Source organism: Haliotis asinina, chromosome 1 (genome assembly GCF_037392515.1).
Source record: "Haliotis asinina isolate JCU_RB_2024 chromosome 1, JCU_Hal_asi_v2, whole genome shotgun sequence".
NCBI classification, from domain to species: Eukaryota; Metazoa; Mollusca; class Gastropoda; order Lepetellida; family Haliotidae; genus Haliotis; species Haliotis asinina.
In genome coordinates, this window is record NC_090280.1 from 53,809,103 (window position 1) to 53,953,281 (window position 144,179).

General features: G+C 39.6%; 7 protein-coding genes across 9 annotated transcripts; 3 read left to right on the plus strand and 4 right to left on the minus strand.

The window, feature by feature from the left end:
- Positions 1 to 443: 443 nt before the first annotated feature.
- LOC137280894 (restin homolog) lies at positions 444 to 13,021 on the minus strand. The gene is made up of 5 exons (XM_067812086.1): positions 11,159 to 13,021; positions 4,519 to 4,660; positions 3,849 to 3,958; positions 2,002 to 2,133; positions 444 to 1,748 (listed from the first exon to the last, which is right to left on the minus strand). The coding sequence occupies exons 1-5, from the start codon at positions 11,291 to 11,293 to the stop codon at positions 789 to 791; spliced, it is 1,479 nt and encodes a 492-aa protein (XP_067668187.1). The 5' UTR covers positions 11,294 to 13,021; the 3' UTR covers positions 444 to 788.
- A 4,670-nt stretch (positions 13,022 to 17,691) lies between these two features.
- On the minus strand, positions 17,692 to 25,177 carry LOC137293964 (corrinoid adenosyltransferase MMAB-like). The gene is made up of 9 exons (XM_067824870.1): positions 24,996 to 25,177; positions 23,909 to 23,964; positions 23,533 to 23,626; positions 22,913 to 22,970; positions 22,440 to 22,512; positions 21,953 to 22,050; positions 20,316 to 20,380; positions 19,280 to 19,339; positions 17,692 to 18,744 (listed from the first exon to the last, which is right to left on the minus strand). Exons 1-9 carry the CDS (start codon positions 25,061 to 25,063, stop codon positions 18,636 to 18,638), a joined length of 681 nt encoding a protein of 226 aa, XP_067680971.1. The 5' UTR covers positions 25,064 to 25,177; the 3' UTR covers positions 17,692 to 18,635.
- LOC137293948 (mevalonate kinase-like) lies at positions 22,015 to 32,273 on the plus strand. 3 transcript variants are annotated; one of them, XM_067824858.1, is made up of 8 exons: positions 22,015 to 22,113; positions 26,291 to 26,586; positions 27,115 to 27,362; positions 28,033 to 28,078; positions 28,587 to 28,677; positions 28,977 to 29,093; positions 29,605 to 29,758; positions 30,250 to 32,273. In XM_067824858.1, the coding sequence occupies exons 1-8, from the start codon at positions 22,105 to 22,107 to the stop codon at positions 30,387 to 30,389; spliced, it is 1,101 nt and encodes a 366-aa protein (XP_067680959.1). In that variant the 5' UTR covers positions 22,015 to 22,104; the 3' UTR covers positions 30,390 to 32,273. The 3 variants fall into 3 exon arrangements, with proteins under 3 accessions (XP_067680959.1, XP_067680941.1, XP_067680950.1); XM_067824840.1 differs by lacking the exon at positions 22,015 to 22,113 and adding an exon at positions 25,557 to 25,769; XM_067824849.1 differs by lacking the exon at positions 22,015 to 22,113 and adding an exon at positions 25,796 to 25,850.
- A 189-nt stretch (positions 32,274 to 32,462) lies between these two features.
- Positions 32,463 to 42,984, minus strand: LOC137293975 (ribosome maturation protein SBDS-like). The gene is made up of 6 exons (XM_067824882.1): positions 42,719 to 42,984; positions 41,995 to 42,124; positions 41,204 to 41,404; positions 40,204 to 40,288; positions 39,778 to 39,863; positions 32,463 to 36,163 (listed from the first exon to the last, which is right to left on the minus strand). Exons 1-6 carry the CDS (start codon positions 42,847 to 42,849, stop codon positions 36,035 to 36,037), a joined length of 762 nt encoding a protein of 253 aa, XP_067680983.1. The 5' UTR covers positions 42,850 to 42,984; the 3' UTR covers positions 32,463 to 36,034.
- A 1,635-nt stretch (positions 42,985 to 44,619) lies between these two features.
- Positions 44,620 to 66,317, plus strand: LOC137280904 (clathrin heavy chain 2-like). The gene is made up of 9 exons (XM_067812092.1): positions 44,620 to 44,792; positions 59,927 to 60,043; positions 60,940 to 61,042; positions 62,056 to 62,208; positions 62,822 to 62,940; positions 63,723 to 63,887; positions 64,759 to 64,875; positions 64,974 to 65,147; positions 65,862 to 66,317. Exons 1-9 carry the CDS (start codon positions 44,736 to 44,738, stop codon positions 65,967 to 65,969), a joined length of 1,113 nt encoding a protein of 370 aa, XP_067668193.1. The 5' UTR covers positions 44,620 to 44,735; the 3' UTR covers positions 65,970 to 66,317.
- A 19,380-nt stretch (positions 66,318 to 85,697) lies between these two features.
- LOC137280912 (beta-1,4-galactosyltransferase 4-like) lies at positions 85,698 to 98,841 on the plus strand. The gene is made up of 8 exons (XM_067812099.1): positions 85,698 to 85,856; positions 90,050 to 90,314; positions 90,587 to 90,822; positions 91,984 to 92,168; positions 93,066 to 93,191; positions 94,250 to 94,354; positions 96,186 to 96,320; positions 97,123 to 98,841. Exons 1-8 carry the CDS (start codon positions 85,851 to 85,853, stop codon positions 97,145 to 97,147), a joined length of 1,083 nt encoding a protein of 360 aa, XP_067668200.1. The 5' UTR covers positions 85,698 to 85,850; the 3' UTR covers positions 97,148 to 98,841.
- A 6,506-nt stretch (positions 98,842 to 105,347) lies between these two features.
- LOC137293983 (ceramide glucosyltransferase-like) lies at positions 105,348 to 132,893 on the minus strand. The gene is made up of 9 exons (XM_067824893.1): positions 132,743 to 132,893; positions 127,719 to 127,857; positions 121,482 to 121,584; positions 113,872 to 113,973; positions 113,559 to 113,671; positions 113,128 to 113,306; positions 111,990 to 112,076; positions 111,345 to 111,534; positions 105,348 to 110,755 (listed from the first exon to the last, which is right to left on the minus strand). Exons 1-9 carry the CDS (start codon positions 132,838 to 132,840, stop codon positions 110,579 to 110,581), a joined length of 1,188 nt encoding a protein of 395 aa, XP_067680994.1. The 5' UTR covers positions 132,841 to 132,893; the 3' UTR covers positions 105,348 to 110,578.
- Positions 132,894 to 144,179: the final 11,286 nt, after the last annotated feature.

Below are 144,179 nucleotides of genomic sequence, written 5' to 3' on the forward strand. Positions count from 1 at the left end.
TTTCATGGAACCCGTTACTTCTTCCATATCCATTTCCATTTGTAAGAGAGACTTTAAACCTATTTGTTTAAACTTCTACAACTTGTGAGCACCCACCCAAAACCAGCCAATAACATTGCAGTGAGTTTATTTTGTTTGTGCAGCTAAGGACACTTTGTGAATGGAGTTTGGTGTAGTGTAAGTGCACTTTAATACACTAACACAATTTACGGCTACATATTATCAGACAAGCCATATTGGAGTGACTTCCTGTTTGGTGAGTTGAAGTATCTATATGAAGGTTTGTTGTTCATCATGTCAATGAGTGAGTGAATGCACTGCTTTTAGCGGGATACCAACATTAATACCTCTGGAAAGAAACGTTTTCCTTAGATTTTGAACCCCTGGTGGGATTAACACATTTCGAATATATCTAAGAATCATCAATTTTACTCAAGAAAACAAAATGGAAATACTGATTTATTAGCATTCTGTGATCTACACGAAGAACTGGAGGGTACCATGGCATAGTGGGAATATCAGCAGAGTCACTGTGGTATGTACATTGTACAATGGAGTTACGGTTTTTAACTTTGGCATGGTTCTTTGGTCTTATCGTAATGTCTCCTGACTAGCCTAATACATATATATCGTGTTCATTGACTAGCTTGACTTCTGTACTAAGAGCATCAAATTTTCTGTCAAGCATGACTTCTGTTGGGGTTACATCCTACCAGAGGCATATTCCTTGAGTTAACTAGACTTGTTTTGGCTTGGCTTCTGTGTCGTTTATCATAATCTCTGGCTAATTAGACTTCTGTGGGCGGAACGTCGTAATCCCTGACTAGCGGCATGCTGATCTGCCGCCGAGGCCCGCCCTGAGAGCTAGGCTTGCTTCCTCCTGGCTTCATTCTGATAACTCTGCGTGTAGGAATGGCTTCGGGCGGGCTCACCAGCTCCATCTTGTCTTCTCGGAGGTAGTCATTAACATGAGCATAAGCTATCTTCATCTCCCTGGTCATGTCAGGGCTTGACACCCTGGATCTGGTCCTAGTCTTTACGTTGGAGAGGTTCTTCCTTAGAGCCTGAATCTCTTGTCGGAGAGAGTCGATCTCGGCATCTTTCCAGACCATCTTCTTGTAGAGATGCTCAATCTGGGCATGGACCATTGCGACCTGCATTGCCATGAAACGGAGATCGGTTCTCACAGACTGCTGGTTTGGCTTGTGATCAGATAGTGTTGGAGTTTCTCGAGTCAGCACGTCACTGAGCTTCTGTATTTCCGACAAAAGATTATTCTTGGACTTGTCCTCCTTCTGAAGGTGGCCTTTGACAATATCTGTCAGTGACTTGTCACAGTATTTTGATTTCTTTACTCCAAGCAGAGCACACACTGCCTCCTTCTCGTTGGAAGCAGACAAAGCGTTCTCACGCCCAACGTTCGCGAGCTGAAGAACCTTCTTTAAGTTCCGTTCTAGAAGAGTGACCTTGACATTGTCAGGATCACCCTCGCAACTTTCTGATTCGTCTCCTAGAAATGACCTCAGCTGATGATTGATTCCTGCAATGTTGGTATTGAGCATATCAAATCTTTCCTTGAGGCGAATGATGGTCTTACTATTGGCGGTGTTAAAGTTGGCTTGTTTTTCGATGTCTGTCAGATGCTCAAATCTAAGGCGCTCTAGCTCTTTATTGAGACTCTGCACTTCAATCGTTAAACTTCGAAGTTGTTCGTCTTTACCCTTTAACTCTGACTGGAGCTGTGCAACCTGGAAGAGAAACTATGATTGTCAACAGAGCAGTCACACTGAAAAAATGTGTTACCATCAACACACGTTCAGGAAAAGGTTTAAATTCTGAACTGAATGTCTACATAGTATGTTTTACAACATGTAATTGGCTGTCGTCTCACATCCGTGGATAACGCCTGCAGAAAGTGTAACCCCACACATGACGGTCACCTTGGACACCGTAATGCGTACCAAATGACCCTGACCTGAAGATTGACACAATGAAGAGTACCTGAGAATGCATTGTTTGGATTGTTTCACGGAGGTGTCTCTCATGCTTCAAGTCGGCTGCTCTGGTTTTGATGACTTCCAGACGATCACCCGTCGCTGCCTGCCATGACGTCACCAGCGTCTTCTCTCGAACCTGCAGATTCAGCGTTAATGTTTAAAGGCAAACGCTAAAAAGAACATGGGTTTCCAATTATTCTTCCATTGGCTACGTGTTTGTACTGTAGATTTTATATGCCCATGCGTGGCAGTGGTTTTCCCGACTATGGGTGCTTGGTCTTGTGAAAGGCTTACCTTTGTTGTCTCTATCAGAATAAAGTTTACCTCACAGTAAAGGCCCAACACTACACTAGATATTTTGATGACTAAAGTTCACTTGATTAGCATACACGACCTTTTAACATTATAAATGTTACATATTTTCTGAAACAAATCTGTGGAAAGTTGATGTCATGAGATAAGTGTTCTGTTTTCAACATGTATGTTATGTGTTTGTATGAGGCCTCAAACATAACCACACCCAATGTATGTGTAGGTTTAAACCCTGGCTTTAAAGAAACGTCAAGATAATGGACACCGTCAGTCATACCCACACAGGGTCACAGGATCAGCAGCGGTTTGTAAATAATCGATTCTGGACCAGGCAACCTAGTGATTAACATAATGAGCACGATGACGTGGAAACCAAGTCAGTGAGCCTGACCATCCGATCTCGTTAGTAACCTCTCACGACAAGCATGGGTTACTGAAGAGTCAAGAACCCGGTTACACGAACCGGCCATAGGTTTAAGTCGACCCCTAATGTTCCATTAAAACAAAAACATTTCTGGTCTGTCACAGTCATAAATGGTATAGTTTGGATCAACTCATACCGGATGAAATTCATTCATTCAATCAATCAGTCAGTCAATTGATGGATGGATGGATAACATGAAAGATTCCACTGGGTTACGTAGTCTACATTAGCTCCCAGGCAGAAGAAAATAAACATTATGTTTCACCAAAAGCATTCAAACGATGTCAGGATGAAAATGCTGCAAACTTTGAAAGGCTGCAAACTTGAAACCCATGCAATATTGTTGGGTGAACGCTTTTTTCAACACGACTGAAAATTAAATTCATTATAGGCCACTTATACTGAAGCCTGGTAGGGAATCGAACCCGGGCTTCATTGTTGTAGTAGTGAACCTACTGGGCTATTCCGCAACAACGTTACAGTACTTTCAGACGCTCCAAAGAAACATACGTAAGGTGGGCAACGCATGTCGTTTGCTGAAACACGACAAATTTACACAGGGAGTGGGTGTCAATTATGACTGTAACAACCTAACAAACGAGACGCATGGAGCCAAGAGACAGTAACCCATACGCCTACAGTGCGTAATTGGTAAAGGACACCAGAAAATACGTTGTCATTAGGTTTCGACTGTCACATTAGTGGCAAAATGAAAAAGTGTTGTATCATTATTCTTTCAGTCTGATGACTGACTGGCACGTGTTCTATAACCTTCAGATCGTATCCAGTGACAAAGTAAGACATTCTTGAGTTCTTGTTTGAGCTCGCCACTGACCTTTCCTTTCTTTATGTGTTACCTAACATATTCTTAGCTATGGAAACGTATCACCAATGTGTCATACGAATCGTTGAGACTGTGGGGCATCTATGCAATTTAAGTACTGCAAATGTTATCATACTGACTGTAACAAGCAGTACAATAGTTTTCGGTAAGAATCATTTAATGAAAGTGATGCGTTTCAAAAGTAATGGAGTATATATTTGTGTGAAACAAAATACTACTGTGTAACTAAATCTATACGTTCACAGTCGAAACAACATGCTAGCGTTTTCACCATGCTGTCCAGGCACGTGATCAACTTCTTCCGGATGTCGTCTGGTATTCTCTCCAAGATGGCGGGAAACCGATTCGTGATTGTTTCTTCCATATCCGAGTAACTGGACTCTGAAATCAATGACAGTGTCGTGTTGATTTACAGTAACATTGTTACCACAAGAGGTCTAGACATTAACGAACCAAATCATCGATATAAGATGTCGTCAGGTCGTGGTAGTGTTTCAGCAGATATACGTGGTGTGTCGTGTGTTATTCATGCGTTCCTCATATTGTCCTAAGGGCCTTATCAATATCAACCCCCGTAGATGATATCAGCAAGGTATCACTTTTATACCACGTACTTCACATCGGCCTGGAAACAATGGCCGTTGCCTAGGAACACCTCACTTCATCCCGCATCATATCGGCAAGCAAACAGTGATCGCTGCCTGGCAACACTAACCTTCATCCCACATGACATCGGCCTGGAAACAGCGGCCGTTGCCTAGCAACACTAACCTTCATCCCACATCACATCGGAGAGGTAACAGCGGCAGTAGCCTAGCAACGTTAACCTTCATCCCACATCACATCGGCCAGGAAACAGCTAGTGGCCACTGGACAGCAACATTAACATTCATCCCATATCACAGTAGCCAGGAAACAGGCCGTTGACAGGCAACACTAACCTTCATCCCACATCACATCGGCCAGGAAGCAGTGGCCGGTGCCTAGCAAAACTCGCCGAAAGCGCCTGAAAGCAGCACTGGTTCTCAGTTGCAGAGCACTCATCAACTTCTCTGCTCTCTCCTCGCGGCTCAGTCCGGCTTCCTGTTGAATGAAAGAAAATATATCTGTCAGTACTTAGTTCAAAACACTGTTTTTCACTTTAGGACATGAGTTGACATGGCCAATACAACAACAGCAGGACGATGGGAATGGTCTCCTGCAGTAAAACATATGCAGTCAAGTTCGAGACCGGGGATCGATTCCCCACATCGAACAATGTGTCCCCCGCAGTGAAAGTTCTCGAGTATAGCTAATAGCGTCGTGAAACTGAACTGTCATATTCACTCAACTCCAAACAACGCTACAACTATCAGCATGACACGTGACAGCAAAATCTGTGTAGTCCTCTACAGCCTGGATTAATATTTCAATCTTTCCTCAAACATTAAAAACTGTTCAAACCCATCTCACACTCATTTTGCATGCAAGGTGAGCTTCAGTACCCGGACATATTTCAGAGATTGGCATGGCTGTTTATAGTAGAAATAACAACCAATCATCCTATATACGCATGCAGTATGATATATAACTGTTAGTCCTCTTTTCTTACGGTATTGTTCAGACGCCAGAATTGATTTTATTCAAGCTGGCATTTCCCACTCGTCTCATTCAGCACTGCAGTGTCCTGTTGATTATACCTCGACAATAGCACGGATCACGATCGTGTCAGAATGAAACACGCATGGCCTAATGAAGTCTCTTGCATTATGTTAAAATCCCTTCTGCTGGTGTTGTGGTTCCCGTACAATACACCTGTTTGCCAATCGCTTTCTAATACACACACCTACCTGTCAGCTCGCTGTCAAATAATTACCGCACATAGGTGACTATTGAACATACCTGTACAATAGGTACAGAGTGATTTTGCGTACCCGCACTGAAGCTTAATACCCAGTCCGGTTAACTGCGGGGATCGTGTTTCCAGCTAAACTTCAGACGTGTTCAGTGTGATTTGTAATGTGTTCCAGTATGTCTGGCCGTTCAGTGCTGCTTGTTCTGAGGATTTAAAGCAGCTGGCTGAAGAGCTGATCAGTGTGGTGAATGGTCGGTGCTCCCTATTAAACAAGCAATCTAAGCCTATTAAACAAGGCTTAGGGAATTTTAGTCTGGCTCGTGAAAACTGAAATGCCGATTTACCTACGTTAATGTGTTCGGCATGCTTTGACGAGGCCATAAGTACACGGAACGTTTATTGTATGGGCTTGTAATGTTTGTTGATACATGCACTGAGCTAATGTAACCTGGTGTTGTATAAGTTACTAGATTCTACAGCTTTCGTCATTGACGATGTCATTGTACAATATTTGTTTCATTTTAATTGCGCTGATAATTACTAAGGAACATGAAAACAGTAGAATACAACTGCTCATTGTAAGACCAGGATGTTCTTTGGGATAGGGGTGCTGCCGGGGTTGCTACAGCATCCATTTCTGAGACACCTGGACCTAGATTTTCGAAGCTATCTTAGATACTCGTTATTATTAAGATACTCGTAAGGTAATGGTAAGGTATGGCACTTACGACTATCTTAGCGCTAAGACAGCATCGAAAGTCTAGACCCTGCTGTAGAGAGGTGCGTATATATCTGCCATTGTCTATGAGTGGTGATGTATGCTCGGACCCTCACGCTCTGTTTAATGCTAAAATATATGCAAGAAACGTTTTTGTCACAAGATACGTTTATGTACTTCCATAATATCCTACAGGTGCTGATGCTTTTACGCAAAACGTTCAGAATAGCATGATTTTACCCAAATCTTCATCTGAATCTAAAGTTGTCATTATTTACCAGGACCTGTACCCATTGCTGTAATATGATTGGCTGTCTGAGGCTGAGGCAAAAAGGCGTAATTAGAAACTAATCTTTGTCCAATGACATCTATTCTTACAACTACGAAAGTACTCTTTGCAAGGGTACGGTGACATTGTTGATGTTCAGAGTTTTCGAACGATACAGGAAATTAAACGATGCCTTGCATGTTGTTGGTACAAAGCTTCCAAAACTGAAGTATATATTTTCCTGTTGTATCCAGTTACCGAGTGGAAAACCACTGATATCGGGAAATTGACGACCATACGTATCATTTGGGAAATCATTTTATAACAAGTGAATGCATCTGGTTGACTGGCATTTATATTAATGCGCCGAGTATTTTGTACGCAAAATTCTCGAAATAAAAACCGAAGCAAAATATTTCCGGTTTACAGTATATTAGCCAGTACCCCTGAGTGGCGATGTATACATCCACCAGCGTTTGTTAGTGACGACTGCCAAGCAGTGATGTATATATTCATCAATACCAGGGTGCATGTCCGCCAAGGGCTACTCCAGATGATCACACACGCTGATGCTAATGATACGTATGCTTGCCCCAGGAAACGAATGTTCAAAGAGATAACCAGTGGATTAATCCTGCACTAACCAAACTGATTGTACACTGAGCGATACGGTGTCCGGCCTATATATATTCAGAGTAAACCCAGCCTGTGTTGCTATGGATGCACCAGTAAATGAGTTATCTGAAAGCATGACACATTTCCATTGCCATATCAACATTCATGCCATTAATTAGTTTGCTTCTCTTTTGAAGTAACGCATTGCGATGGTTGCGAGATCAATGTGAACGGATTTGTTTCGTTAAAGTTTTCATATTTTTGTTTCTTGGGCATCGGGGTGGGGTGGGTGACTGAGGGCTTTGGTGGAAGAGGTGCTTTTTGGGTATTGGAAATCTCTGATTTTAAACTGAAAATACGACCTTTACAGCGTCAGTTATTGACAAATCCTGAAGTTTGATCAAAGACACATTCACACTTTAAAGCTAAATACAGCGCTTACCCCTCGGGAGGACATATGTCCACCTTGGAAACATTTCCTCGGCTGCCGATACCAGAAAACATAATCTACGACCTAATTCTTTATATTCACGTACATAGCTCGGGCTTCGTTCGATGTAAATCTGTTTCCCCGACAGGGATGGAGCATTCGTTGCTTGGCAACCTCATTAATAAACATCCCCACAAGACACCAATAAGATCAGAACCGTTTCAGGTAACTTTGATCTGTTGCCATGGTAATGGACGTTTTCGTGTTGTATTGATTTTGTTTGATTTAGGACAGAGCAGCAATGATAGTTTGTTAAACTATCTGAAGCTCAGGTGTTCGTGCTGGCGGTCAGGACCACCGATATTGACTTGTATATATGGTTTCAGCAATGAATAAGCTGCTTACAATGACATGTGATTTAAAGACACGAAGGTCTATAAATACAATCTGATTAACAAAGCTCATGTGCGTGTGTGCGTGTGTGCGCGTGCGCGTGTGTATCTGTTCTTCCGTGTACACGCGTGTGTGTGTGTACGTGTGTGTGTACGTGTATGTGTGTACGTGAGTATGCTTGTGTGATTCTCTATGTCCGTGTGCCTCTGTTTCTGTATGTGTCTGTGGGTGTCTCTGTGTTTCAATGTACTTCGGTGCATATGTGTCAGAGTGTGTACAGGTGCGTCGTATGTGTGTTTCTGTGTGAATTTCTGTGTGTGTCTATGTCTATGTAGGTGTTTGCATGACTGTCCGTTTCGTGTGTACACGTGAGTCTCACTTGTGTCCGTGTGTGTATTTGTGTGTGTATGAATGGCCATGCACGTGTTTTCATGTCTCTCCGTTTGTGTGTGTGTATGTTGGGGTGAAGGGAACGGGGAATAGGTGTAACCGACGGATGTCATTATATTTAAGAGAAAAATTTAAATTTGTTTATAAGTTAAGTGATGCAAGTTAGATGTACTTTCTATATCTTACTTTCAACATCTGCTCCGGTTTCAATCGAGCAAAATGTTTCTATCTAATGAAGTTCAGTACTGTCGGTGGACAGATACCCATACCATCCAAGTGTGAATGGGAACAAATCCAGTCATTCCGTCAACAAAGTCAACAATTCTTGGTAACATCTCTCCACCGAATACACCAGATATTCGAAGACTTTTGTTGAAAAGGAACTGTCTGGTGAATAATTAGCGAGGAATTGGGCTGGTAAAGCAAGACTGCCACAGCGATCTTTACTGGCCGTAGGTTCTGGTTGGAAATCCCTTATGAAATGTTAGACACTCTGCCTGTTCGTTCCTCTTCAGTATGAAACCGTAGACACCGATTACTTGCACTTGAGCCTCTTCAAATGAAGGGATTTACAGATCCGCTACCGTTATCGATACCATGTCTAGAACCTTGTGAAGACACGTCTGTTTAAGACGGAACGATGTATGGCATGGCTAGCGTCTTCAGCAAACCTACAGAGAAACGCGTGCGTGCGTGCGTGCGTGCGTGCGTGCGTGCGTGCGTGCGTGCGTTTGTTGGTTGGTTTAGGTGTGATGACACGTTACTGGAAACCTCTCCTAGCAGACGTCATTGAACGCTGAGGCGTCACGGAGGACTGACTACTGATTCATCCATGACGGAGACAGAAGTGATGGCTAAAAAGAGTTGAACCACTAAACTAACAGCGTCAAACCGATTCCAGAGGCAAAGGAAACAGACTAAGAAAATCTGTAAAAAAAAGTCAGTTGGGGACCCTTCATAATTTATGGCTAGTGGGATGATGATGATATTAAGGGGAAGTGCTCACCCATTTAGTTCAGGGGAGATGGCTCAGCAATTTTGTACATATCTATGAGGGACAGATAGTGGGATGGGGTGAGGGGTAGGGATGTGTGTGTCCGTAGTATTGTGCATAAACATATTGAAAAATGGTGCTTGCAGATTGATCTTGCAAGGGATCACTTACTTTGCACATGTATTGTAGTTCATGTCTGAATATCGGAAACAGCTAATGGTAACAGACTTCTTCACAGACGCTGTCTTGATGACTGCATGTTTAAAATTCTTACATTTACAAATGTGGGTGTGTGAGCGTGTCCGCGCGCGTTTTGAGTGTGTTTTACGTTGTGGGGAAGGCGGATGAAACGACAAATGTGGTTGTCTGTGGGGGTGAGGAGTGGGGTAGGGCGCTTTGAGTACGTTGTGATCATGAAGGTCAGCAGTTGACTAAGCTATCTGTTGCTATACACCAACGCCGGCTTGACCGCACGTATAGCTGTACCCGGAATATATGGCTCCCTTGACATGGGAATGACCCCAGTGCTTACATAGCCCTTGTATGGCAAACACAGGCGATTGTGTGACTACTCGAATCCTTTCTTTGTTCTAGATTTACTATAGGTTGTTAAATAAACACTCGATCACATTTAATGATAGCATTCTCTTGTTCCCGCTTGGTTCCCACCGAAGGCGAATATTCACGCCGCATTAGGTACAGTTAGTTTTCTACGAAACGGGATTACTGTGATGTCTATAGCTGATAGGATGATAGGAATAATACAGTAGGAATGAAATAGACAACAGATATTATATCATCCCGGGAAGCGCGGACTTGGGCTTCGAAATGTGGCTTCGGCCGACAAAGGACATTAAAAGGTGGTATTTGATGTTGCCCTGCTTCGCGTTATGGGTACAAAGCAAATACTGAGAGTGTGTATACATTTCCTGAGTTGGATATCAATGTTAAAATGCACAAGACCCGTGAAGGTCCGAGGTAGAATAGGCCTTCACCCATGCTTGTCATAAAACGCGACTATGCTTGTCGCAAGAGGCGACTAACGAGATCGGATGGTCAGATTCGCTGGAATATTGCTGAGTGTGGCGTAAAACTAAACTCACTCACTCACTAAAATGCATGATGGTAGTTCAGTGGGTTCATACACTGAAGGGGCGGTGAGGTATGCTTATGGTTAGTGTGTTCGATGACCCGGGTTTGAATCGTATATGGGTATTATGTGTGAAGCCCATTTCTGCTGTCCCAAGTCCCGCTGGAATGTTGCTATGAGCGGCATAAAACCATACTCGCTCACTAGACTTTGGCGTCCTGTGTAATTAGGGGTAAGAACATATATATGATGAAAGGAATGAACATAACCAAGATTTCGAATGTTTGATCAGAGAAATGACTCTTAATTAAGTCGACGTCAGGTATGATCCAAGAAACGACTCTCACCTTGACGTCATATATCAAGGTCCCAGACACAACGTCACACGAGGGTTCATAATCAACACATCACGCTACGGCATTAGAAAAATAACAGATATATGTCATGACGGCTTTTGAATGGCGTTGCACTGCAAATAATATGCTTACTGCAAGAGCAAACTTGCTCGGCAGTCAGGATAGATGACCTAGCTTTTTGTGTAGAATAGTACCACTTTGACGTGGGTTGTTTGTCATAATGTCAACTACTGGTTTTACTGGTTGTTAGTTGGGTTTACGCCACACTCAGCAATATTCCAACTGCACTGGACAAATCAGTGATCAACGGCATGAGCATTGATCTACACACACGGGATAAGATCCCGCTAGTCGCCTCCTACGACAAGCATGGGTTGCTGAAGACTTCTTATCTGGATCTTCAGGTTTCTTTGGTCCCGAACTCGAGTTTGAAAAGGCCGCGGAATACATTTGTTTAGAAACGAACTTAATGTCAGAGACCCAACTGACTTACCTTGACATCAGCAATCATTGACTGTGGCAGCACCTTTTCCTTCAGCAACAGGTCGTAGAAGTCGTCAGTGAGGATGAGGTTCTTCGTTAGAAGCATCCTGTTCCTTTCCATGATATTCCGATACCTCTCGTCCATTTTGCTATAGTCCAAATGATTATACGATTCGAGAGTAGATGTTACCTTTGGCGTCCCTCGCCTCCTTCACTATTGCCATATAAACCTCAGTGATTTGACTTACAGACTCTCTTCATCACATACCTGTTTACAAAAGAAAATGTTACATAATGTTTAAGTCAAAGTAAACATCGTCAAAACACATAAACAATTTACCTGCCTGTCAGCAAATGAATATGCACAGGTATGTAAAGCTTTGTCCGTGAAGGGAAATCGGATTCAGTTGAATAAGTCAGTGTACGTTCGCTCAGCACATAACTCGTGTAGCGCTTCCTCCCAGATGTGTTCGGAGATAGCTGATCACGGTAGATCGCATCAATCGATTCGTGGGCTGAACGCAGTCGAGAGACAATCACTCACACGTGTGTTGTCACTGGGCCAGTCGCCTCCTCCACAATGATATGATACGTCTTAATTGATTTGTGATTAATCTCAATTTGTAGCATCTCTCTCCCGCAAAGGCTCTTGTTCCGAAACATTTAGATTATCAGCGAACCATGCACATGTGCTTCCGTGCCATGTGTTCAATCTGGCAGGTATCAGGTATCGGTATTAGTAAGTTTGACTGGTCTGGGTTGCTGAGATAACAAACTGGTGTAAGTTCGGAGTTAAGGTAACTTGCGATCCATCTCGGTCAGAAATACAACGTAATGGACTGAAATGGACAAAATCGTTTCTGTCTTCTCGTGTGGCAAGAAGTTTCTACTACTGTTGTTCGAAATTATTTTTGACACAAGAAATATTCTCGTCTGCGTAAAATTAGATTTTACCACAACGATGTGCTCGGATCAAAGCGCAATTTCAAGAAGACGGTCATACTCCAACAACCATTGCAAATTAAAAATACACCGTTTCAGAACGGTTCAATCTGGAATCTAACCTCAGGTTCAGATGCCAGCCATTGGTTCTCCATCTTACAATCGGTACAGTCTCCAACTATTGGCTCGACTCCCCATAATCGGTTCAGATTGCGGTTACCTGTACAGATTCCAACAATTATAGAATAAACAACTGGTTCACTTTCCCACAGTCTTCTCAGTTTCCTGTGATCGGTTTAATCGGATCAGATTCAAGTCGTCGATTCTCCTTCAAACGATCGATTCAGTTCCCAACATTTGGCATCGCTCCCCATAATCGGTTCAGATATCACTGATCTGCCTACATTCAAACAGTCGTTATAGATTCCAACAGCTCGTTCACTTCCCAGAAATTGGTTCAGACTTTTGTGATCGGTTCAGATTGTCAGTCAGATAATGCTTCAAATGAGGTCGGTTTAAGTGTTCAGATCGCACAGGTCCGTTCACATTATTACACAATTGCTATGATCGGGTCAGACTGTCAGTGTCTGATAAGGGTGCTAATCAGCTCGGTTTAAGTGTTCAGATCGCATTGTTCAGTCCAATGATACACACGGCAGTACACAGAACCAGTAGGTGTTGTTTCCTTGAAGAAATAACGGTTAATGATGACACTCAGCTCACAGTGACCGACTGACCACAGCAATGCAACACTCTGACCATACTGTCGATACAGGAACTGCCGCCAATATTTCAATAGACAGCCACCAAGTTACCTCTTAAATAACAAATCACCTAAATGAGCCAATTCTCCCGTAAACACGTTCTTCACAACCGTCGTAGATGCTGCACACCCTAACGGACGTCGTCACACCTACACCGTTATCCCGACAACCACAGTCGACCCACAACGGCTAACAAATAGTTTCACACGGTCTTGAAGTTCAGCATTCAATACAGCGACGCACCGCCTCGCCGTCTCCTAATTATGACATAGGCACCCGCACATGTATATTACAAAGCCACTCCCCCTTGTATATTTCCGAGTTGACAGTGGGACTTGACATAGCTGTTGTGTTAGCTGTCTATATGACACGCAGTACCATGTGAGTCGTGGAATCGTAGCGATTATATATACTGAATATCTAAACCTATCCATTATATCACTCACTTAATGCGTCCTTAAAAAGGGTCAGATAATAATTATTCATTTTACCCTGCGTTTCCAACATGTACCTTTCAAACGGAATCTCATTTTGTATTACAAACGTCGGCAGTGAACACTACGTTCGAATTAATCAAATATGGAGTAAACGCCTCTTGAAATGTGTTATTGAATGTAAGACTTGCTTTGGGTGTATTTCTGTAGCGGGTATTACAATACTGTATACAACAGTATGTGGTGTCAGGTTGCATTGCTCGTGTATGATGTATATAAATTATTCAACCCTTCCGACAGAGTGTATAACTCATTGTAACTATATACAGACCTGTCAGTAAGACGGCAGTGGTTTCCCACAAGTATTGTTTCAAGCAGTTATTTTAGCTAACGAAAAACCATAACCTAATCATACCTGCAAAACACAAGTCATTAATTGTGTAGGCTCATTACTCACCTGTCAAGCAAGCAATCGATTAATTTTGTAAGGGAGACCAAAATCCGGACAGCTCACGAGATACTTCAACCCTGTAGAGTCCAGCATTCATTCATTCATTCATTCATTCATTCATTCATTCATTCATTCATTCATTCATTCATTCAATCAATCACTCACTCATTCATTCATTCATTCATTCATTCATTCGGGGTGGTGGGGTAGCCTAGAGGCTAAGGCGTTCCCTCGTCACATCGTCACACCAAAGACTTGGGGTCTATTCCCCACGTGGGCACAATATGTGAAGCCCATTGCTGGCGTTCCCTGACGAATATTGCTGAAATCGGTGTATAACTAAACTCACTCACACTCATTCATTCATCCATCCATCCATCCACAGACGCACGCACGCACGCACGCACAAACACACACACAAAACACACACACACGTACGTACATACATACATACATACATACATACATACATACATACATACATACATACATACATACATACATACATACATACATTTTCTTATTCTTTATTTTTAACACATTTCTAATGTATGAATAATCTGCAGATATGGAAACGGGATTCATCTGTGAAGAGGACAGCGTGCTACTGTCTCCGCGGTCAGTGACCACTCCGTGTCTGAAAAGGGCCTCTGAAGGGACGCCGAGCGTTGAGTCCATGTTACTGTTCAGTTCTATATGTATACTAGTATTCAAATCATAGCACTGAATGTTTAGCATTATGTTTAGCAGTATATGCATCATCACACACACTACTCATGTTCTGTCTCTCTCTGTCTCTCATTTCAATCATTTAAGAAGGTTTCAGTTTGAATTGAGCCATTGTTAACATTCAGCACGAAGCCAGATTTTGTTTGTGCACGAATTCCCACGAGGTGCACCAGATTAAAAAGTAGAATCTCAAACTGCCAACATGTCCACTCACAACCATACAATGGAAATACTGTTCAAACCTGAACAAAATTTAGCTCACGCACTTGTATGGGCATGTATGACTCAGACAGAGTTGTTGCAATTCCTTGGGAGTTATGCACCTTGGGAAACCCACCATTTGAACCCCACTATTTGTCAGAACCACTGCGTTTCACCAAACTGAATGACGCCTGAGACAGAACACCTGGGAATAGCACAAGCGTCTTCGGCGTGACGAGCGAGCGCTTTAACCATTACGCTACCCCACCGCTCCATCCAATACTGAACGGACTCTGTGTACTAAAACTGGGATACTAAAAGCGGCGTTAAACCTAGTTTGCAATCATTCATTATTATTTACTTATCACTCAGGGAAAAAAAGAGCTATCAGCCAGATTTTTCGTCTCTGCTAAGAATCATTCTTTGTTGAATCAGTCCTCACTGGTTCCATAAACACTTAGGGGCCCTCGAGAGTGTAGTGTTCTTGACAGTCTACATTGATATTGTTTTAGTGATGTTTGTGTATGATATACACGAGCACTGTAAACACTTGACACAACTCTCCGGGGTGTCGTTGTATAAAACGATCATAACGCTGAGGTGACCATAACTCCATCACTATGTCCAAAGTAAGTGCGATTCAGGACTTGCGCTGGCTGCCTGTTTGAGAACTGCTTTTAAAGGTGTGCATCACCTGTAACCGTAACTGGTGCTGCTCCCGATTATGTCTGTGAACATACTCAGGCTGTACATATCAGAAAGATCTCTCAGATCCGCGTCATAGAACCTCTCACGTGTGCCCAGATCTAACGGTCCTTTGTACAACGGCAGTTGGGGCCACTTGCACGAAGCGGTCTCAGTGCTACAATGGTTGTGCCTCCAGTGCTTTAAGACAGTTTTAGAGTTTAGATGGGCGTGGACCCTGTTCCCAACATTGAGGCGTGTTCACCTACTACAGTGACAGTCTACTTGCTGCTGGGTGGACACAAACAACGCCGTTGTTTATTACCAGCTAAGTAGGTCTGTCTTAAGGTGCATTCAATGTTATTATGGTAGCCACGTGATGGTTGTGTTCTGTAAACACCTCTATTTGTCATTAATCATTATTCAGTTGTATTGTGTCTTTGTTGTTTTACGCTAAACAGTGTTCAAGCTATATCACGTAGGTTTACAAATGATCGAGTCTGGACAATACAATCCATTGATCAACAGCATGAGCATCAATCTTCGCTATCAGGATACAATGACAGTGTCAACCAAGTCAGCGAGTCTGATCACCCGATCCCGTTAGTAGCTCCCTGACAGCAAACTTGGTTTGCTGAAGACAACATCTCACTCGGATGATCACAGCGATATAGTGACTATAATCGGATAGTCCTGGTGACGATCTGGATTCTGAACTTGCTGGTCATCAATGGCAACAGTGTTAGGATCAGACATAGTTTGGCTGAATAGGGTTGAAATGGAGTTGGGTAGATACCAAGTGGGATTGGGCACATACCAAATGAGTTGGTAGACATCAAGTGGGGTTGGGAAGATGCCCAAGTGGAGTTGGGTAGACATCAGGTGGGATTGGGTGGATACCAAGTGTGGTCAGGCAGATATGAAATTGGGTAGACATCATGTGCATTTGGGTGGATACCATGTGTGGTTGGGTAGACATCAAGTGGGGTTGAGTGGACATCAAGTGGGGTTGAATTGACATAAGTGATCAGGTAGAGATCGTTTGGAGGATTTAAAATCATGTTTCAGTTTACCAAACTCTGTTTACTAACAATTGTCATACAGGACCATTTTGAAATCAACGAGTACAGGATTATACGATCTAAAAACCAAGATTCCAACACATGAGAGAAGTCATGGATGGTGTTTGATGAGATTTTACATTGACCCACTCGATAAGAATGCATGAATATTTAACTTCTATCACCAAATTAGACCACAATTCAGTCACCTCTCACCATATAACCATCACATGATCAAATGAAATTATGGAATCATCTTACTGAAGACCCTCTGTGACTTCACTAGGAGGCAACTAGCAGTGTCCAAAGACACAAGCCTTCAATCAACACAGACCAATGATACCTCAACCCATCCGCATATAAAACATTGATAATGCAGCAGACCACTTAAGCTATCATCCCTAACTAATGTAATCAATACAGTATGTATTATACCAGCTCATGCAAAGTTGGCTTCCACCAGTTGTTACCGTTTGATCACACATATCAACTGTTTATAGTGAGCCAGTTTAGTTTTACGCCGCACTCAGCAATATTCTAGTTATGTGGCGGCGGTCTGTAAATAATCGAAGTCTGGACCAGACAATCCAGTGATCATCAATATAAGCATCGATCAGCGCAATTGGGAACCGATGACATGTGTCAACCAAGTCAGCGAGTCTGACCACCCGATCCCATTAGTCGCCTCTTACGACAAGCATAGTCGCCTTTTATGGCAAGCATGGGTTGCTGAAGGCCTATTCTACCCCGGGACTTTCAAGGGTCGTCTACTGTGAGTCCAGACTTAAACACGATCGAACACTTGTGGGACGACAGTCAGAGGAGCCGACAACTGCAGCTGAACTCTCTCAGTTACATCACCGAGTCTGGGCACAAATTCCTATGACCTTCATCAACCGTCTCATCGCCTCCATGTACAAACGATGCAATGCTGTTGTCCACAACGTTCAAGGAGGCCATACACGTTATTGACTTTCGGGTCATCATTTTTACTTGTAGTAGTCTGAAATTCGTCTTTTAGCATTGAGGATGAAACATGTCAGTTTTGTAATCATTCTGACAATTATTATTTTTTCTTACTTGTATTTGTTTGTTTTATGGTGTGTAAATAACGGACCAGACTAGAACATCCAGTGATCAACTGAGTGAACATCGATATAATGACAGGTGACAAGCATGGGTAGCTGAACACCAATTCTAGCCCAAAGTTTCAATGGCGTTATTATCTACATGTTTCACCTACCACATAGTATACAAATGAAAGGCATCACACATTATGGCAACAAATCAATCAAAACAACCCTTTATTTGTCACATAGTTGATTGTGTAAACAGTCAGATATTCATGAATACAATTTTCAGGATTCAGAATATCTTATAAAAGTTAAATGGGCATGACATCTATTATATTCAAAAACTAATCATACTATAAAATATGTTTTATTAATTTGTACAAATTCCACCGATCTTTAACATACATTAATCAACGAGTCATACATGCCAACATCTTCTCACATGCAGGTGTAGGTGGTTCTACGTAAATGTCCATTAATTACACATAATATGATACAGTACGTCCAGTGTTAAACTATAAACATCAAAGATGTTTTAACCATTTCTATTTTGAGAAGCACAAAATCTGTCAACATATTCCTATATAACAGTTCCCAATCCAAATTACAGCTACTGTATATAGCCCAAGGGTACTACAGAAACTATTCAAATGACAGCCCTGAATAGATTCATCTTCATATTCTAAAAATGTTGAAAACGTTAATGCCTGAATGCAATATTGATCTTGATGTCAGAAAAATACTAAACAACTTGTACCATAGTTGCATACCTGATAAGATTCTGATGAAGGTAGCTGGCTCAAGAGTGTAACAAGTTTACATCTTTGTTCACAAACCACTTGCTTGTCAAATTACACAGACATAACCAGACACACTTCACAAATCACTTCAGGCACTGAAAGATCATACTCATGTAAATATGTTCCAGTATATCACTTCTTTGACGGTCAGTCAGTTATACTGACATGCACCACACATACTGGTTGAGAGAGGTCACAGTACCCATCTGTGCCCATCTGTTGAGAGGTGACCAGTACCAATGTCTTGAGAGGTCACAGTGACCCTCACCCATCACAGTGGCCATCTATACAAAACAATGACCCTGGTTTCCACCACAGACCTACAGATCTATTCAGTATTCTCCTCCTTCAAGGGCCATCCTCTTTCCTGCTGAAGTCTGGCCTTCTGTAGATTTTCTCGGTCTTTCCCTCCTTCATGCAAGTGTATCGTGCCGCGGTAAACAGGAAGTCGCTCAGCCTTGATACATACACAAAAGTCACATTCAAGTATCATTGTGTCTACTTCATTTTCTCTCTATCCATGTCTATACAACTTGACAATGATATTTTTTGTTTTAATACAGGACATATAGTCAGTAAGGTTTGTCTTGCCACTGTCTATTATCAGTTATCTTTCGTATGTATTTTTCAAAAACAGGTGTGTAGCAAGGCAATTTTTCCATGTAAGCCCAATAGGTTGGAAAGCTTTTTATTTAGACAGTATTGAGAAAATGCCCAACCTTTTTGTTCAAAAAAACCTCGGATGCTTTAGCCATTATCACTTGTAAGCCATGGGCCCACTTCACAAAACTCTCGTAAGTCTAAGATCTCGTAAGTTTTCTCATAGCCATTGTACCTACTATACTGTAACACAGGAACCTCAGGTGCTACGAGAAAGTTACAAGATCATAGGTTTAAGAGAACTTTGTGAAACAGGGCCCTGGGCTTTTTTTCATAAAGGTAGATGCACCCCTGATAAATACTAGTCAAATCTGATATAACATTGTTCAAACCTGTTAAGGAACTTCAGCGCTTCTTCATCAATTTCCCCATCTCTCACCATAGGGGTCACACTGAAATACAGACTAACACTTTGTAGCTGGAATCCAATTTTCAATTTGAAATACACTTCTCACAAAAGTGCCACAACAGAATAACTCATTAATATGAAAGAATCAAGTGTAATAATAATAATAAGTGCATTTATATTGCGGCAAACTCCACTCACGAGGTGCACTAACAGTCAAAGCAGGCATATTATTACTCCGATAACCCAAGCTGCCTGTTAGGCGCTAGAAGGTTATAGTGACATGACTTATTCCACCGGGTACCCATTTTCTGCTGGGTGAACAGAGGCAATTTTGAACAAACTCATTTGCCTAAGGTGAGACCACATGTGTCATGTGCTCCGTTGTGGGGCAGGACTGAAGTCCTAGAAACTTTCAGAGTTAAGCTGCTGGTCACCCATCCCAGCACCTTCCGTGCCCATTGTTGCTTAACTTCACCTGATTGTGACCAGAGCTTTTTGCACAGGTCAGCCTTAACCTTTTCACGTAGGATAGACATGAAGAGTGTGTGAGTGAGTTTAGTTTTATGCCACCCTCAGCAATATTCGAGCTATATGGCAGCGGGCTGTAAGTATCGAATCTGCAACAGCATGAGCATCCATCAGCAAAATTGGGATGCGATGACATGTGACAACCAAGACAGCAAGCCTGAGCACCCAATGCATTAGCCACCTCTTACAACAAATACGGGTCACTGAAGATCAATTCTAACACAGATCTTCACAGGTCAGTACATGAGGAAGTCAGTCAGACTTTTCAATAGCAGTGTCACAGTCATGTCATCACGGGCTTCAAGTAAAGCTGCTCTGACCAATCAAACAAGAGATTGATGCTGTAAACATTCAGTTTCAATGTTGTTCATATTAGCGCAGAAGTCGTAATTGTATCTTCTCTGTCATCCCTAAACTGACACAGATATGGTGAGATGACAAATAAGACAGTCAAGGCACATGCTGGACACAAGTCTTCAGTATATATTTACCTTCGTTCAGCTCTCCGGCAGATAGAACGTGCAACATGCAGTGAGGCAGATGTCTTCCCTCCAGACTGAAATCATACACATGGAAAACCACTATCTCTACATGAAATAACAATATTTCAGTATCTTTACAAGGAATAACATTATCTCAATATCTCTACATGGAATAACATTATCTCTTCATGAAATAACAGTATCTCTACATTTCATGACAGTATCTCTACGTGGAATAACAATATCTTTACATGGACTAACTGTCTCAAAATGGAATAACAATATCTTTATACAGAATAACAGTATCTCTACATGAAATAACAGTATCTCTACATTTCATGACAGTATCTCTACGTGGAATAACATTATCTTTACATGGACTAACTGTCTCAAAATGGAATAACAATATCTTTATACAGAATAACAGTATCTCTACATGAAATAACAGTATCTCTACATGAAATAACATTATCTCTTCATGAAATAACAGTATCTCTACATTTCATGACAGTATCTCTACGTGGAATAACATTATCTTTACATGGACTAACTGTCTCAAAATGGAATAACAATATCTTTATACAGAATAACAGTATCTCTACATGAAATAACAGTATCTCTACATTTCATGACAGTATCTCTACGTGGAATAACATTATCTTTACATGGACTGTCTCAAAATGGAATAACAATATCTTTATACAGAATAACAGTATCTCTACATGAAATAACAGTATCTCTACATGAAATAACAGTATCTCTACATGAAATAACATTATCTCTTCATGAAATAACAGTATCTCTACATTTCATGACAGTATCTCTACGTGGAATAACATTATCTTTACATGGACTAACTGTCTCAAAATGGAATAACAATATCTTTATACAGAATAACAGTATCTCTACATGAAATAACAGTATCTCTACATGAAATAACAGTATCTCTACATGAAATAACATTATCTCTTCATGAAATAACAGTATCTCTACATTTCATGACAGTATCTCTACGTGGAATAACATTATCTTTACATGGACTAACTGTCTCAAAATGGAATAACAATATCTTTATACAGAATAACAGTATCTCTACATGAAATAACAGTATCTCTACATTTCATGACAGTATCTCTACGTGGAATAACATTATCTTTACATGGACTAACTGTCTCAAAATGGAATAACAATATCTTTATACAGAATAACAGTATCTCTACATGAAATAACAGTATCTCTACATGAAATAACAGTATCTCTACATGAAATAACAGTATCTCTACATTTCATGACAGTATCTCTACGTGGAATAACAATATCTTTACATGGACTAACTGTCTCAAAATGGAATAACAGTATCTCTACATGAAATAACAGTATCTCTACATGAAATAACAGTATCTCTACATGAAATAACAGTATCTTCATATCAAATATCAGCATCTCTAACCATAACTTAGAACACATACTTAACCAGTCTTCATCACTTTCTTTTTTCAACTGCTGCCAAGAAATACTCTCATAAATAGTTTTAATACTGAGTGTTCATAAGGCCGTTCTACACAAATGCCTGGTGGTACAGTTGCTATCAATTTCATGACAAAATCTGCATGCTCAACAAAATACAGCAACACATATTTACATACAGGCAAGATGAAATTCTGAAGGGGAGGTAACTCTGTTGACAGGGCATCAATCCAGGCCTCCAGCTGCTGCACGTACTCCTTGCTGAACTCTGTCCTCTCTGTGAACATAAATTACACGCATGACAGGAGACTAGGTGTTTGCCAAAACGTACATGAGAAAGGTTGGTAAGAGTAAATTAGGAAGAGTATCTGCAAACAGTCTAAATCATTTTAACATGTGTGGGTGTATGTCAGTGTCTATGTGTGAAGGTGTAGGTATGGGTTTGAGTCTTGATAACTGTGGATGTGTCTCTGAGTGCATGTGTGTCTGTGTGCAGGCAGTTTTGTCTCTATGACTATATGTTTTGAGGTATACATCTCGGTGTCTGCCTGTCAGTCTGCCTTGATTTCTATGTGCATATGTGTTGTTTATGTTTGTATCCCTATGTCTGTGTGTGGTTGTTGAAATGTCTCTTTGTGTACACGCTGCTCTGCATGTTTCACCTACTTCTGTGAGATTCTCTGGCAGAACTGCTAGGTGTAGCGATGCAGGATCCCACATCTTGCAACATACACTGGATCTAAGAGGATAAAAAAAGATCAAAGTTTAATGCTGTTAGCTGCAGAGGACAACAGTAGGCATTTTCAATCTATAAACGGGAACAATAACACTATTTTCTCTACATTGTTTAAACTTTTACAGGTATTTCGCTTATGTAAAGTTCGAAAGGCATTTGGCAGAGCACTATCACCACCATGTTACATCACCACCTCTCTCAAAATTAACATAGTTACATACACATCACCTTTATAAAACTAAAACATAAGTTATTATCACAATAACATTAAAAGTATCAACTGAACAATCAAAATTTCTACTCAGATTTCTTAATGTCATTTGCCTTTGACCTATCCACAAGTGTCCTCTGTGAATGTGATTATCTAGGCATTATATCAGAATTATCTCAGAAAACAACTCACCTCTTGAAGCTTATCAATGACACTGTGACCTGCCTCTTCACAATACTCACTTGCTAATCTGTAACAAATTTACACTAGCAGTTAAAACATCTTTGAATCAATATAAACATTTCAGCAGTTGTTGCTATATGATGACCAAGGCAAGTTACTGTTTTAGCTTTGTTCAAAACGAGGTCAACAACTACAAAGTATGAACTTACTGCTAACATGATTCACAAAGTCCATCACAGAGACTGTGTTAATATCAAAGATTGTACGTCGAACTTACATGCTGTACCTTGTTATTTGTCTGGCTCAAAAGACGGGAACATTATTTGTTTATTTACTGTGTGTTTTTAACTGTAGAACATTACTTGCCTGACCACATAACTGACACAGGTTGAACTTCACTAGTCATGTGGTTGAACACGTCTCCCTCCATGGTCGAACATGTAGTACAAATGCTAACATGCCGTACAATGGCTAACCATGAAGTAGCAATGGCTAGCATGCCATACAAATGGCTAAACAAGAAGTAGTAAATGGCTAACATGCCATACAAATGGCTAACCATGAAGTAGCAATGGCTGAGGATGTCTTCATAATGGCTGAAGATTTCTGAACGATGGCTGCAGGCTTACCCTATGGTTGAAGACAGTTCATCTGTTGTTCCAAGAGCAATGAATATGTCACTATCCTTCGGTCGTCGTTCACCAGTAAATGTGGCAGAGGTTCCTGTGTGACACAGAAACATTAAGTAATAACAAAACACAAACCTTTACTTTTTCTTTGTTAGTTCTCACATATTCCATCTAATTTGAAAACATGGAATTCTTTCCACTTTTCACAAATCAGGCACATATACATATTCAGCATGAGGAATAGCTTTGTTATGTGACAAATAGAAGCTGATGTGATGAACAGGCACATGTTTTATGGATTGACAACTTCTTGATCACAATAGAGGCAATGTTACGGTGTAGATACTAGCCAACTCTGCAATAAATAATATGTTACCTTTATCCCCAGTTCTGGTGTAGATCTTTGTATAGTTTCTATGTGGGTTGATACATCTGAAGCAAAATAACCTTATAAAACGCAAAAATAATTTATAAAACGCACAAAAAACATAGAGATCTACTTTGTTTATGCTTAGTTGTAATCATAACTTATTAAGACTAAGAAACTGGTCTGAACCAGACTGAAAGTAAGAACGTTATTTTCTGTATCATATGACCAGACTACTATCAGTAGCTACTGAATAAAATAAATCACAATAATTAAATATACTGAGTGACAACTGGCACGCTGTGCATGCAATTAACTCACTGATCATGTCAGTTCAACATAACCTTGATGACATTCCAACAAGGATATGTATATTATATTGATTATGTCATTGCCACGTGAAAATAATAAATTGTGGTGACATTTTTAGAATTTTTTGTTTAACTTCTGAATGCCTTACTGCTGGACAGAATAAGGGGTCATGACATAATACACGGATAAGATGGTAAACGCCAGCGAATATAGAAGATCAGTGAAGACTGTCAATGTCAGTTGGTGTGACAGTCAGCGGCTGTCTCCAGTCAGGGTGATGGGATCGTTGTCTGCACAGATTTGTACCCCAGGTACGTTCTGTAGACAGTAATGTACCCAAAACAACGTCAGAACACATATAAACGTACTGTACCCGTTACTCAAAACGACAGATGGGTCCATATTGCTCAACCCAAAACCGAAACCACCGGTTCGTGTCATAGATCTCGTTTGTCTGATTACGAGTGATACCGTGCATCGGGAAATATTTCACTATATCATACACAGTAAGCTCGTCGCTTCTTACACAACGGAGTTGAGTTCATCCCTAACAATGGCGAGGCAGCTAAACGAATCGATCAAAACGGTGCGGAAATTGGATGCGTTTTTGTATTCTGATTTTCCCAACGTTGCGTTCATCAACGTGGGTACATAGCTGCAGTATCCGTGCCGACAACGACCCCTTCAACACCCGAGTAAACTTTGCTTTCGTTAAACACTGGAAGGAATGCAATGACGCTAATTATGCTGTAATCATCATCGCTAATTGATAAGCAAGACTTACACAGTAGTTTGACATGGTAATTTTCTTGCTGCAGAAAGCAGAAGTGATGAATATCTCAGAAGTCTCATTGTCCTCGTTAGATTATCAGGTACGAGAAAAGCAGACGAATTTACGAACTTCACACGGGCGCTGCCATTTTGTTTGATTTTCGACTACCTTCCATACAACTACTACAATAAAATGTTCACGGTTAGTTTTAACGTGGGTAAATATCAGTATTTAGTTTTATTTTACGAGAAGATTTAAATTATGATCATATGACCATTGTGAAATCTTTCATATATTTCTCTTTCAAGTCAGACGCGCACAAATAACAAGCAGACATCACAACAAACCAAGCTGATTTTAACATAGAGCATTGATAAGAGAATCCCTGATATTATTAATCATTCGGTACCTGTTGTTTCGTGCAATATCCTTGTATGTTTGTTTTGGATCAAGCACAAGATAAAGCTTTGATTTTCTATTGGATGTACCTCATATTTCAGACTAGAAATTAAAATCGTGGGCTTTAGAGATGACCATATCATGTATTGATTGTTTTGCTGCTGGTAGTATGTCGTTCTCAAGCCTTTCGACTTCCGTATAAACAAACATGAGGTGATGACCACGTGTTCGTCAGCTGTTGTTGGTACCACCCGTGTAGTGATCAGTGACAATAATTAACTCGGGCAACGGGCGTCAGTCAGTTTTTATTCAGACATGGAAGACATAACAGTTTCTGCTCCTGGAAAAGTAATTTTGCATGGTGAACATGCGGTTGTTTATGGAAAGGTGAGAATATAATATGGCATGCTACCAATTTAATAACATTGTCAGATTTGTACGACTGGCGAGATCAACATGCAATATCATGTAGTTGTTTCGATGTTGTTGTTGTTGTTGTTGTTGTTTTTGTGCTTATTTTACCTTATCGCCATAGTGTACAGTGTAGTGATATCATTTTCACTTAATTTTCTTGAAAGGGAAAAAACAGTATTGTCATACTTTATAACTATAATCGTCTCTGCTATAATATATATATTTCATGGAGTTGAAAGACAACTGAAGTATGAACGAGTATTCTCATGCAGTATTTTGCTCAGTATTTTTATTACCTACGCACAGTAAACGTACATACAAATATTTCGTAACCAAAGAAATATATATACGCAAGTCAGGTTGCTTTACTTGGGAAGCAATCTTAAAATAAACCTAGATTTAGAAAGAAGAAAAATATATGGACACCCTTATAACCATTGTACATTACATTCACTGTCATAATAACAATGTTGATCTGGATGTGTATGTTCCAGGTAGCAATAGCAGCTAGTCTTAATCTGCGGACATACCTACGGTTGAGGAGAAGTACAGACAACAATATCAGTATCGATCTCCCAAACATCAATATCAAGAGATCCTGGACAACTGACAAAATCAAGTCACAAGTCTCCCTGCCCCTGTGTGATCCAACAAAGCCAGTGGGAGTTTCTGAAGAACTTCTAGCACTGTTGAAAGACGTCGCTGGTGTGGACCAAAATGAGTCTGATACCAAACAGCTTGCTGTGATAACATTCTTGTATCTATACAATGCATTAGCTGCACACAATGGGTGAGTGGAGGTGCATACACTTGTCTGTAGTAACATTCTTGTATTTATACTGAGAATTAGCCACAGTGCTTGTAAAAAGATCGATAATCAGATTTTTGGTCAGTTGGGAGATTTTTGATTGATTACTGGTATGAAAATTGTTGCATCAATAATATCATACATATAAACATTTGAGAAAATAAAAGTTGAAGTTTACTTGTACAATATTTGTGTATGAGCTGCCTCTCAAATATGTCCAAGACACTGTTTTGTTAGTCATCCATGCATAAATATTTCACTGCTCACCAGTGATGTGAAATATGTAGATTGCTTATAGTCTCATGGGGCATTTGTTCAATGTTACTTCTCTGATATTTGTTAATAATGGATGGATCTTTAGTCAGCAATGGTTCGATTTACCCATAACCAGACCTCATTAGCTCCACACACAAAGGATGAGTTGAGATGATTCCAAGAAATTAGGTTTGGAAGATTACTGTGATCATATATGATGGTGGTATTTGAACTTGTGGAATTGCTTGTCTCCAGCACTGTGCCAGCTATAGATCTCAAAGTGGTGTCCATCCAGCCGGTCAGTGCTGGCCTGGGGTCATCAGCTTCCTACTCTGTGTGTCTGGCCGCCAGTCTACTGCAGCTCTCGGGAATCATCTCCACCCCTTCAGGAGATGGGCAGTGGTCACAGGTAGAGCGTGATCTCATCAACTCTTGGGCTTTCTATGGGGAGAAGATATTGCATGGAAACCCATCAGGGATAGACAACTCTGTCAGCACCTTTGGTGAGTTACTGAGTAAGTAGGTGAGTGAGTGAGAGCGTCAGTGAGTAGGTGAGTGAGTGATTAACGGATGAGTGAGAATCTGTGAGTTGGTGGGTGAGAAGATATTGCATGAAAATCCTTCAGAGCAGGTAACTTTGTATGCAGCTACTCTGATTGAGTGAATGAATGTGTGGATGAACGGAGGAGATATGAAAGGCATACCCTTCAGGGCAGATAACTCTGTAAGCAGCTACTCTGACTGGGTTAATGGGTGTGTTGATGGGTTGAATGCAGTTTACTGGGCGCACAATCCGCCAGCTACCACCGTTTACAATCCTTAGAACTAGGGCTTGGGGCTTGATCCGTAGGGTTAGAGTCTGGTAGCCTTTCGATCTTTAGGCAGCGCTAATTAATCTGAAGAAGTGCACCCGGTGAAGAGCAGTACTCCCAAGCTCACTTGTTGCAGCGGTCATTTACACCTTTGTCTAATTCATGTTTTGTGATGACTGTTCGTTTTAGAATAGCAACATTTCTTTAATCTCTAAGTGCATGGGAAATGAAAGCTATAGTGGAGCAGGAGTCCATGTTTTTGTTGCCACATTACTGAGATATAATACCCGTGATAATCAAGATCCTGATGACACTGATGGGTGGAAAACACATTAACCTTGACCTTGACATTTCTCAACAGGTGGCGCTATCAAGTTTAAGTCAGGGAAGATTACACCTCTGACACGGTAAGCACAGTGTCCAGTCTGTGATGTAAGCTTTGCTCAGGTTGAAGAGTGAGTTGTTTTGCCACGACAGTGAACATGTAGTGTGCTAGCCTCGTGGTTTGTCAGTATGAAGTGGAGGAACGTCCAAAGTGACGCACATCTCCAGATTTAGTAATAGGCACTGTCCAGACAGGATTTTGAGTAGAGCAAATCCATGACCACAACCCACAACCACTAAATCCTTGTACATTTAAGGGCCACAAGTCCAACAAATCAAATATCTGAGGCTTAGCAATTTACTGAACTTGTTGAGTAGGCAGTAGGATAACTTTTGAATAAAGGCCTTGGTTAGAGTGACTGCTGTGATGCAGTGTGTGAAGTCTCACACTTGCTCACTCTTTCTCAGTCACTCACTCACTGGATCACTCACTAAACTCACATCTTTCACAGTCACTCTTTCACTCACTCACTCATACACTCACTCGCTCGCTCTTGATGCAGTGGTGTTTGAAGACCTTGTCATTTACAGAATCCCAAAGCTACACATATTGCTGGTGAATACTGGAGTTCCTAGAAGCACAAAGGTCCTGGTAGCTCGATGCAGGGCAAGATATGAGAAGGTATACACACCACACCACCTGGTTATACAGCATATCCTATTAAAACAGATTTTTGTTGTTTCTTACATCTCCTCCATCGCTAATTTACAGCTATGTATAATAAAAGTTCAGTTACTACAAGCCATGTAAGTCAAGACAAATTACTAGATTCAGTAGTACATTAGTCAAGTGTTTGCTGGTTTTGCAGCAGGCCGCATTCAGTTCTCATATGTCCGTAAGTGTGACCTGATATAGATACCCCTAGTTGCGGCATGCAATTGCACCAAGTCTGTCTTTGAATTCTTCATTGTGTGCCATAGCACCCAGATATTATCGAGCCGGTGCTGAACTCAATAGAGGCCATATCCCACCGATGTGAGGAAGTGCTGGCTAAGATGGCAGACTCTCCTTCAAACGATCTGTATGAAACACTGGAGGTAAGTCAATTCTGCAACCAGTCTTAAAGAGCCTTGGTGAAATACAGAAAATTCAATAGAATTTGCATGAACTGACTATTGAACAGCAGACCAACTCTGTGAGGTTTTCGAGGTGTTCGGGAAGTGCATGCACAAGTTCCGATAATGTTGTTGATTCATTAACCTGTGCTGTGCCGTCTCCATGCTTTCTTGCACACCTGATTGTCCCTTTCTTTGCACTCCTCCCTCGTAACAAATAGTGAACTGTATCAATATTTTAATGATAGTCTGTTAACAACTTATGTTTAGGGCTTAAACTCTGCTGGAAAGCTCACAGAGTTTGTCTCATGTTTTGAACATGATCAGTGTTTCATTGAGGTGATTTGTTTTGAATTAGATTGCAATTCATCAGTCCACTTTTGAGTCAAACAGACTGTACCTAGGGATTCTTGTTATTGTAGATGGTGTTAGTAATACTGAAGGGTATTCAACAAGGGAGGTAATTCAAAGACTTGTGTATGATTGGCTGCAGGATTTGATTGACATCAACCAGTGCCACCTGGGGGCACTGCAAGTGAACCACTCAGCTTTAGAGGAGATTGTGAGGACTGCAGCGAAATATAACCTTCATGCCAAGTTAACAGGTGCTGGAGGGGGCGGATGTGCCTTTATCCTCCTCAAACCAGGTTTGTATGCTTCATGGCTTGAGGGACAGTGTGCAGAGGTTATTTGGGGGAAAGAGAAGTGGAAGATGTGCTTTAGTCCTTTTCAAACCAGGTTTGTTCATGTCATATGGACACTGACTCTGCATACAGAGTTTTATGCTGAGCTTGTTGTAAGTCAACCCATTCTGATTCATAAGAACATCACAAGGTTTTATTTAAGTAGGTTTGTCAAATAACTTCACTTGAAAATCCCATCACTCATTAATGTAATTTGACTGGATAAATATTTTTAACTCTAATTTACACTAATTTGGATATGCACTCATTCACTATCAAAACTTCATCAAGAATATATCTTTGCCATCATTACCAACCAGACAGTATCATTATTGTAAGTTTATTTGAGGGCTATTTGGCTGCTTCATTTAATGTAACAGAATGAGATAAAATATACTGGATAGGCAAAGGTGCCAATAAAGGGTCTATGCATTTGTGTCAGGTTTTTTTTTCAGATACTCCGCTGAAAACAGTCTCAGACATAAAATCGGAATTTGCAACCATGAAGTTTCAATGTTGGGAGACGAGCGTTGGTTCTCCTGGAGTGACTGCACATTGTCGGGATGACGATGAGCTGAATCAGCTTTTCTCATGACCAGGATGTGGAATTATGTCTCTCACCAAAAACATGACGCATTTCCAAACTACCAGTATTTATTTTGTATTAAATAATTGTATGAAAAGTTCTAGTGTTCGATTTAAGATAAGATAAGGCTACTCTTCTGAATGGAATGACCATATTTAATATGATGACTGAACCTTTGTTTGCTTATTTCTAAATTACATCCCCTAAAATTTTCAACTAAAAGTTTACTTTCTTAATAAAGTCCTCTCAGAATGAGATTGCTTTATGCATTATATAAGTAAGAAAACCTGTTGGAAATTATTGTGTAATGAATAGGTGTGCGGCCTGCAAGTGGATTGGATGTTAACCTTGAGTGGTATTTATAAAGAAATATTAAGAGTTATTTTAAGTGGGAACTTAAGTTTTTGAGATCTGATTCAGCAGAATAATGATGACTATATGGAGTGAGCTATCAGCAGTGATTCACTGAAGTTATAAAAATTTCTAACATTTTGTTCAAGTGAAGTTGGTTGTACCCTGCTTATAACAATATTTCAGCTATACCATGACAAGGAACACCAGAAATGTGCTTCACACATTGTAGTGAGTGAATTTAGTTTCACGCCGCGTTAGCAATATTTAAGCAACATCACGATAGGAAACATCAGAAAAGGGCCTCAAACATGTGGGGAATTGAACCCGGATCTTCAGCATGATGAGCGAGCACTTTAACCACTGGGCCACCCCTGCTTCACACATTAGAAGTATGTGGGAATCCAATGTAAGCCATTAGAGCAAACTCAGTTTCCATGCCATCCTACATTCTGTAATACCCCTGTCACACTTGCGAAGGAAAGCTATCGGAATGAAAATTTCTGGCGATTCCTTGAAATTTGAGCTGAATTCTAAACTTCTTACTGCAATTGGAATGCATTCCAACTGTTTAGGTTAATTCTTGTAACATGCCTGAACTTCAGATGGAATATTATTCAAGTGTATCAGAATATTTCAATTGAAGATGGAATTTGGTTTGAATCTACCTCGAATACACCTGGAATATATACAGAGCATCAGATAAGCCCTGACTTCATCAAAACATCTCCAAAGTTTCCAAACTGCAGAAAAACATGGCCACCTGTCACTGAATCGTGAGATATCATATGGGAGTCACATTCTTACAAAGATTGAAAAAATTGTTCCCGAAAACAGGTCGAATTTCGGAAATGTTTTTTCTGGCTGATTTTCCTTGATTCACGTCAATTCAAAATAAGTGTGCAGGAGCCTGAAGAGCTACACAGGAGGAACAAGTCAGAACATTATATGTAATCCACCAACTGGAAGCATGAAAATCCTAACTCTTATCTGTTGTGAAAATGGAAAGTGTGTTATATTTGAAAGTAACTGAGAGTAACAGTGCAGAATTGTGTCCCTTGGCCTTGCAGGATTTGGTTATCCTGGGTTCACATCCAAGTTTGACCACATGATGTTTGGTGTTAGCTTAATCCCCATGCCCATATTATTGGATATGGTTTGATGGATTCTTATGTGCTGAGAGAGGAAGTTTAGTTAGTACGCCGCTTTAAGCAATATTCCAGCAATATTACGGAAGGGGCACCGGAAATGGACTTCATGCATTGTACTCACATGGGGATCAAATCCAGGTCTTTGGCGAGGTAGCTTTAACCACTAGGCTACAACACCACCCCTGATGTCTTGAGGCCCTTTTCGAAGGCACTTCACTGCTGCTGATTCTATCATGGCCAAATCACATTTTGGGACCAAATATGTCCCTGGAGTTTTTGATGACATAATTTCATATTGTTTTTAGTTCATTCAGTTGTGCAGTAACATGTACATGTGTACATATATGAAATGGTGTGAAAAATGAATAAAATTATTATGGAAAAAAAAAAAGTCTTTTTGTACTGCTCAAAAGTCCATCCGTTGAAGCATGATCATGGCACTAACACATGCTTTAGTGAATGCATTAGTGTCAGCTCCAGCTTTGCATCTCAGCACCGTTGGAATGTACAACCAAAGCTTTCTTTAAGGCACTAGAATCTTAAATATCTCATTGTGAAATTTCACAGAACAAACACCCAATGACTGTTTCAATGTTTTAATCAAATGGTTGCAAAATATAATGTACAGTTAGAATATATGTTATACAAATGTACAGTCATATAAAACATGTAGCACATTCGTCAGCATGCAGAAAGGTGCCTGAAGGCTTTGCAAGTCAGAATCAATGTTTGAATCAAGTTCCCTAGGTTCTTCAACATTGCTGCTGCATTATTATTAGAACCTCAGGACTCTCTGTGTTGGCACGAAAAGGGTGCCTTGGCAATAATCCTGAATTTCAAGCTCTGCAAAATTTTAGCTGGAAAGCAAGACACTTCATTTAAAGATTTGCAATCAAATTTTTATTCCCTTGCTTTCTGATTATTGTTTAATGTTACTATATGAAATAGTCCCGATGGTGGTGGACTCTCAGTAACTGATTCTGGACCAGACAATCCAGTGATTGACATCTGAGCAGTCATGCCTTGTGGGTAAAATGACACCAATCATGATCATCCAATCCAGTTAGTGCATGTTGTTGCAGACCCATTTTAACCAAGAATGAACATTTTTAGGTTATTTTTAATGTAATTTTAGGCATATTGATTGTAATCTCAAACTTAGGCTCACTGTATGCTGAGATATACAGTGTCTAACAAACCCTAAAGGTCGCATCAGATTACCTTTTGACTTGACCAATTAGCACAGCTTCCTAAATCCCAAAAGTTCACATTCATACATACCGACTGAACTTTTACCTCACAAAAATTTGTACTCTGACGATTCCAAATGCTATTTTCCACATGATCACTTTTGAGTGATACACATGGTGGCTGCCATTATTCACAACAGTGAGTAAACAGTACCTGTAAACTGCATTCTGGTCAATATTCAAGGATGTCATCTTGCAACAATATAAGCTAATGGTCAAAAAGGGGATCAGAAACCACTATGAATATATTCTGTGGGTAAAATATTTGTGTTTTACAGTGCACTCTGTCTAATTCGGACCGACTTGGAACCAACTAAAAGTCCAAATTAGACAGCAGTCTGAATTAGACAGCAGTCTGAATTAGACAGCAGTCTGAATTACACAGACATTTCCTATAAAGAAGAATTACATCATAGTGTTTCCTCCAGAGCGTTTTAGAAGGGCACTGCCCTTTTCTTCTAGCGCCCTGCCCTTTTTTCTGGTGCCTTGCCCAGTACTTGCTAGTTGTGACGGAGCACAGGAACAGACTGAAAGTCAGCAACTGTAACAAGCATCTTATGATCAGCCTAAACACTGACAGCCACAATGACACCGTCTTAGAAGTGATTGTGAAAAGCTTCCTGAGAAAAAAGCAAAAGGAGACTGTAGGTTAATAATACAGGACACTCAGTCTGATCATTTTGTTTTGGTTTTTATTGTGGTTTGTGCCCTTTTCAAACTAGGGTGCCCTTTTCTGTAGAAACTTCACCCTGAACTTTTTGTGGTCTCTAGGAAACACTACATCAGGACCTTAAGTTCAGTCCAGTTTATGCAGCAATGCAAGAAAGACAGAGTCCGAGTTGTACAGAGTGCACTGTATATGGGTTTTTCGATTGATAAGAGAGGAGTGTCAGTGACCGGGAAATTTTACAAATCCTGCCAAACTATAAATAGAAGTTGTCTGATTGGTTAAATCCATTCAGCTGCCTCACTTTTGACTGGCAGTGCAACAAATAATACTGAGCCTAGGTTTACTTAGATTGGTAATCCCTAAGCCAGCCTTCAACTAGTATCAAAACAAAGAGATCCATCTTGTTGACATGATGCATGTATGTACTGGTATTTGTGATGAAAGTCTTGGAACTACAGAGTAATGAAGCCAAAGCTTAAAATGACCTTGGCCTTGCATTCAAAATATTGAGTAAAACCCCTCAGGTGAGTGAGGTGGACTTGAAGCCACATTGATCCATATTTCAGCTATATGACTTTGACACATATTGGTTGCACACAAGGTCAGGAATCAAACCAGAACCTTAGTGATTACATGCATACATTTACCCATGTACTTATCCCACAGCCCAATAAAATCTTCAACAGATCCTGAACTTTAAGATTTTAACAAATAAAAACATCCATTAAATATCAAACAGTACTTGCATTTCACTATCATATGTTAAGTGTAAAACATAACAGTATTCATCTGTTCCAACAACATTGGTTCTCCATCATCACAACGCTAAGGGCAGGCTCAGAACAACAACTGATGTCAACAACACTCAACATGTTTCAGGCCAGTTACGTAAGGTTGTTAAACATCTTCTGCAACAGTGGTAGCATCACATACAATCAAAATGCAACTAAGAAACATTTGATTTCATTGCAGGAAACTGTAACAGAACAAAACACATTTAACATTACAGGTGTACAGTTTCATCCTTGAGTCTAAAATTAGTTTAACATGGTCCATTTATATTCAGAGATTGAAGCTTGTGTATGGTGTAGAGGGTATGAATACTTATTATCCAGCAGTTTTCATCATTAACCAGTCACAAAGAATGAGTTGGGTTTTACACCCTTTTGCGATATTTCAGCAATGGCACACCAGAAATTAGCCACACACCAAAGAATCCTACCGAAGCTGGGGACACCAGAAATAGACTTCAAATATTTGTACCCAAATGAAGAATTGAACATGGATTAAGCATGAAGAGCGAACCCTACCACCCTTACTAGTTTCAAGGTCATAGTGTCATTGCTCTGAACCACTGTGGATATGGGCAGTACAGACTATAACAACATACGGTAACAAGGTTGATACTTGGGAAATGAGTAAGTGTGGTTTTACGACGCTCTTAACAATATTTCAGCAATATCACAGCTCAGAACACCAGCAATGGGCTTCACACATTGTACCCATGTGAGAAATGAAACTCAGGTTTTAGGCATGACGAGGGAAATAGCCAATCACTTGACTACCCAATATTTTGTAAGAAAACCATACAGTGGTCTTTTGTGGCAATAGATCTCGATCAGAATTAGTCACACTGTCAATCAAGTCACAGTGTTCAAAATTAACTCTTGTCTTAAAGACGTGTCATTTTGAAGCTTAGGTAGCCTATGTACACTGTAAAATTAAAACCTGGAACATTACCTCAGAAATCTGTTGTTTTTCTATAGTTTGAATTTTTACATCCCTGATCATGTTCTTGTGCATGGCAGATTTGATTATGATTTTGTCCATGGCAGATTTGATCATGCTTTTGTGCATGTAAGATCTTAGAAATTATTTCCACTTTTACAAGAAAGCAAACACAAATTACTCATCTGCAGATTTCTGGAAAATATCATTGTCTTTCCTTATTATGTATCTGCGGAAGACTGGACAGTGAAAGCTGATTTCTGTTAGCCTTGGTTGTTACAGAGAGTTTCCTGTAAATCAATCTCCTCAGCATGAAAACTAGATCTAGACTGCAACACCATTTTGGGCATGATCATACAATTGCACTTCATGGTAAGTGAATCTTTCACTCAACACTCTAACTTTGAATGTGAGGCCTTTTGCCTCTGGATGAAGATCCGCCATATCATGAAATAAGGCAGTGGGCATGGAACATGGACATAGATTATATCACAATATTTGTATCTACTCCAGTTTTTCATCGCCCTCCTCCACCTCCTTCAAGTTGATAACCTCCAGCTGACCTCGACCTTTCGTCTCTGTGCGGATCAGCTCATCAATTTCACGATAACATCCGGGGTCAATCTGAATAACCTGAAACAACATGATGGAACTTTTCAAAGCCATGAGTCATTATTAGTATGTATCAGATTTCAGTAAAGTTAGTCTCAGTCTTACTCATTACAATCCACCACTGAGTTTAACAAATCCTAGTAGAAGGTCACATCAGGTAACCTTTGAGCAACCTATGACTGTCTAATCAAAGGCGAGCTTTTTCAATAGATTTAACCAATCAGACAACAGCTCCTACTTAGGGATTGGAGGGACATACAAAATATTCAGGTCACTGACACAGATCTCCCCACAATTAACTGACCTGCAATATATACACTTTGGGGTTTCTTTTGACATGGTTATCATAAGCTAATATTTCCGCAAGATAACATCTTTGAATATTGCCAAAAACACCATTTTCAGCAACTGTTTACTCACCGTTGTCATGGTTGTAAGGTGTGCAGTGTGCCGTGTGCCGTGTGCATCACTCGGAAGTGAGCATACACTAAATAGCATACAGAATTGTTCCGGTGCAAACCTTTTCCAGATGAAAAGTTCAAAAAGTATGTGTGAATGTCCACTTTCGCAATTTGGTAAGCTGTGTTCTGACTGGTCAGCCTCAAAGGTTACCTGACGCGACCTCCCATAAGGTTTTGTTAGACTCAGTAGTGGAGTGTAACATAAAGTACTGTGGCTAAGATTACTTAGACTGTATCAGGTTTTGAATGAAAATACTTTGCTTTTATGCTTCGTCCATATCTCACATGACCAAGTCTGGAGAAGCTGCAAAATATGGTGAGCAGAGGTGAAAATGTTTGCCCTTAACTGGAAAACATATGTGCTAGCGAGTCTGCTTGAATTAATCCAGACTAATGTGTGGTTTTATACAGCCAGCTCACTGATCATGAGGACCACACTACAGTAGAGCCAAAACACCTCTCTCAGATACTTTGTACTGGGTCCTAGTAAAAATGGCTACATGTCATAATGGCCACAAAAAGGTCAAAATAACACAAACCCCTAGTCAAAATGGCCATATGGTTAACATCTGTTTGTATTAATTAAGAAAATTGTGCAAAAGTACTTCAACAGCTTAAAGTATTACATAAGAAAACATCGCGAAGTACAGCATAAATAATAAAAAAACATCTTGAATATGAAATAAATAACAACCTCAAAGTATCAATTGAAAAAACATTTCAAGAACAATACTCATCATTAAAGGTCACATGCACGCTAAAAATCGAACATAATTAAAACACAGTTATCACTTATTCATGATATATAAAATGAACTGCTGATTAACCAAAAAGAAACAAAATTATGAGCGTACAATCGCAAATCAGAGGTGCAATATCGTGTATTTCAGTTTACCTCCATTGAAACAAAGCAGCCATGATACCAAACCCAGTCAGAGCCGGTGGGTGTGCACTCAAGTGTAACAAAGCCTTTTCATTGGCCACTGGTTCATTTGCTGATATGCTTAGCTGGCTTTTTGTTTATGGCTTACAAGCCCGATAGATGTTAGCCCAGGTAGATTATTTACTTGTTTATGTACACAACCAAGATTAGGTTACTTCTATGATCTCATACTCTGGGCAGCCATACTGTTTCAGTCCATGCTAACATATCATTCCGCATGCGTTATGAGCACAGCACAGCCACTGAAACCACTTTTTCCCCAGAACAGGGGGAAAAATCGTGAATCATCTGAACTCCTATTTCGTTGGCATTTTTGATGATTTGTTTTGGTAAGTGCATACCAAAAGGTATCATCATCTGCAAAGTTATGTTTCTCGTTGCATGTGACCTTTAATATGAAAAAAACTAATGTATCACCATTTTGACTTTTCCTGAGGCCATTTAGACTCAAAGTCAGTGTGGCCATTTTTTCATGTGGCTATTTTGACCTGTTCCCCTGTGTACAGACTCATACAGGTCATACAGTCATTCAAGTACCTCTGTAATTCCCAGCACACTCCTCCAGGCAATATGACCCTGCCAGGAGCCTGGGGCTATAACAGGATTCACGCCCTGAAATACAGCCGAACGCTGTTTACTCGGACCCCACATATCCGGACCCCGCCTTTGGACGATTTTCATGTGAAACGAAACTTACGTTCATTAATTGTACTCGTTTAACCGGTGAACCCGCGCTTCCGAACCCGGACGCTGAATTTTCAAACCATTCCTATAGATTTCCATTGAAAATTGATCCAGTTGTCCGAACAGGGAGATATGTACAGTGTGTATGTGTCATGTCACTATCATTTACCGCACGACTAGGTGATTTCACTCTTAATCTATCGGAAGGCATTTGATGTGAATTGATTAATTAACCATCAAAACACTAGGGACACATGTCACTCAGGTTGTTCATTAGGATTTGGCGGGTGTGGGAACATCTCATCAGAAATGAAAACACATGTTAGGTAGCATTAAGATAAACTACACTGTAGTTGTACTGTATATAACACTTATAAATCAACCTGTGCTATCTGTCACAATGCAAGTTAAAAATAGCCTGCCACATGATCTAAGTTATGTTATCCCATCCGGAAGTTTACTTTCTGCAGACAGCATAAGTTCGACGCGATGTCATATGTTTTTAGAGCATTTTAAAATTAAAAAAAAAATATGCAAATTGGCAAGAGACTTTTTGTCATTGATTTACGTTTTGCATCTAACTTCATATCTGAAGCTCCACATGCTACGATTACGTCCGAGACAACCTGACAAATGGTAACCTATGTTCCACCTTCCATGTATTATCGGTACACTTATATGTTATGATGATTAGCTGTTATTACTATTGACTGTTGATTTATTGATATACGTACATGAAAATTTTTTGTTTTCATTTAGTATTCACGTATAGCTTGTTTGACTTCAGTTAACCGGATGTCTCGCTATCCGGACCATTTTTGAGTGAAACCAAAACGTCCCGATAAACGGGGTTCGACTGTACTGGTTCCCTGTCACTACCTACCATCTCCAACTGAACTCTGAGCCAGACAATGCGACCCTCCCAGGAATCACATCCTGTGATATTTTGTCCCTTTCACTACCTGCCATCTTCAGCTCAACATGGAGTCAGACAATACGACCCTGCCAGGAGCCTGGCCCTGTAATACTGTCTCCCTTCCACTACCTACCATCTCCAGCTCAACACTGAGTGAAACAATGTTACCTTGCCAGGAGTCAAGCCCTGTAATACTGTCTCCCTTCCACTACCTGCCATCTTCAGCTCAACATGGAGTCAGACAATACGACCCTGCCAGGAGCCTGGCCCTGTAATACTGTCTCCCTTCCACTACCTACCATCTCCAGCTCAACACTGAGTGAAACAATATTACCTTGCCAGGAGTCAAGCCCTGTAATACTGTCTCCCTTCCACTACCTGCCATCTTCAGCTCAACATGGAGTCAGACAATACGACCCTGCCAGGAGTCAAGCCCTGCAATACTGTCTCCCTTCCACTACCTACCACCTCCAGCTCCACACTGGGTCAGATAATATTACCCTGCCATGAGCCTGGCCCTGTAATACTGATTCCCTTCCACTACCTGCCATCTAGAGCTGAACTCTCAGCCAGACATTAATACCCTGCCAGGAGCTTTGCCCTGTAATACTGTCTCCCTTCCTCAACCTACCATCTCCAGTTCCTCCCCGAACTCATCTTCTTCCACCTTTACAGCAAGCTTTAATATTTTGGTTCTCAGCTTCTTTCCCTCTCGTGCTGGATAACAAATAAAAACACAATGATGTTATGTCAAGGATCAAGGACATTCTCAAGGCCATCATTTCTTGTATGAAAGAGACACTTGAGGATAGTGACACTTGTAAGGGTCTTTGGGTCAGAGAAGACTATGCGTGACCTATATATAATGTACAGGTCACAGTTATGGTCATAAAGTCTATGTGCCATTTTCTGCCAATATTTTGACTATTTACACCTGAAATAGTTATATTATCTGAACAGTTGTGTCAAGGTCATTCGTGGTTTAAAATGAAACAACAGAAGACTTTGTGTCATTATTTCCAGGCTGTGGAAGTAAGAGAAGAGAAGAAGCATATACCAGGTATTGTCAGCCGAATCCGCATGAATGCTCGCTGGATCTTCATCGTTTCAGATTCAGTCAGTTGTTTTATCACTTCCAAAGCCTGAAAATTTACAAAGACATATCAGTACAATGAGTGTTATTTGGTTCAATTTAAGTAAAATACATTTACATGTTTTATAACAAAGCACAATAACATGATTAAATGATGACATTTCTGAGTCTGGTGCTATAAAGTAGCTGATGCACCACAACTACTGTAAATTCAGGTTTAAGGATGGGAGTTATGAACAATGTTGTCAAAAAGACTACTTCATGGAACAGAATCTTTCACAGAAAATTCTTCAAGCTTATCAGCAAAGTGACACAAATCAACAACTAAATCCTGCACCCAAATAAATGTCTATAGTTGTGATTCCTTCTTGGTAGCCATATAGCTGGAATATTGCTGAATGTGGCGTAAAACTGAACTCACGATTCCTTCCTGGCTCTTCTTGAAAAAAATATATTTATCATAAAAATATAATAAAGAATTCCGTAACAGTTTACTCACAGGAAGTGCAAGCGCTATTTCAGCACTATTTCAGCATTCATGACTGTAGAAACTAGTTTAAGTCAATATGTTGCATCATTTGTTGTCATTAGGTTACAAAATTACTTGCTGCCCATACCGAAACAGTTTACTCACAGGAAGTGCAAGCGCTATTTCAGCACTATTTCAGCATTCATGACTGTAGAAACTAGTTTAAGTCAATATGTTGCATCATTTGTTGTCATTAGGTTACAAAATTACTTGCTGCCCATACCGAACATAGTCGTTCCTGCCAATTCTGAACTGATACAGAAAGGTTTATACATGTACTTCTTTGGAAAAGAAAGGTATTTCATACTTGTCCTGACTCATTCTTATTGCTTATCTCCCTTTCCTATTGAGGTACAATCCTATTGTTTCCAAGAACAGTTCATAAAGAGCTCACCCCACTTCCTGTGTACATTGTCACTGTGACAGAGAACTTGCCTGTTGTTTTGTTCCTTTAGAAGGCTTCACGGACACATGCAGGTCCCTCATGCCTTTCTCAATCATTGTCACAGTGTAAGGACGTTTAGTCTCTGGGTTTACACACTTGTCAGCAACAATCGTAGCAATGTCACGAAACATTGATTCCAGCTGTGCCTGCCTCTCTTTCTCTGTCACCTGCATTTCTCCTTTGGCAAGAATCTGAAACAGCATTAACACCACAGGAATTATCGATAACCTCACCTTCAACCAATTATATGCCAGAACATTACTTGTTGCAAACTCTGGGGTATTGAAAATAAAGTTACTGCATCAAAATGCCAATATTTTTTCCTCCATGGGAACAAAATGAAATCACAGGATTAAATGACCTTCAAAATGATACTTGACACAGCCATGAAAAATGACAGGTATTGAGTTCATTATAGAGAGTCTGGACCAGACAATCCAGTGATCAACATCATGAGCATCAGTCAACATAATTGGGAAGTGACGATATGTGTCAACCAAACAGTGAATGTACCCCTCCAATCCTGCAAATCTCCTCACAGAACAAACATTGGTTGCTGAAGACCAATTCTAATATGGATCTTTATGAGTCTCATTTGAAAACCAATTTTCGTGAAATTTTAACCATGATTCATGATATCACCTTCACCTTATACAGATGTCAACCCACAGTTAACAGTATATTGACCTGGATTCTAAAGTTAACATTTCAGCATGTTAAAGATGTTAATTTGGAACAGTGACATATGCATACACAAGTATATTTATTTGTTACTCATTACCTGTAGACATATCTCTGAATGGTTATCTACTCCAAAGATCTTCTTCAAGTCATCGGTCTTAGCAACTTCTCCTTTCGAAACATTGGTGAAGACAGTGTGAGTCTGAAGAACTTCATCAATATCAGTTTCCCTATAAATGAAATGGATACAATCAAAGTGTTACCATGGGTCAAGTTTACCGTGGGATTGGGGTAAAACAGCACTGCATCTAAACTACACCATGTTAGAATCAAATTAGAAATTTATAATGGAACATATATAAGTACCCATTCCAAAGACAGCATCTGTGAAATGGTCTCCATTAAGTTCTGTGGTATAGCATTGCCATAACCTAGAATAGATCTTGGAAAGAGTTCCTTCTGTTCCCCCATATTCCTTCTTCTGCAGATTAACAGAAGTAACACAAAGTGGTTCAAACCTATTTGTTGTACGTAACTTTAGGGCTTAGTTATTTTGGTTAGTCCTCTAGCATTTGTTGTGTTAGATCATGTTCACAATTCTGGTAAATGTCAATATATGAATCTCTTACCTAGCGCTTCAGAAGGCAATAGTTTAGCTGTAGCTCTAGAGCTGAACGGATCTAATTTTGAGTTCGTTTAACTGTCGAAACTAAACAGAAAATGTCAAAAGGAAAAGAAACAATCCCAGAATATAAGCTTGTAAAAGGAATCTTGGGAAACGTCTAGTCAGTACGACTATCAAAGAAATTAAAACATATACCTACACTTTATTTCTCCAGGACGTCACTTTATTTGGATAGCAGGCTATCTCGAATCGCTTACCACCCTTCTTTAGGCGAACAGTTGCAACGTTTGTCAGGCGTTTCTGGTTTGTAGGCTGTTTTACCCGAGACATAATGGACTAAGTTATAGGCAGAGGTTATGCGCAAACTAAAGGATAAACGAAAAACTCGAAATGTTTTCAAAAGGTCTGTGATTTCGGGAACTTTTGCAATAACCGGAAGTAAGGACCAATTTCTGGTTTTTAGTGCTCAAGAGCTGTGCACTATTTACTGGGCAACTAATTTTATATACTAACAGGGTACATTGGTGTGATTTACCAATTTACGTCACTAGATTAAAGCTAGTATGGATTTAATTAATCTGAAACAGGTTGTGTTTACCTCAATATTACATGTTAACTATGCCGCAATATTGAACTACAATACCATACAAGTAGGCACATTTCAAACCAACCAAATTTAATAGTATGCTGACGGCTGTTGGTGATAGGAGACTGTTGGTAAAAGGGGGAAATGTAAAGTGTTTGCAGACCGAGAACATGCAGAGAATATCTGCAGACTCAGCGCTTGCAGACTGAGAAAGTGTCTCCAGGCTGGGGAAATGTAGGAGTTTCTACAGCCTGGGGAAATTTAGAGAGTTTCTGCAGACTGGGAATTGTAGAGAGTTTCTGTAGACTGAGGACATGCAAAGTGTTTGCAGAATGAGGACATGCATGAAGACAGCGTTTGGAGACTAAGGCCATGCACCGCGACCAAAAAGGTTACCTAGGGCTCGAGCTTCGCCAAGCCCGGATAAATACTGATTTCATCACACAGACAGGCCGATAAGGGACAGTTCATAATATATGGCTAGGGGTGTGATGATGGTGATTTGTATGGAGTTGCATGTACAAAGTGAATGACAGCCCCCTTACACCAAAGTCATATTACGTCACAGAGATACTCATTTCATCACAAAGATAATGAGTACATCTCAGACATGTTGACTGCATCACAGAGATAATGATTACATCACAGAAACACTGCTTACATCATAGAGACATCCTGATTACATCACAGACACACTGATTACACATCATAGAAAGACTGCTTACATCATAGAGACAATGGTTACGCCATAGAGACATGTAATGGTTACATCATAGAGAAACTGATTACATTGTTGAGGCAATGATTACATCACAGAGACATGCAATGCTTACATCGCAAAGACAATATTTACACCACAGATACACTGATTCCATAAAAGAGACATGCACTGATTACATCATAGGAACATGTAATGATAGAGACAATGATTACATCACAGAGACAGTAATTACATCACAAAGAATTCCGGATTATAACACAGACACACTGATTATATCACAGTGACATGTAATGATTACACCAAAGAGACAGTAATTACATCACAGAGAAATCCTGATTTCAACACAAACTGATTACATCACAGAGACACGTAATGATGACATCTAGACACACTGATGCAGAGACAATGATTACATGATAATTCTTCGGGTGGAACATGTTTCCATTTTCAGGTAATTTCCGTCACTGTGGCGGGTGTTACAGATACGAAAGGACGTACGTGCCCCTATTTGTGAACACCTGGTGGCATCACTCTTTCAGACTGGCCATGAGACGTAATCTTTTGATTCACTTAGACTGGCCAAAACAACGTCTGGGTGAAACTGGTTAATAAATGTATGAATGTCAGTCTAGGCGATACTCTGCTCTCTGCGACCCAGTAGACTGTAATATAATTTTGGTGTACCCAAGCCTCGTCACATAACGGAACACCCGCCTGTCTATTTCCTTGCGTGGTATGAATACATCCGTTGAACACAAACGTAAATAGTTTTCAGGATACTAGCATCTAAGTTGACATTGCAAATTGTACTTCCGCTGAGGTTGAAATTGACATTTTGTTGATATAGGAAAAGAGGCAAAGGCAGCTCTACAAGGATTATCATGGATGTTGTAGACGACAGTAGCTAAAATGAGCATTGATTCACAGGAGCGAGGTCCTCCCATCACCATCAATGAACTGGTGCAGGTACGTAGGCAGGTGCAATTGTTCATCAATCCGTGGCGACGGGTGATGAAGCGAAGGAGGTGTTTTGATTTCGCAGTTTTTAAAGGTGCGTTCTCCAAAGTCAGCTGAGTCAATGTACAGAGACTTTTGTCAGTCAGTTATTTTGACGTTATGTGGAACGTGTATTACTCCCAGTTTGGTTTTTCGTATAAATCTGGTCATATTTGTTCTTTGTATTTTGTTTATTGTTCAAACCTGTCTGATAATAACATTCAGGACCAGTTGAATTGTCAGTAGCGGGGACGAATTTAACTTTTCTTAATAAGGGGAGCACTGTCCACGTTAAAAGAGTGCAAAATCATTACTGTGTTGTACAAAATGTAATCTGTGAAAAATTGTAGGTGTCAGACTCACTGACTTGGTTGACATGTCATCAGTTCTCAATTGCGCAGATTGATGCTCATAATGTTGATCACTGGATTGTCAGGTCCAGACTCTATTATTTACAGACCGCTGCCATAAAGCTGGAATATTGCTAAGTGTAGTGTAAAACTAAACTCACTCACTCACTCTTCCATGCAGTTCCAGAGGAATCAGTATGCATAAACTTTATACAATTACTTGACTGTCAATTACACACCCTAATGGCCTTGTCAACAAATTGATTTAGACCGCAACCCTTGTTACTCATGTAACTGCTGACTCTGCCAACACTCGTTTGAATAATTGAAAAAGAGTCTTTTAATAATTTAATAATCAATCAGTAGATGGATGCACACCATAGTTGTTTGCCATGCACAGCTTACTGCAGGGTTACTTGGCTGCCATCTGGGGTTTACAGATGTAGTGTGATATGTACAGATGAAGTGTGATCTGTACAGATGTAGTGTGATTCTGATCTCATCCTTGGGGTTAGGTACCACTTTATGATCCTTATGACCCAGCCACCCACCCACCCTCTTTTTGTCATCCCCTTTGACTGTGTCGTACTGAAAACTGTTTACATAGAATTCTGAGTGTTATAATTTATATACCACATTTAACTGTGCCGGAAATTTTAAGATTTTAACTTGTCAAGGGTTATCAGACAATCAGTGTCTCTCCCTTCAGTGTCAAAACTCTGTGCAGATTTTAGCATTAGTCATAGAGATTATCATAAAATTTGATTCAGTTATTTTTTTCTCCCAATATACCAGTTTACAGAAAAAAACAAACGTAATGTATTCATCATCATCATCATCATCATCAAATATGACCAAATCATTATGTTTGCAAGGTAATAGTAGAAGTGACAGTACCCAGTACATGGAGACCAAGAGTGTAGAATGCGTGTTTGAAACTTTCTCTTTTCGTTTATTGAAAGAGATTAGGTAGTGAAAATGAAAATAAACACAATGCCAACATGGGTGCAAGTTAGGGGCAGTTAGAGACGGTATATAGCTAGGAATGTGGAGGTGCTATTGTGTTCGATCCTGTGCCTACTGGGCAGTGGGCTAGCTCAGAAGTTAAAGCTTTTGCTCATTCCGCTGAAGACAAAGGGTTCTATGCACTACATGGTAACAATGTGCGAAGCCCATTCTGGTTTCTCCTGCCATGATGTTGCTGGAATATCACTAGAAGCAGCATTAATGATACTCACTCACTCACCCACCCCTAAGACTACTCATCACCAGCAGCGACCTTTACAAGCCTCTTCTAGATTCAGCCATTTTGCCATATTCAGTTTCCTCACTAGAGCATGTTCTCAATTATTTATTTAAATTTTTATCAATATCTGTTTGGAAGAACTCCAAGATCAATGAAATGATCCTGACTAGTACTTGCAGAGGTTATCCCAGACAAGACAAAGAATTTTCTTTTCTGCTTTCAAGAGAATACGATGATGTATATACTAAGAGATTTTTCTCTACATCATGTTTTGATAATCACCTTGTTCAGGTGGCTGAGTTTTGTAATATGAACATATCATTAACTCAGGTAAAGAGTCATAATGCTGAATCTTACAGGTTTTACACCTACCACAGTTCATGATGATTATGCACCCATAATGTCCAGATTACCAGGGTTTGGTTGTGTTATTTGTGTCTATGTTATGGTGTCTAAAATGATGTTTGCTCCCAACAAATCAGGCATGAAGGTGATTGCTAAAACTAACAGCCAGTATTGATAGTTGCTAGAGTAGATGATAACAAACTGTCATATTTCGTCTGCCTCTGCATTGCAGTCATTAGTATTTCTTTGGGCAATGGAATAACCCTGTGGTTTAGATGTTCGCTTGTCATGCTGAAGACCCGGGTTCTGTTTCTGGAGTATTGATAAAAGTGACATGAAACTAAACTAACTCAAACTAAGTATCTTCAACTGCAGCTTTACAAGTCAAAAAAGAAAAGAGCTTATACCAAGAGTCAGGATCAATGGAGCAACATGTTTAGCAAAATACCATGCCATTCATCAGGTACAGTGATTGGTCGGTTTCCTTTGAAGATCTTACCAGATGCACCTCGAGTTAATATTTTCAAGATTGCAGCATTAGAAATGGAAAATACAATCAAATCGCGATGAGTGGAATGCTTGCATGTCAAATAGTATGTATACCGCAAGTACCTGTCGGTTCGGACTATTCTCTATTATAGATGTCATTGTTTGATTTCCGGTCTCATAAATTGAGGACACATGTTCCCATGAGATTCAAACAACAGCTATGTTGTATACATAAGCTGAAGTCAGTCAGTAGGAAGTTTATTGGTGTAACTAACTGATTCAATTAACAATCCAGTGTGGCTCACACCTTTCCGCCATTGACTGCTGAGTTTAAAGGTAGATTTAACGGTTTTATGGAAATGAGCAAATTAGTATGACATTGTTTTAACTCAATTTAATTGTTTGCTTTATATAGCAGCTTTCATTTGGTTGTTCCTGTTCGTGATCTGTATATCATGGCGGAGTTACAATGTTCCCAAGGACCAAATCCTATGGGATATCCAGATTTGAAACACCAAGTCCAAAACGTAAGCACGCTCTAAAAGTGGACACTACAGAGAAGTTGGCAGTGACCACTGCTGTGGAGGCAGATACCAAATCCAAGAATGAAATAATAATAATAATAATATATATGGATTTGTATAGCGCCAGTATCCAGATAGTCCTGTTCAAAGGCGCTTTTTGTATGCATCTGACAAGGTGCAGTCACTCAGAGAAATAGTGCAGCCTGAATAAGAACGTTTTCAGCGTTTTCTTGAAAGAACAAACGTTCTCAACACTTCTGATGTCCAGTGGGATGTTGTTCCACAGATCTGGGCCTGCCCTTGCGAAACACCTGTCTCCAAATGTCTTTGTCCTCGTACGTGGCATGACTAGCAGCTTGGCACTACCAGAACGAAGAGAACGAGCTGGCTGATGGCACTGGATCAACTCAGAGATATATGATGGAGCAGTACTGTGGACAGCTTTGTACACCAGAACAAGAATATTGAATTCAGTTCGTTTGGCTACTGGGAGCCAGTGAGGCTGCTGAAGGACTGGAGTAATGTGGTCATGTTTGTTAGTACGAGAGAAAACTCTTGCAGCCATATTTTGAAGTCGCTGCAACCTTGTAATTTGGTGTTTAGGTAGACCAACCAAGAGGGTGTTGCAGTAATCCAGACGGGATAGTACATAGGCATGGACGAGTGATGTAGCTACATGCTTGTTTATGTACTTCCTTATGAGAGGAATGTTTCTGATATGGAAATACACTTGTTTGCAGATTTGACCAATGTGATCATCAAGACAAAGAACTGAGTCCTGAATATCCACAGGATTGCGAACTTTCTGTTTTGGTTTTATGACAGCATCACCAATTTTGAAGCCTGGCAGTGACAAATTTTTCAAATTGGATTTTGGGCTGATGATGAGAAGCTCAGTCTTGTCACCGTTTAGTTTGAGAAAGTTTACAGCCATCCACTCACAGATATCAGCAACACATTATGATTGAGATAACGAAGCGAAGGACGATGGTCTACTTCAAGATTGCGAGAGAGTTCTGGAATTCTGCCTATCACTCTTTCTACTTGTTTGAAAATGGTTGATAAGATTAAAGAATCCATGTTACAGTCAGGCGCAAAGCATCATAGGTTATAAAAGGCCAAGTTTCAAGAAGTTGACAAAGCCACATCTGTTAAGCCGCATTGTTTTAAGAACATCAAATCTCAGCCAACTTCAAACTGTCACAACAAGTCTGCCTGGATTACATCCGGTTTATTTGTGGGTTGGGTAAAATCATTAGATAAACAAATGAATTGGAAGAAGAAGAAGAAGAAGAAGAATGCTCTCAATAGTCTCATTATAGACAACTGCCCTATTCACCCGAAACATTACTCTTGTGTTCCGTCCACCAAACACAACTTCAAAAACAACGCAGCCTATGGACTAAGGTGTTATCAGTAATCTGAAGGCCCACTTCAGGAATGCAGCTCTTGACCATTACATAGCAGCGATCAATGACAGTAAGGGATGAGTAATCACAATGCTTGATGCCATGTGCATGTTACGGCATACATGACAGAAAGCCAGAAACAATCTCCATCTGCTACTGCCACACTGGATTCGTTGTGAAAGATGCTGCACCTCCTGATGCTCCATGTGAATCAGACAGTGAAGGTGACATCCCTGAATCAGATTACATGTACTTCCAGGTTATGTGACTTCGACCAACTATGTAAGTGTTGATCACAACATTGAAACATGTACCCCTTTATATGATGCCTACGTCATTGAGTCTTTGCTGGGTCCCAGGACCTGTCACAATGACGACTAGTCTGGTTTTGAAGGTGACACACCCTGCCATCAAATCACCACCGTCTGTATGGGAAACATTAAAGTTCTGTCAAGGATTGGAGGAATTTCTTTAGCCAGTTACAGGTACAAGCAAGGAACATTCATCCCATTGGACAAGCATCTGCGAATTTGTGGATAAATGTACAAATAATTCTCAGAAACAAACATTAATGTCAGACCTTTCCAGAAGGGAGTTCGCCTTTTTGTTTCAATAACAAGATGGTGCCATGGATATATCTGTTGATTGCTGAAAGATTTTGTTCATTCATTTTAAGAGGTACATGTATTTTGTATTTCATTGTGCTAGTATTAAAATGTCCTCTTATATTCACTTTGTTTTCATTGTCTATGTCACCTAATGTATTGTGTGCTGTAAGCAAGGAATTGTTCAGTATTCGATTATTTTTTGTTTGTTTACCCTCCGTAGACATACCCTTGTCTTGAATACAATACCAATAAGCTGAAATTGTTACTTGGTCCTCAGAGATTTGACTCATCGAGATTTATACTATTAAAGAAAGTTTGGGGGATGTTGGATTTACAAGATCGATAAAATGCAAATGATGAAGCCAATGAGGAAACAGATGATAAAGAGAAATAAAGGGAAAATGTGACCATTTACAACACGTAGTACATTGGCATTGGCAAAAAATGGCTTTCAAAATAGAATATCCCCAGTGATGTATTCAGATCTTTGTTTAGCAGTACTGACAACTGAGGTCTCATTTTAATAAAACTGCTCTAAAGACAGACGAGACACTGAAGACCACAACTAGTGTACCAGTCTGCTGAAGGTGAAACTACCTCATGTGCAGTTATGTACGGAGCTACACCTCTTGAATCTCTCACACATCATCGATCAATGTACTTATCTGTAGTTTCTTACTGGTATTGAGTGCAACATATTGATTCTTTTGTACGTAACAACACGACAACTATAGCAACCGGGATCAAACAAATGATACCAAAATATTGAAAACAGATATCATAAAAGCATGTGAAGCAACAAGTTTGAACAACAAACAAGCCCTGTGAAAATTTGGGTTAGAATTTGTCTTCAGCAACCGTGTCTTTCGTAACAGCAACCAACAGGATTGGGTAGTCAGGCTAGCTGATGTGGTTATCACGTGTAATTTTCCCATTGGAATTGATTGATGTTCTTGATCAAGTTGATATCAATTTATGACAGGATTGTCTGGTCCAGACTCAGTTATGTACAGACAATGGTCATATAGCTGAATGCAGCTTGTAACAATAAACAACAAACAAAACAAGGTTATAAGGTTATGTCATGCACTGAGTTTGTCAAACACGACTCACTTATCACGATTACTGAGTGAGTTTAGTTTTACGCAGCATTCAGCAATATTGCTATATGGCGGCGGTCTGTAAATAATCAAGTCTGGACCAGACAATACAGTGATCAACAGCATGAGCATTGATCTGTGCAATTGGGAACATGTCAGCTAAGTCAGTAAGACTGACCACCAATGCAGTTAGTCGCCTCTTGTGACATGCATGGGTTTTCTACCCTGGATCCGCAAGCCTGTGTTGTCTAGCCTCAGAAGTGGTATTATTCAAATTAACATCTGATAAAGGTTTTACATATTTCTTTGTGAATCAGAAAAAGGAGTTATTCAATGCATAACATCCCATGAAGGAACAGTGGCAATATTCTATGGACTACAAATATGAACACAATGTGTACAAAAAATACAGAAATCCACATATACATGAGGTACATCAAAACAATACCATTTGAAGACATGTAGTATGACAGCTTGGAAACAATATGAGGACAGAGGATACTATGGTGATACAAAGAATCTGTTTAGAATTGTAGATCTATATGATGACATATTGTAAAAATGAAGAATCAATTGGTCCTTTTGGCAGAGTGAAGCAAATTCTTGATCCTGATAGTAAAATAGAGCTGAATGCAAGTGTGTTATGCATGGCCATGCACAGTCCAGGTTTATCCCAGTTTGCCTGCCTTGCTGAACATAGTGGGGCCTATTTTAGTAATGGAATCCTGTTTGAACTGATCACGCTGATGGTGGTGATCAAAGAGATGGCAGACCCATATTCTCATACTGGAGCCTTGTAATGGATAGCACTGGAAGGTGTAGAGGTGGTTTGGTAGTCGGCAGAGGTGGCCGTTATTTTCAGAATCACACCATGCTCACAACTTTTATACTTAAGCTGATGAGGTTAGTGGTAATGGGTGTTGCCATGGCAACTGCTAACAGATGGAGTTTCTGTTTTATTTGAGACATATAGGAGTCAACTCTGGTCTATGATTCATCTGTCAAGGGCAGACAACAGTTTTAGATTGGGTATTTATTGTGTTTATTGTGATATTTCTGGTAGTTTTTGTTTGCAAATTGTTTTCAATAGAGACCTGTGAAGGTCCGGCGTAGAATAGGCCTTTAGCAACCCATGCTTGCTGTAGAAAGGCGACTCAGCTTGTCATAAGAGGCAGCTAACAGGATCGGGTGGTCAGGCTCGCTGACTTGGTCGACACATGTCATCAGTTCCCAATTGCGCAGACCGATGCTCATGCTGTTGATCACTGGACCATCTGGTCCAGACTCTGCCATATAGCTGGAATATTGCTTAGTGCGGCGTAAAACTAAACTTACTCAGTTATCATGATAAGTGAGTGAGTCATGTTTGACAAACTCAGCTGTTTTGTATTCTCTTAGATGGTCGGTCAGATAATTTTATGAAATTTTCTGACAGTCATTATTAAACACACTGAATACATACATAATATGACCAGGCCTGAACAGTGATCAATATGTGCTTTAGATTATATAATGCTTGTGCATTGTTCCAAATGAATGAGTATGGGTTTTCACAGTTGTTGGTAATATACCAGTAACATCATGGCAGGGGACACCAGAAATGGGCTTCACACATTGTACCCAACAGGGGAATCGAACCCAGGTCCTTGGTGTGATGAGCAGACCCTTTAACCACTGGGCTACCCTGGGATCGGGTTGTCAGGCTTGCTGACTTAGTTGGGACATGTCATCGGTTCCCATTTGCACAGATTGATGCTCATGTTGTTGATCACTGGATTGGCTGGTCCAGACTTGATTATTTACAGAGCACCGCCATATAGCTGGAATACTGCGGAGTGTGACGTAAAATTAAACTCACTTGCTCGCTCGCTCGCTCACTCACTCACTCACTCACTCACTAGGCTACCCCACCTCCCCCACATGATAACACAAGACTTATTGTTACATGAAATGAGCCGTACAACTGATGGTCAGTCTATATGTACTGTCTAAGCAAACTTATCCTCAGTACTTTTCGTTACGCTCCACTACTGAGTCTAACAAAACCTTATGGGAGGTCGCATCAGGTTACCTTTGAGATTGACCAATCAGAACACAGCTTACCAGATCGCGAAAGTGGACATTCGCACATATCTTTTTAACTTTTTATCTCGAAAAGGTCCGTACTTGAACGATTCTGAATGTTATATAGCGTATGCTTGCGTACGGGTGATGCACACAGCGTACATACAACCATGACAACAGCGAGTAAACAGTTGCTGAAAATGGTGTTTTTGGCAATATTCAAAGATGTCATCATGCGGAAATATTAGCTAATGGTAACCATGTCAACAGAAACCTCAAAGCGTATATACTGCAGGTCAAATAACTGTGTTATATGCGGATTTTTGTTTGTGGAGAGATCTGTGTCAGTGACCTGAATATTTTGAAAGTCCCTCCAATCCCTAAATAGTAGACGTTGTCTGTTTGGTTAAATCTATTTATCTGTCTCGCATTTGGTTGGACGGTCATTGGTCTCTCAAAGGTTACCTGATGCGACCTTCTACTAGGTTTTGTTAGACTCAGTGGTTGAGTGTAGCAAAATACACTGAGACTAAGTTAATTAGACTGCCTATATCATATGTCCATATCCCTACATAGGGGTGTATAATTTTGGAACGTGTGTGTTCAAGAAATATCATATTACGAACAAGAAAATAAAATATTCATGAATTATTTGTATTTGTTACCTCTTCTTGTGAGAGTTGACTAACAGGAATAATTGGTCAGGCTGTCTGACTTTACTGATGCAGGTCATCTTATCCCAATAGCAGGGATTGATCAGTTTGATGCTTATGATGTCAGCCAGTGGGTTTTATGGCCTATACTTGAATTCTTAGAAAGTATTGCTAAGATTAAATCCAGATAGGTGTTTGTGTTACATGAAAATAAACCCACTCACTCACTCACTCACTCACTCAAGCCCCAGTCACATTGCATTTGGTCAGAAAAAACTAGTTTGTGTTTTCAGACTTCACAGAGGTGAAGATTGTATGATTTTGATAAATTTTACACAGATTGGGCTGATGATTCTATCATCTTCTTTTCATTTGGTCCAGCCAAAGTAGAAATTAGACACATAGTAAAAGATAGCTGGGTTTTTTTTTAAGCTCTTATCAGTATTAGTATGAATGTTAGAGTGAACGAGTTTGTTTGTTTCTTATTTTTAAATTTCAGCATTTCTACCAATAAGATTTCATGCTGTACAAATGAGACTCACCCTTTTCTGGCAGTAATCCTTAGTCTTGTAACAGCAACTTTCTGACAACAAAAACATTAAAATTTATAAACAATTGTTGGAAATTCTTATGTCAGAGTTTGACAGAGGTAACATTTCTGTGTCATACACTTCATCTTCACATGATGTTAGATGGATTTCTGCATTTGTTTAATTACGTCTGATTACTTTGCTATCTTCACACTATCACCATTAGAGCCACAGTTGAAATCGTGGTCTCAGTCATGAACTAATCGTGGTAATCCTATCAGATCTTATAAAGATCTCAAGGTCAGTCATGGCAATCATGATGATCATAGAAAAATTTTGGACAGTCCAAAAATTTTCTATGATCAACATGATTATTTGTCAGTCGTAATCGTTGCATCAGATCGTATTGAATCGTAACAAAGTGCAACATATCGCATCTAATCGTGCTTCCAAATCGTGGTGATCAGAATCAGTCGTGGACAAGACAAACACCACAGTGGTTGTGTTCACTCTGTAGAAGTTCAAGGAACAAAGAAGTCCATGTTCAGTGGGGCTGTATACGTACCAGTGAGGGTGCAATCGTAGCTCAAATCGTGATCACCTCGATCTTGATCATGAAGGGCATTGCAACCACAATCGTATCCTATTGCAGCAAAGCGCATCATTTGTGATGAGCTTATCAGAACGTATCTACATGAATCACATTGTCCCAAATCAGGACCCCAATCGCGATGATCGTGTCAGATCAAGACCCAATCGTGGGGTTGATATGGACAATCCTATCACAACGTATGTGATTGTATCTGAACGGGAGATCAGATCTTGACAATATCTCATCAAAACGCAACAGACTGTATCAGAACTTGTCGACTCACATCACCTTGTATCCAAACCTGAAATTTCAGAGAAGTTCAGCGATCAGCTACAAATGGTCAATGGTGGCATTTGTGATGAATCGCACAACAGTGTGAACCTAGCATAAGTAAAATGGATGGAAAGGTCAGCAGTAGAGGAGGTTGGAGGCCAATATTTCATTTGTTCTCCTCTAATTATGATCAGTGAAAAATCAAATTGGTCAGGGAAAGTGAGGAAATTTTAACTGTTGTCAACTGTGGCAACCTTGATTAAAGGCCACCAAAGAGACTAATGCTCAGTCTGTGAATATATATAATTTGATAGTGATAAACTAACCCATATAAATTGAAAAGGAGCCCCAAGGAGATACAGACACCTGAACTTGAGGAAATCTAGACTGGCTTCATTAAAGGCTTTTGCATTGCAGAAAGGGCTTGGCATTAGGGAAAATAACCTGGTTCAGGGACTGTGAGACTGACTAGCTACCAAGATATGTCCACAGAATATGCAAGGCAGGGCATGACAGTGACATGTTAAGACAGCTGAAATGTGCAGGACAGTCAGCACTTTATCAGTATTGCATCATGACAAATGGAGGTTTATTTTGGCAAATATACTGTATTTCAGTATACTGTGATGCAGCTGCCTGTAATGTGATGTGTATTACGGTGTATTTGGAACTTTGGACATTGAGTGACACAAATTTCAACATTCTAAGTCCCTAAACATATATATTATGGTTTTGATAACACTAGACAGAAATCTCAAAATTAGGTTGCATAGCGTTTTTTCTTTGAGAGTTTGTGTAGATTTTAGTTCAATCCATAAAGATAATCTCATAAACTTGATATATGGTCTTTACCCAATATTCCGGTCCTCAGCAAAATTAGTGCAATATGTATGATGTGAAAAGAGCAGTGCGACACACTGTTATACCATGCAGCCTTAAGAGGAATGTAAATATTTTTCATTAAATGTGAAGATTGTTGCCATCATAACAAACTGCAGAACTCGCTACAATGGATACATTTGAAGAAAATCATATGTACAAGGTCAGCAGTTTAGTTTTACCAGTTGTTATGGCAACACTCCACTCTGGAATTAGAAATCATCCCCTGGTACATCCTAGTCCAAGACTATTGCAAGTCTGGAGAGACTAGTTTTCTTAAAAACATATTATTTTACATAAACACCTGTTTGATATGACTAAACATGCCCACCAGTATGGATGCAAAACAGCATTGAAACAAAACCTCATTCAAAATCTGGAATAGTGGCCACATTATGCGCTTCAAGAGCTGCAGCAATAATCAATAACATGAAATCCAGTGGGCTTCAGCATGTTCTGTGGAATATGCACTAAACACCATTATACGGTCGGTTTACCAAGGTGACATGATTGCATCGTTATGCACCATAACTGTCGATTACACAGCTCAATATCTGCATCAGCCAGAGGACAGATAATTAGTTCTGCTGGTTGATTCACTGACTGCAACAGGAATATATTGTGCAGTGTTTTTAGGGGAATTGTACATACAAAATGTTGATATTTTCGTGTTATCAGATGTTATCAGGGTCCATTGATTGAAAACGTTTGTTTAACAAGTGCAGAAAACTTCCATCAACACCTATTTGCTGCTAACTATGTTCAGCCACGCTGTAAGAGAAATATGCATGGAAAAATATTGTCTTCATTTTGTATCCAAACCAAACTTAACAAACGCGTTATTGAATGCTTTTATGCTGACTTGTGAGGTTGTTTCAAATATTGAAGTCTCTATTGTGTGCAAGCAGGAAGGTCGGAGTGAACGCATCTAAGATGTATTCCAAACCTTCAGACGAACGAGTAGAACATTTTTTTCTTTTTCGAATTTAGCAGCTTATGTAGATTGTCTACTTCAAATTCCGTCTGCATTTCATTCTGAGTCATGTTGACATTGCCCACTGATCATTGTTTATTTACGAATGGCTGAAACATGTGTCTAATCATCGTGCATGTTGTTCTCAATGGATTCTCTGGAGGAAAATGTATTTTTGATGCATGTCTGTTGTTTATTTCAGCATGTTTTCACATTTGCAAGCCAGGAACACTCCATCTGGGAATTTATGCATGTTTACCAGCTATCCTGGCTTGTTGGACATGTCAATCATATCATAGATTGTATAGAGAAACTCCTATTGTCCTAAATCTCTTGCTAAGAATTGATGTTCAGCAACCCATGCTTGTAGGAAGAGGCAATGGGATCGGGTAGTCAGGCTCACTGCTGGATGCTCATGCTGTTGGTCACTGGATTGTCTGATTCCTGATTGTATCATTTACGCTGCCATACAGGTGGAATATTGCTGAGTGTAGCATTAATCAACTACCAAACCAAACCTAAATCTTTGCCTTATGGACCATGTCCATCCTCAAATGAGATTCTCCCATACAGCAACCTCTGCTTTTGTGATTTTGATGATTTTTTAAAGCCTTCCGCCTTATTGGTTTATGCAGACATCACTCACTTATCCATCCCTTGGTTGTATATTCCTGTCTGGAAAACAGACTACTAGTTTTGTATGAACAGTCATTATATACAGTTAGGATGAATCTGTGGAATGTGTTTGTACCTTGTTTTATGTATGATGAACTTTTGTATTCATTCCAATGTTTATGATGAACAGTCAGTACTAATAAATCAACAGAAATACTGGGTCACCTCCCAAAACCATGAAATGTACTGTGTCTCTTTCTAAACCTGGTATACAGTCACACCTCATTTGTTTTGTCTATTTATATTAACACTAATATCAGCAGTTCTACAGATAACCATTGTATATTTATACAAATAAAGGTCTGTGCCGTCACCTCTCGCTTAAGCATTCTTGTTCCGAGTTGGTAAATTTAACAAGCATGCCACATTAAATCCAACATGTCTGATGTCAGCACAACCCGAGTTGGATTTTCACCTGGTTTTCATTGTGACTTGTTTCATTTCATCACAATGGTTACTTGGTAATGCTGACCCTATCATACTTAACACAGACCAGTCTTACAGAGTTCTCAAACACGTCAGTGATCACATAAGTGATCACAGATGTCACAGAAGAGAACAGAAGCCCTCCATTACCATACATAAGTGTTGTAGGTGGCCAAATATATTGTTCCAGCTGTCTTAATAGGTAACATGGCTAATGCTGGTCAGTGCTGGAGAAACAAGTAATGATTGACAAAATGGTTCTGTGTTCTGTTCATTGAGGGGCAGTGCGATAGGCAAGTGGTTAAAGCATTGGCTGGTCATTCTGGAGACAAAGGTTCGCTTTCCCACATGGGTACCCTGGGTACAGTGTGTGAAGCCCATTTCTGGTGCCACCTGCCATGGTATTGCTGGACTATTGGTAAAAGAAATGTAAATACTCACTCACTCACTCACTCAATAACTCACTCACTCAATAACTCACTCACTCACTCACTCACTCACTCACTCACTCACTCAGTAATATGGTATGATGTTTCCTTGTTTCACCAGATTTAGAATCTGACCCACTCAGACCTTGCTGATGTTGTTGGCCAGTGATCATTTGTCTTTAACATTGTTGTGTTTCAGAGGGTATTTAATCTTTGTTCATTAAGGACAAGTAAAGTGAGAAATGAATGTCTGTTTTCCTAGATGAATTTAATCATTTGTTTAGATGATATTAATATAAAGGGAAAGTGGTGGAGACTTTTGTTCCAGAACAAAACAATTCAGGGATGTGGTGTAAAACGTTTGGAAGAGGACCCCATTTTGCAAAACTCTGGTAATCCTAAGATCTCATAACTTATCTTATAGCATTCATAGTCATGAAAAGTTACAGATCTTAGTGTTAGGAAAGTCTTGTGAAACAGGGCCCAGCATTGCCTAGATGCATTTTTAATGTTTTCAATTGGCCAGTGTTTCTCTATCTTGTAGTAGATCATAGCCACAATACATGCATTGTTTCCAGCATCACATTGTATGCATCACTGAATGAATGGAACAGCCTTTGATGTCATTGTGAATATATGTAAAATAACATATAACATGCATTAAGTATTAATGACCTGTGATTAGCTTTCCATGACTTTGTTCTTGTTCGGGTAGAATATACTACCGTAGCCCTGTCTGCACAATAAATAGCTGAAGGAATCATGCCATAAGTAGATAACTGAAGGTGCCTTAAATGTTGTTAGTGATAAGTCATATGGGTGTGGAAAGCTGACAGAAAAAGTTGTCAACGAGATTAAAGGCAGATGCAGGCAGATGTCAGCCTTTGTAAATCCAGCAACAGTAAATTCACCTACCTCTCAATTTTATTGATGTCTCTGTGGTAAGATGGTTTATGTTAGATTACCAAGCCCATATTAAAATAACATAGCTCATGTAGGGACAGAGAATTCTGTTATAAATGTATGAAAAAAAGGCCCTTAAAGTAGATTGCCAGTTCAGTATTTACGGACTTGTGCAGTTTTCTGTGTGAGGGTGTGAGTGAGTTTAGGTTTACGCCTCACTCAGCAATATTCCAGCCATATGGTGGCGGTCTGTAAATAATCGAGTCTGGACCAGACAATCCAATGATCAACAGCATGAGCATCGATCTGTGTAACTGGGAACCAATGACGTGTGTCAACCAAGTCAGCAAGCCTGACCACCCGATCCTGTGAGTTGCCTCTTACGACAAGCATTGTCGTCAGCAAGCCTGACCACCCGATCCTGTGAGTTGCCTCTTACGATAAGCATTGTCGCCTTTTGTGGCAAGCATGGGTTGCTGAAGGCCTACTCTATCCCGGGACCGTCAGGGGTCGTAGTCATCTGAACTCAAGGTGACATTGTACGATGACCTGTTGCTACACTGATGATGATGGACGCTGATGTGCAATACATTGTATATGTTAAATGTCCCCTAATGTGGCTGTGTTGTGATTTCAGTTGGCCCACATAGGGATCCCCCCGGAGCAGGTAACATGGAACAGGGTCACGATGACCTCAGACCGCTGGATCTCCATCCGACATGGGAGCCGAGAGGAGATCAGCAAACCGGCCATGGTAGGTCACATGAGGAACACTCTCAACCATTTTTGTATGCTGATTATCTGTACAAAGATCAAGCCATGTGTGCCATTGTGCAAAACAACCTTAGCGCTAAGACTACCTTAAGCCTATGTTATGATATGTGAGTCACCTTGGTGCTAAGATTGCTTTGAACAATGGCCCCCCTGGATATTTTTTATGTATTACCTGGAACCTACATCTTCATGGTTGGTTGGTTGGTTGGTTGGTTGGTTGGTTGGTTTGCTGGCTGGCTGGCTGGCTGGCTGGCTGGTTGGTTGGTTGGTTGGTTGGTTGGTTGGTTGGTTGGTTGGTTGGCTTGCTGGCTGGATGGTTGGTTGGTTGGTTGGTTGTATCATACAGATACTTAAACACTCAGTGATTATCTTGTGCTGATGACCCATCGCTTTCCATGCTCATGTCCTGAGCATCCCTGATGTTTTCCACACAGAAACAGAACCTGATGGAAGTGTGATAATATGCGAAAACCACCATACAATGTGTTTATTGTCAATCAGGAAATACGAGTCCTTGAACAGTCTCCATTATTATTTGCATGTGTTTGCAATATAACTTGTAATGATGAAAGTGCAACCGATATAGATAGGCCATCCTTCTTAAACATGTTAAGCAGACTGCATTTTTCATCCTCAAAATCTGGTTTATCTACAGTAACGTATGGTAACTGAGTGTATGTATTGCCATCAAGAAGTTTATATCAGTGTTTTGCTTCATCAGCCTCTTACTGCAGTATAATGCTGTTCTTCAGTATCATCACATCACTGGTGCTAGTGACAAAGTATTTAATACCCTGAGACAGAACTGCTTTTGTAAAACAGTACAGTTAGTCTTAAAAGGTTTTTGTGTTTGATTGGTTGTTTTCTCTCCACAAGGTGACAGTCCTGAACCCTAAAGATGGCACCATTTCGTATGCTGGACAGACAAGTGCTGATTCTGTCCTCATGAACCCGAGTCAGCCCATCATAGCATTGAAAGGTATGACAAGAACTCACTACTTTATCAGTCTGATACAAGCAAACCTGTTACATATGTTGTAAACAACACAAGACATGTAAAACCTACAAAGTAAATTAACCTTGCCACTTCCTGTTACATTACTCCCGCAAACCTGTTACATATGTTGTAAACAACACAAGACATGTAAAACCTACAAAGTAAATTAACCTTGCCACTTCCTGTTACATTACTCCCGCAAACCTGTTACATATGTTGTAAACAACACAAGACATGTAAAACCTACAAGGTAGATTAACCTTGCCACTTCCTGCTCTCTATACTTTTGATAAGGGATGATTTTAAGCATAGCAAATGTATGGTCATGTTTTCCAACAACAATATTGAAGGCAGTTATTGAAAATAATTACATGAACAATAGTAAATTGCCAGACATTTTATTCCATCAACGTAACACAAGAGACTGTAGACTACACTAAGTAGTAGCGACATTGTTCACGCAGCAATCCAACACATGCTTTTATCAACTAAATCAAGCGACTGTTTTCAACCCCTTTTGAGGGAGTTAATGGTACAGATTGACGCATATTCAAATGTACAGACATACAGTGAAGAACTTGATCATCCATGAAGACTTGTTATTCCTTAGCGAAACCTGACTGTTGGGTCTGTCTTTTGTCTAATGCCACACTCAGATATATCCCAGCTGTATGACATAGGTCTGTTAATATTGTATCTAGACCAGACAATCTTTCATCAGGCAGCTCATGAAAGACCTGGGGCTTCTGCAAATGATAATGCCCTTCCAAATAGCATTACCCTACAGCATCAGTTCTAACCCAGAACTTCTCATGTTTTCTAATAAGCTTCTGAAGGAGTGAATGTATGTTGTTTTCAGCCACATTCAGACTCGATTATTTACAGATCATTGCCATATTGCTGGAATATTGCCAAGGACAGCATAAAATGAAACTCATTCACCCACTCACTGATGAGATGAGAAACGGTACAATGTTGTTGTCTGTTTGTCTTAGCGGGACTGAGGTTTGAAGTGTTCAACCTTGACACCAAAGTAATGATGAGCAAGACACGGTTGCACGAACCCATCATGTACTGGACGTGGCTCAACTCGGACATCATTGGCATGGTAACAGACACGGCAGTCTACCACTGGGACCTCTGGCAAGGTAAGCTACTTGTCTTTTGCCCAGAAACCTTGACAGTAAATCACAAAAATATATAACAAGACAAGATATGACAAGTCTAGATGCCTCTGCTCTGTTAGATTACAGATTGAACTTGTTTTCATTTTGATTTTACTTTGTAATACAAATATAGATACTTTTATGAGGATAACAGTATTTCAGATGTAAGCTAAGTTTTTGTCAGAAGCCTGGTACACCATATATCTGAAATGTCTAGGCTGTTTGCCTGATGCCAATTTAATGCAAAGAGCCCTAAATTCATTTTAGCCTTGAAAAGCCCTAATTGCCAAGGAAATTTTTCAAGTGAGATTTTGCAGGAAACTAATATGTAATAAAAATACCTTGCAATAAGAGTGGGTAATTAAACTCCATTAATGAGCAAAACTTTCTCAGTACAGGGATGTAGCTGGGAGTTATTTCCCTTGGGTGATCTGTCCCACATCACACCAACCAAGGGTGTATTCAACAACCTTTATGTTATATATGTTGCTATAGTTTTCCTGAAAATGGTTGATTGGGTCATAAAAAGCCCCTTATTTGATAATCTTTATGGACCCTGTGACTGTACACCTGACAGTATGGTGTTACATTCCAGCTGAGAGTCCTCCAGAGAAGATGTTTCTCCGACACACCCGTCTGATGTTCAGTGAGATCGTTAGCTACAAGGCCGACCCTGGTCTCAAATGGCTTGCTCTTACCGGACTTATTCCAGAGGTAAAGTTTTCAGGTTTGCCCCGCACTGGGTGTAGTCATAGGGTCCCAATCTTCTGGCAATCTTCTTTTTGGTCTTCTTTAAACGGAATTACTTCTTAGACTGTGACTTTTGGAAACGTGATAGGTGACCTTTTGTTTTGTTTTTAAACCTTGGTAAGGGTCTCAAAACATGAATTATTCCTTGATGAGCACAATACTAAGCTTTATACCTTCAACTAGTTTGAAGCAGCATGTTATGGTTACCATGGTAACTCTTCAGGCAGGAGGACCAAGCTTTTGTTTGACAAGGCAAACACATATGTTATTTGACATTCTGCACATGAAACATGTCTGTGATTCATTATACAAACTACGATTGAATTTTAAATTGTTAGGTCTAATCACAGGCAAACTGTAGCACAAATAGGGTTGCACAACAGAGAAAAAAATTACCAGTCATCCGATTTATGTACAACTAAGCAAGCAAAGCTTGGTGACATACTTCCCACTCTTTGGTGTGTCAAATATTTTTGAGGTTGAAATAAAATATCGCCACCATCAAAGATAGGTGTACATTTCCTCGCAGGTTTGTGCTCACAGATTTCCAGCTTCATATATAAGAATTACTTGCATGAAATATATTTCATCAACACTTTAAGCGCCACTCGTTGCATGAAATCGTTCTTCATCCCCATTACCTCTACGTGTTTCCGTTTCTTCACCTTCATTACCCCAGCCAGCTTCATGTTCAACAGGACTAACTTGCTTACTACGTGACTTACCGTATACTTGTTCTATGACAGGATGAGAAGATCACAGGTGTGACACAGCTGTACAATGTGGACGAGGACATCACGCAGTGTATCAACGCACACACTGTCTGCTTCACAAGATACAAGTTTGATGAGAATCCCTCATCATCAACTGCACTGTGTGTTGGGTCCCGGGATGTTCAGGATAATGGCAAGGTATGGATGAGGCAGAAGAGATGATGGTGATGAGGATGATAATGCTAATGAGGATGAAGATGATAATGAAGGTGGTAATGGTGATGATAATGAGGATGAAGATGATAATGAGGGTCATAATGGTGATAATGAGGAAATGAAGATGATATTGAGGGTCATAATGGTGATGATAATGAGGATGAAGATGATAATGAGGGTTATAATGGTTATGTTAATGAAGAGAATGAGGATGAAGATGATAATGAAGATGGTAATGTGATGATAATGAGGATCAAGACAATAATGTGCACGGTAATGGTGATGGTAATCAGGATCAAGGTGATAATGAGGGTCAAAATGGTGATGATAATGACATGAAGATGATGAGGTTGATAATGGTGATAAAAATGAGGAAAATGAAGATGATAATGAGGTGATATTGGAGATGATAATGAGGAGATCAAGATGAGAATGATGAAGATGATCATGGGGTGATATTGATGATGATAATGTTGATAATAATCAAGATGATAATGAGGGTAGTAATGGTGATGATAATGAGGATCAAGATGATAATGAGGTGTTAATGGAGATGATTATGAGGAGGATCAAGATGATAATGATGAAGATCATGGGGTGACAATGAGGAGGATGAAAGTGATAATAGGGATGATGATGATGATGAAGTCGACAAGGATGATAATGAGGGTGATAGTGAAGATGAGGGTGATTATGGCGATGAGGATGAGGAGGATGACAATAAGGATGATATTGGAGATTGTGATGATGATGAGGATGAGGATAAGCTTGATACTGGATGAAAGTGTTCATACTAGTAGAAAGTACACTGTCATTCACATTCTGACATCATTCATTCCTGCTTTCCATACAGGTGTATGTGATCGAGCTGGGTCCATACAAGGCAGGGAATTTTGCCCCAAGGAATGTGTACCACCACGTTCAATACCTGGATGATTATGACCGATATGACTTCCCTGTCTCATTACAGGTAAAATATTTCATCCTCATCTTGTTTTCAGGTAAATATATATGTAACTGAAACTGAAACATTATTGACCCATTCCTCCATGTGTGTTTCATTTTCAGGTATCCAGTAAGTACGGCCTGCTTTTTATGATCACCAAGTATGGCTACCTGTATCTCTGTGATATGGAGACAGCTAGCTGTCTGTGCTGCACGCGAGTCTCCACTGACATCATCTTCGCGTCTGCTCTCAACAATGAGACACAAGGCATTCTGGGAGTGACGCGGGGCGGACAGGTAGGCATCTAGTTACCTATTTGTAATATCTTTAGACATCCCTGATAGATATATCCCTTGACATTCTTTACAAATCTTACAATATTCCGGCTATGTGGGCCAAACTTTCTGGGAAGGAAATTCAAGCCTGCATTTATTGACTTGTTACTTGTATGCTGTAATTAAAAGTTGAAAGGCACTAGAATGACGTAAGTAAAATGTTTGGTAGCTACAAAGATGGACAGTAGTCAACATGGTCAATGACATAAGTAAAATGTGGAACAATACTTTGTTGCTCGGTGTCCCTACACTGCCAGAAATGGTCATTGGCAGTAATCATGGCACAGTTTATGACACCTTGCTTGTCAGTAGCCCAGTGCTGTTCAGGGTCCCCATCCACGAAGCATAGCCCTAGGGCATTTGCAACCTTTTTTGAAACAATATAGTTTTGACAGGTAACTTTATGAATGCTCTGTGGATCGGGACTCAAGAGCTCTTGTATCCAATGGGAAATAACCTTATATATCATGAACCCCGTGGAAAATGAAATACCAGATATCTGTGAAGACGGAAGTTAGACCAGGAGGTTCACACATTGTAAGTTATGTAACCATTCAGGGAATTGAACCCTGGTCATCATTGTGACAAGCAAACACCACTAGTCTACCCCACCGCCCACACAGTATTGAAAGAAATGGGTTAATGGTTAACTCACTCACTCACTCGCTGTTGCAGGTCGTCACGATTGATCTAAAGAAAGATGGTTTCATCTCCTACCTAAGAAACACAGCCAAGAAATCCTGTTCAGCAAAACGTCTCGAGAAGGCAATCTCAACACTGTAGCTGATTAGCAGACCTGAGGTCATGTGACCACAGCTGATGGCAACAACAACCTCACCTAAGCAGCTGCAATGTCGTCTACTGCATCACTGCACATTGATGTTGTCAGCAAGGATAAAACATTTCGGTTTATACGTGTCTTTGTGAGGATAGAACAGCCATACCCTGTGAATCTCTGTAGCAACTAGATCTAATCGCCATGGTTACAGCTGCTTGGTACAAAATAACTCTAGTCCAACTGTGATTCCGAGGAGATATCACACAAGGTCCTCCAAGGTTACTGTCTTGGTTCTGGTCAGTGGAAGACTAGTCATTAATCACGTTAATGCAGTGGTCCTACAGATTTGAAAAGAGGGGAAAGGAATCTGTTGATATATGTCAGCATTGCAAAAAAAGTGAAAGCAAGGAAATAAATATTATTTTTTTATTCCAAGTTAAATAACTTGGGAAAAATCACTGTAAATTTGTTTGAAAGATTGGTTTAGAGGAATGCATATACACTGCACACAGTATTACCATAAATAGGGCTGTATGCTTACATTGTGCTGGTGATACAAGATGGCTGCTGGTGATACAAGATGACTGCTCTGTATCATACTTGGTACAATACACAGACAATAAATTGATATTTCTCAGATTCGTCAGATTTGAAACCCATCAAACAGTCAGATTTTGGGGGGTTACGATAAATGTTTTCAGAACTGTTGTCTGTAACAGTTATTTAACACTAATTTTTTGTGATGCCTGTGTGGATTTTTTAGTCCTTTTTGTCACTGCATCATCTGTTCATGCATCACCTGATATATCATCCCAGAAAGTATGATGCAGCCATATTTGAGGAATCATTTCACCCCCTTACAAGGTCAAAACTCAAAATCAAACACAACATAATCAATATGTTTGTGATAGTGTGACAGGTTATTGAGAGCTTACTATTTTGAAAGTTAATATTGGAATGACTTTGTGAACATTGTCTTGACATGTAGTATGCAATTGTAGAAGTATGCTGTAAATCATGAACTTACATATAACGAAACTGATTCAAGCATCAAACCCTGACTTAAAATTTGTTGTAAGCATTATAACTAGTGTCATGAAATTGTTATCAGTCCTGCTTTGAACATGTTAGTTAATCAGCTAAGTAAAACAAAGATTGTGCACACAATTCCATGATGTGGCGATGATGATAATGAGGAGGAGGAGGCAGGGAATTTTCAAAGTATTTGTCTTTCTGTAAATGTAAGCAGGTTACATTCACATGTATTAATTCATTCTGACATTCAGTTCATGATTTACAGTCTAAGAAATACTATTAAAAAAGAACTAAATCTTTAATCTAGAGTGCATCTTTTTTGAAATCGATATCATCAAACTAATGGAGTTAATATATATAATTGTCCAGCTAATAGTATAATTGCTAATTGCTAAAAGCTAAATGTAATTAATCAAATACCTTGGTGAACTATTGTTTGCGTTATTGTTATGATACAAGACTTAAAGACACAAAAATTATGTGAAAGTGGATCTCACTTTTTAACATGACATAGACAGATACATGTCTCGTTTTAGCTTCTGTTTAACCTGGAAAGCCATCTTTGATGGCATGATTGTTCTGATATAAGCTACTTTTTTTTGTAGTATTTTTGTACGTGTCATCGGCAAGTATGTGTATGACATGTCATTGACAAGAATGTGTATGCCATGTCATTGACAATGATGTGTATGACATGTCATCAACAAGAATGTGCAGGGCACAGCCAAATAGGATTTAGTAGTTTTCAAAGGAAGGGACTTGGTCAAGAGTGACTAATCCTGCACTTTTTTCAAATACCCAGTTATGTCTCTGGAAGCAAATTGAACAGCTATATACTTGTCTTTTTCACAAACTTATATATTATTCTATATATTTCATGAAATCCAGTTCTTCAGGAAGACTACCGGTACATTTGTTTTTACAGTTTTGAGACTTTTTGCAGATTTCTTAGTTTTTCTCTTGTCAAACTGTCTTGTATTTCCTTCTCATTGGTTGACTTCTCTGTGTGTGAATCATGGACATGTTGTCAGGTTAAGACAAGAAACTATACCCTCACTCCTGGAATGTCCTAACATTTGATTAGTTTGTTTCAAGCAAGTGTAACGTGCATGTTGAATTTGATAATCAACAAAACTATGTTCTACTCAACTTTTATTTTGAGTCAGCTGGTTCCTATTGTGATTGATTTTTGAGCAATGTTGTCCAACAAATAATATTCCTGTTTGCTTGAAACTGGCTCATGCGTTTCATTTGATGTCCACTTTAACTTGTACATATCTACATGATGGAGGATACATGGATAAATAGCCAACTGAAAGAGACCACGTATATCAGGGCCCATTCCTCAAGGCAATTGTGGCACCACGATAGTCAAAAGTCAATGTTAAAGTATGGGAGTTGCGACTGTCGTAGCACTACAATCACCCTGAGGAATGGGGCCCAGGTTGTTAAGTCAAGAGTTCTTTTTATATGCATTTCAACTAGAATATACAGTAAATGGTCAAGCCCAAGAAACAACATTTCTTATATCCCTCAGTTTCTCATATCCATCAGTTTCATATAGACATCAGTTTCTTATATCCATCAATTTGTTATAAACATAGTTTACTATCTGTCTGTCAGTGTCTGACATGGGCCTCATTCCTCAAAGTAATAATTAGACGATCATAACTCCCATACTTTAGCATAGACTTGTATCAGTCATAGCACTACGATTGCTTTGAAAAAGGAGGCCCTAATAAAGTTCGGAACAGTGGGAATTATGCCAGAATTCCTAAAAAAATGTTGAGTAGCATAGGAGTAAGATGGATTGACACAGGGTATTTTTGAGAAAGAACAACATTTTTGAAATCTCAAACACATGTAACTGTCTGGATATACTACTCAAAGGAGTTAAAGAACACCTAGTAATTTTGATGTAACTATGATCTGTACTTCTTTTGAGTAGTTTAACTTTTGATAACTGAAACTTATCAGAAGTTAAAAACTACAGAAAATTTATCCATTTCTATCTGATAGTAACACAAATACATAAGAATCTTGAAAAAGTGTTGCATCTGTTTGAGTATTTTCAGAATTGTATTCCAGTTGATGATATCATTGGATGTACTTTGTATATGAGCCCAGAGGAGGCCCGTTAACTTCCTTGTATAGATTGTCTCTTCAATGTGCCAAATCATGTCTACAGCAGTCTGCTTGTAAGTGTATAGAATTATTTGTATCATTATTATATCATATATTGCAATATTTATTCTTGATATGTATCTTATTTCATGATGGTAAAATCACATGAACAGAATATTGTTGACTCAGCACAAAGGAAAACAAAATTTTATGTGTTATTTCAAGATCACTATTTTAATATCAGGTGCTGAAATATTACAGATGCAGCCACTTCATGAACACACTGAAATGATTTGTATTATTTAGCCAGATATTGATAATTTGTTTTATTACATGCCTGTGAAAGATACTGTAGTGTAATATTTTTACGACAGTATTACACAAGTCTAATACCACTTGACGTATGACATCATAAGGGTCCAGAGTTATGGCATCACAATGCTAATTTCGCTGTCGGAGTGACACTAGTCCTTGTTTGACTCAAGGAAAACTGGGAGACCTCACACTGTAGCCACAGTTTCTGTCAATTGATGTTGGAAGTAATAAACAGAAAACTAAAGTTGCTACCATGTAATAATATTTTTATTAAATTTGTGAAAGATTAGTGTCCAGCTCGCTTTGGCTTGTTTGATACCAAATCATTTAGTCATTTAATAAGTGTGGTGTTACATGGAAGGTTGTTTAGTATCCTCTATGTTTATTGCAGGGATGAAGGTAATGCTTTTCCATAAGCATGAGGCTACCAAAACTTACCTTGGGCTAATGGAATTATTATTGTACTTTCCTGTAGGGACGCTAAGTTTTTTTAACACATGCTTTTTGTGTTTTTTACAGTGAATTCTGCATCACAAGCCAGTGTAATGACTTATTCTGGCCAAGTCAAAATATTTGAGCATGTTTTATAGAACATGAAGATTGAACAGCAAAAGTCTTTTTAGTTAAAAGACCTACTCTAACCCTGTTGTGCTGTTTGGGGATTTAGTTAATTTTCATCTCTATGTGGGTTAAAGGCGATGAGGTAACCTAATGGTTAAAGCATTGTCTCATCATGCCAAAGACATGGGTCTGATTCCTCACATGGGTACAATGTGTGAAGCCCATTTCTGATGTCCCCCGCCCTGATTTTGCTGGAAAGCGGCGTTATACCATATCGTAAACCAAAAGTCACTGTGTTCTGTTATCTGATTGGTTGAAAAACATGATCAAATGGTACTTGATTCCCAGAAACTGCAAGACTTTTTGCTGTGGTGACGTCATTCAAATCATATTGTGACGTAAAGTCAGAAGGACGTCATATATGAGCAGCTCCAGATGCTGCCATGGGAACCAGCTGAAATGGCCAGCTGATGACACGTCACTGCTGTACCCATACTTGATGTAAACAAGTGCAGACAGTAAAACCCTTTGGTTTACTTTTTTGTTTACAATGTCGACAAACATCATGTGATGGCCAATTTCCTAACTCACTCCCTCACTCCCTGAGTGGGTTGAATAGTTTCAAAATTTTAAGTCTTACTCAGTACTGATGCCACGTGAGATTCTTTAGATCATTCATCTTAATCATTCTTTACATGACATTCAGTCTTAGATAATCAGTAGACAGTTGACATGGTCTGGTGTATGATGTCTTATCAGAAATTCTTCACTTTGGATGGAATACTGTCAGTTTAGAATCATAAAAAGCACCACACTATTTAAAATTGTTGTTAACTGAAATGATAAATTGTTTTTAAATTGATAGTGTTTCCATTAGAGTCAGAACGTCCTCTTGTAGACTAGTGGTAGACTTTAAACCAGTTAGAATAAGGCACTGTGTAGAATGCATTTTTGTGTACATATGTACATAGCTTATTCAGTATGCAATGCTATTTACAGGTATCGGTTAACTCACTTTTTCAATCAAATGCCATTTTCTCTCTCTGAACAAATATGATATATTAAACAAGTTGACTGATAATTCAAACTTCATATTACTGCACATAAATTCATCTGTCAAAATCAGAATTTTATTTCATATATTCTCTGAGTTACCAATAAGGATTCTTTTTGAAAATGTGAAAACTGTTATATATAGAAAGCATTTCATTACTTATTATGAATGAAGTATGTTACTGTCCATATACTCATATTAGTAGCAGGCTAGCAAAACATTCTGTTATTTGGATTGTTTGTGTGTCACGGCACACAGTAATTGTTGTGTATTTTTTTGTTAATTTTGTCTTTGTGGTTGAAAAGGCAAAATGACAATTATTTGTCATTGATTTAGATGGGTAACTTGAGAAAACCCATGTTATAGCACTGTTATTTACATTTAATTGATTTTCTTGTGGAATAGTTGGTAGGACAACACTATTTTATTGAGAGGTGATTTTTTCAGTGTCTGTGTGCATGGAGATCTGACACACCTCCGTAGGAAGTCACACCTGGTGAAATTTTTTATCTGCCAATCTAAATGCTTTGTTTGTGATTATGAAGTGCTGACAAGAGCATCTCTGGCATTGTTACCTTGAAAATGAATTGGAATGGGCAGATCTGAGTTGAAAATGAAAGTAAAATGAACACCATCATCTTCACAATCTCCTAAAAAATGTTTTGTGGTTTTCTCTTGATCAGAGCGAAATGCTGGAATTGACAACCATGGTAACAGAAACTGTAATTAACCACAGATCCTACTGACACAGTTTAGAATATGGTGAAGCTGAATTGTTCTAGAAATCTAGTTTTTAAACTGTTAAAATGCTGTGCCTGTTTATTGAAAACCTGTTCACTTGGAGATCTATGCTAGCTCTATGCTCAGTGGATGTGACCTTGAGAGGAAGGAATGAGTGGAAGTGAAAGGTACTTATTCCACACAGCAATGTTAGGGTTAATGACTAACATCACACTTTAACATAAGCTAGTGCCAACACTGCCTTTTGGGACAAAGTGCTGATCTAAAGGAATTGCGAAAAAAACACATTCATCACACCATGTCCTCTCTTTCTTACTTTCTTTATTTCTTTCTCTCTAGTAAGGGTTATCTCTCTGTAGTGAGGGTCAGGTGCTCTGATCAAAGATACTGCACTTTACCATGAAGAATTACAGTTCTTAATTATGCAAGGATCTGCTGATCAGATTAATCAATCCATGCTAGTTTGCTGATTTTTTAATGTTAGACTTACAACACACATGTTGTGGCCACACAGATATTGTAACCAGACAATCTGATGGTTTCATGTCTTTATAACACTGATCCAGATTATAACACTTTATAACTACGTGACTGCATGTTAGGTGAAGGGTTGAAACAGGGATTTATTTACAAATCCAAAACATATTTCCTCACACTTAAAGTGGCAATTTATTGTTATTAAATTCTATGTGTATTTTAAACTTCTTATTGTCTTAGGTATTTTAACATTGTTTTGTGACACTGAATTCAATACAGTCTTGCAAAATCACCTCAATCAAACGATCAGATTTTATATAACAATGCTTATAGGGATAATATATGTTTTAATTCCCATTTAGGAATGCTTACTAAGGCCAGACCAATTTTTCATATCCGCCTGCTGTATTTTTTCAAGAATTCAAGTGAATATTCCCCACTCAATAAATAAAATCCTTATGTTTTCCTTGGCCAAAAATGTAAACTGACAAGAAATTTAGATTGTTTTTCGTCCCATATACACTTCATAAAATGTCAAAAGTAAAATAGAGTGAGTACTTTGAGTGGTGATTGTATTTTAATTTTTTTCCCTCCTGGGTTTGGATTTTCTGAGGACAAAAATCGGTAAAACAGGAAATAAACTTGGTCTGGCCTAATGGTTGATGCCAACAAGGAATTCAATATCGGTCTCTGAGTTGTTCCATATGAGTCTGTTGAATATGCTGTAAAATGTGGCTTGTGTTAAAGATTTGTACTCATGTACTTTCTTGAAAAATACTCATTGTTTGCATTGGAACTTTTCTTTGCATCTCACACGACCTGTATTGATAGTTGAGTGAACCTGTCGTTGTTGTTGTTGCTAAAGAAGGGAGGAGAATTATGAAGTTACCGTCCGAAAACATGTTTTCACTCCCATGTGAATGTTTTTATCTGATTTTAGTTGAAACTGCAACTATATTTTCTAAGAGCTGTCAAGTATATGTGCCCACTGTGTAATAACCAATATTATTTCTGTATTAATATGCATGGAAATATTTACAGGCTGTAATCATGTGTATTCAACTGTTGTGTATGTTTCAAAGAGTCAATTATATGTTTATTCTCATCTCAAGTCTTACCGGAGATACCAAACAGGGTAGAAAATCTATATTTAGCTTAATCCATACCATTATATATCTCATTTTGACCAGAACATTGTAATGAGTCAAAAGTTTTTGTTTTGATAAAATATCCAATCAAAAGACTAGACATTGTGGTTCTTACTGTTAAGATATTGGATAAGTGAAAATAGTTCTTTGTTTCGATGATATTGTGCAAATGGGGGTTTTTTTTCTAGCTTTTGCTCAAATTCCCACGGCTTCCACATTAAATTTTGCATACGTCATTACATGGACATGGCGGATTTGTTTTCATCATGATTGTAGTAAGGGCAATATTGTATATGAACATCCTTGCTTGACAGTATGGAATCAATCAAAATTTTGAGCATTTTGACTATGAAATCGATTTTCAAATTCTATTTCATACCTCATCTTATATGTGAGTGAAATTTACAAAAGATTTTCTTGGAATAAGTAGGTATCAAAGCATTGTAATATTGAATATTTCTACATTTCCAGTTTTTTTTTTCAGAATCAGCAGAAAGTTTTTACACTGTTGCTTTGCTTAGTGTTGTCAAGTTCTATGAAGATAGGTGTGAATATTATATACATATTTACCTAATTTATTTTTATAGTCCTTTTAGAATGTACCTTGCCACTCAGCCAACTGGATTTGGTGTAGTAGTGCGCATGGCTGTCCGGCTAAGAGCATAAATAAACTCTTGTTTGCAGACACACACCCACACTTTGTTAGTTTTTTCAGTAAACGTGGATGTAGTTGCAGGGATGAGGAGGATGCTGCTATCACATTTTGCTGCTGTTGTTGATGATGATTACTATGGTTGAATGAGATTATTCTTTTGTTAATGAGAATACTATGTAATGATGATAATGATAAAACACTTGATGATCATGAGAAGGCGGAAGATCATGATGACAAGGGCATGGCTACCATTACAAAAAAAGCCATGACTTACAGATGATTTTGCTGAAACAAAAAATACTTTTCTAATTCTTGCCAAAAGTACCTACGAACGTGTTATCAGAACAATATAAAAATGTTACTTCCGCTGGGAATCATATTGACTACAGTTAATGGAAGACATTTCTAAGTTGTCCTTCCTATAGATAAGATAACAACATTTTAAAGGTATTAATATCAAACCTTTAAACAGTAACACTTTTCATAAAAACAAAAGAAAGCTATGCAAGCACCCAGAACTATCTAAAGCTTCAACCAGGGTTTTAAATTGTATTGCCATTGCGTGGATGAAGAGGAACAGGGTTGTTTGTGTGATGTGACCCACAGGCAAACTGTAGCGCAAATTGGGTTGCTCAGCGTGGTGAATATGACCAGTCTTCTGACCATAATGACTTATAACACTGGTTGGTTAATCTAACATGGCCTTTGAAAGTTTCTTGGTTAAATGTCACATGCAACCAAAAAAATCAAACATTATTAAAACACAATTATCACTTATTCCCATAATATACATGTATATTGCTGCATGTGAAAAAAAACAAATAAACAAAATCAGAAGCGTACAATCGCGATTCAAAAGTGCAATAGTTTGTACTTTGGCCGACTTCGCTCAAAACGAAGCCTTCGGGAGACAGAACCCAGTCATAGCGGGTGGGTGTGCGCTCAAATGTAACGACTGCTTCCGATTGGCTGGTTCATTCGCTGATACACTGAGGGCTCATTTTGTGTACAGATCGAAGATGATCTGTTTGATGGGCATTTAGACGTATGGCGAGTCATAGGAAAGTAAGATCCTTTATGGATAACAACTTCTTTTATTGTACATGATGCGTCGTTTCGGTATGGATTCATGTACACTAGAAGTTGTTATCCATGAAGAATGTATATAGAGATGTTGGGTTTTATAAACACGTACATGTACTCTGAATTTGCGCACGATCCAATCAAAAATCATCTCAGTACAGATGGCATTGTAAATAAAACATTGTCAAACTGACAATTTTTGCATTGTCATTATTGCTTTGACAATTATGAGTTCTCAGTTTGAACATTGAAAGTTGTCAGTTTGCTCTAAAACAACCACTCATGACATGTGATATTTAGACACTGCTGACGGTCATGTTTATAGTTTAACCGCGCGATTTACACAGGATATGTGTTGACAAAAGTTTATTGTCAAAGCATTGTCATATTGTTCGTTTTCTCAAATTTTGACATTGCAATGTTGTCAAACATGACGCATTGAGCGCATGCGCAGTTCTTATCTGCTTCATAGCGAAGGTCACTGTGTAGGAGGTGCAACTTCCTTTCATTGGATAACTACAAAGTACGAATACCGTGTGTTTTATTCTCGGATTTTCCATATTAATTGGAAACCATGAAGAAATGAACACCGCACAAATTTGTGCACACGTTCCGAAGAATAATTGGCCATATAGCGTTAGATATAACACAAATATCTATCGAGAAATAACGTAGAGTACTTTCAGGTGCTTGAGAATTTCAGAATGTTCAGTTTAATCGCATAAAGGTTTTCTATGCCATTGTTTTCAGGAACCCCGTTTAAAATTGACAACCTTCATTGTCGTATCAACTACTTATCGACAGTGTGCTAGAGTTACCACCCCTAGCTTTGGTTACACCTTTAGAGTTGTGCCCCTTATGTGTGTATTGTATATCCAAATATCTCTCTGAACAAAATGCCCCCAAGTCTCATCTAATGACATTATTATATTTCCAACAGAACAATCTTGAAAACAAGACACAGCCAACACAACACAACACCAAATCATGCAAAACATTTAATATCGCTTTCGTCGTCAACACGTCAAACAAAAGGCCTACCCGGTGTGAACAAAAATACGCTTAATAATTAAACAAACACTGTACTTATAAATTAGCATATCAAGTACGAGAAAATTAGAGTATGGATTGACATGTTTTCAGACCTACTTTCCCACTATTCAATTCATTCACATGACCCAAGTATTCAATTAACTTGTGGTATAAATACCTGCAAGGCTACCTTTAAAAGTATCCGAGTTTTAAAAAGCCGTCACCTTCTCGACTCCATTTAAAATGGCATGTCTGTGTAAGACATTGTAAGATATCAGAATTATATTGGTTATATATCTTTAACTTATCGTAAAATCACAGTAACAACTCTATATTCAATGATAAATCTCAAATTATAATGTATATATAAAGCCAATAATATCATTAATACGAACTTTTTTATTTCCAGATACCCTCTGTCATATCAGTATAATGAGATCATCCACACCTTGTTTCAAAGATGGTCTTATTTAGTGACTGAGGAGGGTTTTTAGAAGGCCGCAGCACCAGAGTAAGTTTCTGTGATTTGGTTTGTTAAAAAATGAACTGGGCACGCGTTTTTCATCTCAGTAGAACCCTCTCCTAACAACTGCATCGTAATGTTTGCTTGACTTATGTTAACAGACAAAGGATATTTATACCTATGTACTCTACTACACACAGATAGTTAATCTATTTTGTGGTGATATTAAGCTGTTTCCACAACCAGTGCATGACTAATGTTATATCTCATTTATCGCAAAGGTGCATCAACAACCGACCTAGAAAGGATTCAAAAGTGGCCTGTGTTCAGCAACGCAAACGCAAACGTCCCCCAACGTTGTGCTTAAAGAACCTTCTCCTTCTAAACAGCCCAACCCGTGAAGGTCCCGGGGTAGAATAGGCCTTCAGCAACCCATGCTTGCCATAAAAGGCGACTCAGCTTGTCGTAAGAGGCGACTAACGGGATCGGGTGGTCAGGCTCGCTGACTTGGTTGACGCATGTCATCGGTTCCCAATTGCGCAGATCGATGCTCATGTTGTTGATCACTGGATTGTCTGGTCCAGACTCGATTATTTACAGACCGCCGCCATATAGCTGTAATATTGCTGAGTGCGGCGTAAAACTCAACTCACTCACTCACTCACTCTAAACAGCCCAAGATGCCCCTGCCTGGAGAAGATCCATAGACACATACAGTGGGTGAAGCAGGAAGCCAGAGCACTAAAACCAGATATCACCCATAAGGTGTTTGCTCTTTGACTTTGATTGGCACATTGTTTGCACTATATGAGAAGTTCTTATACCCAGATGCATAAGAATGCAAAGAAGAGATACAAAAGCACAAGTTTCATATACATGTATTTAGTTTCTGATTTCTAAGGTGAGGTACCATGTCTCATATACCTGAATTGTACATGTAATTAATTGTATATATAATATAGGTTATACGCTGGTTGTGCACACACTGATGATATACAATTTACCTGTTTGATTGTTTAGAAATAAAGATATCGTTCTCCACAAGTGCTTATGTTTATGTTCACATGCGAGGTGCAAGGTACTGCTTTTTCCTACCTACATACACGAAACAGATGTTGTATTTGGAATATTGTATGTACGGTCTGGTACTTATATTTGTCTTTATCTTATGCTATTGTCATTGTTATAGTTGAAATATGTTAATACTTGCACTTTTTCCTTTGTTCAGTTTGAATATATAATATATTCAAATATATTAATATATATAATATATTCAAATTGAATATCTCTGGACAACAATTTGACAATACAACCATATGAATGACAACCTATATGCATTGTCAATAAAATTGCCCATTGTCAAATTGACAATTCAAGCTGTTATCTAAGGCACCCCATTTTGACGACTTTTTGGTTATCAAACTGACAACGTTTTATTTACAGTGGGTGAACTACTGCGTGGCTGGGAATTGTCATTCGTCCAAGTACAAAGCAGGACTTGAAACTGACAAGAGTTTGCACCAGTTTCCGTCAGATCTTGTCATCCAAGAGAAATGGATGTACTTATGGGCGCAGCGCAGAGCAGCTGCCGAAACCACTTTTCCCCCAGCGCTGAGGGAAATTTAGTGAATTGTTTGAACTCCGATGTCGCGGGCTTTTTCTCATCGCGTTTTTTTTTCAACTTTATAGGCTGAATTGGCATTTTTGGTGATTTGATTTGGTAAGTGCATACCAAAAGGTAAGTGCATACCGATAGGTATCAGAATCTGCAAAGTTCTACGTTCCATGTGAACTTTAAACACAATAGTTCCTGTAGTCGAGACTATTTACAAACTGTTGTATCTGTAGCTGAATTACTGTAGTTTTTAGCGATGGCAATAACAAAACTGACATCTTTTGAATATGCATGGGAATAGCATACCGAAACAATTGCTGAGCTTTAAAGCGCCCATAAAATATCTGATTTGATCCGCGATCTATGACATTTGAAGGTCAAGTTATGTTTGCCCTGATATGTGAAGATTTAAGCTCTTCATCAAACAAAGAAATCCTGGTTTACATCCCAGCAATATCACAGTGGAGAACATCAGAAATTGGCTTCACAAGAACAACTTGGTTGGTTGGTAATCACCACACTCAGCAGTATTCCAGCTATATGGCGGCAGTTCACACTTTTGAACCCATATGGGGATTGAACCGGGTATTGAGCGTGATGAGCGTACGCTTTATCCATTAGGCTGCCCCAGTGTTTGACCCCAAAAGCATAAAAACAGTCCTTGAATGAAGTTGCAAACAATACAAGTCAGCAAATAAAGGTTCTTTTTCAATCCTGGTAAGGTACTTTATGCTGGTAGCCGAGAAACCCAAATTTGGTTTATATTAATCCCTTGAGTAATATGTCAACGTGATCTTGTAAAAGTGTTACAAATGCATCGGTGACAAATTGCTAGTTATGGTATTGTCCTTCGATGGCAGATTTTGTTTGGTTGGTTGGTTGATTTTCTGAGGCGTAATTGTTTAACGTGTTCACGCCGTGTATCAAGGTGATGGGGCAGCTTAGTGGTTAAAGCGTTCTCTCGTTCGATTCCAAACATGTTTACAGTGTGTGAAGCCCACAACTGCCCTGATATTGCTGGAATATTTCTGAAAGCGGCACAAAAGCATAGCCACTCACTCATTCACTCGTATGCTTTAAATATTGCCCATGTAAAACAGCCATTCATTCATTCTTTCAAACACAAACATCCTGTACATTTTAAACCCGGATTGTACAAGTGTTATGTAGACTTTACTAGGTTGAAGCGGTCACTGAAACCCTGCAAGTATGTCCAAAACACGACAGTCATCCAGGCCAGTTATGTGAGTATCGAATTACCATTTCTCGCTTGTTCCATTGCACCCACTATAGACTAAAAGCTAGTCTCTGAAATGAACATATTTTACAGTGAAAAAAAATAATATAATGAAATGTAGCCATGAGACTTTCTTCATTTTCCGAAGCTGAGGAAATCTAGACTTGCCACATTTTCTAAACTTGCATGGGCTTTCTTGGATATATATACTTCAGGGTCTGTACGACAGACTACACCCACTATTAAACATGAGCGTGCACTTCCCTCTACCCTGACAGTGTATGGGAAGAGGTTGGGTAATGTTTTCCGATATTATCCTTTTGACGACTCACTGGCCATTGAAAACGTTCCATGGTAAATGTTCCCTGCCCATGTTTTATGCCCATTAAACAAGTAATGTTCCATATATGTTGACCTCTGTTAGTTATTGTTCATACTTAAGTGAACCTACACTCAACGACAACAGGCCCTCGTGTCATTGCCAGGGTTAAAGATTTTTATTTTTTAAATATGAAAATTTGAGATGACCCCCGACTTGAAAGGCTTCACAATACAATAGGTATATCACTTTTGATATCCTAACAAAATGCAACAATATCACATTTCCTCTAGCTAAAACCCACGTGCGTATTATTGAACAGACTACCCGATCCAGGACAATTTTAGGTCTGGCGCTTTAAAGTTTCAACTCAAACAAATGAGATGTCTGGGCTCTGGTAAATAGACTTTTACTTAAGTCAGTTTACTCTGGAACATATTTACACATTAAGTGCTTAAGTGCGTTCACATCACAATGTAAATGCACTCAATGCGTATGGGGTGTTTGTGTGTGAGTACAAATTGAGGTGATTAATTATAAATAGTATCTCTATTAGACAAATCACTGAATCAAAATTGACTTTTTTATTTATTTTTTTTTTAATGAGGGGCAAGTGTAGTAATTTGAAAGTAAAATAGTTCATGTACATCACGGCAGCTAGGGAGAATGTGGCTGTACCAGTGTGGCCATGCATTACCGTGAAACCTGCAAGCCATGGGTGGTACAGCACTGAATATCAATGCAACATAGCATCCAAACCTTACAGCATGTAGAAAAATCATCCACAGCTGACAATACTGATCCCAAGTTGGACACGCTGTGGTACCTCATCCCAAGTTGCAAACACCACAAAGTGACCAAATATTAATTCATTTAATGTTGAACACATCACTTTCTCCTTCACCGTTTGGTCTGCCAGTTTCTTCTCTAGGGTTGTCAGTTCCTGGGGAGTCTCCAGGGAAAACTTTATCATCAGGACACAATGTTAATAAAGTAAAAACAAATTTAAAATGAAATGATATTATTTAACATTGTAATTAAAACAGGCTAGATCTACCTGAAGAAATAAAAAAGCGGTTGAAACAATTGACTTTAAATACACTAAGAGTCTGTTTCTTTAACGTAAACCAATTATACTATCCCCAAAAATAGACGCATACGCGATTTATATTTTAAAAAATATTTTAATGACCTATTGTGTTCAAACAATCGTCAAACTATGTAACAAAAGTGTTGATACCATGATTTAAACAATAGCAGAAGTAAAAAGTTTTATCTGAAAATGTTGACTTTGATGAGATTTCTCGCAAGGATTAGTAAAGGCATCGCCACAACGCAACAGAAATCACCTTCCAGCTGATACTGTGTTGCAAAGAGTATTCACTGTCTGGCAATAAAAGGTTACTTTCAGAAATTGGCATTCGTTTTGAAGGAGTTTCAAGGTCAAATCACTACGTCACTTCTTGACTCTGCGACACGGAAGATCGCCATTTAAAGAATGCATGCTGGAGATAAACAATCTTCTGTTGCCAGGCGCCTGAATGTTTGCTTGAGCAAGATATCATGGCTTGCAGCTCGTTGCAACCAAACAGGTATATCAACTGACCTCCCCGTACAGGAAGACCTCGAGTCACAACTGCCGCCCAAGTGGTACATTTGTACATCCGGGTGCTACAGTTGCGTGATCGCAGATCGATGCTCATGTCGTTGGTCACTGGATTGTCTGGTCCAGACCGCCGCCATATAGCTGGAATATTGCTGAGTGTTGCGTAAAACTAAATTCACTCACTCACTAAAAGTATCTACTAGGCTGTATAAACATCATCTCCCTCTAAACTGGTTTAAATTTCATGAACTAAAATCTGTTTGTGAAGGCAGCAGCAGATTTCTCGTCTGTGCTTTTCTTGAATGCCTCCAGAAATGAAGAGTCGTCTGTCCCTTGAGTATCAGGTGGAGCTATCAATAATGACAAGTTTGGTAAAATGTCGGGAGAAACAAATACCGTAAAATGCACCACTCATAGATGAAAGTCAGGGATTTAGCTCATTTCAACTTTATTTCTACTTTCATCAAAATCTTAATACGAAAACAAGACAGCACGTGGCCATGTGCTCTTTCAATCACAACGTAGAGTGTGGCCGATGTTACCAAAGCCACCGTTACGTCTATGTTACAAAGATAACGTTAGGCTAATTTTATCAACCGTTGCCCAACCGCTCAACATATACCAATGTTGGCCCAACAAACTTTGCAATCAGGGATATAGCGTCAAACAACAAAACAGCAAACCAACCACACAAACACAACTTGCTTAATATTTGTGATTATTGGATTGATGCGCTATGCTATTGCATCGATAACTGGGACTCTTCAACAACAACCCCTCTTACCCACCCTAAACTCCACCCACCCCTAGACTGCCTTCTCTTAGACAACCTTGATGTACCCTGTTCGTGTCAACATGAAGGCTGTTGTTGGGGGCAACTGTGGGCTGTTGCCAGGCGTATTGTTGTAGAAGTAGAGAAATAAACACATGGCACATGACTGATTAGGTAAACTGGTCAATACCTTGAACATTCAAGTGCTAAACCTATATGTGACCTAGGAGGAAGGGTGTGTGCATGTGTTGGGTGGGGTCGATTACACCGTGCTCTCCTCATACACCTAGCTGTCACTCGAAGACGATTCATGACCGCGTTTAGCCTAACCTGCGCTCTGTTCTTTTCTACGAAAAACACTTTTGCTGATTTTGTTTAAGGTCCAGCTCCACTGTACACAAAAGTATGATGCTTGTCTTTATTGCGTTCGCGATATTCATGTTTCCACACCAGGTGTAGGTTTTTAACGCCGCTTTGGGCTAAACTGTATGGTTTCAGGCACGTGTTTATAAAGAATGAAGTTTTACGCCGCGTTTAGTAATATTCCAGGAAAAAATAACGGTGGGGACACCAGAAATGGGCTTCACACGTTGTACTTGTGGGGGATCGAATCCGGGTGTTCGACGTCGAGCGTTTTTACCACTTAGCTACACCACCGAGTATGGTTAGGATGACATAGTTCGCGACAACAGCATCCTGCACAACTAAGGAACGTTATCGTGCATTTTACATTCATGGATAGTCGATCGAAAACCGAGTTTAAAAATCCACATGGAACACTAGTTGATCAACATATTGTGGTAATTTTTACAAATAATATGTTTTGAAATTTCAAATAACTTTATTCAGCATTGTCAATGGCGGTCCGTCAGGTCTGCGACACAGGGATGAGATCACCGGGCCCCATGTGTTACCGTGCATTCATTTTAAGGACAGAGACGTAACTTGACGCGACATGTTGCTCGGATCGTGATTTCCAGAAACAGAACATTCAGGCCAGCTATTTCTCCGGAGCACGTTTTGGATGAAATGGAGCGACGTTTACGTCAAGTCTAGAATCAGCCACTGACATTACCTGCGCTAGGACAAGCGTTGCTTGAGTCACAGAACAACATTCCCAGGGCCTAGATTTTCGAAGCTCTCTTAGCGCTAAGACAGTCGTAAGTCTATGTTAATGTATGACACTTACAACTCTCTTACCGGTAAGAGAGCTTCGAAAATCTAGACCCAGAGATTTATTCAATCGCTTAAAATTAGTGTCGTCTATGCGTCGTCGTTGTCAAGCCCCCGATGTTTTCATATTTCCATGAAACTGAGCAGATATTACCGTTAGTATGTATATACATGTACTTCAAAGCTTAAACACCATTGTTTCATGACAGCTGCCACTTTGGATTAAACAATAACAACAAAATCCTGAACATTTGCAGTTTTTTAAGTCACAAAATCACATGAAAACGTCAACGATGTTTTGTCAACAAAATGCATCCATTTTCAACTATTGGGCTGCAGAGTTCCAAACTGGGAGAGATGAGTATCTTTAAGTCTGAAAGTGTTCTCGGTCATCTTCAGACAGCAAATCGCATGAACACGGAATTTGTTAATAGCGTGTATATTCACCTTATGCGCGGATTACTGCCTTGACCTTCCTTATGCTCGTCGTGAGTCTCCGGATTCGCTCGAGAGGCAGCTGCTGCCACACCCGGCTAAAAGCTGCTTCCAAATATGCCAGAACTTGTACAGGCAGGATCAAATGCTTGCACCTGGCGTCCAAGAATGCCCCAGACAGGTTTCGGTGGGTTCAAATCCGAGCTCAACCATGCAAGCCATGGACCTTTGGTTACAGCGTTGTTGGAGAAACGCTGTCAGAAGTCGGGAACCATGTGGTGGGGTGTTGACATCCATAAATATAGGGCGGGCGGCTAAAGGGTGTTTATTTTTACAAAATATGGCACAAGAAAGGATCCAGGGTGACCCAGATATCGTGGTCGCCATTGTGAATTCCTCGAACAGTTACCAGTTTACAACCGTGGGAGAGACAACCTCAGACAATGACAGATCCACCACCGTAAGGAACCGATACTCTGATGTTCTTATGCTCATAGGCACGGTTCTTGGTCCTCCAGACTCGCTGTCAAATCCAATAACAAGTGTCTCTCATCCGACCGATGCACCGTCCTCCATGATGTCAATTTCCAATGACGTCGGGGTAAACACCATCCCAAATGAACTGTTTAAGACTGGACGCTTGATCACCCTTCTTGCCCTCATCCATTGTGCCTTTATGCTGTTTCTTACAGTCCTGTTGCACAGACGTCTGTTGAGGAGCCACTACACCACTTGTAGTGAAAGTTTGACGTCTCACAAGGCTGATAAATCCCCATCATCAGCTTGATAGGTCTTTCGGGGTTGACCTGGGCCCTTATTCTGGAAACGTTCGTAGCCCTAAGAATTCTTAACTTTGATCGTAATCTATGTGTTAAGAATGGGCTTAAGAAGTTCTTAGGGCTACGAACGTTTCGAGAATAGCTAGCCTGGCCTTACCCAGTCCTTAACCTTGATGGTTTGACGTTTTTTTCACAAGTCGACTTATGACGGCGTGGTGAATGTCAAGCTGACGCCCAGTGCGTTTTGACGATTGATTTAGCAAAACCTTTAAGAATATTCAAAGGTGAGACAGTTCAAATAATTGTCATCGTTACAATTCAAGATTCAGTAACTTAAAATATGTTAGGGGGTGCTTAATTATGTTCTTTGTGTATATAAACAACACACTTTGTTTATTGGTAGCTGATGAACAGGAAAAGGTATAACGCAACAGTGTGATTCGGGTTACAGAGACCAGTTTGTCCAGCCGTTGCACTGTGCGTTGATGTCCTAAATGAAATACAGGAATCGAGGCACCCTAACTAGCGAGTGGCTTTTGTCCAGAGGGGCTTTCGGTCGTGGGACATTTGCACCAAGGATTTCTTGGCCGGTACCCGACTGACACTCTGTATTGAGCATTACGTGTGAGACGTCAATGAAACACTACTGAGCGCTCTGTGTAAAGCTGCCTATACCATAAAGGCTATTCTGAGCGTTATCTGTGGAGCGACGCCAAGGATTGCTTATGAAGGGAATGCTACTGTAAGTGTTATGTTTGAAATGTGTAGTGAGCGTTGTGCAAAAAATGCTGGTCTGAGGTATATTATTATGTGCGTGTTATGTTGCCAGTGGTCATATGCGTTTTGCTTTAGCATATTCAGTTTGTACATGTGCTGGTGTTACACAATTGTTACGTTGTACCCGTTCGTTGTGTTTATCTCCATAGCCGAGTTTAACCACAGATACAATAAGCCGGACTCACCTTATCTGACAAGTTCGGAGGTCAAGCGACATAGACTTACACAGTCTTTTCCGAACATAAAACCGAGTTTTGATGTTATCGTTACTAATTAGCATATATGGTCATATTAGTATGCATCACTATTTTTTCATTCATATTTTTTCAAAGTTGATCAAACTTGAGAGAAGAGCAATGACTCTCTACTCCAAGGGAATTTGTGTGTCTTTTGTGTGGGGCGTTTCTGAATGCACACGCGGTGATCGAGGCCCAGTTCAACGTCACTACACCAAGCGTTAGGGTGGGTAACAGGCTGACTAAACTATGCAGGTAGGTCATTAATGGTGAAAATGTAAACTTTATTTATTACCACTTGTTGAAAAATGTTAGTTAACACCATAAGTGAATCATACCAACAACAGTCTTGATAAAATCGTACCCACAATATCTCTCTGCCCTCGGTCGGGCTACTTGTCGATTTGTCGAGTAATCAGACTAACCCTACCATACACCAGTTGGCATATCAACGTGTCTGTACACCCTTGTATGCGTTCATGTCTCTCTGCATCTATGTCGGTATGACGGCGTGCCTCTCTGTGTCTGTACATTTGTGTCTCCGTGTTTCTACCTGTCTGTATCTATGTACCTGTTTCTCTGTGTATTTGCCTCTCTATCTCTGTCTGTGTCTCATGGCCTTCGTGTCCCAGTCTGAGTGTTTCTATGTCTTTCTTTCATGTCATTCCCCTTTATCTGTGACTCTGTCCCGGACAGTTTTTTGTGCCTGGGTGTCTCTGGGTGTCATCTCTATGTCTTCAAGTCACTGTGTCTACATCATTTTATGTTTTTTCATCTGTGTGTTCGTCATCTCTGTGTCTTCGTTATCTCTGTGCCTACATCATCTTTGTGTGTTCGTCATCTCTGTGTCTACGTCATCTCTATGTCTTCGAGTCACTGTGGTCTACGTCATTTTATGTCTTTTTCATCTGTGTGTTCGTCATCTCTGTGTCCTCGTTATCTCTGTGTCTACATCACATCTATGTGTTAGTCATGTCTGTGTCTACGTCATCTCTATGTCTTCGGTATCTCTGTGTCTACATCATCTTCATGTGTTCGTCATCTCTGTGTCTACGTCACCACAGTGTTTTCGTCATCTCTGTGTCTTCGGCATCTCAGTGTCTACATCATCTCTATGCTTTCGTCATCAACGTGTCTATGTTTGTGTACATGGCCTAGATATTCGAAGCTCTCTTAGAGCTAAGACTGTCGTAAGTGTCATACATTAACGTTAACTTGCGACTACCTCCACTGGGCGGATAGCTGTTGCCAAGGCGACTCTTCAAAGTGGACAGTGCATGAATGCTCATATTACATTACTGAGACTTAGGATTTGAAAATACCCACGCTATCCAGATCAAGGTGTCTGTGGCCATTTGATAGATCTATTTGATTATAAAACAATTTGAACAGTGTTTACGTAATAAAACTACTCAAGACGTTTCGTACTGAACATAACGCTCAGAGTAGGATTGGACTTCACTTAATTTCGATTCGTTAGTTACAGGTAGTCAACGCTAGACCTATCCGATATCTCCAATGCCTCAATATACACACCCTTTATGCAAGGTGATATCGACGCTAAATAAACATCTCTGTGTTTGACTAACCTTTCCCAAAGTCATAAATCGTACTCAGCTCGCGTACGAGTCAAGTCAAGCGCCATTGTGTGAAGAAAACGGAATGTCCACTGAGTCAACGTTTACGTTTAATAAATTAATGATTGTGATAATGATGATAAAGATGACAATCAGATTCATAATGCGAAATTCAATACATAAAACGTAAAACCGGGTTTGTAAGTATAAAACGCCAGTGTATAGGAAAACGCGGTCCGGTGCGTAGTAAGCCAATTTCTTCTTGTAAGACCGACAGATTGCAAAGCTTTTTCATTCAAATAGTATTGCCCAACCTTCTTTTTGCAACAATCGTGTGTAAGCCTGGCCTGATTTTAATAGTTTCAGCTACGCCCCAGCCAGTCTTCATTATCCTCAGAAGCAATTTCTGTTTGTAAAGGGGGGAAATTATTACACAGAAATTATACAAATGGGCTTGCATAAACATTCGGAACTGATCTTTTACTTCATATGCTTTTCCCATTAGGCTGCACAATAATGATTTAATGTATCTCGGGCACATTTTTTCCGAAGGTGACGAGGGCGATAGGACCTTTTCTTAATTTTTGATACAAAAATTAAAACGAGGGAGGAACACATTTCAGAAATACAGCTTTAGAAGTTTGGCATGTGTTACTGAGTTGTAGATTCAGTCACTCTCGTTCTTATAGACACTCGTCCTTATAGTGGACATATGGATGATCGAGACGTGGCCAAGTCATTTTTTTTTTCAAATGGCAATGAAAATGACTACGCGCACAAATAAAGCGACGCGCCGATGTCCGAGAAACATTTCACCTTTTTTTAGCCTAAGGAGTATTGTAGAGGTATGTAGTTTGAAAGTAGGTGGATGTCATGAATGTATCAGTACATGAAACCATCGCATCCTGACATTAAACAGGTGCTCATGGTTAAATGTTTACTTCATAGTAAATACACAGAAGAATATATCTCTACTCGACGAAAACGTCAACATCTTTACCACAGTTAGGAAAGGGCCTTCGTGTGTTCCTTATAGATTTCCATTTGCCAAACGAAAATGATATATGTGTTAATGTATGACTAAAATGTGATGATGTGTGTGTCCATATATGCCATACATTTATTGTTTTTATATAGTGTTTCAAGCTTATAGTTTATTGCAATGTGATTGTGTGTGTTCTGGTTTAAACATATTTTATTCGTCACAAAAGGATTTGGTACAAGTTATACAACTTAGAACACTTCTCCGTAGTATTTACATAATATTATTTACATTCATTATACAAGACGGACAGACAAGAACAGAAAGATGAGAAAAATTGCATTAATTAAGAAAATCTTTTTGATTGACAAATATATGTTTGAACAATTTTAAATATGTTTTGATTGGCACGATCAGTCAGATCTGCATTGCCACGTAGCAGTAACTCAGAGTTTATAGTAACATTAGTAACACTGCGTAAAGTAGCCATCATCATGATCATAGTAGATCTCTGTTGACTATTGTTGACTATTGTTGACTATTGTTGACTATTGTTGACTATTTAGTTCACAGTCAAAAAGGTAATGATAAGAATTTTCACAAATATATCCACAAGAACATTTTGGATTATCTATTATACCACACTGAATAGATCATAATTCGGAATAGATGGTGTGTGTACCCATATGTGCCATAGATATATTGCGTTTTATCAATGTGTATAATTAACTGCAAGTAGAAATCAGCTGCAATAAAGCCTCCATGGCATCGATTCCATTTATTAAGATAGTCGTAAGTTAATAATGCATGGCACTTACGACTGTCTTTGCGCTAAGAGCGCTTAAAAAATCTAGGCCTTGGATAATAGTCATGTCAGGAATCAAACAGGTCTATCATAGTGTCCAACGATCGTGGTAAATAGATATATCAGTCCTTCATAGAGTCTTTAGACCCTGGTCATGAGTGACTTAATGTGGTTTTACGCCGCTTATAGAAATGTTCCACACACCACACACTGTACAACTGTGGGGAATCGAACCAGTGTCTTCAGCGTGACAAGCTGATGCTTTATCCACTAAGCTATCCCACAGCCCCTCCCCAGTCATAAAAAAGATCAGGAATAAAATAGGTGATTCATGCTGACACCATGGTCAGAAATATAACCAGTTCCTGAGATCGTGGTTACTTGAAATAAACAGTTCTTGAGAGGCATTTAGAAGTCGGTATTCTAATATACGACAAAATGTTATGGGTGTTTTCAAAACTTTTCTGGGCTATTCCACATGACGAAGGGGTAGGGAATAGCCCAGAAACGTGGTGAAAACAATAAAGAAGAAGTTGACATCCATAACATTTTGTCGTATATTAGAAATGTCAGTGGTAAAGTGGACGTATCTTTGAGTGGTTATAACGTGGGTGTATCGTAGAGTAATTTTACTGTCGTTAATAGATATGTTAGTTGTCAACAGATATGTCAGTTGTCAATATATATGCCAGCTGTCAATAAATACATCAATATTAGTGTCGACGTATCTTAGTGTGGTTATATTGTCGTCAATAAATATGTCAGTTGTCAATAGATGTGTCAGTTGTCAATAGATATGTCAGTAATAGTGTGGGTGTATCTAAGAGTGGTTTTACCGTCGTCAATAGATATGTTAGTTGTCAGAAGATACGTCAAAAAGATATGCCAGCTGTTAAAAGATACATGAATAACAGTGTGGACGTATCTTAGTGTGGTTATATCGTCATGAATAGATTTGTATGCTAGCGTGGATATAACGTCGTAAATAGATGTGTTTAAAGTATAGAAATCACCATCGGTGTCAATAGATAACTCAGTAATATATTTATTTCTTGGTTTTATGTTTTGCTTTTGTAATGTTCAGGTTCACAAAAAGATCATCTTCTGGATTAGATTTGGTAAAATTGGCCCTGTGCAAGCAAAACATCTGCTACTGATTTCCCTGTTGGTCCTCGTCATTTTCCTGATCGGTGATATCAACACGGTCCCGGTGAAGTTTCGACACCCGGGTCAGATCCTTGTCAAGTTGATGTCTTCTCCAGTGTTTGTTGATGAGGACCCCGACTTTACCCAGAAGGATGGAGATGTCAAGACTCCAGGACTATGTCCAAAGACATCACCGCTTCTTGGTAGTATCTTATAACACACTGTTTCTGCCATATCACTATAGATATTTCAGTGTCTGTGTCTGATAGTAGATGTCATTTGATGCTATGCGGAACAGCTAAAGAAACGCAATGAAACTTCATAAAACAAAACGTTCATGTTTATGTCTTCTATTAAAAAACATGATACAAAGCCAGTGACGCGTTACTTTTTCTGTAAAATATATATAAAATATATATAAAATGATTTGCGAGTGTTATGGTAAGTTCGCGTGACGGTACGTTCGTGTTTGCAGTTGGTGTGACTCAAGTGGATGAAAGCCCTACCGATCTGCTTCATCTCAGTCAGGCATTCTCCTCATCTTTCCGCCCAGGGGGACACTACAAGCCACCAGATTGCCTGTCCCGAACGAAGACTGCTGTCATTGTGGCTTACAGGAACAGGCAGCGCCACCTGGTGATTCTCCTCAACCACCTCATTCCCTTCCTAGTCCGGCAGCAGGCAGAGTTCGCCATCTTTGTTGTTGAACCGGTGAGACAACAGCACGTCGCTAATTCGTTTTATCAAGTTTTAAGTTATGTGTATCATCCTCCATGTTTATCCAATGTGGGATGCAGATAATCTTACATTTAGCGACAATGGGGACGTTGACGTGAATTCACTTGAGTACGAGCGCACTAATATACTGAAGAAATTCAGTTCTCTCAACCCCCATTAATATTATGATAAGGTACACTTTTAAATCCCAGGGCCTACCAGCACTACTACTGGCTTAGGCTTATGTTGGAGAATGGGAGTTACAATCATTGTAGCGCTAAGATCGCTTTGTGCAAGTGCGCCCTGAACTGTATCAATTGAAATATGTGGACTTTTGGATCTGAGTGTTTTAACGTCATAATAGTTCAGGGCACAAGTGTATTTCACTATACCGTGGAAGCTTTCTAAACCGGCACTCATCGGGACTGAAGAAATCATCCAGTTTAGACAACGTGCCTGATTGTAGAGCTGATGATAAATGTTCAAGCCACAGACAGGACTAGGACTTTAAGCTGGTGTTGACACCTTGCCGGATTGGACAGTGTGCCGGTTTCGACAGCATCCACTATACATGACAGCTGTTCTGTAGCAAAGCATCTTAGAAATTGAGAAACATTGTCTTCCTCTCTAATGTCACTGTGTGGACTCATGAAGATCCGGGTTAAAATGTGATATTCAGCAACCCATAGTACTGGTAAAAGCTGGCTATCGGGATCGACATGGGGCGATTTATTCTAGTGGTTAAAGCGTTCATGCAGGTTCCATTCCTATTGTGGGTAGAGTGTCGAGCCTCCTTGTCATCCCCTTCATGATAATATCGCTAAAAGCCATGCTCACGCACTCACTAAAATGCAATTTCAATGTCGTACAGTTGTCACGTTCTGCTATATAAATACCATTTATGGTGTGTGAAGCGTTTCTAGCCATTCGGACAACCCCCCAAACAATTCACCAGCCCGGACTTTGAATGTTGACACGCTTCTGATACGATGAACATGTTTATCACTGTCCCGATTGGAGTTTTACCACCCACAGGCTAGCGGGTCAGTGCTATTTCGCACACTGACCATGTACAGTATTCAGGTTTAGTTGTACATGGATATTACACACCAAAGACATCTACCAGAGACATGTATACATACTACTCTGTTGTAGGTGCCCAACGTTACGTTTAACAGAGCCCTTCTGATGAACATCGGCTTTTTGGAAGCTCTCAAGACGAACAACTTCACCTGCTTTGTTTTCCACGATGTAGATCTTATGCCGGTGACGGATCATAACCTCTACCGATGTGGTGCCACGCCCAGGCACATGGCTGTGTCCAACAGCAAATATGACAAGTAGGTCACCAATGTAGCGTTGCCTAGATATGTGGCAAGTAGGTCACCGATGTAATGTTCCATAGATATGACAAGTAGGTCACCGATGTAACGTTGCCTAGATATGTGGCAAGTAGGTCACCAATGTAACGTTCCATAGATATGACAAGTAGGTCACCAATGTAACGTTGCCTAGATATGTGGCAAGTAGGTCACCAATGTAACGTTCCATAGATATGACAAGTAGGTCACCAGTGTAACGTTGCCTAGATATGTGGCAAGTACTTCACCAATGTAACGTTGCCTAGATATGTGGCAAGTAGGTCACCAATGTAATGTTGCCTAGATATGTGGTGCCACGCCCAGACTGTGTCCAACAGCAAATATGACAAGTAGGTCACCAATACAACATTTATAACGTTATTTGAAATAACCGTAGAAAGGGCATAAATACTTTAAATAAATAAACAATAATAAAAAATGTAAACACTTCATAAATTGGTAAATGTTCACACCAAAGACTGATACTGTTGGAACACTCTTGACATAAAGAGAAGGTTATCTTCCCTGTTCTCATGCTGTCTTTGGGAGCTTTAGTGTCACTTTCAATCTTCATTAATAGATCTAAATATGAAACATACAAGAAGAACCTTTATTTCTTCTTTCTTCTAAATCTTTGGAGGTGAACTGTCTATAAGACAATTATTGAACAATATCAGATCAACGATATACCTGGAGCTTTAGTTAAATGTCTGACCTAATCATATTATTTCGACTGGAGTGGAATTCCGACTGAACTGCATTCAGAAACGGACCAGTTAGATCGGCGGCACAGTTTGTGACAGTCTTCTCCTTGCCTATCTGTCCTAGCCGTAAACGTTGAAGACTACAGTGGTGCTGTCATACGCCATCTTTCAGTGGCGGCGGCTTCCATGCTTATGCTGGTGGTGTCATGGCGCTGTCGAAGGATACTTACTTGGACATCAATGGACACTCAAACCTGTACTTCGGCTGGGGTGGAGAAGACGACGACTTGTTGTGCAGGTATATATCACTCATATAATACTCACATAAATAATACGCACACCCAGTCGAACATACAGTACACACAAACACTAGTCGAACATATAGTACACACAAAACCCAGTCGAACTTATAGTACACATACAGAAACCAACGACGCATACTACACACATATAACTACAACACACGGAATTCATCTACACGTCTGGTATGTAGAAACATTGTATCATCAACTGCATGTAGGTTAAATCGAGCCAGTCTGTCATTCGTAAAGCCAGTCACACACCTACAATGTAGTACTCACAGAAACCAACGACGCATACTACACACATATAACTACAACACACGAAATTCATCTACACGTCTGGTATGTAGAGACATTGTATCATCAACTAGGACAAATCGAGCCAATCTGTCATAGTTGGAAAAAGTGAGTGAGTGAGTTTAGTTGTACGCCGCTTTTAGCAATATTCCAGCAATATCACAGCGGGGGACACCAGAAATAAGCTTCACATACATTGCACCCACGTGGGGATATCCAACTCGAGTCTTCGGCGTGACGAGCGAACGATTTAACCACTAGGCTACCCCTCTGCCCCATATATACAGAAGAACGCTGCATTGTTCTACATGTCTGAAGTTCAATTTATTTGTTTGATTTTGACGCCGCAGCAATAGCCAATCTAGACTGGGGCGATCTGTAAATAATCAAGTTTGGACTGTCCAGTGATCAACAGCATGCGCAACTGGGATATGTTCACATGTGTCAAGCAAGTCAGCGAGCCTGACCACCCGATTCCGTCAGTCACCTCTTAGGACAAGAAGGGGACACTGAAGAACATTTCCAATCCGGACCTTCACCTGTGGCTGAAGTGAAAGTTTTTGAACAGAATTTAGAAGTCTTACACATATGTGAGCAAACGACGTGTTTCTCAAAATGAAGAAGGTTACATGCATATACCTATTATAGCTGGAGTTGTTTAGAAAGCAATGTTGGTGACCCACCTAATCAGCCATCCATGCAATTGTCAGCCTCGTTGTTTCCTTCCTAAACTTCTCAAGACACCTTTTTGTTCCAGACTAGCTTACAAAGGCTACAAGATATCCCGTTACCCGAGGAAGATAGGGAGATACAAGGCTGTATACCACGATGAGGACAGAGGGAACAGTGTCAGCAATACTAGGTACTTGATACTGTAGGGGAGACAATGTCAACAGTACCAGGTACTACATACTGTAAGGAAACAATGTCACCAATATCAGGTACTATATACTGTAGGGAAACAATGTCACCAAAATCAGGTACTATATACTGTAGGGAAACAATGTCAGCAATATCAGGTACTATATACTGTAGGGAAGCAGAGTCAGCAATATCAGGTACTATATACTGTAGGGAAACAATGTCACCAATATCAGGTACTATATACTGTAAGGAAACAATGTCACCAATATCAGGTACTATATAATGTAAGGAAACAGAGTCAGCAATGTCACGTACTATATTCTGTAAGGAAACAATGTCACTAATATCAGGTACTACCTACTGTAGGGCAACAATGTCAGCAATACCAGGTACTATATACTGTAAGGAAACAATGTCAGCAATATCAGGTACTATATACTGTAAGGAAACAATGTCAGTAATATCAGGTACTATATACTGTAAGGAAACAATGTCAGCAATATCAGGTACTATATACTGTAGGGAAACACAGTCAGCAATATCACGTACTGTATACTGTAGGGAAACAATGTAAGCAATATCAGGTCCTATATCCTGTAGGGCACAGAGTCAGCAATACCAGGTACTATATACTGTAGGGAAACAATGTCAGCAAGAGCAATGACTAGAGCCCTGTAGTAGGCAACGTCAAAGGTCACATGCAACCAAAAAATCAAACATAATTAAAATCCAATTATCAATTAGTTATGACATATAATATACATTTCTGCTTGTAAAAAATCAAACAAAAGTAAAAGCGTACAAACGCGGTTCAAAAGTGCGATATTTTGTACTTGGGCTTACTTCCCTCGAAACGAAGCCTTCGGGAGACCGAACCCAGTCATAGCGGGTGAGTGTGCACTCAAGTGAAACGACGGCTTTAGATTGGCTGGCTCATTTCCTGATACGCTGAGGGCTTATTTTGTGTACAGACAGATGATCTGTTTGATGAGCATTTTGGAAGTATGGCAAGTCACAAGAAAGTAAGATTCTATATGGATAACAACTTCTTTTACTCTACTTGATGCGTCGTTTAAGTATCGATTCATATATCGTTGTCAAACAAAATCATATCAGGGATAATCTACAACAGGGATAGGTCACTCGCTTGCTTTCTTTACCATTTGTACTAATTAACGTGTGCCTCGTCATGCTTCAGCGCACACAGTGACTTGGCTCGTTCCCAGCGCAACTTCAGCTGGGTTTAACAGAGCTTCAGCCAGTTTACTGTATCAGTCTGAATTTTACAATGAGTGAATGAATGAATTATAGTAAGAATTAAGAGCAAGAATTGTACGTGAATGAATGAAAGAAATAAAGAAAAAGAATAAAAAAAAGAAGTACATATGTGAATAAATGAAAGAATATATATAATACACCGCGGTCTTCCCTCCCAAAACACTTGTTAACACTGAACAAACTTCAGATTTAATTTCAGACCTGTTAACACTGACCATACCCTAGCTATACCCTAGGCAGATAATTAAGGTATGCACAGACGCAGTCACAATTTAGTCCCTATTTCAGCTGCACTGAAACAATAGTTTCTGAGGCCGCAGACCATGTGCAGAAAACCAGATGAGCTGCTCGGTTTGCTCCCACTGTGTCAACATTTGGAAATGAGCAGTGTAAAAACAACAGGGGAAATAAATGGGTATAGTCTGTATCAGATTAATGGGCAATGGTATATAGTATAGTCTAATTTAAATGTTGATCCATAATGACCCATAATGCTTCCACCGCTTCACCCGAATTTGTTCATTCGTTGATTATCCCCCCTTGCCCTGCAGGTTCCAGTTGCTGTGGACGGCCGAGGAACGCATGCAGTCAGAAGGTTTGAGCTCCCTGTCGTATAGAAACCTGAAACAGGAGGCCAGGCAGTTCTATACGTGGATTTATGTTGACATAAATGAGAAATATTACAGGTAAAGGGCTAAATTTGAAAGCAATATATATAATTATATAACTGTTAACAGGGGTGGATACAGATGTTGGAGACGGGTGGTGTGTGTGTGTATGCGTGTGTGTGTGTGTGTGTGTGTGTGTGTGTGTGTGTGTGTGTGTTGGTACGAAACAATTGCATTAAATGTTCGGTTTTGACAAAAGAAAGCATTGTCGTTGGTCGTTGTGTGCAACAAAGTGATCCACGTGTATAGAAACTGGCCCAACTGGAAACTGCTTTACACGACGAATGACATAGACTGCCTCTTCAGAGGAGGAGGCTGACAGAGAGTATGAGGAGGAGACTTGTGACTGTCATACAGTCACACGGAGATTGCACCTAGTACTGACACTGACTCGTGTAAAATGGCATTTCAAATGTTCACATTCATCAATAAATTCCGCAGGGCCAAACTTCTACTGACATGGCGGTGTAAAAAAATCGATCTGTGTTTTCTTGTTAAACCTGAGCTATTATCAACACAAAATCAGCATGGATTCCAATCATTTTGTCGTTTCTTATGAGTCAAAAAGTCATGCGTGACAGAAAAACTCACGTTTTCCATCGTGGTCACCTCGAGAAGGTGTATGTATATGTTGAAAATCTAGGAGGTGCTTAATAAAGTTCTTTTTGTATATCTATTGATATCTGGTCAGACATGAACAAAATGACCTTCACTGACCCCATGTCAGTCCCTATACAGTAAATAAAGGTTAGGAGTGACAACAGGTGTAGGCGTGACATAATTTTGAAATTCTATAATATTGGATGTTGTTGTTTTTCAGCCAAAACATAGCTTTCTTTACATAGAAAAGTCGAATATCATCTCCCGAGCAACAGTGTATAATAAGAGACACACAGAATACGATATGCGACCAGATAGTGTCACGCCGAGAAATGAAGACTACGGCCGTGTCACACTGAGAAGTGAAGGATACGATGTGACCAGATAGTGTCACGCCGAGAAATGAAGGCTACGGCACGAACAGTGTCACACTGAGAAGTGAAGGATACGATGTGACCAGCGTCACACCGAAAGGTGAAGAATACGATGTGAACAGTGTCACACTGAGAAGTGAAGGATATGATGTGAACAGTGTCACACCGGGAAGTGAAGGAAAAGATGTGAACAGTGTCACACCGAAAGGTGAAGAATACGATGTGAACAGTGTCACACCGAGAAGTGAAGGATACGATGATGACAGTGTTACATTGAGAAGTGAAGGATACGATGATGACAGTGTCACACTGAGAAGTGAAGGATACGATGTGAACAGTGTCACACCGAGAGGTGAAGGATACGATGTGAACAGTGTCACACCGAAAGGTGAAGAATACGATTTGAACAGCGGCACACTGAGAATGATGATAGTGTTACAGTGAGAAGTGAAGGATACAATGAGAACGTACACAAGGGAAGGCTACTGTGGGAACAAACAGTGTCACACTGACGAGGTGACCACAGTGTTGAAAGTGACAGGTGTTAGATGATCAATATTTTTATATGATCCAAAGTGCATAAATTATTAAACGTCATAACTGTGAATATTTGTTCCACACAGATCACAGTCAATATTCCATCATTTTAATTTCTGAAAATGTCTTTGGGAAATAATGACACGCACAATTACAGGCAACAACCTAGCGGTATTTCACTTTTTACGTCACGTCGAAAATGAACAGAACATCATTTGAATTAATACGGTAGTTGTAATTCTGACTATACATGGTACAGCTTATAGATATATAAATTTGCAGTCTTGTAGATTTCAGTTCCAGTAGGTTTTGTTAGGGAATACAGAATCTCTGGTTATCATTTTGGGTCCACGAAAATGACTTTTCTTCGGGTGCTGTTTGTTAAATACTGCACTAAATTTTTCAGCTACATGATATTGATCTATAAATAATAGAGTAGGGGCCAGACAATCCATCCACTGCATCGATCTACACAGTATGGATACGGTGTCATGCATCAACCAAGTCAGAGAGCCTGGCCACCCGATCACGTTAACTGACCCTCGTGACAAATATTCAAACAGTTGAAACATAGATTTAAACAACTAACAACGGGCAGGCGGCAGGAATATTGTCCTATACCGAGTGATCTATAGTTCTTCAGTGTGTACATCTGATGTTGATTCATACTTATTTGTATGTAATAAGGTACAGCTGAAGATCCGGGATAGAATTGATCTTCAGTGACCCATGGTTGTCGTGAGAGGCGACTAACGGGATCAGGTGCTCGCTGACTTGATTGACACATGTCGTCTTAACCCAGCTTCGTAGATCGATGCTTCAGTTGTTAATCATTGTATTGTCTGGTCCAGACTCGATTATTCACAGACCGCCGCTAAGTAGCTAGAATATTGCTGAGTGCGGCGTAAAACTGAACCCACTCACTCTAATGTAGGTTGTTGCTGTTGTTACCTTTTGGTAAGTTAACGCTGTATTTATGAAGGCATCGTTATTTTTGTGCACAATAAATAAAATGCATTCAGCCGCAATCTGAAAACTACTGTTATTATACTATAAATTTGTACAGCGCCAATATCCAGTCAAGCTCCCCAAAGGCGTTTTGTTTTTCCCTCGATCACTGGATGTCAGTCTCAGCAGCGCGTCACGTTATCAATCTCAACTCCCTGGGAATCATACAACTTTGGGGACGAATACGGCGGATGTACCCGAGAATGTCTACTCCCTTTATCTTTTTAACCATCCCTGACGTTGTGTCCATGAGAGAAAGTTCAAGTGCCAGGGATCAAGTCTAGTTTGTCTTGACCATAGCAGTTTGGTATAAGTCTGAACTGTTCAAAAGGCTACCTTGATCGTACACTGGCGCCTTTTGGTCGTAAATGAAATAAAAAGCCTGCAAAGCATCCGGGCTTGTAACTTCAAAATGTTAAGAGGCCAAAATGGACCCGAAGAAAATAACTCTGCAGAAAAAGAGTTACAATGGAAGATTCAATGAACCCGAGACATGTATATACTCCGCGCATCGATAGGTGTCGCTGTTTCATTGGTAATGTATGTTTTAGTGATGATATACAGAGCACCATGGCAATAATGCCTTTAGTTACAGTGTCACCCTGGAAAGAATGCCATATCTTTGTCATAACGTAATACCAAGGTCATGATGCCAAACTGGATATAATGCATAAGAGTGAAGATTTTTATGGATATCAACTTCTTTATATGAGAGCACAACGTTTCGGAGTTAATGCTTACTCCTTCATCAGGTGATTGAGAATGGGGTACAGAGCTATGTTTATATGTGCAGGTAAAACACCAGAATGAAGGAACATTCACATCGAATTGAATGTCCTGGGTTCTTGAGAATGTGTTCAGAGATGGCCGATTTCTGGTCGAGTTTGGCTGACGGAGGTCTGGTGTTCCTTCATTCTGGTGTTGATTGGTCTCAGCGTTTCATCACCCATCGGAGTAACCATACCCTACCTTGGCCCCATCAGTCATCAAATATCACGCCTCATCAAGACCAAAACCAGCATCGATGTCACCTTCTCCAGTGGCAAGACCATCAAGACCTACCTGAAAGCCAACGGTAAAGGACCCAGCTGTGAACACCCTAACCTGAGAGGATGCATCTACCAGATCCCTTGCAACTGTTTCGACCTATACATTGGTGAAACGCTGAGACCAATCAACACCAGAATGAAGGAACACCAGACCTCCGTCAGCCAAACTCGACCAGAAATCGGCCATCTCTGAACACATTCTCAAGAACCCAGGACATTCAATTCGATGGGAGGACACTAGGATACTATCTACCAACAACAACAACTGGCGCCAAAGGAAACTGCAAGAGGCCATCGAGATCCGGAGACTGAAACCAGCAATCAACCGTGACCAAGGAGTGTACCTGGGACTTATCCTTATCCCCCATCATGTACATCGTCCTTATCCCCTATCTGTGTTATGTAAACATATCCTATCATCTGTAATGTATTACCAATGGCTTCCATCATTGTTATCATAACTGTCGGCTTCCTGTCAGTGCTTGTTTATACTGGCTTCCAGCTTTCGTTAATTCATTCCACTTGTTACTTTGTTACTGTTTTACCTGCACATATAAATATAGCTCTGTACCCCATTCTCAATCACCTGATGAAGGAGTAAGCATTAACTCCGAAACGTTGTGCTCTCATATAAAGAAGTTGATATCCATAAAAATCTTCTTATGTATTTCACTTCTAAATGCACTTCAAAGACTGGATATAATGCCATTTGTCATTGATTTTGGGTTGTTGTTTTTTACTGTTTTTACCCAAAAAAGTCATTTCCCCATGATTACAATGCCAATGACACTAGCTGCCTGAAATATACATACCATAATTGTTTAATTGACATGATCCAAATTAACTCACCAAACGCATTAATGATTCAAGTACATGTAATCTTGTAATCCCTGATGGGATAAGGCATGTGACAGTACACTTCCTGCCATATACAACTGGAAGTCACCTGCAGATGTTGGAATGATCCAGTCACTCAAAGGTCGTAACAGGAGACATTAACTCAATCCCCTTGTTGATTGCATAGGGCCTCTAACTGTCCATCCTCGATAACTCCATGGTATACGTTCCGATAAGTCTCACTACTGTGGAAATTCATCGGAACGTATATCAGGCCAGCGAGGGTGAGGTGTCGGGATCGAGCCCACCGGTGCCAGGGTGTAAAAACCTTGGAGTCATCTTTGTGTGCAGACTCCTGTGTTGTCAGAACCCCTCGTGTACAGTATACTTATGCACTTAAAAGAACCCACGAATCCGTTGGTATATGAACAGATAGTGGCCACACGAGTACGTGCAAACACCTAGTTGCGGGTACAGCAACGTGCATTGAACTTGAATAAAGTACTGTGACTATGTGTCCCTGCCCACCCAGCTGTGAATGGGTAGGACTATTAGGACGAGAGAGCCTCAGTAAAGTGGCAGCACAAGTTGTATACTCCTCAGGGAGTTGAGATTGAAATACGATGTGCTGTTGGGATTGACATCCAGTGATCGAGGGAAAACACCAGGGCCTTGAGCATGCACTAGTGCGTGGATGTGTGCGCTATATAAGTATCATATCATATCATATCATATCATATCGAGGATGCTCACCGCCCTTCCTGGCTATAATAATGCCACCCTGTATTTTCGGAGCTCTCTTGGCGCTAAGACAGTCGTAAGTGCCATACATTAACATACGACTATCTTTGCGCTAAGAGAGCTTCGAAAATCTATAATGCCATATTTTCTCCTGGACAAACGGTGGCATATGACCAGGGTATAGTGTATGTCAACGTAGTCCTTACAGCTGGCGATCGTTAATGTTCAGTTAGTAATTGTCAAGTCTAAATGTAACGCTCCGTTTGAAAAATAGGTTTTATGATATGATGAATTTACACACATATATGGAACATATTATCGAAATATTTTACCAAACCGTCAGGCTGGCTTGCCGTAAATTTAGACCGACCATCAGAAATCTATCCTGTCTCGGGTGGTCGCAACCTGTACCTCGGTCATACAGACCTAAAATACACATATCCAAGAAAGCCCACTCCAGTCGAGAAAATATTTTAAGTCCAGATTTCCCAAACTTTCAGAAAATAAAGAAAGTCTCAGGACTCCTTTTCATTATATTTATATATGAGAAACATTTTGACTGTGAAATATGTTCATTTCAGAGATTAGTTGTTCATCTTGTCCACCATATACCTAGACTACTTCGCACTATACAAAGGCATGCCTTGGCTGGAATACGAGTTCATTCATATATGAACTAGTTGTTCGTCAAGACCGTCGAACGGACCTTATTTGATACACTCAAAGTGACTGCTCTTCAATACGCCGGTGGAAAGGCGATATCCCTGTGCGGAATGCGCTGTTGCCAGGTGCAGTTGTCAGCTTCGCAGGAATCCTGATAACGACTAGAAAGGTCGTTAGGTGAGTGGGTGGATTTTATTGAATGACGCCCGTAGTTTGCGTCAAAGACGAGGCGACTTAAGCGTAAAGTGATTTGTCCGGGAGGATTTTGTCGTGAATTCGACTCTAGCTCTGTTGTAGACTATCCCTGCTCTAACAACACTCACGGATAAAGTGACACACCTTACCTCAAGACCTATCTTATCTTATCTTATAAGCGTCACAAGGTCAGATTATTTTCAGACTTTCAGAAATCGCACCGAGGAATTTCATAAATCAAAACGTAAACCAAATAAAGTGAAATTAAAATTGCGAACCTTCACAATTTTTCACCTTGCCAACTGAACATTTACTCAACTTAAGATAACAATTCTTTAACGATCTTCATTCAGTGCACAGTGAACATTTAAATGTCAGACTTTTATTCAACTTAAGATAAAGATTTCTTAAGAAACGATTATAGATTCAAATTGTTATTATTGCTTCGTATTACAAGGGAGTAAGCGAAGTAGCTGAACAGAAACACTAATGCACGTCCGCAGTTAGCCCTAACTTAGACCAACCAAACTTGTTCTCGGGGTTTCATTTCATGTGCAAATAAAACTATTTGAGATCACGACCGTTTGTTAAACGACCTTTACCCTGCGATTTTTCCATGGGTGTGGCTAAAATTAACAGAATAATGTTCTGGGTGCAAATGACATACCGACAGATTTAGCCTTAATCGTGGTGAGGCGATGGCTGTGACATTCACCCAGAAGTCTACTTATAGCAAAATACAGGGAAATGATAAACAAACACACACACAAACAAACAAGCGCACACGCACGCGCACACACACCAAACAAGAACAATAAAAACAAACAAAACAACAAAAAAAACCGAAAAAAACATAAACCTTCAATTTACCTCTGGCTGGCTACAGGATATTTGGAACGTCACCGCCAATTAAACCTTTTGTGACTCTTTCGGCATTTACTACTAAGCAGTCGATTTATAGTATTCCCAGAAATTATTGAGAATCATGTTGCGTCATGTAACTCATTACGTTTATTAACTTCTGGCGTTTTACTTACATAAACATGTTAAAACATCATCCTTTTACAGTCTCAGTCTTGTTTTAGTGCTTTGTTAGACCTCCTCGCTCAGCCATGCATGCCTGAATACGCCTAGGCACACTACCCATCAAAGTTTGTAGGTAATCGTGTGACAGGGTATCCCAATATTGGACCACCTCGGCCTTCATATCTTCATATTTCTCAGTCCCTTTTGGTTTATTCTGTCCTTCATGACTCCCCATACATTCTCAATTGGGTTTAGGTCTGGGCTGTAACTGGGCCAGTCTAAAACTTGAACATTTTCGCCCGACAACCACTGTTTTGTGTAGCGCGCAGTGTGTTTTGGGTCATTATCATGCTGAAAAATCCAATCATCTTCATACAATGTTTGTGCTGTCGGAAGAAGGTGACCATTTAGAATGTCAACGTATCTTTCTTTTGTCAAGTTTCCCGTGAAAACACACAATGGCGTCACTCCGCGAGCCGACATGCCACTCCACATGTGAAACTTCGGGCTATGTTTTGGTCGCTGGTAGATAGGTTTGACAGTATCTTTGGTCCAATTTTTCACACAATTAGGGAAAAGCCAAACAGAACTTTCATCCGAAAAGAAAACATTATCCCAATCTTGATTTTCATGAGCCCGACACCAGTTTAAACGTTTTTCCTTTTGTGCATCTTTCATCAACGGCGAGGGAATTCCACGTTTTTTCACCCAATTAAGTCTCTGTAATTCCTGCCTAACTGTTTCATTGCATACCTGAGGACTTCCTCTGCTAATCATTTCATTTTTGATGTTCTCAACACTTTTCCATTTGTCCCTACTCACAATCTGCCCAAGTCTTCGGCGATCCACAACACTGAATTTCCTAGGCCGACCTGCCCCTGCTTTGTGCTCTATCCCGGTTCCTGTTTGAATATTCTTCAAAGTTCTGTATACTGTAGACAGAGGAATACCATGTCTACAAGCTAACACTTTAGCATCAGCCTCACCCCTTTCAAAATCATCTAGAATGAGCTTTCTTTACTCTCTTGCTGTAAATTCTGCCATGTCAACACAGGAAGCCGTCTGCTCAGACAAGGGAGATAACTCTTGGCGTAATGAGCTGCCTTCTAAGCCTTCAAGAGTTGTCTCCCTTATTTAATATGCTTAGTGCATAGTGAAAGCCTTTTTCCCAATCTTAGCATCATTAGTGAAAAAACAAAGATTTTCTCAATAATTTCTGGGAACACTGTACATCCCTTCGGTCTCAGACAGCCAGTCGACATAGCATTTTGGCTAAGCTTTTGCATCAGTTCTCTCCCACAGGCAGTCAAGGCTGGTGAAGAGGGGGTGGGGGGTGGGGGTGGGAGGGGGGGGGTTACTTTGCGGATTCAAATAAATCAAATGTGGGTTTAATCTCATGGGTAACAGAGATCGTATTTCCACATGAAATGATTAAACATCCAGGTAAAAACACGGAAATCAGACCAAACTGGATCAGTTATCACACCATCCAGCATAAGAAAATCTGAAACTACACAGCTGGGATACAACAATCAGACAAGAAGTTCTGGGGATATTTTCAAACAATCGGGTCTAATGTGCATCCACCCTTCCTGATGTCCCCCTGTATACACTGAAGACATTGCAGCAAATTTGACTGTAGTCTAGTCCCAAAGAGTCAAGGTAGCTGGGAGTAACCAGCATGCAGCTTGGTTTCCTAATTAAATTGTTGTCATGAAACAATAACCTTGTAAGGTAAGTGCACCTTTAACATGATAGCTAGCCTACATCTGTCACAGACCAGTGAAGATCTGTGTTAGAATAGTGCTTCAGCAAACCATGCTTGCAGAGGCACAGGTGGTCAGGCATATGTCATCGCACCTATCCCAGTTGCATAAACCTCTGCTCATGAAGTTGCTCAGTGGATTGTCTGGTCCAGACCATAGCCATATAGCTTGAAAAAAGGTGAGTGTGTAATCAACAACCAACATAGCTTCTGCTATAACATGCCATGTCAGAAAACAAGAAGACAAATACATGTTTGATCTTTCTTTATTTTGATATCAATATAGCAATTCAGATCCATCTTTCACACAAGACTTCAAAGCAAAGGACATAACACCCAAAAAGCCAGGGTTGGCAGGGAACAGCTGACTCACAAGTACAGAGGTGGACTATGCCAAGTTTTAGGGGCACTATAGACATCACTTTTTTAAGCCACAGTAGCAAGGCCACAGATGCTTTGATCACTTGACTCCTGAATTTTAAGTATTTCAAAACCAGTCATAGGAAGATGACAATCCATCTTAAACAGAATGATTACTAATGGATCGACAGAGACGTGCTATATCCCTCCTCCATTCTATCCTGGAGGAAGAAGCAGGAAATTCACCTGCATTGCACAATGATTTTGACTACCACAATGGTTGGATCTGCTTCAGACCAACAACCCATACATACTATTTTTAGTTTTAAAAATGGAGGCAACTCCATGTTTCATAAGCAAAGATACAGCTGAAACATACTTCACATTTCAAAGGTAACATTTACACAGCTTTCTTAATGAATGTCATTTATTATTTCCCATATTTGTGGACTTTTCGGCTTATGTTTTCCATCTAACTCCAACCCTGGGCTTTAGGTGAGAATATCAGTATCAGATCTTTGTGGCACCAGTTGCTGGCAACCTCTTGCTAGGTGACGGAATGAGTGGATGTTATGGATACCCAACATGATTGTTTTTCCATTAAACTCTTTCAATATGACCTAGTGCTTTAGTTTCAATTTTGGAGGTCAGAAATCCAGAAATAGCCAAACTAAGGAATAAGTGTCCGAGAAGTGTCTCATGTAAATGGATTTCAAGTACTAGAAGTTCTACTGAGGACAAACAATTACACACATAAACAAATTTAACAGAACAGCAAACTGGTATAAAAATATTAACATATTGAAATAACACACAGATTTGTAAATCAGAACCACTGTTGGCTGGAGTGATTGACAAGTATCAATTGCATAGTTCTTACCTTATAATATGTTTCACATTAGAGGGTGACAGTGCGAGCAAGTACGATATTATGCCAATTCTAGATATTTTCCTGCAATATCATTGCAGGGACACCAGAAATGAGCTTCACATAATGTATCCAGATAGGGATTTAAACCCCAGTCCATGGCATGATAAGTAAATGCTTTAACCACTTGGCTACCCAAACAGGAAAATGACTTAATAGTGGAATAATAAATACAAAGAATCAACATGTATCATATACAGGGAGATGTGGTTTGATTAGCAGTATTTGATTTGAAGTTGATTTCAACACTGAACGTGGAGCACTGAAAATTTCTTTATGAACAATTAAAAAAACCCAGAATATACAGATTATCTTAAAGATAGATTGGGTTAGTCGAACATGGTCAACTTTAAATATGTCATTGATAATATCATGCATACACTGATACGATGAAATAAAGTTTCAACATACCTAAACCAATCTTTGATAATGTCAAATGCCGACAACAGAAAGCAAATGTGCATCAATTTATCACATCCAACCAGGTTTTTGCATGTACAGGTAACTTTTATGACATGTATACCATTGACAGTTAAATTTGATTCATAATATAATAAAAAGGTGCAAAGAGACTTTCTTCCCCTTCAGAATAGTTGTAATCTATACTTGAAACATATTCATGACTTGTATTAACTGTAATGGGTGAATTTGTTTCAGGGTATGTACGAAAGACTACATCTTCCTCTAATGTACAACATATCATAGACTTACAGTAGGCTGATATACATGACAGTGGACTTGAAAAATACAATTTTCTGCTCCAATATCTGGTTTTAAAAGATACGTACAGTGCAGACCATGACAAAACGTATCATGTTCACAGAAGCTGTATCAGAGCCTTTTGATGAGGTTCACATTGATTGATGAATTCCAAATGTTGATTGATGAGTTTTATATTTTGATTTATCAAACAAACATGGCATTTTGGACCGAAATGTTTATATGTCATGGTTCACTTCACACAGATTTCAATTAAACAAATCATGTCAGATACATAGAAACATACTTGCCGTAACTTTTATGGTTCTTGCACTGCCATGTTTTTTTAAAAATTTTAACGTCCGTAACTGACATAGTGAGGTTTTTGTTAGAGCCCACCTTATTTTCCAAACATAACTTGACAAGATGAAAGATTAACAATGGTCTATATGATTCAGTGGCAACATCATTGAAAGCTCAAAAGTAAAATGGTGCTAAATTTCTTATACTGAATCTTATTTACGGTCAAGTGATCATTTTTCCTCGTTTCGATTCAGCAGCTTTGAGAGACAAATAGCATTAGGTCACTTAACACCGTTATTAATTTTGCAGTCTTTTCTGGACATTTTCGATGGCGGTACGTGAATATCCAAGAAAATAAACCAGTCTGAATCCATTTTCAAATCATTGTCCAAAACAAAACAAACCAGAGTAAACAGTATTAGTTTCGTATCACTACGCTTACCTTAAAACTACTGTTGAGCATTCTGACACAGATGATCAAGGCATGATGTGCATGACACAATCAGACAAAGCACAGGATAACCCTGATGAAACGTACCCAGACACAGGCTCGTCATTTCACTGCCAATAGGGGCAGGTATCAGAGTCCATGCTGGGGGAGAACATAAAAACATAAAAAATAACCTAGGTAATATCTCCTTGTTGATAATACACAGACATGTTAGTCCAATTTAAACATTTAAAGGTCACATGCAATGTAAAATATAACTTTGCAGATTCTGATACCTTTTGGTATGCATTTACCGAAACAAATCACCAAAAGTGGCAATTCAACCTAAAAAGTTGAAAAACAAAACGCGATGCAAAAAAAAAACGCCCACAAAATTGGAGTTCAAACGATTCACTAAACTTCCCCCAGCGCTGGGGGAAAAAGTGGTTTCAACAGCTGTGCTGCGCTGCGCCCATAACGCATGCACAGTGAATAGGTTCGCGGAGCTTGAAACAATATGCCTGCCCGGAGTATGTGGTCGTGAGCAGTAGTCTAGTCTTGGTTGTGTACGCAAGCAAGTAAATAATCTACTCATTACATTGAAGAAACTTGTTGATTGTGGTAAGCAGCCTCTGTCACAGAGAAAGCTCAATGTCTGGTTTATTGACACCTATATGTCTGTCTGCCTGTCTGCTAACGACAATATGCAATACACAGCTTCAATCACTGACCACACGCAATTTGAACCTTTAACACCTATCAGGCTATACGCCATAAACAAAATAAATTTATTTACGACTCGTGCACCCGAGTCCGGTCTCTGCCACATGATGTAATTAGACAGGTGCGATACTTGTACACATGACATGTTTTTATGTCTGTGGGTTGCAAACAAACTACGTGTACATCCATTTTTCTCGGATGACTGGATCTGATGGAAACTGGTGCAAAGTCTTGTCAGTTTCAAGTCCTGCTTTGTACTTGGACGAATGACAGTTTCCAGCCATGCAGTAGTTCACCATCTCTACTGAGATGATTTTTAATTGAATCGAACGCAAATTCAGCGAACATGTATCTACAAAACCCAACATCTCTATGTACATTCTTTATGGATAACAACTTCTCCTAGTGCATATGATTTTGCTTGAAAACAATATATGAATCCATGCTGAAATGACACAGCAAGCACAATTAAACAAGTTGTTATCCATAAAGAATGTTACTTCCTTGTGACTCACCATACTTCTAAAATTCTCATCAAACAGATTATTTTTCTGTACACACAATGAGCCCTCAGCGTATCAGCAAATGAACCGGCCAATCTAAAGCCATCATTACACTTGAGTGCACCCTCACCTGCTATGACTGAGTTCAGTCTCCCGAAGGCTTGTTTCAAGGGAAGTAAGCCCAAGTACAAAATATTGCACTTTTGAATCGCGATTGTCATTTTGTTTATTTATTTTTTACAAGCAGCAATGTATATAATATGTCATGAATAATTGATAACAGTATTTAAATTATGTTTGACTTTTTGGTTGCATGTGACCTTTAAGTTTGAATAATCACTAAACCTTGTAACAATTCATGAAAATAGTATCATTTTCATCAACTATTTTAAGAACATATGATCACTGAGTGAGCGGTTTAATGCCACTTTTAGCAATATTCCAACCAAAATCATGGCAAGCGACATCAGAAATGGGACATACGATGACTCTGGAAAGTGTCAAAGAGGTTTTCCTAAAGAGATAATTCTTTCCAAGGATAAACTAACATGTTTGTTTTATAATAATCTACTTGGAGACATAACTAGGAACCACACAAGGAGTAGTGATCAAGCCCCCTGACCAAGGACTTCTCAGCTAGTTCTGGAACAATGCTCCCATCCCCTTTTTCAAAACATTATATATATGGTTCACATCAATTGTCTGACAAATATCGGCAATCAAATGTATCCTGAACTCTTACTGATTAGTCAGTTTCGTGCTGAAGAATATTTGTGTTTTGTGACTAAGATCACTACTAAGTCACTGAATGGCATTTAGGAGTGACATACATATAACATCAGAATGTATAGATGGCAACTACTTTCTTACGAGGAGCACATTTTGGAGAATATTCTTACTCCTTCATTGACTGTGCCTTTCAGAGTACAATCTTAGTTTTTCATTTAAGAGTGAGTTGGGTTTTATGCCCCTTTCAGCAATATTCCTACAATATCACAGCAGAGAACACCAGAAATGGGCTTCTTACATTGTACCCACAGGCTACCTCACCACCTCTCATCAGTTAAGATCTCCTCATAATTAACAAGCTGACATCCATAACGTCTCACTTTCTAAGATCACATCAGCAAGCAACATAAAATGAGACACAGAATGATGACTTTGCTGCAATACATTATTTGGCCTTAGGGAAAGTTGAGGCAAAATATCCGGCTGAAAGTTCAACTGTATATGTGTTGCATTAACACAACAATGCCCGATAAGGAACAAAAAGAACAGCTGAGAATGACCTTTGTCCCATCCACAAAGTCTTCGTAACATTACAACGTTTCATAACTCTGGTTTACCACAAATGTTGTAGGCTATGAACGCCTTGTGGATCAGGACACTGAATAGCATACCAACTTGAAAATATTACACTGACACAAGCCTGCACCACTGACAGACACTAGGCCAGTGTAAAATGTAGTTACGGTCAGGCCAGTTGAGCACATCACTAAACCCTGCCACCTTGAGGTGCGCCTCTCTGTGGCACCTCAAACCTTTTCCGACTTGATCTCCTCTGCAAGACCACCCCATCGAAGACGGTACACCTTGTTCCGCCATGTTATATGCTTGAGTCTGTGGCACTGGATGAACACATAACCAACCAACAACTCTCGCATCAGCCATGCCACCAGAAATTCAAATTTGGAAAATTTTAGAGGACCATTCTGAAAAAAAAAATGAGAGAAAATTGTTATGTCCATGACACAAAAATCTGGACAAAGAAAAGTGTTCAAGTTGATGAAATGACATTGAACATCTCAGAATGGGTGCAAAATTCCTCAGATACCTAACCAAAAAGATAAACGAACAAACTTGGGCAGTGGCACATTTGGTAACGTTTTGGGCGGTTTGAAACAAGATCACTATCTAAATCATTATCTATTATTCTACAGAAAGGAGACCAGAACTACACAACTTTGGAAAACATTGGATCATGATCTGAGCTACCTCTTAAACACTGCTCATATGAAGAGGGAAGGGATATTGAGGGTTTTCGATAAAAACTACAGATAAATCTTGGCAATCCAGATGTGCTTGATAATGGAGAGAGTTGCCTCCCCTTAACTTCCCCTTGCCAAATTGCTTGACAAAAATGCTTGACCTTGCCTTGCCCCTCAATTCCCCATTGCCTTGTCTTTCACTTCCCCTTGCCTTTCCCCCTCACAAGTTTTTATCATCAGAGGTCATTTCAGAATTTGGGTTCAAACCCTGGACAGCAGGGTCCAAGGACTGACATGAATGTGACGTACGTACCTCCACAATTGTAATGAGGGAATAATCTAGCAGGAACCAGCACAGAATATGGAAGAGGAAGACCACGAGAGCACTGACATCAAACAGATACTGGATGGCAAAAGACGCAAAGACTCCAATAATCATACACTCCGACATGGGTTCCAGTAAGATCAGCGTCGGTAACATGGACATTCGCAGGTGGCACCACCTAGCAAGAAACAAGGTATTATGGTTTTAAGTTGTTACAACCCTAATAAAAATTAACTATTTTCCCCATTTCCTCCGAACATGGGATGGATATCTGTTAGTGAATGTTTTTCAGTTTTCAATATATTAAAAGTTTTTTCCTAGACACACTAAAGTGGGGAACAGGGCTCAGAGGCTTTTTGACAGGCCATATGGGAAGTATGTCTGAAGAATTCGGTACAATAAATGTTATGGACACAATATTTTAATTCTCTGCATTCATACCGTGAGTGTTAGTAAAAAATGTTCACACAGATTGAAGAACCATAGTAAACCAGCTAAAATGTCATTGTTATCTGTTATTTTGAGTGCTGCTGCATAACAATCTTCCAAGTAAATGATAACACTTCATCTGAAGTGTACCTGCCCTACAACAACTATCTATGAACAGCCGACAAGAAGGGACATGAGACATACCTGATAAGGCGTCGATGAAACTCCCCAACTGAGTATGCTCCCAAGTTTTGTAGAGCTGGTTCAGGGCACAGAACACATTTATACCCTCTGGAACATATCATAACAAATCAAAACATGCAATATGAGCAAACATGAGAACAGCTAAGTACCAAAAAACAGAAAACTTGGGGTCTTGGAGGTCTTTACTGCAGATTTACATAGATATGTAAAATGTTTAAAATGAAACAAAAACTCTGGGGGAGATCTAGGGAAAATTCACATGTCTATATGAGGCGTAACATCATCTTTTATCTTACCTTACACATGAATGTCACTTTCTGACTGGCTAAGCGCTATTCTATTATTTTCAATGTACCCTACTTACAGGCGATGTATTATTTTCAATGTACACCGCTGGGAATTCCGAACTCTTCTGGTGCCTCATGATAGTACTTTTTTATCTTGAACAACACTGAATCACTCATGAAGCACAGAAATTACTGATGTTTTGTGATTGAAAACCAATGGAAGGGAGACAACTCCAAATCTGTTTACTTTGTGTCGTCTGCAAAATGGCAATTTGCCTCGCATTCAGCAGAAATGCTTTCAAACAGTTCAAAATTAAAATTCAGGTGTTTGGTAAGATAAATATGTTGTTCACTGGTCCCTCGGGGGCCATGGGCTCATGTACCCCCAAAGTTTGTTTATGTTCCCCTCACTCTGCGGGCTCGAGGAACATAAAGAAACCTCGAGGGTAAATGAGCCCAAGGCCCCCTCATGACCAGTGAACGACTTATGATGTAGGGCATCTGACTTACTCTACAGCATTCAAACCAAATCACAGACCTACAATGTATTTAAAAATAGTAAGTACTTTCACATTTAAATAAGAGGTTGGAATTTATGAAGACATATGTCTTGCTTTGATAAATAAGACTCAGATTCAAATAAAAAGACTTCATTTTAAAATATTTATGAATATGGTATGTAAGTGATCGAGAATTGAATTCATGAAGCAAAGAAGTTTGCTTCACCAGCTATGCCAGTATACCGTATCATCCCTACAGGAAAGCATCATGCACTGTTTCTGGGGCTCTTGGTTTTTAGGTGAGTGCTGGAGAGTATGTGCATGAATGAAAAGGGCCATATATTCACATACCTTTGACTGAAAGCTTCAGCAAAAAAGTAATCTTCTGCCAGATACTTCCCAAAGGATGCCATTCCTCCTGCTTCGTCAAGAATATCTTTCCTCATCAGACAGGACATTCCAGTTGAGCAGTTGATGCCAACACAATTTGCTGCCAAACAGTTGCGTGCTTGCATAGTACCAAAATACACCTGCGAACACAGGAAAAAGTATGATCAATTAATATTCTGTACATACAGTAACTGAGTTTAGTTTTACATTGCTCTTAGCAACATTCCAGCAATATCACCATAGGGGGCATTGTACCCATTTTATTACATTAATGTTAAGGCCCTCAGTATGTTAATGTTCAACTGACGAAAGAGTCATACATGATGTGTAAGTTTATTTCAAGTTTGAAAACATTTTCAAAATAAAGGATGGCTACTTTAATAAGCAAATACCTTCTCATAGACAGCAGCAAAGCCCTCTCTATCTGCGACATAGGGCATCTGAAGCACCATTCCCACTTTTTTTGTCATACATGCCATCATGCCCCTCAGGGTTGACTCACGCACTGTAAACAAACATATACCAATAATTCCTCCACACAAAAACACATACTAATTCTAGAGATACATGATAGACACGACAGATCTTACATATTACAAGTACATCAGACCATAATTGTACCATCTAAGTCCAAGGCAATATGATTCAAGTAAATCATATTTCTGTAACATTGAAATGTTTTTAGATTACTGACAAAAGACTTACTGTGCAGTCCGCTGTCTGATATCAACACAATGTCATACTTTGCTGCTTCATAAGGTTTTACCATGTTGTTCACCTTGCCATTGGCGCCAACAGACTTGACTCCTGCAAATACACATTGGATATCACTGAATGGGTGGGAGGGTGGGTGGGTGGGTGAGTGAGTGAGTCTCTTTACATGTACCCAAGGAAAACAATTTGAACAATTTATTGGAAAAGGCCCTATATATACAGAGTGTGAAACAGTTTCCATATTTTGCAGCCAGTTGGCATATTAATACCTAAAGTTACTGGCCGACAGAATAACTCGCCAGTTCTATATCTGAATGTAGACATAGGTTTCATCACTAAACTGCTCATATGATAAACACTTTCATCAGGCCATAATCTTGAATGATTTAAAAGTCATAATGAAACAAGCCAGAGAGAGTGATATATATACAAAATCAGCCTATGAAAATCCACTACCCTGTCAGGGACAGACTGGAGATTTACTGCCCCGACTGGACTTTTACTAGTCATGGGCTCATGGGCCAGTGACTATTTTGCACACTTTAATATTGCTGAGTGTTTTAAACAACAAAACCACGCATTCATACAGGGGATGTGTGGAACACAGACATGCTCAAGGTATGGTATCAGAGAACATACAAGAAGGCTGAAGACGATGCAAAGCCTTTTATTAAATGGGCTCCCCAATAAAAAATGGGTCCAAGGAAAACAAGCCAGTTCCCTATGAAAAGGGACAAAAGTTTGCCTATGCTAAAGTTGAAAGATAAGAGTACCCCAACTGAATCAAATCAACAAGCATTTGAACAAGAGCACCACTGATTAAACATGTTTGCCTCTTTTTCAAAACACTGCTCACAGAAATTAAATGGCAGCATATATACTCAATGTGCACAAAAATTTACTACATGTGACTATACTGGTGCTCTGGTGCCCATGTTACAATTGTGGGATCAAATCCAGACACATGATAACCACCTCCCAAACAATTAGGGAACTTCTGTAAATAAAATGTTGTATTTATTTACTTATCATTGAGATTCAAGAATGATCCTAGATGATTCTTTGCTATATTTTGAAAATAAAAAAATTGGAAGGAATTTGGCTTTGTCAGAATGGCAGAATCAACATGCAGGAAGTATTGGGCAATTCAATGGCATGATTCCAATAAATTTGGAGGAGTTGGCATCTCTGTGTATAACGTACTGGATTATACATCCAGCATTTAATAGTACCAAATACTCTGATGGTGGAAATTGCCCATTCCAACCCTGCATCAAACCATGATAAATTCCAGTCAACACTATACAACATTCAGCTTGTACCTATCATCCTGGATGTGCACTGGTTGGGTCATGTACATGTACGTCTTTTTGATAGTAACCACAAAGTACTACACAGATAGAGGTTGACCTGTGTGTACTTCCTCATCCTATATGTTGTTGTTTGCGTGGTGCGGACTTAAACTCAACCCATGCTGAGTTGCCCAATACTTCCTGGTCCTCCTCCTCCATATGCAGTGTTCGCAGCAGGTTTTGTACGAGTGCGTGCAGAAATAAAATTAAAAATATGCAGTCCAAATCTTTTGTGCGTGAAATTTTCATTTAAAATCCTGTTAAAATGTTTTGTCTATATGTTGCAGTTTTTAGGTTCTTTTTAAAATTACGTAGGTCAGAATCTTTTTGCATGGTTCTATTATTTTTTTTGCATGAAAAATGCAGGTTTCTGTGTTCATGCGAACACTGATGTGGACTTTCTCTGTGTTGCAGTCTCTCTTAACTTCACTGGCACTAAAGTTAAGTTCAAACCTAATTTTGAAATCCCTCTTACCTTCAGTCACACTGAAGGTAAATTCAACCTCATTGTTGAAATTACTCTTACCTTCTCCGACCCTGAAGGTAAGTGTAACAGCGGTGGTGCTGAACTGTTACCAGCCAATATACACTGAATGGTTATTTCAGTCATTGTACACATTGCCTCATAGTAGACACTGACTAACATATACTTTAGAGAACTAAGGCCATCCGATTCTTTCATACCACAGACATACCATCAGACATAAACTGTAGTAATACTACAGAGTTCTAAAATGTAGTAGACCCGGGGTAGAATAGGCCCTCAGCAACCCATGCTTGCCATAAAAGGTGACTATGCTTGTCGTAAGAGGTGACTAACGGGATCGGATGGTCAGACTAGCTGACTTGGTTGACACATGTCATCGGTTCCCCATTGCCCAGATCGATGCTCATGTTGTTGATCACTGGATTGTCTGGTCCAGACTCGATTATTTACAGACCGTCGCCATATAGCTGGAATATTGCTAAGTGCGACGTAAAACTTAACTCACTCTAAAATGTAGTATAAATGTAAGGTTTAATTGTTGATTGTTATGATCAATAAGCACATCAACCATCTTGTACTGAGGCAATCTGACAACTTGCTCCTGACAGTAATGTGAGTGAAAGCCACTTTGTCCTACATAGACAACGCCTCATGCGATAACACAATGAAAGTGAGTCACATTTTCTGTCAAATACTATGAGCTACAATACATTACATTTAAAAGATGAAGTCAGAGTGAACAAAGTCCAACACTTGCGGACACAAAAACATTTCTGGTAATACTTACAAAGCACATGTATCACCAACAATAGCGTCTTTGAAACAGGGACATTTTAACGTAACTAAATGCTTTTGGTTAACAAATATTTCAGACAGATCTAAAAAAAACATTTTGTAAATTTCGTAAATAGGTCACTGAATGAGTGAATTGGTCAAGTTGACAGGCCCAGCAGCTGGGACAAGTTGACACAAACATAAAACGTAGCAGGCGAAGCCAGACTGCACCCTGGTTCTATACATTTATCAGAAGTAGAAAAGACCTCTGATGTCATGCATAAAGACATTTTAAAGGATTAAAGATATGGTGCAGAAAAAACCTTCAAGCATGTTCAGTGCGATCAAAGGTTGTTGTTTCTGTTGATAAGTGGGAGGTACTCAATTACTAATTTGATACCTTTTGGCATGTCCTTTGTAAATGTAGATAAAATCTACAGTGCACTTTTCAGTGATTGCTTATACTGGTTCATGTGTTATATAGCATATGCAAGCTCTAGTGGAAACTTTTCAAGCCAAGGATCCACAACATTCAAACCATATTATGTTGGCCTGGTAACTGACATCAAAAGGCAATGTTACAGTGAGAAAGAATAAATGTGTACAATTCTGTTCGTATGTCATCTAATATCGTGAAGTCAGTTTCTTTTCATAAGCTTCGGATACCAGGGAACTAACGGTGTGAAAGACGTCCATTCATCATATGTCAAATATATATCGGATAATGACTTATACATTTCTATAGAAAATTCCTTGTGCCTTAGACTGTGTATGTAACTGCTGCAAGTAACCCTTGAGGTATACACGCTGCCTTGACATGACGTGGACACATCTGAACCTGCTTGAAGGCCAATATTCAGCCCCGTCACAGTGATAGAAACCAACCTTATTTTCAGTCATGCCCTTCGGGCTAGTAGGAATAAAAACTTACTGGTCCAAGCTGTTTTCTAATGGCCCAGGTAAAAAAAAAATGATGTAGTAAAACACTCATTTTATATTAACCAACAGTAGTGGGGCGAACACATTTAAGTGATTATGGTGGGGCTTTTTATTACTTATCAAAAGAGGGGATACAGTTGAGAGTCTTTCCATCTTTATAATCAACAATGACACATAGAACAGGTGACAAGTAGCATGGTTCTTATTCACCCAGAAGAATTTATACCTGCCTCGAGCCTAAGAGCAAGTGTTTCTGTCACTGCCATGTTGGTCTCTCATACTAACCCTAAGACAATAATATTCAAGAAAGCCCATGCAAGTCTGGAATATGCAGCAAGTCCAGATTTCAAGTTCTTTTTTATTAATCCAGTGATCAACAAGATGAGCATCAATCTGTGCAATTGGGAACTGATGACATGTGTCATGACCAAGTCAGTAAGCATGGGTTGCTGAAGGCCTATTCTACCCCGGGACCTTCACAGGTGAACTATTTGGAAGTTGTGTGTTTTTCTCTGCGCGACTTGTTACAAGTAGAAACATTTGTGTACTCATGAATCAGTTACATAGCAGAAATCATATAATTGAGACACATAAATATATGTAATGCCAAATTGAAGCAGAATCATTCATCATTCATATTTGCTACTTTTTAGAACCAGGGAAAATATTTAAAGGTGCATCCGAAATTTAAATGGGGCAGTCAAACCTATAAGACAGGTTTCAATTAGTACAGGTACTGAAAATTTCTGAAACTGCACCTGAAATGTCATTTTTAAAATTCCAATTTCAACAAGCCTTCTCAATTCATGTAAATATACACCTGGAAAGTAATTAAGCAGCATCACCAAATTATCAGCATTACGTTTCTTCTTGTCACCTCTTTTTGGGGGAAAATATATTTAATCAATGAAAGTATATGTTAATGCCTTAATGCTTTCATGTGTAAGGAATTTTCTTCACATGGTCCAGATTTTCTAGTGTATTTGTATTGGCACAATCCAAGGCTAAAATTCATAGCAACAATTGTAAAATCATAGAATCTATGATGCAAACAGACCAATGTCTCACAAGAAAATGTCCTGTCAACATTGTTGGTAATATCATAATCAACCAAATGTTGTTTCTCCTGTTGTAGAATCAGGTAGACTGAATGAAACTAATGTACAAATTTCTGATATGGATAATCTAACATTATCCAAGAGTGTCATTGTGTTCAAAGCACTCAGAAGCGTGAACGTCAAAGCAATACTGCAAATCACCTGAACTATATATCTGTTAATCACCCCATATACACACCTGCCCACAGCAGCAGATGAGATAAAAGACATCTGAACAATGATCTGACCACAGTACACACAGTAATTACAGCTTATAGATTCACAGGAATAATGGACCAAGCTCTGTCCAGTCCTTCACAACTGATCATCATAGGGTATCTAGTCATATCTGTTGCCATGGTGACATCTGGGACCCAGTGAGGTGTGACCACTGGCAAAGCTGTTCAAAATCCACATGACAGACTCCGACAGGTACTTAATAATTCAACATGAGACAGTTTAGACGCTTTTTCACAATGTGTTGAACATGTTGCAAAAATCATGTTTAACACCAATACTATTTGTTGAAAGGAAACTGAAGTTTCTTAATGTCGTTATGTGTCCATAATTCAAAACTGCGGTAGACAGCTCTATACTTACAAAGCCCACCCCAATACCGAGTGAGAGAGACTTCAGTTTCATGTCGCACTTAGCAATATTCCAATTATATGGTGATGTTCTGTAAATAATCGAGTCTGTACCAGACAACCCAGTGATCAACAACATGAACATCTATCTGCACAACTGGGAACTGATGACGTGTCTACCAAGTCAGCACGTCTAAACACCCGATCCTGTTAGTCGCCTCTTACAACAAGCATAGTGGTCATCCGTGGCAAGCATGGTTGCTGAAGACCTACTGTATCCCGGATCTTCACAGGTTTGTCTTACTGCACAGTGAGTGAGCATATTTTTGTTTTACGCCACTAATATTTACTAAGATTGCATCAATACTACAGCAGTGACGCCAGAAATAGGCTTAACACATTGTACCCATGTGGGGAATTCAAACGGGGTCTTTGGCATGATGAGTGAATGCTTTAATCACAAGGCTACCCCATCGTTCTGCACAGATGGAGCCATGATTCAAGTTTCCAAGAAATATCTTACTGGAGAAGGGTCCATCGATACAAATAAATTTCCATTTTCCACTGATAATTAACCCAGCAACACAAACAATGAACATGCTCATGAAATTCTAGCAGGTTTACCCTTACATTGGTCATAACTGTACACGAGTGCATCAGTGATGGACCTGCTCGTAAACCTGTGGCAGGCTGATATTGTCACAACTTCAAATATGTATGGCTCCTTATATAGTCTGTAAATGTCAGTATTGATTTATCTGCCACAATCAGCTGCAGTGTTTTTAATAAAGGCCTGCAGCTTCTAAAGTTTCTGGGTCGTGACAAATGCAAGGTAATTATTTTTGTTGTATGGAACAGTGCTCTGTGTCATGTTTAGAACTATGTGACAGACATTACATCCAGCAATATTCAAGCTGTCAAGGGCCTGTAAATAATCAAGGCAAGACAATCCTGTGACTGATGTGAGTAAAGATCTATGATCATCAAGAAGATGACACATGTTGAAAAAATCTAAACCAGAGCTCCAAAACTATTTGATCACTTTTTACAATGAACCTAGGGTGCTGGGGACCAGACTCCCACGGTATCAATACATACAGAAAGTTGCCCTGAAAAGGCCAATAAGGTGGTAGTGAAATAGGGTTTAACACACAACTGGCTTCTATTGTACAGTTATGAATGTGTCCCATCTCCTTTGAGTCTCCCAGGAACACATTCAAGCGTGACAGCATCTGGGCAATCCTGAGCCCCGTACCTCACAGTGGGTGCTAAGGCAAACCTGAGAGAGTGAATGGGTGGTTGAGTGAGTGAATGAGTGTGCGGTTGAGTACCTGTATAAGAGAGTGCCGGCGAGTGAGTTTAGTTTAAAGCTAAAGATTAAAGCAATATTCAAGTTCCGAGAAGAGGAAAACATTGACTATTGTGGACACAATATTCCTAACCACTTGATGCAGCTAGTAGCCTCCTACTCCAAGCATGGTTTACTGACGACCAATCTTAACCTGTATCTTCACAGGTTGGTGAACTTGTGAGCATCAAACAAGTGCTAAACATCTGGGGGAACACATAAGTGACAGTATCAAATAGAAATAGTTAAGGTTCTAAGTCACATCGGCAATATTTCAGCCATATCATGATGAAACTAACTATCACTTCACATGAAGAAAAGACTAGGAACTGTCTCGAAATGTTGTGACCTTGTATAATCAAGAAGTTGAACCATAAAGCATTTTTAGTTTCATTCCACCAACTTCCAAATGCCTTTGAAACAACTCATATCATGATGGTATCACATAGATAGGTGTTACGTGTTGTATTACTCAGATGCCAAATGTAGGGTAAAAGTGGCAACTGTGGGGTTATTGAACAAGTGTCAAATGTGGGGTTATCCATCAAGTGCCAAATGTGGGGTTGTCCATATACATACATTCCAGGGTATAGTGGAGATTCATCAGAACAAAGTGTATGGTGGAGTTTTAACGGAAATATCACGGATGGGTTATGAAACAAGAGCGAAATATGGGGTTATCAAACAAGTACAGATTGTGAAATGAATCTGAGTGAGGGAGTGAGTTTTGTTTTACCCCGCACTCAGCAATATTCCAGCTATATGGCTGTGGTCTGTAGATAATCGAGTCTGGACCAGACAATCCAATGACCAACAACATGAGCATCGACCTGCGCAATTGGGAACCGATGACATGTGTCAACCAAGTCAGCGAGCCTGACCACCCGATCCCTTTATTCGCCTCTTACGACAAACACAGTCGCCTTTTATGGGAAGCATGGGTTGCTGAAGGCCTATTCTACCCCGGGACCTTTGTGGGTTGAAATAAATCTGAACAAAGTCAGGAATCCCACCTACCAATAAATAGCTTAGCATCCACCTTTGGGTAGGCCTCCATTAAACTTTTGACGAGCAGTATTGCTGGGTCATGCTCATCTTGCACTGAGAAGAGGATCTCAAACTGAAACATAAAGACATTTGTTTAGTGTACACTTTATATACCAAGTTCCCAGTGCCCATTTACATTTTTCATTGTTCACATAAAAAATATTATGTCAATCTTGACATTTGCTTTGAAATTAGAAAATTGTTGCATGAGTGTCAGATAAAACTGGAATGTTTTCCACTTTTCGATTACCCTAAAAACTGTAGGTTTGGTCCCAAAAGAATTCCACGGGGTTTAGGGACCATTCATAATTTAGGAGGTGGGGGAAGGGGAAGGGAGGGTGGAGAAACAGGAGAAGAGACCATGATTCATGATTTATATTCTATTTTTATGGCAATATATGTACAATATGAATGATGACCCATCCTACAAAGTGCCCCCCCATTTCTCATGTACAAAAATCAATGACCATCTCAAATATGAGTCATAAATTGAAAATTCCTACCACCCCAGAACAAAATGGGTGACATCTCCATCAAAATCATCACCACTCCCCCTAGCCATAAATTATGAACGGCCCCTTATACATGTTTAAAACATGCTTCATATCACATGAGTTAACTCAACCAGTGTTTATGTAATACAAGTTTCAGAAGTTTCAATGGTTAAACACAATGAATAGGGAGAGTATTCAGATAATAAACTTTAACTTAAACCAATGATCACCAGATCCTTAACGCAGCTAAGAGACTGGACTTCAAACATCATCAACCTACATGGAAATCCAAGCCACTCATGAAATTAATAAAGTTAGTAGGATGTTACATTATTCCCAATGGTCTAACTACAGAAATGATTGTCACACATATAAATAAGTAAAAAATGTTATGTACAGTGGGTGTTTACTCATTTACCAGACAGACCTGTGACTAGCCTACCCTCATCATCACATGGGCACGACCATACCTGCCAGGTGAGTCAGGGGTCCCAGGATGACCTGATTACTCAATGCAGGGGCGGGGTGACACGATTAGACATACCACTTTCCTACGCTTATGCATAAACCATTAAGTCAACAATTGAGTGGTGGAAGTAAAGTGACCTAAGGTATCTGTGTTGCTGAACTTCAGTGTCTGAAGCCTGGGATATCTCAAAATCTTTTAGCTGGGTCATATAAGACGTGTTACTAACGTCAAGGAAGGTAATACCATGTGTGACTGCGAGCCTCTTGTTACTACAGACGGTGATGTCGTGACCTGCCAAGTAATTCTACACTGACGACATGCTATGAAGCTCATGTAAGCTGGCTCCACATGACACAAATTTCACATATGTACATTAATTCAAACGACAGTGTGATCTTGACAACCATGAGTGCACAGCCCCATGTTCAGGGACATACTATCACTACATAAGAGAAACTGTTAGTACTACTTGAACTATTTTACATTTGGTTCTACACCGTATTTCTGTTAGATTATAGATGGAACATCTTTGCATGTGGGCATGTATGTGCGTACTGCCTGAGTGAGTACATGTACATGAGTGTCCATGTATGTGGACATGTGCACAAGTGTGTATGTGTGGTAGGATGCATGTACCATTCCACTGTTATTTGTAATGAGGTACCCATGAACAATGCATGACTGATTGGTTTTCTTCTTATTAATTGAAAGCATCAGTCTTAAAAAGATAATATTTCGAATGGACCTTTGCCCTCAAATGCATCTCAACATTTCAGTCACCATATATATCATGATGAACAGAAATGCATTTTCTAGAACTATGCCATCGGGCACCAAACAGATAATTAGCCTTTGTGAAATATGAGTTGCCACACCTCTTGATAAGCCAGGTAAACTTAAACCATTTCAATTTATTGTTCAACAAATTGGTAAACATCATGTAAACTTGTTAACCTGTTAACTTGAGAGATCGATTTCTTTAACACTATCAAGACTGCAGGAAAAATCTCGCTTCATTTGCCCTGGACATATGACCACGCCCACTAAGTAAGATATCATTCAAACCACATTTCCTGCTATGTGCACTGGAATTCAATGTAATTCACGTTAAACTGTGAGTGAGTTTAGTTTTAAGCTGCACTCAGCAATATTCCAACTATTTGACAGCTTTAAGGTGTGAGATGGAAGGTGCCACCAATATGAATCATGCTGTATATTGATTCAATCATTTTTGTTGAAAATATTTCCCATCAATGTCATTTCAATATTCACTGTACCACAGCATGCAAATGAAGCACTATTTTGATCCTTGAGCACGCTAAGGTGCATATAAAAATTATGTAAACAAATGTCAAAGAGACACTAAGGTTAGGTCGGACCAACCTTAGTGATCAACCCCAACTTAAGGTTAACCTTAGTTAAGGTAGATTTGTGTAACGGGAGGCTAACCTTAGTAAAGGTCTAACGTAATCTTAGAGATAAGGTTGGAGCACTGGCCTCCACCACATGCACACTTCCTTCCACTGACTGCATACACTGTATATAAACATAACTATAAGATTCAGGAAAACCAACTAATGTTTATCTAATCCAGAGATAAAGCACCAGCTACAGGTATTCAAATGGGCAATCTCTCTTGCTGTTCACATGAAGGAAGATAATGTTTGTTTTGAAATAATGTCAACTTGTCGTTTTCGGTCTGCTTCCCAGTTCAATGTGTGCTGCACCTTCACAGCTGTTTGCATCGAAATACTTATTAAAAAGATTATCAAAATTATTTGTAATCTTAGTACAATTATTTTGTGATAGTTCACAACACTAGCCAACAAATAGCCCTAGACAACTGCCTCACTCTCAGTATGGGCAGAACCTAGAGTAAATGTGGAAAAAGTACTTTCACATGCCAATTACTTATAAAAGCTTAATCACTTCACTTAAATGGTCAATTGTATCTTGAAAGTTGAAACATTCTAGTTCATTTGCCGTTTGTCAACATGGTCAAGCAGGAAAATAACATTTGATTGCACTTTTTCTGAAAAATGTCAAAAATAATGTTACACCTGACCACAACATTAACATCATTCTTTATTTTATATGATGACCATAAGTGGTGGTAACCTTTTCCAGAGCTCCTGATAAGATTTAGCTCATGTGGATACTGTACCCACTTTGGAATGGGTATTATGAATGTTGGGGGGGTATTTCAATTTCCATTACTCACTGCTTTTCAATTTGTGGTAATTTCAATTTCAGGTAAGTATATATCAGAGTACTATCAGGTGAGTACTGCCATATGTCATACCTAAGGAAAATCAACATAAACATATTGGAAACGACATAATCGCTACGCAACAACTATATTTCAATGCGCAATTGGAAATGTTTTTTATGTGAATATTATGCGGATGTGCAGCTTATCTGGGTCTCTGCTTTTCCATCCTTACAAAGCCAACCCTAATACTGAATGAGGAAGTTTGGTTTTGCGCTACTCTCAGCAATATTTCAACTATATTACAGCCATCTGTAAATAACTGAGTCTTGAACAGACAACCCAGTGAGCAACAGTAACAGCGAAGCGAGCAAGCCTGAAAACCCGATCTCGTTAGAGGCCTCTTATGACAAGCATAGTCTCTACTTGTGGCAAGCATGGGTTGCTTAAGACATTTTCAACCCCAGATCTTAGCGGTAATAGCAAGCAAGATATATAGTTAGTTTCTTCTCCGCTGAAAGCCTCACACAGCAGTAGTCAGCAATCATTGAACAATCACTTTTGGTGAGATAAACCAGTGGTTGATTTCATTACCACCAATTTTGTCCTAAAGACATCAGTAGCTTGCTGGAGGCTTTAAAGGTGTAGTTAAGAATTCACTATTTCATCACTTATTGAGTTCATGACAATAATCTTCTCAACAGTACAAATTTGTTTCACAATACATCAGTTCATGTGTTAACAGTAACTTTCAAACGTATGAAATATTTGGCAAAATCTAGTTTAGAACAGTTGACTGAAGCAAGTGGCTACATTTGCGCTGGTGAGTCTAAAATTTTGATGGATAGTATACAAATGATAGGAAGCATGTCAAGTATTTTGTCACCATGGTCACACCAAGCATTCATGCTTCTACCATGTTTCTACCTTGTTTAGCATTTATTAACAGACATAGACAGAGATACGTTAGTTCCAGGCTGACAGTAATTGATGCAGCAATGTATTATTCACAGCATGCACAGACATGAGACCAGAATGCTGCAAATACTTCACAGAGCTTGACGTGAAGCATGATTCAATCTGGTTATCAGGCCCTAGACTAACTTTGGTTGTACTTGAGTGGGATGTCAGGACATGGTTATGCAATGTTTGCTCGATCTTCACCGAGTTGGCTCTATCGTTCATGTGAAGAGTATTATTTACAACACATCATAATCTACCTGTTGAAACTGGTTGCTGGCAAGAGATGGAAAATAACACTGGTATATTGTGTAAAATCACCAGGTATCGCCAGGTATTTTTCTTTCTGAAGAATTCTGAAAAACTGATCTACTTGTCAGCTTATGTCAGGATAATTAGCTCTTTTCAAAGACAATATATGTCAATCCAGTTTGAAAACAAAAGTCATCAGAAGATGACAATTGAATATTCCCCCAGCCCCTATATATTTGAAAGAACATATCATCTGACAGATACTTGATGTAATTTTTAACGAAGTTTGAATCATTTTCATAGAAAACATGAAAATATAAATGCCAAATATCTGTAAACAGCAAAAGGCACCACTTCAAGATCTGCCTCATATATTTGCCAAGTTCTTTTGAAAGATATCAGATCGTTTTCCAGTTTTGCTCCAGAAAGAGGCTTTATCCTCCATTTTGAGACTTGTCCCAATCGTTTCCATGGAAACTGGGAAAAACAAAAATGACAAATACATGTATCTGGAAATAGCACAAAGCACCACTTTGGTGTCGGCCACAGATATCTACCAAGTTTTGAAGAAGATATTGAACATTTTTTTAGTTATGCTCCGGAATCGAAGACCACCCCTCCCATTAGACTAAGACCAAAACGTTTCCATGGAAACCAAGAAAAACAATAACGCCAAAAATCTGTAAGCAGCAAAAGGCACATGCTTAGGCTCAGTTTATTTTACTTACTTATTTTGGTCTAAAAATATTGAACGATTTTTAGTTATGCTCCGGAAACAAAATGATTATGGATGGACAGATGGGCAAGCGGACAGGTACTACATGCCAGGGAGATAAAAATGATCTGATACATAAAAAAACCCTAATTTCCTAAATTTCTAACAGCCACATACATTTTATGAATAAGAAACAAGAGGAACATGAACACATGTTCAACAGATAAGCTCATTGAAATTAAGATCGAATGAGTTCTAAGTGTTATGCAAATGTAATTAGAACTTGATATACCGAATAATCAGTGTTTTATTTTGTAACTTGCATCAGTGTCAGTTTTTAATCCAGTCAATTAAGAAAACATTATCTACGGCACTCAATCAATAAAAAGATGATCTACTTGATACACATCATATTACATCTCAATATGTTTTAACAACTGGTCAGTTCTAAATGTATCGACTTGAATGAAATTAGGTTCTATTTACAGATGTGATCAGTCGGCAAAATTGTCGGCAACGGTCAACCCGAGTCATCTCACGTGAGATCTGGAATGCATGCTATTAGCATACAGCACTACGAACAATACTGATGATCGCACTAAGGAACACTTGGCATTTGCCATCCAGTTCTTATTATGTTGTGTCAATTAATTTAATATAATTTATAAAATAACAAATCATGGTTTCTATGTTATTAAACAATGTAAGGTTTATCTTGGCTCTTGTCAGCTTTCAACATTATGATCTTGTCTCACATACTGAACTGAAACGGACCGAACCGAAGGTCTAGTACTGCAATATGAACTGTTCCATGGTGAGAGTGTACCATTTCACCTCTACTGTCATCAAAGCCAGCAAGCCTGCCCACCTGATCCTGTTAGACACCGACTGAAGATCAGTTCTGACCTTTTATTCGCAGACTTAATAAACCTTTAGGAGTAAGTTTTGGAATGGGGTCTTGAAGCTTTTTAAGTAAAGAACAAATATCAAAATTAGCACCAATGCCCATCAACAGCTCACAAAATTCTTTCAAAGCTAGACTTGAAATATTTAGCCATCTTGTAAGCCTCTGCTGTCCAGTGTGGAAAATGGAGTAGTTTATACTTACTGCAGGGTAGTTGATGGTGAAGAAAGTGGTGAGATTTGTCTTGAGGTTAGGATCCACCCCAGTGAGGGGCTTGATGATGGACACGCCCGGCTGGTCCTCAGGGGACATGTCATGAGGGGCCCGATGAAGGAGCCATTTACTGCAACAAACAAGGTAGTCATGTAACAACTGGCTTTCTGACTGGTTCATATTTTTTAAATAAGCAATTTTAACACAGCATGTCCAAAGATATTATTAAACATAAGTATATAAGAATGAAAAAACAAAATCCAGAATGAGCAGAGTCAATGAGGGAATGAGTGTTGTTTTATGTCACATCAACAACATTCCAGTCATATCAGGGTAGCATGTATCAAAATAACCTTCAAGACCAGGTCATGGTTACATTAATCCCCGCAAGTCAATTTTCAAAGTAAATGTGCAAGTTGGTTCAGTTTTACTCTGCTTTTAGCAATATTCCAGCAATATCATTGAGGAGGACACCAGAAATAGGCTTCACACATTGTACCCATGTGGGGAATTGAACCTGGGCCTTCATCGTGATTAGTGAATGCTTCAACCATTAGGCCTTCCCACTGCCATGTCAATTTTCATAAGCAGTGGGAACAAAAAGAGCTGTCTCACGGATTTCAAACTCTTCATTCTTTTCGTTTGATGTTTAGTGCCAGCAACTAGTTTTCAACAATTTCAGTAATTAGAATAGTGACACTAAATGACAGGTAATCTGATGATTGTAAAACATTTTAATTACACTGACTCAGAACTACTGATACATGCGGGAATGATAATTTCTTTAACAGAACATGTACTGTATCTACCATGTAAACTATGTTCTCCAGTGTTAGTTTTCATTTTCATTTGCTGAAAAAAAATTATCAGCTACAAACTTGTCATCTAAAACATACAGTGGAAGTGTACAAGGAAATGATTCCTGAATGCCTCTGGGCACAACAGACATTGAATTTTTGTTCATGCCAACTGTAACCAAAATTTTGAACATGCTAGTGTACACAATATCTGAATGACAGAAAAAGCTACAGGAAGCTGTAGGCACTTACTGTATCATTTAGCTAAAATGAGAATAACAAACTACCTTTAAAACAAACTAAAATTACCGATCCCTTTCAGTTTGTTAAAGTTTACTGTATATGAAAACATTTACATTGATTCAAGCCTAACACATATGTATTCTAAAAACACTGTCTACTGCAGAAAATATGTTCTAAGACAAATCGTTAAAACCTCTGCCTACATTAACCATCTGCTACAAGACTCTATATACCGAGTTGGATCGACCTTGCACCATGTATATTTTGACATGAAACACAAACTGCATTAAACAAAAAACAAGCTGAGTGAATTAGATATAACTAAACAAGTACCTGAAAAGGATGTGAATAAAAAAGACTGGCTTTTCAATTTGGAACCTGTTCTGAAATATTATATCATAATCAAGTACTTCTCATGCATTTTGATGACAAAATGTGCATCAAATATGTGTCGTTATACACACTGGGTACTGATCCTAGAGAAAGACTTACAGACTGACATTTATTCTCTGAATGTATATACCACTTCTATAGAAACAAAAAATCCCATTTAAATAAAAAGAGGCCCATAGGGTACTCAAAATCAAGGCTTCCTTTAGGGCTTTAGCGCTGCAGGGAAGGCTAGCCAGTAGGGGAAATAATGTTGTCTAGGGACTGTGAAACTGAATGACAAAAAACTGACCTTAGACCACAGTTACAAACACCACCTCCCCCAACCCCCTCCCAACTTTTACCATGACCCTGAAAGAAAATAGGACAATACAGAGCCTTGTTTAAATGGGCGGCTCTGTCTGTGCTAATGTTTCCTGGATTACTTGTGACAGCTTAAATAAAACGCCATTGTACTTTATTGCCAATTTTTTGGCCCCCAATCTGAACACTGTATTGATACCAGCCATCCATGATGTGACCCCAGGTTCAAGGCTGTTTAGCATGTTTCGGCTGGAAACTTATGGGGACCATTGTTGACAGTGGATACAGCAAAATTGAGCTGGTCAACCCAGGGTGATACTTTGCTGGTTAAGTGACAAGAGGCAGGTTGGTCAGCATGCAACAGGAGAACAACCTATATATGATACTAATTATGGTGGAAATGCAATGTCATTTTTGATAGCAAAGAAGGAAAATACTTGTGGCCTGAGGCCAACTCATTAGGTAACCATAGAACCATCACCATTGACACCTGATCAACAAGACTGAATGTACAAGCAGCCTACACCTTGTCCATACTGTCCTGACATTCAATAAACATAATCAGGTGTATAACGAGATCTGTGCAACATGTGTCAACAGATGACTGGTGGAGTTCAATATATTGACAAAACCATTTTTATGTATATGTAACAGTGCATAATTGACTGTAGGAAACATGGTGTAGAATTTCTATGATTGAAGAACCATCTTGATTTCAACAGCTGATATTGATTCATCATCAGGACATGAGCTACACGATGTAGAACTGACCTACCGACAGTGAGTAAGTGTTTACTCTGAATCACAACTTCAAGGTATATCAGAATGGAACATACGATTTCAGGCATGTACATATTTCTTTATATTCAAACCACAGAGGACATTTTGGCAATACTCGATGAGATATACATCATGCTAGCCTTTCTCGAAATGTTCGAAGCCCTACGAACTCCTTAAGCCCATTCTAAACACATTGACTACAATCAAAGATAAGAATTCTCAGGACTATGAAAGGTCAGACTACAATCAGAGAAAAAGAGCTCAGATTAACAAGCAGATACTAAGCAAGAAAATCAAATCACATTATATCATTATAATAAAGACAAACAGATCTTTACAGATGTCTACAGCAAAGATTTGCTGTTAATACTGCTCAGTACATACAAGTGATTTTCAAATTTCAGATGCCTTGAGTGAGAGAACATAGATGTTTCCAGTCGTCTAATGAACATTAAATGACATTTCCAAACCCATATCTCTGACAAGTTTGGGGTATTTTTTTGTTGGTGCTGTGTTACTCACATATAATTAATGAGCTTGTTTTCACTTCATGCCAGACAACACTAACAACATCCATGGCAACAGATCTTGAATTATCGAGGCTCCTTAATTAACAACCTGATTCATTGTATTTCACAGTTCATAAAGTAGGGTAGCCCAGAGGTTAAAGTGTTCACTTGTCAAGCCGAAGACCTGTGTGCAATCCCTACATAGGTAGAATGCGTTGTGAAACCAAGTTCTAATGTTCCCAGCCATGATATTGCTGGAACATTGCTAGATGTGACGTAAAACTAAACTCACTCACTCTGCACCTGTACTTATGATGCAAGAATAGCCATGACACAAGTAGGGCATTAACTGTCTGATATGTGACAAGTCTGACCTATCTATCGTGATCAATGTTATCACAAGGAGACAGAATCCATGACTCACATCTCTTCTCTGTCACGTTATCTCCAACATGTAAATGGGTACAGCATTGTTAGAATGTTTAACAATCTGCTTGGTATATACTTACAACATTCAACTAGTTACTGACAAGTCAATTTATTCCACTGTTTGAATTGTTTATAAAAGTTCTTCAACATGTTCATTATCGAAGTAATCAACAGATTTTGAATGCAACAAGAAGCTACATCCTCTGTCACTGGTCACAGGTTGTTGTATTCACGTTCATGTTATGATATAAATATATATAATACATGAATACATTACACAATGATTTGAAGATTGAGGTGCTTATGACTAAATGAAGTAATAAAAATGAGAAATGTGCTGCTTGACAAGATTATGCATTCCTGAATAATCACAATCAAAATGATGATATTACTATTCCTAGTATTGCACATATCAAACGGGTAACTAAACTGAAACATCATGTTACATCATGACCACAAAAGTAATTAACTTTCCACTTTCGCACCAGAGAACAGGTCAGATCGAGTGAGAGTGACTGAGCTCAGTTTTAAGTCACACTCAGCAATGATCTGGAAATAATCAAGTCTGGACCAGACAATCCAGTGAGCAAGAGCATGAGCATGGATCTGCGAAATTGGAAATCAATGATGTGTCAACCAAGTCAGCAAGCCTGACCACCCGATCCTGCTTGTCACCTCTTAAGGCAGGTATAGTTGCCTTTTGTGGCAAGCATGGGTTGCTGAAGGCCTGTTACATCCCAGATCTTCATGGCTCAACGTATTTCCGACGGACATATCAGCATGATGTGAGAAGAAAGCCAGAGAAAAGAACTTATGTGGATCATGATGACAAATCTAGGAACAATCAGGGGAATATGTGACCATAAATCAACAGACAATATTCAGATGTCTCTCAGACAGGAGGCAAAAATATTTCTGCCATCCATGTATTTGACACTTACTGAGTGAGAAATCAAAACAGCATGATTACACTCCCTTTCAAATTAAACACATGCAGTTTACTCAATAACATATGCATGGAAGATACTAATGGTCATATAGGATTAAACTTGATATGCATTCATTAGATACTTTAAAGATTATAACATGCCATTTCGTAACTGTATCAGATTAAATTAGACCACATTGGTGATATTTGTCTTACTTGTTGATGAATTTACATCTAAGCTATACACATATCAAAGTCCATTACATGACAGAAGTAAAAGGAACTGGTGTCACCCTGTGATATTTTCACTTTGTAGACAGTTGCAAAATTTTGTCAATTTGGGGTTAATATTTTTGTAGTAAGATTGTGATTCACTATTAGGCTAAAACATTTTGACAATTCCTATAATAATATTAGGTTATCATTGTAGATGAAGACAAACATGTTAGTGTTCGCTTGACAAGGGTTGTTTGAAACGAGCATCATGTGATTAACAAGACAACCGCCTTCACCGGTTCCCTGCCTGGTATTTGTGCGCTCACCTGTGTCTGGAATCTGAATGTGGATTAGAGGCGTTCCCGCCGGCAGGTGCTTGTTCTGAAATTAAGCCCCAAAACAACGACAATTCACACTTACCCGTATAAGATAGCCAAAGTATGACTGAGCCAGCAGACAAGCCATGCGATGAAAATAGCCCCTGCAGTACATAATGTCAAAATACGATCTATAGTCATATCGACATGACGACTCCCTAAAGCGGACGACGGTACTACTCCGGTATGGCACGCATGCGCAGATCTTAACAGGGTTTATATCTATGTTATTTACCTTGCAACTACTAACACATCGATTTAAGCGTAGAAGATGTCCGTGGATTTTTAAAATAAATATTTTGTAAAAAAACTCTTGACTCTCATAAATAAATCTTCGCCTTTGTATATATATTGTATTTCGTACGTTAGATGAAGTACACATTCATTCCTTATTTCCCAAATGACAGTTTTGTTTTAGATTTCAAAAACACTGGTTTGTTGAAGACGAAATGGTTACAGACACCGGTTTCAAGTGAAATCAGGTTAATTCTGACAGACCACTCTACAGCGATGAGCAGTTTAATACCCAAACTCCATTATTACACCAAAGAAAACATCAACACTAATTAAAGAGTAATGGTATACTGAAAATGACCAGTGGTGTGCATACAGGCACCAAAAGGTTTTTTTTTAAAAAAAAAAAAGACATTCTTTTTTCAGTTTTCGTAATCGAGATTGTCAAAATTTAGAAATCCCCGGATAATACGCAATGTTTAAATTAATATACTTCAGTATTAAATTTGCAATTGGTGCACAAATAGAGTCTACTAATATACGTTGTAAGGAGAGTAGGTTCTCAATGGAACATATGCAAATGGTGTACCTGTCGGGAGCATTGATTAGAATTTGGATGATACTTCAATTTTACAAATACGTATCAACAAAGGAGTATTGTAACCCTCATTTTTATTATTAAATGTGTACTATAACATATCAGTGATATCTTTTATCATCCCATTTACATGTATCGGAAGATATGTAATTATACTCAAGTAAAAACTACCATATCTCCTTGTACGTGGGATTGTTTTCCTGTTGCTACACACGACTGTGTCGAAGACCCATTCGGTTGTTGTCAATAGGTGCCCGTTTGGTTGCCAGTGTTGTCATTAGCAATAAGATCAACGACAGTGTGCACTTTCCATCACATACCTAAATATTTGTTTTCATTTTCACCTTGTTTACAGTGGCAATTACTCAAAAACGCTTCACCAACATTAATTTTACCAAGGAGACTAGGTATATAGAGTTGTTGTAGATTATCCCCGAGTTTACTGACAGTGCCATGTCTTGTGCCATATGCCAAATCCGACAGATTTGAACTACACAGAGGAGCTATGTGCGTCGATAGTTAGATGTATGTTGGTAAATGTAAGGATTTAAACAGTCCGCACGAAACACTGACTTATAAATTGTCTCGGCCAGTTATCACAATTATGTATATTAAGGCAGTTGGTAGATTTAATAGTGTATCAAAACAGGGATAATCTACAACTTATACACTGTATAGTCTCCCTGATCAAGATAAGTTAACATACGTGTTCAGTGAATATTCGTGTGCATAGCACATATTCGCTCGGTGCCTAATATGTTCGGTGCGTATTTCCTCCAATAAGCGCTGAATGTAACACAGCTGTTCAAGAAATAGGCACCAGGTCTTCAATAAGGCTTTTTGAAAAAAAACACAGCAATGGGAAATCTATATTTATTTCCGTTGAGCGCCGGGTCTCCAAAAGCGCCGGATATGAGAGTTTGCTGAATTAATAAGCGCTTGACACTTGATACTGAAAATACGGTATTTGAAGTCCAGACTTAGCCTTTAAAATTGCACTCGGTGCCATGTTTGCAAGTGCGTACACGTGTACGTTGTCTATGTAAAATAATATATTGTAAATCCACGATATAACTAAAAGATGAGATGCATTTTAAATTACCTTTGCATGCAAACAATATTTAATTGTGAATGACTTCAATCAAACTTTCGACAGGACCTTTTCCACTTTTCGCAAAGCCTTATAACCTGAGTGTTTTTAAAAGATGAATGAATGATGAATGATCCAAGCAGGCCCTCATCGTGACACTGGCCTAAGGCAGACCCCAACTCGGCTGAACAATGTCTAATTGTACATGTACATATACTGTCGAGTTTCCCAAGGACTTCTGAACTCGTGGAGACCCGGTTTAACATTAATCATCTGCAACCGATGCTTGTCATAAGAGGCGACTAACTGGATCAGGTGGTTAGACTCGTTGACTTAGTTAATTATGTCATATCCCAGTTCCGTAGATCGGTGTTCATGATTTCAACCACAAGTTTGTTCTGATATCAGTCTGGATAATATACACACAATGCAGGTAGAATATTGCTTTGTGTGACGATAACAAACAAGCCTAAATACTGACAAGTGTGGGGGAATGTACTTAAAATGATAATGCCCAACACTATATGAGCCTGTAACTCACGCACCCGGTAAGTATATATACGTATATATTATGAAATGCAGTTATGGAAAATATGTTTACTTAAGCTCTTCCTCGTCACAAACCCGGTGAACAAAACATGTGGCCCACTCTTGAGAAACTCTCATATGATTCCATTGGGGCCCCATACTTGAATGCTACCCCAAATGCTTAGAAATCTAAATGGGCCTTTATATTAGAGGCGCGCTACCAACCTTGAGTGATAATGGATCTTCATGTTATATTAAACTCACGACTCTGGCACTGTCGTCACAGCAGTGAGCACATACGTGACTTTTGATTCAAGTCAATATTTATATCTGTACACACTGAGATTTCACCAATCGACAATGAGACGTAGAACGTGGTAGGCATGGGCGTCTTTACCTCCTGCAGACTAAACATGACAACAGTGAACATTGATCTGCGTTTGTATACTTGACTTCATTTCCTTCTGCACTCAATATATGTGTGATTAACACAGAGTTTCTAACCTTTGTTAGGTAAATAGCTTCATAATATACATGTCATATATTTACCAAACACATCCACCTTAATTACACAGCTCACACTGAAGGATAAACGAGCCATGCTCATCTACTCACCTATTGCTTATTTCCCTATTAATTTATAGAACTGTTAAACACGCGGGATTTTAAATTGAAAATTAAATGGATTCAGATTCCAAGCTAAATCAGATAAATTCAGACAGAAAGACAACGTCTCCCTCTACATAATTGATACGTAGTGTAGAGATACGGAACTGATAAAGTCAACTCACCAACTACACTGGAAGTATATTCTTGACAGTGATCTTAATCTACCTAAAATAAATACATTCACACTTTCAAATAAGCTTTAAAATATCAACAACTGTCCATAAAAATAAGGTTTGTTCAGATATGGTATGCATTTTGTTGATCATAACACTTTCACTTGTGGCCTAAATGAATGAAAATTTAAAACTGCTTTAAAAGAGGGCGAGTGAGTTATGGTTTATGTCGCTTTAGGCAATATTCGAGCAATTTCACCAGAAATAATCTTCACACATTGTACCACTGTGGGGAATCGAACCCGAGTCTTCGGGGACGGTGGGGTAGCACATGGGTACAATGTGTTAAGCCCATTTCTGGTGTCCCGCGTCGTGATATTGCTGGAATATTGTTAAACCGGCGTAAAACTCACTCACTCATTTCGTCGTGACGAGCGAACGTTTTAACCGCTAGACTACCCACCACCCGCACTGAGCATGTGAAGGAGGACATGTAGATTATGTAAACAAGTTAATGACTGCCAACATGTTTACAGTAGATGCCTTACGTTGGCACAAACTGAAACATTTAGCAACACAAAACTTGCCATTTATCGACCATGCAGCTTTTTTTACCGTCTCTGTCATTTTTGTGAGGCTTTTCCGCCAAGAATATGTAGAGGACGACATACAAAATGACACTGTAAAATTCTTAAGAATATGCCAAAATACAGTCCCAGGTCAATTCAAACCAACAGATATTTTGTTATTCAACGCCCATGCTTTATAGAGAGTGGTGATAGCTACTGGGCAAAACCTTATATTTTCAGGACCTGGCGACTAACGGCATCGGGTGGTCAGGCTCGCTGACTTGGTCGACACAGTTATGTCATCGGTTCCCAATTGCGCAGATCGATGTTCATGTTATTGATCACAGAATTGTCTGGTCCAGACACGATTATTTACAGACCGCCGTCATAAAGATGGAATATTGCTGAGTGCGGCGTAAAACTAAACTCACTCACTTATATTTTCAGTTCAATTTTACAAGAACCCCTACCCTTTTTGTACTGCATACCCTCTTCCGACTTGCCGAGGCTTGTATTTGCTGTGCCATCAGTGCTTGAAAGCTGATAAATATTTCCGTGAAAGCTTGCCATATTTTTAATATACCCCCTAGAATGTTAAATAATTTTAGATATCTTGTTGTAGGATTGGGGATGTATATGATGACGTTCGTCAGCTGATGAGAAAAATGGTCCTGGTGTGCACATACCAGAATGTACGAAATATTGACAGTTCTGTAACTCTAAGCTCAGTTGACAACATAATCACGCGACATGTTTCACGTTCATTGAAAAAATGAACGGCAGCTCGTGACATTAATATTCATCTGGGCGAGGTGACCCGCTTCTGCACCACAAACAACATCCATTCTTCTGACAGAAGTGGTACAGCGTCTGGTGACGTCAGCCATGGGCACGCCCCATTCATTGACGAAGCCCTGTGCAAGCCCCTGTCTTCTAACTGACGAATTCAGAACCAGAAAATGGGCTTCACACATTGTACCCATGTGGGAAATCGAACCCGGGTCTTCGGTGTGACGAGAGAACGCTTTAACCGCTAGGCTCCCCCACCGCCCCGACAAGTCTTGGAAGCGAGCTGGCCATGGCAAAACTTTGACGTTGTCGGTGTTCAGAAAGTTTGTAACGGCGCATGGGCGACCATTGTCGTGTTGGAATACGAGTCAGTGTGGCTGTTGCTGTGTAAATGGCAGGACCATGGACTTCAGCGCCTCATCGATATGTCGTTGTGCAGTCAGATTACCGTTGACGACAAGGGCAGTTCTTTTGCCAACTCAAATGCTACCCCATACCAAGACGCTATCACCGCCATTCGACTCATACCCCTGGACACAACAAGGAGCTGTTCTTTCACCTCTCCTCCTGTACATTCTAGCTGCCGTCGGGCCTCGATAAGCAGATTCTGCTTTCCCCAGAAAACAGTACCACACGTCAGTCACGTACATAGCTTTCAACGTCAGATCTGTCTGGTTCAGCGTAGTCTCAACTGATGATAACGTTTCCCGGTATGGTCGATAGCATCTGATACCAAGGTAACAAAGTCGTCTTGATACTGTCCAGCGACCCACTGGATGACCTAAAGCCGTTGCCGATGTTGTCGTCAGCGTCAGGAAGCGCTTCAGCAATGGCAACGTTCTCAGATGCCGTTGTTCCGCTGCCGTTGCCAGGTTCTGCCTGTCCGTGGCCTGTCCGATGTCTGAACAGGCTGGCCGAAGCGCTGGCGAAGGTTCCTGACAATAAATACAGATCAACCAAACGTTACAGCAACTAGGCCAGTACCAAACTGAAGCATTGATATGACCCCCTCTCGCTCTGCTGAACGTAATCGTGGCATTTCTTTTGTGGTGTTCTGTCATGGTACACGCCCGTGCACCTGTCGCATGCAGTGTTTGTATACATCTAACATTTTGCCATGCCTTTATTGCACAACTCGTAATTTTCGCAAATCCACCTACGACAAATGACTTTACGCGCGTTTGGGCGCACTCGTTCCCAAAATGAAACTTCGAGACCGACAATCAAACACGCACCTGATTATTTCCCGATTATGTCAAAAATATGTCAACTTTGGTAAGAGAAAGTTTCTTTCGCACATAGGTCTATATTTAGTTAAAAACAAAACACACCGACGTACGGAATTTAAATGAACCGTTCATATAGGGTCAGTATTACTGGTACATCTGTTTCCAAAAGTAACCGCATACTGCATTCGTCTGGCGGAGGGTTTTGGTCGTTACCGTGGCAGCGGGTAATGTACTTCACACAAAATGTATGGGAGCACTCTAAAATCCGATAGTCATATATCAACTTAAACGTTCTGAGGTCATTTACACGATAAGGTAAATGCAACGTTTTGAGTGCTTAAGTGGCACTTCGAACGACATGTTGGAACATTCGGCGAAACAGCTGATTCAAAATATAGAGTGAAAAGAGGCATCGTCAAACACAGAGGAAAACAAAGGAGCTGAAACACAAGCACCATGTTTGATTCAAACGCCCAAACACAACAGCCTGGAGCAGATTGAAAACAGACTTCCAATGCAGCTTGTGGCAACGTTTCCTTTAAAAGAAGCTACATACAGCATTGAAGCCTCACATCCTCTACACCATGTCACACCACTGTAGGTGTTCCCATACATTTTGGTTGTGATATATTTTTTCCAGTAGTCACATTCTTGGGTTGGATGACACGGATACTTGTGAAACCGTTCACCGACCAATGAAATGATAGTATATTACATGAAGAATTGCTATTATTTAACAGTGATAAGAGTGTTTGTTTCACCTTCTTGTGAAACATTGTGACGTCACATATGAAGACTTTCTTGCAAACAATGAAGACATCATACAGGGCTTATGGAGGCACAAGCGATTTTATGCGACGTCGCTCTAAGAACAAATCAGTTAATCTTATGTCCGCCACATCAAGAAAATAACCACATTTTTGCATATTGTCAATAGTGAGTTAGTTTCAGTTTTACGCCGCTGTTGGCAAAATTCAGTCAATATTACGACGCAGTCTAAGTAAACCAAGTCTCAGTGTATTTCGTTACACTCCACCACTGAGTCTAACAAAACCTAGTAGAAGGTCGCGTCAGGTAACCTTTGATCGACTCATAACCGTCCAATCAAACGTGAGACGGTTACATAGATTTAACCAATCAAACAACGGCTACTATTTAGGGATCGGAGGGACTTTCAAAATATTCAGGTTGCCGACACAGATCTCTCCACAAACAAAAATCTGTATATAACACCGTTATTTGACCAGCTGTATATACGCTGTGGGGTTCCGTTGACATGGTTACCATTAGCTAATATTTCCGCAAGATAACATCCTTGAATATTGCCAAAAGCACTGTTTTCAGCGACTGTTTACTCATCGTTGTCATGGTTGTAACGTGCGCCGTTTGCATCACCCGGAAGCGAGCGTACGCTAAGTAGCATTCTGAATCGTTCAGGTACGAACCTTTTCGAGATAAAAAGTTCAAAAGGTATGTGCGAATGTGCACTTTCGCGATTTGGTAAGCTGTTTTCTCATTGGTCAATCGCAAAGGTTACCTGTCGCGACCTCTCATAAGGTTCCGTTAGACTCGGTGGTGGAGTGTAACGAAAAGCATTGAGGATAAGTTTACTTAGACTGTACTACGACGGGTAACACCAGAAACGGGCTCCATGCATTGACACAATGGAATCGAACCCAAGTCATCGGCGTCATGAGCGAACGCTTTAACCACTAAGCTACTCTACAGCCCCAGCCCGATATTTTTGCTCGCACAGTGGCACACTCTGCTTCTTGTGGAATCTTCGCTCTGCTCTTTGTTCATGGATTGCAGTTGCGGTTGTTGAGATCCAGCAGTTCATGAAATTGGATGCGCAGCATAGAGAAAATGACCAGTCTTCTTAAATGCGAGCGAAGCGAGCAAAAGTTGGCAACGTACTTCCCTCGCTTCGGTTCGAAAAATATTTTTCGTGTCAAAATAAAATATCGCCACCATCAGAGATATACACGCATTACTTCACTGGGTTGTGCTATCACAGTGTCAACTCCATGTTGAACAATTACCTACGTGAAATATTTTTTATTCAACATTTCAACCGCAACTACTGTTCTTCGCCTCCATTACCCCTTCCAGCTTCCAGTTCAATGAAGTGAAAGAACAGGAAAGTATTATTCCATGTGGAATGCTGACAGTTACCTCCCCTGCTTCATTCGCCCATTACGCCACGAGTGTTTTTATGTAGAATAAATGTTACGAAAATTCTAACAATAGCTACGACATTTAAGACAAATAAACTCCAACAGGTTCATGATGATAAAAATAAGCAATGGGGAATGTCTTTCTAATTTCTGCTTATTTTTGTTCCGTCACTTCATTCAACCGGAAGCTGGCAGGCGTAATGGAGGCGAAGAACGGTCGGATATACCACGAGTTGCGCTTAAAATATTGAATAAAACATATTTCACGTGAGTAATTATTAAACATGGGGTAGAAAATCCGAGAGCACATCCAAATGAGGAAATGGGAGCGTAAATTTGACAGTGGAGATATTTTATCTTGACATGAAAAATATTTTTTGATCCGAAGCGAAGGTACTACGTTGCCAAACTTTGCTCGCATATAAGAAGACTTGTCATATTCTCTGTGCTGCGCAGCAGTTTGCCAGTGCCTAACGTGAGCAAATTCCATAATGAGCGAAGTATTGACCGTTCCATTAAAACCCAATTGAGCATGAAGTCACGCTAGAAGCCTGCGTTCATTTTACGACAGCTGGTGCTCATCTGGGCGAGGTGACCCGCTATAATAGTCAATGTGGCACCATAAACAACATCCAGTTATCGTGTATTTTTGTAATAACACACACTGACGAGCGGCACAGCTCGTACCCATGTTGCGAATTATGATTAACATCATTTCTGTTGGTCTCAGGCCCCCCTAAGTAATTGAAGGAATTACAGCAAATTTGAAGGAATTGCATCTCAAATGTAAACGAACGCAGCCCACTCGCGAAACAATTGCAGCGATATCGGTAGTTTAGCGGTAATAACAGAAACACATCGGCCCTATCGGAAGCAATGTCGGTAATACTGGAAACACGATCGGCCATCTTCGGAGATTTTTCGGTCGCGAGCGGAAACTCACGCAGCAAAACATGGCGTCGTTGGAAGAAGCACCCGTCTCGGTGAGATTTGTTTTTAGTTCCTACTATTACATTTTCATACTTATCCATCTTTGACCACCCGCGTTGAATGCGTTTATGTATGAGGTGTTGTCGGGGCAATACCTTATGTTTTTAGGAAAAGATTGTCACTGCAGAAGAGTGTCACAAGTCATGCCCCTGGAGATTGTTTACATCTGAACATCGAAGTCGTGCCGATGATTACGAACATCATGAACGTGCGCCATGAAGAAGTTTATGTGCCGTAATTATTCTTGCTACGAAGTGCAATTGACAAATTTAAACACATTTTACAAAAAAAATGATGTTATATCTGGCGCACGTTCGTAATCATCGGCACGACTTCGATGTTCAGATGTAAACAAACTACAGGGACATGACTTGTGACACTCTCCTAGAGTGACTATCTTTTCCTAAAAACATAAGCTTTTGCCCCGACAACACCTCATACCTAAACGCATTCAACACGGGTGGTCAAAGATGGATAAGTATAAAAATGTAATAGTAGAAACTAAAAACAAATCTCACCGAGACGGGTGCTTCTTCCAACGACGCCATGTTTTGCTGCGTGAGTTTCCGCTCGCGACCGAAAAATCTCCGAAGATGGCCGATCGTGTTTCCAGTATTACCGACATTGCTTCCGATAGGGCCGATGTATTTCTGTTATTACCGCTAAATTACCGATATCGCTGCAATTGTTTCGCGAGTGGGCTGCGTTTGTTTACATTTGAGATGCAATTCCTTCAATTACTTAGGGGGGGCCTGGGTCTGTTCTGGTTTATTTGTTGTGTCCCTGGTCGTGGTGTTGCTGGAATCTTGCTCACAGCGGTGTAAAACCATTCTCATTCTGAACGTCCAAGGTTCGTCACATACAAAAGAAACGTCATTCGAGACAATTATTTAATCGAAGATTGTAGGATTATGAACTGGTGTACCCCTTTAGTTGACTAGGCACATTAAGAGAGCTGTTGGTCGTTTGTTTTTTGTTTTTTTTGTTGTTTTTTTTGTTGTTGTAGTTCTTCTTCTCTTGTTTTTTTTTAAACCCCAATATATTCAAACTTGGAGACCGCTGCCATAGAAAGAGTAAGAGCGTCAAAAAGGCCATACGATGTAGTGATCGACATTATGAACACCGATCCCCGCCATTCGGTAACGGTGACCCACAGTCAGCCAAGTCGCACAAAGTCGCACATTGCTTATCCTTCCGACACACATACATTCACAAGTTTCACAAGTACGTTCCGTGTCACGAATGTATGAATTCCAGTTTAGTCTGATATAACCATTGGTTTGTCAGAATGCACAACTGTGAAACCCATGGGGCTATTAATAGCTGCGTTTAATACTATATATGTTTGTACTGAAAAGGCACGCGGATTCAAATATTAAAAGAAAGGTAAATCGACTAAGCGAGCGGGTTTAGTTTCACTCTGCTTCAGCAATATTCGCGCAGTATCTCGGCAAGGGACACAAAAACTGGGCGCACACTGAGGTGCATGGGACCTGGATGAGAGCAAACCGAAAGTTCCCTGTGAAATAATCTATATGTTGTCGGCTAATTACAGTTAACTGTTGCTATAACAAACTCAAAGGGTTTTCTAGTTCGTCATAATCGTAGTTAGTTGCGTGTATTTCGACTAGAATATACAGTAAGTGGTCGGGAAAATACAGTTCCGTATAGTACTAGTATACTAGGCACATAAAAAAAACTGTGCATACAAAAATTTAAAATCTAAATTTTTCAAACCTGTGTAGACACATAATGATTTAAACTCAGAGATTAGTGGCATGTATCCAACATGTCCTTGAGACGTGCAATACGTTGTTGCACGCGCATTCAGGGAAAGAGAAACAGAGCAAAGGAATGCCACACAATACTGTCACTTTGGAAAGCTCAAGCCCTGCCCTCGCGATCGTTAAAAAAATTTAACGGCTGTTGGGACACCCCACAAGCCTTCCTGGTACGTTTGATAGACTCCGTGCACTGCTGTTCTTAATGCCGATGGTGGACCAGGTTACTGAGCCTGATCCCTGTCCCGCCTGTGGACTCTTGGCGTCATTGTACATGTAATTGACTTTTCAACTGAAATTGTCACGACTTAAAAATTGTTATGGTCTCATGATCCCTCCATTAAAATTTGTATGAACCTTGACATCAAAGGTGTCGTGCTTATCAACTGGGATAATATTTTTGCACAGTTTCGTTATGTGCCTAGTATATATCCACCACTTCGTTATATCTACCAGCTCGTTAAACCCACCAGTTCGATATATCCACCAATTCGCTATATCCACTAGTTAGCTATATCCACCAGTTCTATACACCCAGCACTTCGATATGTCCACCAGTTCGTTATATCCGCCAGTTTGCCATATCCATCAGTTCAGTATATAGGGCAGATCGTTTCATGCCTGTTCGTTACATGAGTAGCTTACTGTGAGAGTAGTTTACAATAGAGTTACGGATCAGGCGTACAGACAGCATCTGTGACGTAATGGTCCTA

What these genes read in the sequence shown, in the direction of transcription:
- LOC137280894 (XM_067812086.1), bottom strand. Translation starts at nt 11,293, where the DNA reads ATGGACGAGAGGTATCGGAATATCATGGAAAGGAACAGGATGCTTCTA. An exon ending in CAATGATTGCTGATGTCAAG is followed by an intron (nt 4,661 to 11,158) that starts GTAAGTCAGTTG and finishes TTCATTCAACAG; the next exon opens with GAAGCCGGACTGAGCCGCGA. An exon ending in TCACGTGCCTGGACAGCATG is followed by an intron (nt 2,134 to 3,848) that starts GTGAAAACGCTA and finishes CTGAATCTGCAG; the next exon opens with GTTCGAGAGAAGACGCTGGT.
- LOC137293964 (XM_067824870.1), bottom strand. Translation starts at nt 25,063, where the DNA reads ATGAGACTTCTGAGATATTCATCACTTCTGCTTTCTGCAGCAAGAAAA. An exon ending in GAACTGTCTTCAACCATAGG is followed by an intron (nt 22,971 to 23,532) that starts GTAAGCCTGCAG and finishes AATTTGTTACAG; the next exon opens with ATTAGCAAGTGAGTATTGTG. An exon ending in TCATTGATAAGCTTCAAGAG is followed by an intron (nt 22,513 to 22,912) that starts GTGAGTTGTTTT and finishes TTATCCTCTTAG; the next exon opens with ATCCAGTGTATGTTGCAAGA.
- LOC137293948 (XM_067824840.1), top strand. Translation starts at nt 25,698, where the DNA reads ATGGAAGACATAACAGTTTCTGCTCCTGGAAAAGTAATTTTGCATGGT. An exon ending in GCAGGGCAAGATATGAGAAG is followed by an intron (nt 28,678 to 28,976) that starts GTATACACACCA and finishes TGTGTGCCATAG; the next exon opens with CACCCAGATATTATCGAGCC. An exon ending in CTTTATCCTCCTCAAACCAG is followed by an intron (nt 29,759 to 30,249) that starts GTTTGTATGCTT and finishes TTTTTTTTTCAG; the next exon opens with ATACTCCGCTGAAAACAGTC.
- LOC137293975 (XM_067824882.1), bottom strand. Translation starts at nt 42,849, where the DNA reads ATGTCTCGGGTAAAACAGCCTACAAACCAGAAACGCCTGACAAACGTT. An exon ending in ACGTCCTGGAGAAATAAAGT is followed by an intron (nt 42,125 to 42,718) that starts GTAGGTATATGT and finishes TTTCATTTATAG; the next exon opens with GGAAACTGATATTGATGAAG. An exon ending in CTAAAGGAACAAAACAACAG is followed by an intron (nt 40,289 to 41,203) that starts GCAAGTTCTCTG and finishes GTAAATTTTCAG; the next exon opens with GCTTTGGAAGTGATAAAACA.
- LOC137280904 (XM_067812092.1), top strand. Translation starts at nt 44,736, where the DNA reads ATGAGCATTGATTCACAGGAGCGAGGTCCTCCCATCACCATCAATGAA. An exon ending in CCATCAATGAACTGGTGCAG is followed by an intron (nt 44,793 to 59,926) that starts GTACGTAGGCAG and finishes TTGTGATTTCAG; the next exon opens with TTGGCCCACATAGGGATCCC. An exon ending in CCACTGGGACCTCTGGCAAG is followed by an intron (nt 62,209 to 62,821) that starts GTAAGCTACTTG and finishes GTTACATTCCAG; the next exon opens with CTGAGAGTCCTCCAGAGAAG.
- LOC137280912 (XM_067812099.1), top strand. An exon ending in GACGACGACTTGTTGTGCAG is followed by an intron (nt 93,192 to 94,249) that starts GTATATATCACT and finishes TTTTTGTTCCAG; the next exon opens with ACTAGCTTACAAAGGCTACA. An exon ending in AACAGTGTCAGCAATACTAG is followed by an intron (nt 94,355 to 96,185) that starts GTACTTGATACT and finishes CTTGCCCTGCAG; the next exon opens with GTTCCAGTTGCTGTGGACGG.
- LOC137293983 (XM_067824893.1), bottom strand. Translation starts at nt 132,840, where the DNA reads ATGACTATAGATCGTATTTTGACATTATGTACTGCAGGGGCTATTTTC. An exon ending in TCACCATCAACTACCCTGCA is followed by an intron (nt 121,585 to 127,718) that starts GTAAGTATAAAC and finishes TTTATGTTTCAG; the next exon opens with TTTGAGATCCTCTTCTCAGT. An exon ending in ATCAGACAGCGGACTGCACA is followed by an intron (nt 113,672 to 113,871) that starts GTAAGTCTTTTG and finishes GTTTGTTTACAG; the next exon opens with TGCGTGAGTCAACCCTGAGG.